Source organism: Lygodium microphyllum, chromosome 6, assembly GCF_053477565.2.
Source record: "Lygodium microphyllum isolate KBCC chromosome 6, Lygodium_microphyllum_v1.1.10, whole genome shotgun sequence".
NCBI lineage: Eukaryota > Viridiplantae > Streptophyta > Polypodiopsida > Schizaeales > Lygodiaceae > Lygodium > Lygodium microphyllum.
Genome location: NC_141140.1, coordinates 73363242 through 73507420, shown reverse-complemented (window position 1 = coordinate 73507420; position 144179 = coordinate 73363242). Strand labels below are relative to the sequence as shown.

The window sequence follows — 144179 nt, the reverse complement described above, 5'->3', positions numbered from 1 at the left end:
AAAGCTGGATCTAATCATGCTACAATTGGAAGAAGAGCGAAGGGCTAGGCAAGCACTACAAGCGCAATTGACAAAATTACAAAGAGCATCCACCGACAAAGAAGAACCTCAAGCTGAAGATTTGATTCGACGTACCATCGACGCCACTCTTGAAGCACAAACCATTCGCAAGGAATCCAAGATAAGTAAACGAAGTTTCAAATTTCGCACTTTCAATGGCATACGAGAAGGAAAGATTGTTTTATCATTCATTAGCCAGTTTGATGACTATTTCCATGAGGAAACTTATCCAGAAAAAGATAAAATCAAGTGTGTTACTAATCATCTGATAGACAGAGCATCACTATGGTGGACTGTAGTCCGCAAGAGCATAGAATGTCCTGCTACTTGGGAAGATTTCAAGAAGAAGTTCATGCAAAATTTCCTTCCACTGCAATTTCATGAGAAGGCTATCAAGCAATGGGATTTACTTCAACAACGGGATCGTGAGCCTATTCCACAGTATACAGAGCGTTTTTGGAATGCACTCCTACAGCTACGCATGCTTGAAGACGTACCAGAGATGACGCATAAGCGGAAGTATATGTCTGGACTTCTTGGACATTACTACGCTGAAGTGAACATGTTCAAGCCTGCTACCCTTGAAGACGCCATCTCCTTAGCTCACGACACTGAAGATAAGTTACGCGGAAGAGATAGACGACCACAGCAATTCCAAGCCAACGGTAATTATGGATCTAAACAATTCAATTCCAATTTTAGAAGGTTTAATCCAGGTCGTTTCTCATCACCATCTTTCCGCAAGAATTGGCCTAAACCACCTGCATTACCATCCAATGTCAATCCAAATCCTAAGCCTATTCCACAACCAAATCCAAATGTACCCAGACTTCCAGCCATTGCAAATAATGTAACCAAAGCCAAACCAATAGTATGCTACAAGTGTCACCAGCCAGGGCATCTCGCAGCAAATTGTCATTCAAAGAAGCCACCCGCACATATCAACTATCTTGGAGCCATGGACGAAGACGAGCATAAGGATATGTCGGACTTTACTGAAGATGAGGATGATCCTACTACTACTTCCGACACTTTACCAGGTATGCCTACTCCACATTCATTGTTGACTATGAAATGTATGGTGCATGGAAAGGAAAGGACTATCTTGCATGATGACGGTAGTACTCATGACTTTATTTCAGCAAAATTGGTAAAGGAATTGAATTTACATACTGTACCTACGCATTATCGCATAAAAGCTGCATTTTTAGGCACTAGGTACAATGGCACACAAGAAGTTCAAGATTTAGAAATTCAAATTGGTGCATACATTGAAAGAAGAAATTTCTTAGTTGTCCCATTACAGTCGAGCGACATTATTTTAGGATTTCCTTGGAGACACCAGCATGATCCAAATATAGATTATTCCACGCATACAATGAATATTAATTTTCAAGGAAAATCTATTACATTATATGGTATGCATGCATCTCATATTTTTCCACTGCTTTCGCATACTCAAGCAAAACGTGCATTACGCAAGAATACTAAATCATATCTCATTTGGGTGAATGAATTGCACGCAAAGGAAAATCATATGCATCCTAGACATAAGGAATTTCTTGCATATTTTAAGGACTGTTTTGCAGAAGACCTACCACCAGGTTTACCACCTTCACGTCCAGAAGACCATAAGATTGATTTAATTACTGGCACACAACCACCTTGCAAAGCACCATATAGGCACAATCAAATAGAGCAAAAAGAAATCCAGAGTCAAGTTGAAGAATTACTAAATAGAGGCTTAATTCGACCTAGCAGTTCTCCATTCGGTGCACCTGTACTCTTAGTCAAGAAAAAGAATAATACTTATCGTATGTGTATTGACTACCGAGCATTAAATAAGATCACTGTAAAGAATAGGTATCCTATACCTAGAGTTGATGACCTTATGGACAAACTGCAAGGATCTTTTATATTTAGTAAAATTGACCTTAAGTCTGGATATCATCAGGTGAGGCTAGATAGAACTGACATATTTAAGACTGCATTCAGGACACAGTTTGGTCATTACGAATTCTTAGTCATGCCATTCGGATTAACTAATGCACCTGCTACTTTCAGTAGAATGATGAACCGTATCTTTCTGAAATATCAGTATTGTGTGATTGTTTTCTTTGATGATATTTTGGTGTTTAGTCAAAGTGAAAAAGAGCATTATGAGCATTTATCATTAGTTTTTCAATTACTGAAAGAAAATCAATTGTTTGCAAATCCTGAAAAGAGTGAATTCTTTAAGACAGAAATAGAATATTTAGGTCATATTGTATCAAAAGACGGAATTAAAGTTGATCCTAAGAAAATTGATGCAATATTGCATTGGCCTGTTCCTAAAAATGTACATGAATTACGCTCATTCCTTGGTCTTGCTAGTTTTTATAGGAAGTTCGTATGTAATTTTTCATTACTTGCTTTACCATTAACCAAACTTCTTAAGAAAGGAATTGTTTATCAATGGACTGAAACTCAGCAGAAATCCTTTGACTTACTGAAACGTGCATTAACTAATGCTCCTGTTCTACAATTGCCTGACTTTAACAGACCATTCTTTCTAGTTGTGACCGATGCTAACGGATCAGGAATAGGAGCCGTACTAATGCAAGACAACCATCCAATAGCATATTCTAGTTCTAAGCTGAAACCCTCTGAGCTCAAATATTCCACTTATGACAAGGAATTATTAGCAGTTGTACAAGCATTAAAACAGTGGAAGCATTATTTAATGGGTTCAGAATTCATGATAAAGACTGACCAGCAAAGCATTAGACATCTACTTAGCCAACCCCAAATTTCTGACCGTCATATCAAATGGGCTTCCTTCATTCAAAGTTTTCATCCTATCATTCAATACCAACCTGAAAAAGAAAATGTAGTTGCTGATGCATTGAGTAGAAGACCTGCAATTCATAATATTTCTATCATATCTTTTGATTCTTTGATTGCTATGAAAGAAACATATCACCAGGATATTACTTTTCATTCTGATTGGCAAAAATTAGTTCAAAATAATTTTATTCCTGTTGATTCATTGTCATATAATGATGGATTTATGTTTTTTGAAAAGAGACTGTGTGTTACTATTCCATTCCGATCTTTTGTTTTGAATGAAATTCATTGTCCCCCATATCAAGGTCATAGAGGTATCATATCTACATTACGCATGTTAACTGAAGATTTTTATTGGCCACATATGGATGCAGATGTATCTAATTTCGTTTCTGAATGTTTGATTTGTCAAAGAATAAAGAGACATCATGGTAAACAGTATGGATTATTAATGCCTTTGTCTATTCCATCTAAACCTTGGGAACATATATCTATGGATTTCATTACTGGTTTACCAAATACTAAATCTAACCATGACATGATTTGGACAATTGTAGATAGATTTAGTAAGCAAGCATATTTCATTGCATATAAGAAAACTTTAACAGCATCACAAGCAGCACAGTTATTTTTGAAAACTGTTTTTACTAACCATGGATTGCCAAAAGTGATTATTTCAGATCGAGATTCTAGATTTTGTAATAATTTTTGGATCACACTGTTTGCAAATTTAGGCACAAAGATTGATTTCTCATCTGCATTTCATCCAGAAACAAATGGACAAACAGAAGCCACAAATAGTACCATTCTAGATCTTTTACGTGCATATACTATCTCTAAACCTCATACATGGGACACTCATTTGCATTTATTACAGTTTGCATACAACAATACACCGCACACATCTACAAAGAAAGCACCTTTTGAAGTCATTTATGGATATAGATTATCTACACTTGTTGCATCTTTGTCTAATAGAATTCAGAGTGCTGATGATATTGCTACTATGCACAACAGTATTTTTTATGAGGTTAAGGATATGATTGCTAAAGCCCAACAATCATATACCAAACAAGCCAACAAGAAACGACAAGCCATGAATTTCAAAGTTGATGATTATGTTTGGCTTAGAATAGAAAAGCGTCGACTGCAAAGTGTAGATAGACATCCAGTTGTCAAATTAGCTCCTAGATTCTATGGACCATTTAGAATTATTCATAAGATTAATGATAATGCATTCAAGTTAGAATTGCCATCTCATTGGAAAATTCATAATACATTTCATATCAGTTTATTGAGACCATTTAGAGGCCAATTACCTATCCACCCTGTTTATGAAAACCCACCTTTATTAGAGGAAGAGACTGAAATACTTGAACCAGAAGCCATCATAGACACTGATTACATGACCACTAGAACTGGCCGAAGGTATTCTAGATATCTAGTAAAATTTAAGAACCATCCTGTAGAGGAAGCACAATGGATGCACGCTAGAGACTTAAATGCTTTCCCCACTCTGTTAACTCCACATTGAGCTAATAGCAATTGAGGTCAATTGCTATCCCACCTCGGGGGTATGATGCCAGGAGGCATATTCCACGGTGGATTCCGTGAGGTTTTACGGTGGATTCCGTAAACTTAGATGACCGGGGCTCATACACAAAGAGGATTCTTTGTGCGAGAAGTTGATGGGGACGCCTGTCCTTTTCGAGCGTTTCATTAATTTAGTGTGTACATGGGTGATTCCATAGCGGGCGATTCCGCAAAATGCATATTAAATTAATAAACGTTTATGAGTTTAGAGTGCGCACTCATAATAAATTAAGGTTAGGATTTATTTCTAACCAGTTGATTTATTTATGTAGCTGAAGACTGCTAGGTATTCACTTTTGTCGGTTTAATTGTATTATTTTACTAGCGATTGTGAATACTTCAGTTGATGTGTAGAGATAGCAGCAGTTGCGGAGGAAAGCATTGGAGTCTAGCGAGTATTCGACCTTTGGACTATATTTTGATAGGCGCCACGCCTATATTTTGTTATGTCTATTGAGACATTGATTATTGATTATTATTTTGTATGCGCCTATGCGCACGAATATGTTATTTCTATTTGGACATTGAGATTGGGCGTGCCAGACTCTATGGGCACCGTCCATTAGCTTTATTTTCCTATTTTTGTAGAAAGCAAACTCAAAAGCTAAAAGCTTGTCATATTTTTGTAAATTGGGCTATTATTGAGCATGAAGATTGAAATATACATAAAATACATGCTTTGTGAAGCGCTCACACAAGGCATGGGGGAGATTGAACCCAATTTGTCTCTTACCTCTTATTGTTCAAGCTTTTACATTGTTTTTTGTGCAAAAAGGTAGAGTTCATTGTTCTTGGGGACCTTCTGGGATTCACTACGTGAGCATTCTGCGACTGATCTGCGCACCATTTTTAAGCACTTCTCGGCATCAAAATTCCGCTCTCATTGGCGACCACGGGATAGGGCGACTCAGCCCGTCGAATCCCACAATAGATCTACACAAAACAACCAAAGGAAGCATCAAGCTGATACAAAATAGATACACACTAAACATAGCACAATGCGCACCCTACCCCCTGACAGAACCAAGGCATGACATCCACAAGGAGTAGGCCTAGCATAGTCTGATAGATGGTCTGAAGCTAGTCACTAACCAACTGCTCCAACACGGCCAAACTAAAAAAAAAACTGTCAAAGAGGTTGCCCTAAGTGGTGGTCTGAAGTACCTACCTAACTAAGGACAACACAACCAGGAGCTCCTACTAGGCGAGGACTCCTATAGCCTGATCAAGAAGTATTTTCTTTCAGCAGATTTCTTCTTTTAGGGTTTTTATTTTCCATACTCGGGCATGTAAAAAGGAGGAAGCTGAGCATAGTGGCCCAAGGAGAACAGGGCATCGGCCTCAGGACCTGTCTCGGTACCCAAGAACCTACCAAGCCCTCGCAAGGCGACACTTAATCCTTTTCTGACGCTCACTTTTATTTTTGCTCCAACCTTCCTCATTTTTTGCTTTTTCAGCAAGATGCCACCCCTAGGAGGACAAGGCATCGACCCCGGGTCTGACTCGTCCCCAGGAACCTACCAGGCCTTCGCAAGGCGATGATCAACTGTGTATAAAATTTTCTTTCTTTTCTTTTCTAATAGGGGTTAGAACCCCTTTTTACACACCTCTGTATATATTGATTGTCTTTAAGATATTCAAGGTCTCTTTTCCTTTATCATCATTATTTTTCCTTCTGGCAGGCTTCTCTAACTGCCTCACAACTAACAAGAACTCCTAGAACGGCTGCCTAGCAGACTAGCAGAACAGGGTCACTAGAACCCCCTTCTAAAATAGGTCTTTCAATGCCTGACAATGTCTTTACAGGAGGCAACAACTACTCAGACCTCCCTCAAACATACTGAACCAAAATCTGGGACTTCATGCCTTAGATGCCGGTCCCCAACAAGAAACGGAAAACCCCCCTTAACAAGTACACAAACACATATAACATAAAAACCACAGTACTCATAAAGGAAAGATATCACCTGGAGAGGGCCACAAGAAGCTTCCACGCAACAAAAGGCTCCTTCCAAGCTCTTCTTCCGAACCTGTCTAGCACAAAACTCAAACAAGAAACCATTAACTGCACCTGCACTAAACAGACAATTGGCCCTCTTGGCCTAATGAAATAAAACACTTAAAACCTCGCAAAACGGGCCCTCTTGGTCTAACGAGATAAAACATAGTAGCACCTACACATCCCTCCCTGGAAGAATCCAGATATACAATAATAAGCTCCTTTCCAAGGAGGAAAAACAGGCTCATAGCCCTAAACTAAATGCATAAGGTTATGACCCATCCCTCCTGCATAAATAGCAAGAGGCATACGTATAACGTTGTCTAATCAACCTATGGGTCCCAGATAATAACGGTAGATTGGTCTCGGCTACTCTTTGCATCACCCATATCAACCATCGTCTGCCATATATTGCATGTTCTGATAACATCCCCCACAAGCAATCGGGTCCTGTTTCATCATTGATAACAATATCCAGACTAGGACCACAATTAAAGAAGAGGTCTTCCTCATAAGCAAGATTTGCTAATGAATCCGCAAACTGATTCCAGTAATGTGGAATCAACTGAAAAGACACTCTCTCAAACTCTTCGAGCAGGGTCATCGCAGTCCAATGATACATACAAAGGATGGGATTTCGCACTGTGTATGTCCCATCTAGCTGATTCAGGATCAACTGGAAATCCCCTTTTACTAATAACCGACGAATACCACCTTGTTTGGCAATATGCAGTCCCATAATCACCCATATTGTTAGTGAATCCTACCCCGAGATAAGCAGCTAACTTCATCGTCACTCTACGTCGGGGATCTCGGATTACTACTCCAACACTCCCTTTTTTATTAGGGCCCCTAGATGCTTCGTCAAAATATAATGTATACATCCACAACGGATTTACACAGCTGGCCATCACAAACTCCTCTATTCATAATTATGGTAATCAAAGTTTAGCATATTGAGAGGATGAACTGACGGCTCCATCCCACCTTCTTCATTGAATTCAACAGGGATACTTGTCAACAGTCGTAAGCAGTGATGGCAGAAGACTTTGATCTCCCACACAAAGGTTCCGTCTTCTTACTCAATCACTTTATATCCTTTGCTCCACCAGATGAGTTTCCCCTGATGGTATCTTTGCTCCAGATATGGGTGCTCCAAATAAGGGATTAACCAACCCATCAACCAACTTTAAGCTCTTCCGCAGGTCTCAAATCATTTATAGGATGGACCTGCAATGCATTTTCTTTGTATTAGCATACTTAGAAGTAATAAGGTTTAATCTTATTAAGATTAACCTTATTCTTAAACTCTACTCCCTGTAGATTAGCTAATAGGGCCGTAGACCTATTTTTCCCTAACCTCACAATCTTGTAGGGCCCATCCCATTTAGGTTCCAATTTCCCTGGGAACAGCTCCCTACGCGCATCATAATATAAAACCAATTGTCCTTTCTTAAAGGTATACTTCTTCGCTTTCAGGTCATGCAACTGTTTCATGCGACGTTTAGCCACCTCTTGGTGTAATAGGCTTTGCAACTTGATTTCATCGAGGTGCGCTAAAGTCGTGAAACGTTCTAATAGGGCATCCTCATTACCCAAAGAATGGTTTATTGCGAATCTTATGGTCGGCAACTCAATTTCTAAGGGTAAAACGCACTCTTCACCATAAACAAGTTTGAACGGCATGTGGCCAGTGGCGTGCTTGAACGTGGTATTATATGCCCATACTGCCACATACAGCTTCTTGTCCCTGTCTCGTTTCTTTTCAGAGACTATCTTGGACAAGATACCCACAAGTTGTTTATTAGTACTTTCAACTTGCCCATTTGCTTGCGGATTATAAGGAGTCGTCTTATTGTGCTTGATTTGCCAAGCCTCAGTCAAGCTTTTGATCACCTTATTCAAGAAATGGGTTCCAAGGTCCGACACTAATTCTTTCAGGGGACCAAAACGGCATATTATCTGCTCTAAAAGGAAACTAGCAGTTTCTTTAGCATCATCTTTCCTTGTTGCACGTGCTTCTGACCACTCTGTGAAGTAGTCAGTTGCTACAATAATATACCTCTTTTGCGCAGTCGACGATGGAGTAATAGGACCCACAAAGTCTATTCCCCACTTCTCAAATGGAAGTATCGCCATAATAGGGGTGAGTGGTCTTTTCCTATTCTCTCGACTATCATGTCGTTGACAAATATCGCATCTCTTAACATACGCAAACGCATCCTGGAAGATGGCAGGCCACCAGTAACCTGCTCTTAAAGCTTTTTATGCTGTAAGCCGTCCAGCAAAATGACCTCCGCAAGCGGAATCATCGCACTCTTCCAAAATGAATGGCACCTCGTCAGGCATCACACATCAGCGATAGATGTCATCAACCCCTTGCCGATATAATGTACCTGCGATCAAGGCAAACTTTAATGCCTGCTGCTTAATTTTCCTTCTCTCAACTTTAGATAGTTTGGATCCAGCCTCTCCTGTCGATAAATAATGCATTATTGTAGCATACCAGGAGGGAATAGACGTTGTATCTATCTTAAATAACGACTCCATGTCACTACCTTCAGCCACAGATTCTTTCGGCTCCCCAAAGTCCACAAGACATTCCACAATACCCTGTAACCTTGGTGGCTTACTCCTGATCTCATAATCAAACTCCTGCAAAGTGATTAACCACTTCGCTAGACGATGAGGCGGCTGTAGCTTATTCATCAATAATCGAAGCCCCTCCGCCTTCGTATAAAGCACAACTTTCTCATAGAGGATATAGTGCCTGAATTTCTTAGTCCCAAAGACCATCGCAAGACACAACTTCTCCATGTAGGTATAATTCATCTCTGCAATGCCCAATTTTTTACTAGCAAAGGCTATCGGATGATACCATTTTTTCTCCCAGATTTGAGCTAAATAGTAGCTGATACTATGCATGGTGGCTGTTGAAAATATATAGAACACCTCACCTCTTTTAGGTGCTTTCAAAACAGGTGCTTTTACTAGCTCCTGCTTCACATCCTCGAAAGCTACCTTACAAGGGTCACCCCATACAAACAAACGGCTAAAGTACAATAGATTTGTAAGCAGCAATGTTCTTTCTGCCAAGGCGTTTATGAATCTACAATAATAACCAACCGAAGACAGAAAGCTATGGACTTCTTTCGGAGTGTGTGGTGGACCCATGGCAACTATGACTTTGACCTTCTCAGGGTCAGTGGCTATCCCTACTGAACTGACCACATGGCCCAGCAAGAGCCCATAAGGTACACCAAAAACACACTTCCATGGGTTTAGAGCGATACAAAATTGTCTGCAGCGCTCAAAGCATTTTCTTAAAATGATCAACTGCCTTTCTCTCACGGTGGCGGCCCCTAAGTCATCAATAAACACCTTCAACTCTTCAGGGGATATGTCACCGAATGTCTTATCTGCTGTTCGTTGCCACGAACCAGGCGCATTGCATAAACCAAAGGCCATCACATGGTACGCAAAAGTACCAAAGACAGTAATAAAAGTTATTTTCAACTTGTCTTCTTCTACAATTGCCATCTGGTTATATCCTGCAAAGCAATCCATAAACGAATATATCTCCCTACCCGCTAATTGATCCAAAATCTGGTCAATGAATAGCAACGGGTAGTAATCCTTAACCGTTTGCTTATTTAGCTCTCTAAAATCTACACATAATCGGATTTGATTATTTTTCTTCTTTCTGATCACAACTGGTGAACACCATTCCGTGTGTTGCACAGGAAAAATCAAACCCGCTTTCCGAAGCTTCTGTAACTCTTCAAACAGCCCGTCCCTCAGTTTGAAAGGCATACGCCTTACTTTCTGTCATACAGGGCGGCTTCCTTCCTTCAATGGAATTGTATGAACGGCGAAACTAGGAGGAATGCCTCTAAGTTCATCATAACTCCAGGCGAAAATATCACGGAACTCTTGGATCAGAGAGACGTACTCCTCGCATTCTTGAACACTGAGCATGGACCCTAATTTGATTGGTCGTAACTCATCAGGCGTACCAAGGTCTAGCTCGATAACATCTGCATCTCTTGTACGATCTTGGGCCTCTATCGGCTCATTCAAAGTGATCTGATAGATGTCTTCCGTGGTGGATCCCTCTTCGGACTCATCACTCGATGATGTCTCACTGGCGGATAAATCCTCTAATGTCTCCAATTCTGTGGAAGATAGAGGAGCTCTCTCACTCTGTGGGGACTCAGGATAGGCATCAATCACCACGCGCTGAGCACCTCTGCCGAATATCAGCCGACCGGCGGGTATATCCACTTGGCAGTCCGCTTGCAAGATCCAAGGTCATCCAAGTAATACTTGGTAACTTGGACGCTCTACAAAATGAATCACCCTAAAGTCCAACAGGCATTCTACATTTGCAACAGTGACATGGACCTTACTAATGCAGCCTTCCGGCTGTCTCAAACTATCATCCGCCATTCTGAGAATTGTGGAGGTATCTTTCTGGATCGCAAGACCCAACCTTTCCATCAGTTCAGAACTCATAATGTTAACAGATGATCCCTGTCGACAATGGCATAATCTACTAATATCCCATCGACATAGGCTGCAACCCTTGGGCAATGTTTCTCAGCATGCTCAAACCAGTCATCACCAACTCGCGCAATACCCAAAGGTTCTACGATATACCCAGTATGCAGGATCTTTCTAAATTCCTTGCGTACTCCTGGGGAAAGCTTAATAAGCTATACGCAAAGAGAGCTCGCCAAATCGAATTCACGATAGTTCGGCAGAGTTCGCTTTTCACGCCAAACCATCTGCTCTTTAGGTCGCTGAACCGGCTTTATTGCCTCTTTTTTTAACTTTCGCCTTCTTCCTCGGTGGTTCCTTATCCTTCTTAGCATCGGCTTTACTCTCCACAAGCTTCAGAGGTCCCCCTTCCATGGCAGGATCCAGAACTTGCGTTCCTTTGTCACCCTGTTTAGGGTTTCCGTCGACAGGCTTATCCTTGTCGGCCTCTCTATCCTTTTGACCTCTTGTAAGGACAGCTCGCAGATTAGAGGTTTCAGCGTCATTAACACGCACAGTCTCAATCAAACTAACCCCACTACCACTAGGCAGCTCCTCCACTATAGTCTTTGGTCGTTGGAGTATTTGTTTAGGTCCGTCTCCTCGCTGGGAATCATTTCCTTGCGCGCGATGATTAATAGGCCCTAGTTTGCCGACTACCTCGCTAGAGGAAACTAATCTTACTCCAGCAAGTGGCTGCTAAATGGCCGAATTTTCCACAAATGTCGCACTTGGCATTTGGGCAATTTTGTGGATAATGTTGCCCACTACACCATTTGCAGCTAAACCTCGAAGGTACACCCTCATCTGGGTATCTACTTCCTATCAAATTTTGTTGTTTTTTAAGAAAGTTGACATCAACAGCTATTTGTCGATACTGCTCCGTAATCATGTCGGTATAATGCTTCATCATGTCCTTAACCTCGCCAAGAATATTGGAAGCGCTCGACTCGTAGCCTTGATCATTACCCTGTCGTTCCATCGGCCTAACAATTCGATTAGGCACTGGTTGTTGAACCACATGCATGGTATTAGGATTAACTGCCTGGCCTCTACCATTTGGAGCCATTTGACTGCCCGTAGGCATCGACATGCTAGGGAGAGCTGGTAATAAAGGCACATTTTGCATCATGTTCCCTCTCCCATTAGGATTAGCCATCGCTATCCCTTGGCTACTACTGCCATTGGCCGTCGCCATATTATTTCCCAATGCTAGACCCATATTCGGATTGCCTCGAGAGGCATAGGATGCTTGTAGTTGGGATTCTACTTCTTGTGCTCGTGTAATGGCAGTATCTATATCCCCCAAAGGGACACTACTCAACTGCAACTGGATATTAAAGTCCAAACCATGCAGAAAATATTGCAATTGGGCAGCTGTGGGGATAGGAATAGAGGTGTCCAACTTACGGAAAACCTCTTTTAGTTTCTCCCTTCGAAAAGCTCCGTAAAATGAATCAATATTCAATATGGTTCCGGCTTCTAAACCATGATACCATATGGTAGCTCTTCCTTTGAGAGTCATGTTGAAGAACATCATTAAATGTCCTTCTTCTTGGATGCGACACTTAAACATCAACTTTTGAAACTCCCTGATGTGGAGTTTCGCATCTTCCTCAACTATCCCATTAAAAATGGGTAGCGGGTAACCTAGAGCCGGCAAATCCGTCGTTCCTGCAGGAATTGCAATGGGCTGTGCCATGCTGGAAATTGGATTTGCACTAGAAATAGGGGACAGTGGGGTTACACCTCCTGCACTTGATGTAGACTGCCTTATGGAAGAAAGGGGAGCACTAGAGCTTCCACCTTCTCCTAACTTACTGCTTGTGGCCCTAGGACCACTAGATCCACTCCCTCGTAAGGGTTTAGCACCACTACACTTAGGGGAATACCTCCTAAGAATTTCAGCACGTCACCTAGCTCTTTCGTCTCTCTCTTGCTTTTGGATTTCGGCTAGACGATGCTTATCGATGAATAACGGGTCAATCTCAGTATCCTTTGGCATAAACTGCTAACTGGTCCCTAGACAACCAGGATTCGAGGACCGCCACTTCTAAGCGGCTCCCGACAGACGCACCACTGATGGGACCTAAAACGGGCCGGCACTGGCTTATGCACTAGTCGGACCTCTATCATGCGCTCAACGACCCCACGGCCTGTCGGCCACAGGAGCGTGGATGACACATACATCATCTTCCTAAACATCTTGCATTTATATCACGTCTTGTAGTCCAACTCTAACCCAATTAACATTCCTCAGAGGGAGTCCCAGCACATTGCTAAGTAGCATGAAGTACAAACATAGGAGGTCCTCCCATGGCTGACTGCAGCTACCTCACTGCGATTCTCCTACACCTTGGGGATTGGCCCCTCGATGCGTCGCTAAACATATATAACACAACATCGCATATAGTTCTCTCAAGGTACCAATTGATCATATCCAGGAATGTACCTTACCTCACTTTCTTTCCCCTTAGACCCAACGCCTAGCCTACAGCTTGGACAACCTCACTCACTCAACGTTGGTCATGATCCTCTAGAAAGCACTTGCCATGCATCCAGAAGATATTGTCTGATACCTTTTATCATTTTATGCTTCATGAAAATTATGAATGTCCATGTGCTCAAGCAATTAAGAAAATCAGCATTGGTGCATATGTGGAAAACATTTCTTTCAATGATTTTGCCTATCGCTCGTATGCGGCGTTGCATGAACCTAGCACCGAGAAACCCTCGTGCTACTAGATCCTTAATTTTTAATTATCGACCAACCTAAATGGTATGCATAAAAACCAGAAAGCTTTTCATTATTTCGATCAGCATTTAAACACCTTTTATACACTCTACCCCCTCACCCGTTTAGGTTGTGCATGGTGCATAGGTTTAGGGTTCATTTTTCACATTTTTATTGTATGAAAAGCAATAAAAACTCACTAAAACATAAAGGTAGGGCTGAACTGAGGCTAAACCTCATACTTCAGACCCCCCCATATATCCACAAACATGAATCTTATTTTTTCTTAATTTTCGGCACTCAAAATCCATTTTTGCCTTATTTTTTACCCATTTTTCCTATTTTTCTTGTATTTTTCGCAATATTAAATGACTAAAAATACAAAATGAGTTGTGGGTTGTGGCCCTTAGGTTCATTTGCAGCAAAAACATAAATTTAGTTGGTGTGTCTTATTATATTTTTCATTTATATCTAAAAAACACCCAATTTTTCCATATTTCACGTGTTTTACACCATTAATTTCAATCACAACACTTATGATTTTCTGATTTTCTGAGCATCAACTGATCAAACTCATAGCAAGCAACGTTATAATGCATAATCATCCCATAGGAATAAATATTCATGAAGCAAATTGTATAAAACATCAATTTCCTTTGTAAAAATGAGATTACCATTCTTTGCGGGTTGCGGGTTTTTATTTGTCATATCTCGGGACTGATTTCCAACCACCATTAATGCTCATGACAGTCCACAATCAGCAATCTTCCTTCCTCTTGAACCACGAAGCAATCCGGTCTTCATTGGACAAGCATCCGCCATCCATTCTTCTTCTTCTTCTTCACCACATGAATCTGCCCTTAGGGGAGAGAGAGGGAGGAGAGAGAAAGACTGAAATCAGAATTCTTCATACAGACCGCCATTGGAGGAGCGAAGACCGGCGATATGATCAGCAGGCAGAGGGGAAGCAAGGGCCAATGTCGATTGGGGGGGTTGTTCACAGGCAGAAAATTGGTCTCCTCCATCCATGGCGCAAATTTCGGCGCCTACAGGCCACGGCTTCTCTCCACGTTTTTCCTCTTCTCCTTCATGTGAAATTTCATGCTACATTAAAAGTTGCATGTCCCCCCCCCAAAGGTCATGCCCACTTGGCCTCCCAAGTGTCCACCTCTTCAAATCTTGCCCATTTCTTGGCTCCTTCCCCGTCCGGACTCCGAATTGAGCTCTGAAAAATCCTGGGCGTTCGGCTTAACACCCCGCATTGGCTGTAACTCTTGTCAACCCGCACGGCAGTCTAAAAAATTATCAAAAATTAACAAGTGTCACTCGGACGCCTTTAAAGCGCATTGCCGCTTAAAATCGTCCTAGATCGATCCACCGCCTTCGACGTTGAATATTTTTTCCTTCATATTCGTAATTTTTAGCTATTTTTAAGCACTTCTCGGCATCAAAATTCCGCTCTTAGCAGATTGGAAAAATTCCTTTGTCTATGCAGGATGGGAAAAAGAAATACCTGTGAGATGTATTTCATGTCCCGAATATCACCAAGAATCTGGTTTCTGTTGGTCAAATGGTTGAGCAGGGCTTGCAGGGCAGATTTAATCCTCATGGATGCTTTGTTGAGAATATGAAAAATAAAGGTCGCTTGATAGCAAAAGGAAAGAAGAAGGGCAGAATGTTTACGTTGGATGCAGACATGTCTGAATTGAGTGCAGCAATGTTTGCACATGGGACCGATGTAGTTGTTGCAGATATTGATATCTGGCATAAACGCATTAGTCATGTTAATGTACAACGACTTAAATTAATGCAGGCCCAAAATATTGTTGCAGGATTGCCTAAATTCAAGGTTGCAGAAATGCATAAGGTATGTGAAGCCTATCAATTTGGAAAACAGGCAAGGAAACCATTTCCTAGACATGTTCAAGAGAGTAATAAGCCATTGGAATTAATCCACTCTGATGTGTGGACTACTAAAGCTGCATCTATTGGAGGCTATCATTATTTTGTCACTTTTATTGATGACTATAGCAGAAAAGTTTGGGTGTATTTTATGAAAAAGAAAAGTGAAGTGTTTGGGCATTTCAAAACTCTTAAAGCTATGGTTGAAAAAGAAACAGGCCTGCAATTAAAATGCCTAAGGTTAGATGGAGGGGGAGAGTACCTCTCAAATGAGTTTGCAAGATTTCTGCAGGAGCATGGCATAAAGCAGCAATATTCATGCAGTCATACCCCACAACAAAATGAAATTGCAGAAAGGAAAAATAGGCATATTGGAGAGGTATCTCGTGCCATGCTCAACGAAAAAGACTTGCCAGATTTTTACTAGGCTGAAGCGGTTGCTACAGCAGTCTACATAATGAACAGGACTCCCACTACAGCAACACATGGGATGACTCCAGAGGAGAGGGATACTGGTAGGAAACCAGATATTTCTCATTTGAAAATTTTGGGTTGCATTGCCTATGTTCATGTGCCAGATGAGTTGAGATCCAAGTTGGATTCAAAAGCTGAGAAGTGCATCTTTATTGGCTACTCTCTGCAGCAGAAAGGGTATAGATGCTATAACCCTTCTACTCGTAAGTTTACAGTGAGCAGAGATGTTTTTTATGAGATGAGTAGCTGGTATAAACCAGTAAATGTGATTGATGATGTAGATCCACAAAATGGTAATGCTGCACAGATTTCACAGCAGCAGTCACAAAATATTAGTGAACCTGGAGCGTCCTCTAGTAATGGTTCACATTCTTCGCCATGGATAAGGAGATTGAGATCAAGAGAATCTCCTCAAAACAATGCAGACAGTGGTATGCAGGTTTCACGAAAAGGAAAAGAGAAGGTAGATCTGCCCATGTTTAATGTGAATGCAGGTCACTCTTATGTGGATGGTGAATCCAGTGGCTCAGAACAGAGCATTGATGATGAGTTGGGTATTCCTTCTATTGTTACACCTGGAGTAAGGAAGACCAGGGATGTTTTGAGAGCACCTGGAAGTGAACCTACTTTGCACAGGTCTACTAGAGCTAGGTATCCTGTGGATAGACTGAAATATGATGGATTTACAGCCATTCACTATGCCTATATAGTCAAAGTGATACAGGAACCAGAACCCACTTCTTTTGAGCAAGCCATGGGAAAAGAAAAATGGGAGAAAGCCATGGATGAAGAAATGGATGCTTTGGAAGCAAATGCTACATGGGAATTGGTACCTTTGCCTAAAGATAAGAATGCAATTGGTTGTAAGTGGGTTTATAAGGTGAAGCACAATGCAGATGGTTCTGTGAACAGATACAAGGCGAGATTAGTAGTCAAGGGGTATGCACAAACATATGGCATTGATTATGAAGAAACATTCAGTCCGGTTGCAAGGATGGCAACCGTAAGAGCAGTCATTGCTATGGCTGCATCAAAGGGATGGTCTTTACATCAGATGGATGTAAAGAATGCCTTCTTGCATGGTGATTTGCAAGAAGAGGTCTATATGGAGCAGCCACCAGGTTATGTGCATGATGTTCATCCTGAGTTTGTTTGCAGGTTGAAGAAAGCCTTGTATGGCTTAAAGCAAGCGCCTAGAGCATGGTCTGACAAGATAGGACAGTATCTTGTCACTATTGGCTTTCAGATTTCCAAGGCAGATTTTTCACTTTATGTGAGAAAAACAAAGAAAGGTATTATGCTGCTTGTCATTTATGTTGATGATTTGATTATCACAGGTGATAGTGATGAAGATATCCTTCATGTGAAAATGCTATTGAAGCAGAAGTTTGAGATGAAGGATTTGGGAGAGCTGCGTTATTTCTTGGGCATTGAGGTGATTAGATCACCAAGTGAGATATGGCTCTTGCAGAGGCAGTATGGATTGGACATGCTGTCTAAATATGGGATGACAGGCTGTAAGCCTATTTCAGTTCCTTTGGAGCAGAATGTGAAGCTGAGCGCAGATGTAGGTGAGCTTCTGGAAGACCCTACTATGTACAGGCGCATAGTAGGAAGTTTGATTTATATGACTATTACCAGGCCAGATTTGAGCTATACTGTTGGATTGGTAAGTTAGTTTATGCAGGCTCCAAGGAAACCGCATTTAGATGCAGCTAGATGCATACTCAGGTATGTGAAGTCCACATTGCAGTATGGACTATTTTATGAGACAGGGGTTCAGATACAGTTGCATGGATACACTGATGCTGATTGGGCTGGTAGTATTTCTAATAGACGATCTACCAGTGGATATGTGTTCTCTTTTGGGAGTGTTGCAGTCACTTGGAGCAGCAAGAGACAACCTACAGTTGCCTTGTCGAGTAAGAGGCTGAGTACAGGGATGCAACAATGGCTGCATGTGAGGTAGCTTGGTTGCATAAGCTACTTTATGATATGCATCAGTCTCTACAGATGGGCCAGTTGTCATTTATTGTGACAACATGAGTATACACTTGGCAAATAACCTAGTCTATCATGCTAGAACAAAGCACATTGAGGTGCATTATCACTATGTGCAAGAGAGAGTTTTACTAGGTCTTATTGATCTAGTTTATGTCGGCACAGAGGATCAGGTAGTTGACATATTTACAAAGGCATTGGGCGCAGAGAAGCTGCGCAAGTTCAGAGACCTGCTTGGTGTGCAGGAATTGGGATTGAGCTCGAGAGGGAGTGTTGAGATATCGAGCTCCACCCAGGATATGCCAGGGTGACCGTTGTGCATTTATGTCACCGACTTGTTAGCTGCAAATGCGGTTGGTACACAGCCCATGAATAATAGCTAGATGACAGCTATCCTTATCTACTCTAGTTCTGGCTCAGTTGGTATGCCACCTTAGTTAGTTGAGTTTGGTTTGAGACCCATATATAGGGTTCTTCTATTTCTATGTACTAGAGTTCTTTTGGCTTACACAACTAAGAAGAGGAAAACTGTTTTCAGCCTCCATCTTTGTGTGTATTCTCCCATTGTGCAAGTGAGAGAGCTACAAGTGAGACTCCTTCCTTCTCTCCCACAATCTTGACACAGGACACTAGACCTTAGAAGCAGAGTGACGAGTGGAGAATCCCGAGCATCGAAGGAAACTGGCAGGAAGAAGCCCTCAGCCAAGGCCTCATTCATTGAGTATGGAGGAGTCTTGATTGCCCTTATCCGAGAGGCGACAAAAGAGGCGTAAGATGGAGAAGAGGGATCATATGAATGCCTGAGAGGTCACCTCCTCATCATAACAAAGACTAATCAAGCGAGAGGACAGTTAGTGAAGAAGAGGGAGAGCAAGAAGCTCAATCCAGCAATAGGAAGGCGAAGATGCATAAAAACAAGACAACAGAGAAAAAGTAGGAGGAAGAGAGGAAGAGAAAGGAGGGAGTAGACCTACTAAAAGCCAAGGCTGCGCCAAAAAGAGCTGAGGAAGAGAGGAGGAGAAAAGCCACTGAATAGGAGGAGGATTTGAGAATAAAAGAAAAGGAGAACCTGGCGTAAGTTGTGCACATGTCCATAGAGCAACAGTGTGGGAAGGAGGAACTAGCAGCAATGAGCCCGCCAAGGCAGGACAGGCCAGGAACTAGCGGCCAAGCCTTAGAAAACTTACCTCTACTCATCCCAAAAGGAAAGGGCAAGGCCGCACTTCACCTGACCCCGCCTATCCTCTTGCCAAATACCCCAACCATCGTAGCAACGCCAAGCACTCCAACCACGATGGACGCCATCAACCTCATGGCATGGGTGCAGTTCTTGGTTGATAAGGCACATACCCCAATTCCCACCTCCAATGCAGGAACCCCAACAACAGGAGTAAAAAGATTGGTAGCTGTGGACGTCGAATCTCAAGAGGGGCCCAAGCGACCAAGAATAGGTACTACTACCACAGAGTCGCAACCTGCTGACCAGGATGAGCATGTCAAGGAGCTTTATGCTCAATTGGAAAGGGCAAGGGAGGAGAAGAGAGCATCAGTGAGAAAGCTAGAAACGGAAAGGGAAATGTCAAATGCCTTCCTGGTAGAAAAGACCCGCCAAGTGGCCTTGCAACAAAAAGATATCCATGCATTGAAAGCAAAGCTAAGGGCCAAGGAAGATGATGAAGAACATGGGTGAAAAAGACTAGAGAAAGAGAACGAGGAGCTGGTCGCAATGCAAAGGAAATACAAACTACTAATTCTACAGCAGGGGGAGCTCGAAGCACAGGTGAGAAAACTCCAAGAGAGCATGGAAGAGCTCACTGCGTTGGAACCAGAGAGCACAAGAGCGTGAAGAATGGAAGAAAGAGAGAGAAGAAGTAGGACGTGGAATGCAAAGACAAAGGGAAGAATGAGCAACACCAGAAAAGGAGATCGAGTGCCTAACAGAAGAAAAAGAGGACCTTGTACAAAAATGGAAAAGGCAGGAGCTGGTGATCATGGCCCTATCACAAAGGCAAAGCAAGGGCTTGGAAGAGATGAAAAAGAAGGCAAGGGAATGGGAAGCCAAGAGTGAGAAGCAAGTGAAGGACCTAGCGAGCCGCTTGGCCCTTGCAAAGGGAAGTTGAATACTAGTAGAAAGCAGGGCAGGCACCGCTCAAGCTAGTCTCAAAGTCCAACAACATGCCTTCCTCAGCACGATCTTAGACATCACACTCTCTGAGGAGGAGGAGGCAGTTGAGGCACTTAAAAGGAAACCAGAAATAGCCTGCAAGGCGATCAAACAAGGGTTGTGCTCCCAGGTCCAAGACGCAAGTCTCAACCCAATCGGTTAAGATCAGTGAGAGAATCGGTTGGGAGCAAGCTTGATGCCAGAGGAGATTGATGCATTAGAACTCCAAGAGGAACAATCTCAAGAGAGGCAAGAGCAAGGTCAAGCCATGAAGAAACGCAACAAGATGAGGAGTGGATTCCACCAACCCCCCTCACCACAACCAGAGCCCCCTCAAGAACAAGATGCCATAGCGGAAAGGAAGGTAGAAGTGAAAAAGAAGAGGGCCATAATGTTGGATCAAGCACGCAAAAGAGCTCAAGCTCAACCACTTGCAATTCCACAGCTGCCCATCCCACTAAAAAGGGACTACTTACCCATGAACTGGAATACAAAGCTATCAATGTGGGAGCAATGGGAAAATTGCCACCAACCCTTTGATTTCACCTTCCGATACCTAGCAGCCTTAAGCAAAGTACTCACTGAAGTGGTAATGGAAGTAATCGCCATGGGAAGAAGGCTTGGTGACCGATGGCTTGTTGAAAGAGAGAAAAATCCACTGGCTTGGGGGGTAGAATCCCTAGATTACTAGGAAAACAAGGTTGAGGAGGTACCCCACATGATGAAAGGCTATGAATCCAAACCTAAGTGGAGGAGAAGAGTCTAGAACGGCAATGTGGATGCGTGGATGTCATTTTGTGGCTCCCTACCCTTCGAATAGAATGACCCAACCTATCTACCATATCCTCGGAGGGTGGGAGTATATTTTGACCTTGACATCCATGGCCGATATGACTTCTCAAAGATCTACAACATCAACGCTACAAAACCAGAGGAAACACTCACCTTCTCAAAACAAGATCTATGGGACTCTATGGCCCATTTCTTGTGGAATTCTCCTCTTGCCCAGAACATCATGTAATTATATTAGATTACTTAGGACTCTCCTCAAGCAACCCCCGCACTAGTAGAGTGCCATCTTTCACTGCTCTTTTTTGACATTAATGTGGGAATAGATGGGTGCGCCATGACTCGGCTAATGCTGCATGCTGCTTTACTCCCATCCTTTTGCATGGCCCTCCTTGAGGACATGAGCGACAGCCAATTCACCAACTGTAGCCATTCTTTTTTTTCCACCACCCCTCTCCATGTTAGAATAGGCCAAAAAGGGTATATGCTAAGTAGGCACTTCCTTAGTAAATCACTAAAGCCCCCAACCTCCCCATCCCACTCTCATGAACCCAAAGAATGAATCCTCTATCTTGTACTACCTCATCGAAGTCAAGAGACTTTTTTTTAAAAAGGGCAAAGAGAAAGAAATGGGAAGAAACACCACCCAAAAATTGCAAGTCTCACATAGATCACAATCACTACACCTAGGGGTTCTCAAGTTAGGTGCATCCGGTGGCCTTGGTTGGTCGGCCCCGTGTCTAACCCCCTAGCCCTTTGGATCCCCCCATGACACATGATTAGGGTGCATCAAGGGCTGGACATACCTAGGAAGGTAATTCTTACCTATGGTTAGACCTATCACCCTAAGCCCCATGCACTGCACCTCCCCTCTACACAAACTGGGTCCTCAAGTGTGGGGCACCATCGAGGGCTTGCCCAAGAATATAGACCCATCTTCCAATTCCACAAGCACAGGCACCACGCACTCCACGATAAGGCACAAACCCCCACATATAGTGCACCTTTCTTTAAACCTTAAAATAGTTATTATGCTCAAATATATGCTTGTTAGAGCAGAAATTTGTTCCTAAGACTATTCTAAGGAAGAAAGAGGGTTAATGATAAAAGAGTGTCATTCCTTGCAAGTGATTTTATATTATATTTATTGATTAAAATTGATAGTTGAGGATGAGTTTCCTAAGAGATCTTGTGGTGATGCCGTTTTAGTTTTGCGAAGCATATGAATGATGCTGTTTTAGTTTTTTGTATTTGTCTTTTTAAGAAGAGACTAATTTTTATGGAATATCCAAAGTTATTTTTGGATTTACATGATGAAAAATGAATGTTTTTTATACTGATAGGCTGATTACCTTCGTTGTATACTTGCGTGGTGGAGGCTAGGACAAGCCCCATGTATGAGAGGTCTCTTTGCACTACAACAAAAAGGCTCCATAGACGCGCTTGTAGACGCAATATTTGAATTGTGTTTAAAAATGTCGGGCGCGTTTATTATCGCGTCTACTAGCGCGTCTACAATTTCGCGTCTACAAGCGCGCTTATAGTGAAAACTATACGCGCATATATACACCCGAAGATAAACGCACTTATAGATGCGCATATACACGCGCACATACATGCGCATATACACACGCATATACATGCTCACATAGATACGATTATAGACGCGGAAAACAGTGTATGAAAAAAAAACCTCAAAGGAGATGTGGTTATTTAATGCGAGTGCGTCTACAGGCGCGTCTACTCTGTGGATCAGACGCACTCTTACACGCGCCAGGTCCACAAAACTCAAAAAAACCTAGGAGGTTTTATGGATCTTCAACACTTGCGTGTCTACAAGAGCGTCTACTCTGTATATCAGACGCGCTTGTAGACGCGAATTAGCAGTGAAGCACAAAATAAAACTAGGAAAAGCAAGCAACAACTAACATACCCAAAGCTAAGAAGGAACCAAAATACAACTCAGAGTAGAGAGAGAGAGAGAGAGAGAGAGAGAGAGAGAGAGAGAGAGAGAGAGAGAGAGAGAGAGAGAGAGAGAGAGAGAGAGAGAGAGAGAGAGAGAGAGAGAGAGAGAAGGACTCACCTTGAATATTTGTTGTGATGGGCAGCGGCACAACTACAAACTCCTTCTTCTCCTCCATCTCCTTGCTCTTTGGCTGTTCTCCTCATCGCAACAAACATACCAAAAGCTAAGAAGGTAGCAAAATACAACTCAAAGCAAAGATAGAGAGAGAAAGAGAGAGAGAGAGGGAGGGAGGGAGGGAGGGAGGGAGGGAGGGAGAGGGAGAGAGAGAGAGTAAGAGTGAGTGAGTGAGAGAGACAAGAAGGACTCACCTTGAATCGGTGTTGTGATGGGCGGTGACAGGGCTACAAACTCCTTCTCCTCCCTCTCCTTTCTCTTTGCCTCTTGCTTCCTTCTCTCTTTACCCTTTCTTCTTTGCCTCTTCCTTTCTCCTCTCTTTGTGTCATGCACCTGTCAAAAAAACCCAAAAGAAACGCCAGACGGGACTACTTTGAAAAGAATGACACACCAGCAATATTTTTTAAATTTTTTTAAAATTTTAGTGCGCGTCTGTGCGCTTGTCTCTAAGCGCGTGTATATAGAGCACGAATTGCTTATAGACGCGCTTATATACGCACAGTTAAACGCACTTATAGATGCGCATATAGATACGCATATACACACGCTTATAGATGCGCATATACATGCGCTTATAGATGCGCATATACATGCGCATTGCGCATATACATGCACACATAGATGCGATTTCACCTGTAAATTAGACGCAAATATAGACGCGCAATTGCGTCTATATTTTTTAAAATTTTTTAAAATTTTAGTGTGCGTCTGTGCGCGTGTCTATAACTGCTGCTTGTTGTAGTGTACGCGTCTGAAAACGCGTCTATATTCGCGTCTATTTGCGCGGAATACGTAAAATTCGCGTCTATTTACATGCTCTTTTATACGCACATACAGATGCGATGATAGACGCGCCCGACTTTGCGCGTCTATACCTTGTTTCTGTTGTAGTGTTGCAGGAAGAACATTATGCTAGGAGACACAAGTATGCTAGGGCTCTCTAGCCATATATCCCTTAGGTTCGGTCTAACCCCTATGAGCCTAGGATGAGCTTATTGTAAGGTCTTATTTACTTTTCTCTCTTTCTCTCCCTCTCTCACCCTCACCCTCTCTTTCTCTCTTTCCCTATTAGGTTTAATGATTTTTCTCTCTTTTTCTCTCTCCTCTCCCTCTCTCATTTCCTTTTCTCTCTTCATTTCCCTCTCTCATTTCCTCTTCCTCCCTCACCCTCACCCTCTCTTTCTCTCTTTCCCTATTATGTTTAACATCTTTTCTCTCTTTTCTCTCTCCTCTCCCTCTCTCATTTCCTTTTGCTCTCTTCCTCCTTCTCTCATTTCTTCTCCCTCCCTCTCCCTCTTTCATTTTCCTATTATGTTTAATGTCTCCCTCTCCCTCTCTCATTTCCTCTCCCTCCCCCTTCCTCTTCCTTTCCCATTTCCTCCCCCTCTCTTTCTCTCTCTCTCCCTCCCTCTCCTATTTCCTCCCTCTCCCTCTCCCTCTCCCTCTCTCTCATTTCCCCTTCTCTTTCTCTCTCCCTCCCTCTTCCTTTCCCATTTCCTCCCCCTCTCCCTCTCCCTCTCTCATTTCATCCCCCTCCCTCTCCCATTTCCTCCCTCTCTCTCTCTCTCTCCCTCTCTTTCTCTCTCTCTCCCTCCCCCTCTCCCATTTCCTCGCTCTCCCTCTCTTTCTCTCTCATTTCCTCTCCCTCTCTCAATATACACAAATTATACAAAAAAAGTAAAAGAGAGAGAGAATGCACTCTCCCTCTCATTTCCTCCCCCTCCCTCTCCCTTTCCCTCTCTTTCTCTTTCTCTCCCTCCCTTTCCCTCTCTCATTTCCTCCCCCTCCCCCTCCCTCTCTTTCTCTCTCATTTCCTCTCCCTCTCTCAATATACACAAATTAAACCCTAAACAAGTAAGAGAGAGAGAGAATGGACTCACCATAAAGATTTGAAGAAGGGTTTGGCGGCTCCTCTTCACCCTCCGTACACCTCCTCCTCTTCTTCGCGAACGACGGCAGCGGCAGCGGTGAGAAGCCTTTTTTCTCTCTTTCTCTCCCTATAAGCAAAACGGTCGCTCTCTCTCTCGCTCTCCCTCTTGAAAACTTTCGTGAATGCGCGAAATGGAACGCGCTCGGATTTCGGCTCGCGTTTTTTTTCTCTGTGGAGCGTCGCTATTTGTGACGCGATGCAAATAACGACGCCGCTATTTATCATCGCTATGGCTTGATATCCTTGCAGTGATATGTCCATGTGAGGAGATATCATTTGACTCATCAATTAAAACACCAAACCATGGACTAGTTGAAACCTTTTCTATTGTACTTTTCATAAGACACGATGCCATGCAAAAAATCATTTTAGTACATGCCTTATCATCATTATAAAGACTAGTAGTGTATGGTGCATGGTAATCTTGCAATAATCTTATCATTTCAATAAACACAAAAAATGGCGAATTTTACTTTGCAATCAAATATGCAATTCTAAATAATAAAAGTAATGCCTCATCTTTTACTTCTCTTATTTTCTAAACACTCTTTTCAATGGAGTATTTTCCTTTAAGCAAAATAGCTTGCATAGCAAACTTATGACGTGATGTGTGAACATGGGATTTTAAGTTGCTAATTTTAAAATTTGTAGACCTCCCTTTTGAATATGCATTATGTGGATGAGGATATTTCAAACAAAATTTGCAATACATTTTTACTTCATCTCTATCATAAACAAGCCATTTAAATTGGTCTAGCCAATCTTTCTGAAAAAGTAAGCGTCCTTATTTTTTCCTTTCAAATTCAACCATTTTTTCAAGTGACATGTTATCAAACGATTCATTTGAAGATAACACATTAATTGAAGTTGAGCCCTCAACATTACCTATATTTTCTTTTACCTTTTTAGAAGGATGCTTGGCTATGTTTTCAATCCCAACCCATGCAAGAAGGTTTCCTTCTCTTTTATCTTTCAATTTAGGTGCCATTTCGATAAAAAGAGTGGTTGCGACCTTGTCAATTTTATAATCATTGAAATTTGCTACCTTTTGTTATGTGTTCATTTCCTTTGAAAATCCAAGCTCCTATAGCAGCCAACCTCCAAACTACAATGTCTCACAAACCTTTGACCTATTAACAACTACATAGCAAAAGAAAATTAGTACTACTATTTTGCCTTTAAGCTTTCATTAACAGTTTTCCATTGAGAGAGAGAGAGAGAGAGAGAGAGAGAGAGAGAGAGAGAGAGGCTCATATATACCTAGGGGATTGATCTTCTTATCCTTATGCTCGAGCCTTGTGTTGTAGCACTGTAGCGGCATAGCCTACAAGTTCTTGGACCTTAGGCTTAAGGTCCCAAGGGTCGACTCCTAGGTAGTATGAGTGATGCAAAATAGACTCTCTCTCTCCCTCTCTCTCTCTCTCTCTCTCTCGCTACACAACTACCCAACTGCAATGCTCAGGGGCCAAGAGAGAAGTCGCCGGCCGCCGCTAGCCACCCAGGCTCCCACAGAATGATGAATCGGCGATCGCAGATTCTAGGTTCCAGAACCTTCTAGGCTTCCAAGAACCCAGGCCCCACTTTGCACGCATCACACTCTTGCAAAATCAGCGATCACAGATTCTGACCTAGCCAAGGTAATAGGAGAATGATGAATTGATATTCCGCCCAGGGGCCAGAAGATTTGGCCCAGGCTAGGTGTGGGTTGTGCAGCATGGAGTCTGGATGGTGACGCTACTTGCGCACAGGAAACTTGAAGTTGCTCAGTTGGCCTTATAAAAGTTTGATTGATGGCAATGCACCGATGAATGGAGTCTGGGCCATTTTGGGCGTAGCAGCTAGCGTTGAGCGACCTTTAGTGAGGAGTTAGGACTTGGAGGGGGGCATAGGATGCAAGATTGAAGAAGGGCATCAGCTAAGCTCCACAGCCCTGCTGCCTTGGCGTAGGTCCTAGAGGCTAGGATGTAGGGAGTGCAGGCTACAGCCTTGGGGCCTGACACGAACCATGAATGATGAATCAAAGGTAGCAAAAACAAGTCTCAACTAGTCTCTCAAATGACAGACAGTAGAGTCTAGACTTGAAAGTTGAGTTGCAAACTTGCATGTGCCATGATGAATCCTAAAACGATAGTTTTTGCCATTTGGCGCGCTCTCTCTCTCTCTCTCTCTCTCTAGTTTGTTGCCAGCAGACTGCAATCCTTGACTCTTGAGTCTAACTTTAATTATTATTAAAGCTAAAACATTTAAAAGGTTAATTTAAAATAAAAAATAAAAAATTAATAAGTATTATTGAAAATCCTTCCATGTATATTTAGAAGGATATTATCCTTCTACTTTAATTATGACATTCTCCTTCTATGCTAAAGGTGAATCGGCCTAAATCTTTTTCACTTGTATTATTCACAAGTAGGCAATTCCTCCTCACATTGAATCAAATGAGTTTTCTCTTAAAATGAACAGTCCTTAGGATGAAACGAACCTACCTTTTCCTCAACACTAGCTAGGCCTTCTACAACAGGGAGAGATTTTAATTAAAAAGGGGAACGGAAAAAAAAAGAGAGATTAGAGATTACACGTGAGAGAGGAGAGGGGATTTTAATTAAAAACAGGGAGGTAAGAGATAATAGTGAGGTATATTTTATGCGGGCCCTGTTCGATGGAGTAATCATCGACAGCGAGAAGGAAGGTGCATGCGAAACATATATATGCTCCTGCGCGATGCACAAGTAAAAGCAACCATCATTCGCTGTGTTCTGCTACCACTGGTGCAAGCCGAACTTGTATTGCGCAGGAGAGGCACATGCATGTATGCAGTAGCATCGGTCCCAATGGCCTTGCCCAGGCCAGCTACAGCAAGTCACTACTTCTGCAAAGATTTCGAGTGGGAGGACCTGCGTGATGAAGTGCTTAAGGAACAGCAACGACAGCAACCACAACAGGTGGCTTTTTAAAAACAGCCTTGACTGAAAATTCTGGTGGAGACTGAAGTTCCTTGACTGTACGCAGACCTTGACTGTCTCAAGCGGGCCTGCTGAAGGCCCTAGCACCATTGAGGCGTGGAAGAGGTTCCATAGCTTACACGAAAAGCAGCCTTTCTTTAAGGTGCATAACTCCATACCCTACGTTATCCTTATATTGCAGTCATTTCTAAGCCTTAAGGTCGGGGGGGGGGGAGGGGGGGGAGAGGGAGGGAAGGAGGGAGAGAGTTGCATTATCAGTTACAAAAGGACAAATCGGTGAACGAGACAAAAATAGATGCATCTGAAATATGAGAGAGAGAGAGAGAGAGAGAGAGAGAGAGAGAGAGAGAGAGAGAGAGAGAGAGAGAGAACGAGCCAATCGATCCATGATAATGTGTTGCCACGGATCAACAAGATAAACAAGAGTGCACAGGTTTACCGAAGCATTGGGTTTTTAAATTGGCTTGTTGTTTTTGGTTAGAAATTACTTTTCTTGAAACACTAACCACACAACTATACACTAGAAATTTTAAGAAAGGGTTATAAACCAAGCATAATTGTGGGATGTTCGCCTGGCATTTGTAAGTATTCCTCTTCTTCTACTCCCTGCCCTCCCCAAAAAAAGCAAACAATGAACAAGACGCGCAATCACTTCTAGTTACATAAATCACAAAGCTTTTTCATCTTAAGAGAATATCTAGAGTCTACCATCATTAACAATATTAATAAACTTAATTATCAAAGTTAAGGATGACAGGTTGTAGAATCCATGATAGGTCAAAGTATGTAAAGCATGTGAATTAGCACAAGAAGCATGCTACCTAGTTTGTATTGTGTGTTTAATACCTGGCATTGTCGGAGTGCAATGTTGTAGAAGTGAATGTATGGATTGATTGTGAGAGCAGAATACAGAGAGGAGAATGTTGAGAAGATGAATGTTGAATAGTGAATATGTCGGCCTTGTGAGAACATGAAGAGATCAAAGCTTAGCTAAGAGTGGAGTAGACAATGTAGAGTGTGAGATCACGATCGGAAGAAAGCTTGCACGATATGAAGCAAGAGACTAATTGGGTACAATTTTTCCCCATGCCTTGTGTGAGCTCTCCACAAAGCATGTATTTTATATATTATTGATCTTCAAGCTAAAAAAATAGCCCAATTTACAATTAGCATGCTTTAGCTTTTGTGTTTGCTTTTGTGCCACTAAAAAATTAAAGCTATTGGACGCCCAAGGAGTCAGACGGTACCCAAATACAATGTCCAATACAAATATTTAAATCGTGCGCCCATGCACATACAAAAGTAATAAATAAATATCAAGTGCTTTAATAAATAAGCGCATCAAAATATTGACGCCATGCCTAAAATGCGCGCCTATAAAAAATTGATAATAATTTGAATACACGCTATCCTCCAATGCTTCCCAATGCCATTACTGCTTGCTCTACACATCAACTGAATAATTTGAAGTGTAAGGTGCAAGTACAAAGTACAACCCTTAAACCTTAGGGTTGTAAGAGGGTGTTCATACATGAAGTGTGTGAAACACGATAAGTGCCCAAAACTGTGTAACATAGACACATAAAATAAAGGAAAAAAATTTGGGGGAAAAAACCTCTCGTACGGAGAGTAAAAATTGACCCAGTGTCCTACTAAAGATCACCGACACTCCTCTGTGAGCGTAGGCGTGAGTCAAACCCAACAAATGTGAGGGATAATAGACCGTTGAACTGCTAATGCAATTAGCAACAAAGCCTGTGCATCCCGTGTATCCCATGCCTTTTGTGCTGTTGATCTCTGGGGAAGTGGTTGAGTTGGAGCAGGTTGAACAGGTTGAGTTGGCCATTGTCCACGTCCTCTAGGAGGAGGAATAGTTGGAGCCACAACTTCGGGCCTAATTTCTTCACCGTTGACATAATCCCAAAGATTCTTCGCAATCAGGACATTCTTCAGAGAAGGGGAAAGGAGTATGTAAAGCCCGCTCTCCTACCCACCTGTCGTGATAACAACCCCTATAGAAGAATCCTCAATACAAATGGCCTGCTCGGTGAAGACAATCTGGGTACCAAGCATAGTAAGGCCATACATTGAGAGGGCCTGTGAAAGGGAGCTTGAAGCGTGGTTGGGAAACAAAGGCAAAGTGCTAACACCACTAATAGGCACCAAAACAATGTCACCAACAATGATAGAACCCTCAAAAGGGTGTAGATTTTGCAACAAATCACCTCGTGGAGTCATATGACTAGAAGCTCCACTAATAATCAGCCAAGGCCTTTCTGAAGATGAGGCAACCATTGAAGAAGGCTTCTCCAACTCAACAAGATGAAGGAACACTGACTCATGGGTAATTGTTGAGTAGATGTAGAAGGCTCGGATATTTTAGCTCCATCCTTTGCTCATGGATGAAGGTGAGGGTACTTCTTCCAACATTTCTCCTCTCGATCCATTTCTTTTCCACAGTATGAGCATTTAGCCTTCTCCAAGTCGGAGTGAGAGCCTGAAGAACTCTCCTGTCATTTAGCCTTTGACTTCCCTTTCTTCTTCTTCAATCCTCTCGAACTTGCAACAAAAGCTTTGGTAGAGGTGGATCCATTGGCAATCTCTTTGGCGCTTGTCATGCTCCGAAACAAGCGGGGCAAGCTCCTTCCACATAAGCTTCTCACGGGTCCTTGATGTAAGAAGGTTAGTGTAGAAGACATCAAATTGGGGAGATGCAACTGAGCAACAAAATCATGGCTATATCCTTTAAAGAGGTCATCTTACCAAGGGATGCAAGCTCATCCGTCATATTCTCTAACTTGTTGATATGATCCTTCATGGAAGGAGAATCATCAACAAGCATTTATAATTTTTGCTCGAGAGTAATCCGACGGGCAAATATCTTTTGATGGTATAAAGAAGCAAGCCTTGTTCACAAATCTGTTGCTTTCCGCAATCTACGCACGTGCACTAGGACAGAATCCAATAGTGGGATCCTCCACTGGTTGGGGAATAGGGTGGTTAAGAAACTCGCGAAGATAAAAGGTATCAAGGATACACTCCATCTTATATGACCAAAGTGAGTAGTTTGAACCATCATGGAGAGAACAGGGAGGAGAGGGTTCCTGAACAAATGGGCTAGGTGATCTCCGTTCTTCATAATTCGCGTGATAATCTTCACGATAACTCAATGTCGTCTAAAGGAGTGTTGAGAAGGTGCCAGATTAGGCTAATGATGACAACAACATTGAAGATAGAGGAAGATGATGGAGTCAGAGTGTGCACCTACCAAGGAAGGAGGAAGATGATTTGCCACCTAAGTGGGGAAGGCTATAAATAGCAAAATAACCCCAAATCTGGCCAACCTGAAACCAGGGGCCAAAATATAGCCGACCAGCATTTAATGCTGGTAAAAATGCCAAAGGGGCTCAGAAAAATCTTGGAAAAGGTGGACAATGTTCGGCAGGTGAGGTAGACTGATGCATGCAGAAACTGCTAGGAAATGCACATAAAATCCCGATAGGAGGAGAAGATGTACTAAAAGGCAATAAAGTGAGTTGTCTAGAATGAGCTATCTCCTCTATCCAAAAAAGTGATAGATAGGTTAGAGCTTCTAAAGTCCTTGTCTGACTCAGATTGAGACTCACAGATAGGAGATGACAAGGCATGACAAACACGATTGCTAACACCTTTTACAATCATGTCGTCTTGATGATGTAGATGAAGATATAAAGTATAAATATACATAATGTCTAAAAAGAAACTATAAACAACATCGTGTTGCTACCAAGAGAAGAAGGCCGCCCCCTCTCAAACTAGAAGGGAAAGGTGGAGGGAATCACCCTCTCCCCGCCAATTTGAAGTAGGAGAGGGTATACCCTGGCTAATCCTAGGTAGAATATACTGCAACATTGGCCGATTAACTGCCTTGGTCAATATGCTTGCAAAATTGTCTGATGAAGGCACAAACTCTAGGCGGATGGTGCTTAGCTCAACTTGTTCTTTGGTGTCGTGGAAGCGGACTCCCACATGCCGTGTCTGTGGTGTAATGATCAGATTACTTGCAAGGGCAATGGCACTCTAGTTGTTTCAATAGACAATGGTAGTAGAGTTGTATGGAAATTGAAGTGCCGCCAATATGTTCCTCAAGTAGATAGCCTTATACTTAACCTTGGCTGTGAAAGCCACCACCGTTTCCTGCTTACGGTAGGCCCAAGAGGTGGGTGCCGTGCCCAAGGTAAAGAGGTAGTCGCCATGGGAATGTTGGGTATTAGGATCTCTTGCCTAGTCAGAGTTAGTGTACCCTTGCAAACATAAATTGAAACCATAAGTCACTCCATAAGAATAGGTACTTGCAAATATCTCAAAATACGAAGACATGCAATCCAATGTGACATCCTAGGTGCAATGAAATATTGATTGAGCAAATGAATTGAGTAAGCTTAATTTGGCCTAGTGTACTCTTGTAAACCTAAATTGGAACCATAAGTCAGTCCATAAGAATAGGTACCTGCAAATATCTCAAAACACAAAGACATGCAATCTAATGTGACATCCTGGGTGCAGTGAAATATTGACTGAGTAAACGAAGTGAATAAGCTAAATTCGGTCTAGTGTGAATCAACCAAAGGAGTTTTCCTACCTCAGATCGATAGTCGTGTGGATAGGGATGACTCCTAAAGACGCTAAAGTGGGAAACTACAGGCCGAGGGCCAAAAATACCTCATACGGAGTCCTCTAAGCAACACCTGTAGTTAAGCACCGGTTGGGGATGTACACCAAAGTGTTAATAGTCTAGACCCAAAGGCACTTCGGGAGTTCTATTGTGAATAGTATAGAGTGTGCCATGTTCATAATGGTCTAGTCCCTATGCTCTACCACTCCATTCTGTGAAGGGGAGTTGATAGAGGTAAGCTAGCGTGAGATGTTATGCTCTTGTCGTAACTCGGAAAATTGATGGGAGGTGAACTCGCCCCTACCGTCACTCCTCATGCATTGTATACGATGATCAATTTGGTTAGGCACATGTATCTAGAATGATCATCCATAATAAAAAAGAAGTACAACACACTGTCCAAGGTGGTGGTGGATGCCAGCCCACAAAGATTAACATGAGTTGATTGAAGAGGCATTTTAGCTCTATGTGTAGATTGCTGAGGGAATGGGATACGGTGTTGCTTTTCGAGTTGACAAGCTCTACTAATATCATGCAATAGCCTCAGGCGTAAAAGGCCATCGACCATCAGCCAATGTGACAATTCATAAAGAGAGTCATATTCAAGATGTCCTAAGGGAAAATGCTAAAGATGCTTAGTGCTTGTAGGCTTTCGTGTAGTGGCTAAATCTTAGAAGTAGTGTATAGTGGCTAAAGCTTAGAAGCAGTGGAACTCAGAGCCCTCGGCTGTTGGCTCAGAAAGAAATAGTGTCATGTGATACAGGGCACTAGGTTGTGCCAACCAACAAAATTGTTGAACGGATAATAAGTTCACTCCAAGTTGGGAGACATGTTATACATCATCTAGTGTAACGTAATTTGGGCCCTGGTTTAGTGGCAAAATTGACGTGAACGTGAGTTTAAATCTTAATCGAGGAGTTGTTTCCAACTTAGTCTCACTTGGTTGTAGGGGCTTGGACATTTGATGAGTAGCTCCATTGTCCAGAATCCAAGGAGTAGTTGAAGTACTCGGTTGTGACGAGTGGGCCTCTATAGTCACCTCGCTATTAGGAGGTAACTTGTAGATATGGACGAGACTCGTATCTTCAAATGTCTTTATGGAGACGATATGGGTCTCTACAAACCAATCAGATAAGCCCTCTGGTGTTGAGGATAATATCGATTGTGATGGTTGATCGATGGCAGCATGGGTTTGGCTTGCCACTACCCCTACTTATTGAGGGTTGCTATCACCCTACCTCCCCTGTTGGGGGTTGCTCGATGGAGGAGCAGGGGTCTAAGTCTTTAGCTTTTGGTGGTGTGCCACTCACCTTTGATTGTGTAATATCCCCACGCGCCCGCATGGGAACCACCCCCTTCCTCCCCCCAAACAAATTAAATTAAATCAAAATTTTTAAATTCTCCCCTCCCCCCCAACTTGTCGTCGCTGACAAAAAGAGGGAGTAGTGTGATGACGTCGACGGAAAGGAAGAGAATGACGACGATTGAGAAAGGAGATGATGCGGTCGATGACGAAGATTGCAATGAAGGAAAGGACGAAGTGGATGATGGTGCCAAAGAAGAGGGAGTTGATGATGATGAGGGTGACGTCGATGAAGAAGATGGAGACGATGATGCCACCCCTCCCTAGGCCCTCGACCAGTCCGCCTGCCACCATGCACACCGCAAGAGGTGGCAATAACCACCACACCACCACTCCAATCCCCCCCCACTATCCCTTCTTTCCCCCTTAACAATAGCCCGCATGGTGACAGTTAATTTGGCCGTCCAGATGAGTTAAGGGCTCCTTAACACGACGTTTTCCCCCCCAATAATACCCACCACTCTCCCTATAAAACCTCCCCATCGTAAGAAAAAAGGGGAACAAAAGGTTTGGATGCTAAGCGGCACGTTGAGAGAGAGAGAGAGAGAGAGAGAGAGAGAGAGAGAGAGAACCTTCCAAGAAGGTTCTTCTCTTCCCCTCCTTAGAGGGTGACCATATGCATTGTTCTTCTCCCCTTTTTCCTAGGAGTTAAACCCCCCATCGCAATAGAGGAGAGTCACCCCGGCACGCCATCTCTCCGAGGAGAGAGAGAGAGAGAGAGAGAGGGAGAAAGGGAGGGAGAGAACCTTCCAAGAAGGTTCTTCTCTTCCCCTCCTTAGAGGGTGACCACATGCATTGTTCTTCTCCCCTTTTTCCTAGGAGTTAAACCCCCCATCGCAATAGAGGAGAGTCACCCCGGCACGCCCTCTCTCCGAGGGGGGAGAGAGAGAGAGAGAGAGAGAGAGAGAGAGAGAGAGAGAGAGAGAGATTTATAAGCTGAAAGTATGGCCCCAAAATGAAGGATGACACGCACCAATGGCAATCTTGTGTCCAACAAAGAAGCCATTGGTCAGGGTGTTATCAATAAGACAAATACAACATTGGGTATGGATAATTCATCTCCGAATACCCAGGTACTAATTGCCATCTCCGCTATTCATTGAGGCATAGGCATGCATATGAATTCATTTTAACAAGTAGCTTGAATTTATTTTCGATAGTTAACGAACTCATAGGGGATCATAGGATAATTCTTTTCGCAACCATACATAACCCTGCATAGATTTATGCATATGGCGCATTGAGGTTCGCACAAATCCTTGTATCCAAATACAATCATTGCATCTCGGTGTTATGCGACAAAATCATATGTAGAATGAGAAGTGTATAAGGTTACCTTGAGGGTTATGCACATAGCCGGTACATGATGAGGAAGAGTATATGAAACATACATCAATGTTACATGAAACGATCTTGCATTAAAAGTATTGCATTTGTCCTATGAAGGTTTCGCATTGAATAATGGTTAAAGAGTTTATCTTGTGTTGCCAAACCATGAGTTGATTACAACTCGCACAATAATTCAGGGATTATTTTACATTGGAAGATAGTCTTGCTCATTACAAATTTGTCTTGTATTCTTTGCCTTAGGGGAAAGGAAGATAAAGTCAAGTTAAAATTCTGCCTAGTATTGCTCTTTGATTCCAAAGGGGGAGAGCAAATATATGATGGAAAGGTTATCGCAACTAATCTTGCAATGTTTGGAAAAGAATACCATTGGTTTTGTTGGTTGATCGAACAACACCTTAAATGCTTTTACATTCAAGTGTTTGTTGGATTGTGGTTTAGATGATTATTCCAAGTGCTTGTGATTGATGGTAAATACATGGCAGGGGTTTGTGATGACAAGTTGCCATGGTGATAAAGGAATGTTTTCTTGGAAGATGATATTAGGCTGATTACCTTGATTGTGCTCGATTCTTAACTGGATTAATTAAGGAAAGGATATTTTGCGCGTGTGGATCATCTCCAAGGTCACACCATGCTTCAACCTGAGAAGGCACTGCTCGATTCACGGACCGAAGGTCAAGTGGTGAAAAGGCCAACCACGGAAATTGTCTCACTCCTAGGCCGCTTGTGGGTCAGGTGGAGCTCTAGACACCCCTTGTCTAGTCCGGAACGGAGTTGAAGACTGCCGTGAGCCCAACGACTGTGGCGTTAGAAGATCCTATTCTAGATAAATGATGGAATTTGTGGTGCCATGTGATTTGGACTAGTTACTTCTACAGGGCAGAAGGAATATATAATTTCTCATGCATGGGCAGGAGATAAATATTAACTTAGATAAGTTAAGAAACTTGTTTGTCAAAAGGACTGCTTGCTCTGTTTTCATGTCGGTTCTATAAGTTACGCAAACGAACCCTATTCCCTAAAAGGCTTAATTAAGGAAGCTGATTTTAAATGTCACACATAAACGTTGATAGGACCTAATTAGATAACTAAAGAACGCTTATTGAGGGAAGCGGGTGGGTGGAACCCCCGACGGGTTTGTCCTATGGCAGGGTGGTCCCAGAGAACTGGGAGGCTTCTCACAAGGTTTTACCGTCGTCGGATCCTTAGAAGTTGTTAGGTTAGAACCTTGATTCATACCTTTTTAGGGGATCGGAATGGAACTATGCCCTACGGGTAGAGAGGTTGAGCTGCGCATCCCTCTTTTTTCCCATTTTCTTTGAACCAAGTGCGGCATGGATCTGCTTGGACTTGGGTATCTCTGCGTAAAGTAGGATGTCCAGGACGCGACGCGAGAATGCTGTCAGGAGACCTTGACCACTAGGGACCCAAGTTTCAAGTCGATCCCAGTGGGTTCGGCCGCGAACGTTCCGTTGCGAGGCGGACTCGAGAAACCCTAGGCGACAAACCTCGTAACATTCCGTGGAAGTGCCGGGTGGCGTCGCTTAGACTCGTCTCTTGATGGACCGCTAAAAACATGCCTGGACAGTTGATAGGCGGGTACGTTACAGATTGACACTTGTTATCAAAGTGGCCAACCTTCTGACAATGTTGATAATATTGATTTTTCTTCGGTACATTTTGCTACCTAGATTTTAGAGATGATTGGGAGTTTCTTTGGGTCTTACTAGTTTGATTTTTATTTTGACTTTGATTTTGTTTACCCTTCCCTTGTTGCTCCTTTTGAGAAGAAGCAACGAGAGCTTCCTGTATAGAGATCACACTATGAAATTGATTGAACAGCCAAGTGTAATGCAATAGCTAACACTCAAATTCATAGAATTGGGTATAGTGGACTGCGAGATCACCTACTACACAAAATGGAAGTATATCATTGGCAAATTGTTTTAAGAAACAATGTGATATGATCGTCCGAGGACTTAGAAGCCCTCATGGTAGAGAACTTGGCAAGAAGGCATCAATATCCAACCAATTTGACTTTCAAGTTATTCTGGCCAATGATTTTAAAGTTTTGGAGCTCATGATTTAAATTGATGCAATTGATCCTATCCTGACAGCCACATAGTGGTTAGTCAAGTGTGCCCAACGCTCGGGATGCTAAGTCAAAATGTTGAAGGCTATGAATGAAATTCAAGTAATAGACCTTGCATTAGCTTGATAATAGTTAAGGCATTCCTGGCCTTCTATGAGCAGACAAACCTTGTATGAAACAAGTGTAGGATTAGGTTGGGGTTACAAGCCCTGCACAAAATTCCATAGATTCTATGAGTCAAGGATGTCTCATTAGGATTGACGAAGTAGTGAAGTTTGACCCGTTAAACCAAGTCTTGTCATTTAAGGCATGTTTGATTAATGAGGATGAAGAACCATGAGGTGTTAGATAAGTGGAATAAGATGGATAAGGAGGTGGTGGAGGGGGATAAGTAGGAGGTAGAGGAGATGGGTAGGTAGAAATAGGCTGAAAATGTCCAATGGGTGCCGATTGATGTGGAGGCACTGGAACATGAATGTTTCCATAAAGTGCTAGTGGAGGTGGAGGTAATGGGACACGTAAGCCCTGTCCAATGATCAGTTGGGACACAAGATAATGACTAGAAGGCCTACTAGGTAATGTCATGGAGGCAAATTGTGGTACCAATTGATTCACACTCGGTGATGGTTGGGTGGCATTTCCAAGCCTTAAGAAACCTGAAAGTGTGTGGATGGGAGGATAAATCTCCATCATGGAGACACCACTTGGTTGAGAAAAAGACCGGGTCTTAAAGTACGTGCCTAAGGGTGAAGGATCCCCTTATGTGATGTGTGAAGACATGAAAGGCACACTTAATGGAGGCTAAAAAGGAAGGTGCAACAGAACTAGTGGGTTGAATGGATGGGAGATTAAATGGATTTGTCATTTGTGTAGTAGTGGGAAATGATTTAGGTTCTTTTTGTCCATTAAATGCAAATGAAGAAAAAGATGATTCACCAAAATCAATTTGACCATGAGATGTAAAAGTTAAAGGAAAAGATGAAAAAGGAGCACTCACCAATGAATCTTGTAACTTTTGCTTACCTTTTCTTGAGTTCAAATGGAAAACTCTATCCTCTTCGGGGCTTATGAAACAATACTTGGTATGAAGAGTTTCTTCATCTTGAGCATCACCAATATCTTGTGAAAAAGAGGAAGTAAATTCAAAAGATTGAGAAGTATCGATATTCGTATACCTGACATAGAAGTGAATGACTATGGAGAACTGTATTGAAAAGATGAAAGAGGTAGAGATGGAGATGATTGTGGTAGAGAGGAAAATGGTTTGTACTCCATCCTAGTTACTATGTCAGGGTGATCAGTCCTTTGTGGAGCTTCTATTCTTCCTACAAAATCATTAGACCGGTGCATTGAATCTAAAGGGAAAAACTCAAATCTACCTTCAATTTGCTATTGAGCTTGATACATAAGGATGAGATTGTATTTGGTCTATGGGCTCCTGGTAGTTCGAAGATGCTTTGGCCAAGTCAGAAAGAGGAGCAAGCTATGAGGTCCACTTTGTCTCATGTCTTGATGTGCTAGGCTTAGGAGGATCATGATGATGTAGTGAAGATGTGTTCGAAGTCATCTTACCCTCTTGTAATTCTTGCTTTTTGTAAAGGGCTTTTAGATAAAAGGCAAAGCTTTCATCAAAGAGAACCTTGCTCTAATACCATGTGAAGAAATACCCTAACGCAGAAACCTTAATGAAAGGGTATGACAAAGCATAAACTTAACAAAACACAGTTAGGGTTAGGGTAACTCAGAGACAGTGAACACAATGAAGATCTGAATGAATGAGTGAATACTGAATATACAATGTTCATGCAGCAAACAAATTGTATAGTGAATGAAAATCGTACCCCAAACTCTCATGCCTCCAGGACTGAGGTAGAGGTAACGAGCGGGAGAGTGTGTTGTACTCTTGATGGATCCTGAAATGTAGTACGGCAGTCTCCAAGATGTTAGACAACAACAAACATAGCAGATGATGTGCTGTGTCAGACATGCATAGGAGAGAGAGAGAAAACAGCAAACATAAATTCAGTTGAAGACGTGGCAGCTTGTATGGCTGCTTGCACAATAAATGCAAATCAAAGTGATGATGTGGCAGCTTGTACGGTAGCTTGCAAGAGCAAACCCAGACTTCTTGCAGACATTTAGGGCAGGATGGCAGCTAGTAGGTACAAACGTAGCAATGGAGTGCATGTGGCAATTGGCAACAGTAGATAGATAGATAGTAGCAATAGTTGGGGCCAGATAGTAGCTGTCGGTGGTATGGACTAGCAATGAAGGCTGGAAATAGGCCCTAGATAGATGTAGACAAGGTCAGGCAGCCTCGGCTAAGATGTCCTCCACGAATAGGGTGTGGGCAGCAAAGCTAGGGGGACCTGAAACCTGCAAAAACGAGATTGAATTGAATGGAGGGTAGCTTGTCTATATATAGAATGTTTTGGGACCTTGTACTGCTTACCATTTTAAACTCTCTTGAATCGTGTACTATTTTAGGGTTTTCATTAATTAAGCATTTTTGGGGCTATTGAAGATACTAATTCAGCATGTAATGCTTATTTTAGCTCAATAGGGGGCAAATCACATGTGTTCTTTTGCAAGTTGCACTCTCGGACATTTGTCTCTGTCTCTAGTGCTGCCATCATCTTCAGCCTGATCTAGTGCCCTCACTGATGCTTTAGGTTGCATGTAAGGATTGATCAGTCCATTACATTCAGCAATCATTTCAGATTTAGCGTAGATTTCTCTTCCCTTCATGTTGTCTTTCTCTTTTCCTTTCTCTCCATGTTCGTGTTTCCCTTCCATTGCGCACTCTCACATAATATCATCACCTAAGTGAAGACAGGTAGGTTTGAGATAGAGAAGAACATCTTGTTGCTGGAAATACAAAATTTCAGCCTTGTGTTTGCTGCAGAAAATGCAGATTTTTTGCATTCTATAGGTGCTTTTGACAAAGGCAGCACATCTACAATTGATCTTTTGCAGGTGTAGCTGATTATTCTCTCTGTTCAGGCTTTTCAACAGCAAAACATAACAGATTTAGTATGTTTATAGGTCTAGAGACATGGAATATCACCCGTTCAATGGTCTTGGTGACTCAAATCGGAGTCTATTCGTACTCTTGATGATGGGCGTTGTGTTCCGAATCTTGTGGTGGGGAGACTTGCTTGAGCTATTGCACCGAACACACACAATACACACAAACACAAGAAGAGAGATGGAGGCTAAAACGTTTTCTTGCTGGTTTCTCTTATTCTTTTCTCACACAATACGATATACACAAAGTATAGATAAGATAGAATATAAAAGAAAGCGACCCACTAAGTTAAACAATGCATAACTAACTATACTAATTGACTGGTCCTATAACTATGCCAATTGTAAGTAGGTGTAACAAACTATATATATTAAGTGATATGTGTGTAGCCATATGAGAATCATAATGACTACCAATGTGCTAAGTGTAGATGTGCAGACCGATCTAACTCGGCAGTCCATCATTAATGTCCGCATGTGTTGAGCTTGTCATCTCAACACTCCCCCTCAAGCTCAACTATATCTATGCAACTTCAAGTAAGCTTCGAAATTTTTGAAGCTTCTCTACACCTAATGCCTTGTGTGAAAATGTCAGCTATCTAATCTTGTGTGTTGACATATATCTCGTCGATCTCTCTTGCTAGCATCTTCTCTCTTACAAAATGGTAATGTATCTCAATGTGTTTTGTTCTAGCATGGAACATTGGGTACCTAGCCAATTGTATACTGCTCATGTTGTCATAGTATATGATAACTAGAGGACTATACCATTGGAAGGAGTCCTGTGGTAGGAAGTGACACCATCCATAATTCACTCACAAGATTGTGGGGCCACCATCGTTGCATTAGTAGCCATCGGAGAAGCATCCTTAATCACCTCCAAATGGAGGAAGGCAGTTTGATGGAGTAGCTACCACTCCTGAGTCCTTTGTAGTCTTCTCCTTCTTGGTGTCCTTCTTGTCCTTGTCGGGGCAATCCTTCTTCCAATGACATGTCTTGCTATAGATGTAGCGAGTAGACTCCTTGGCTTTATCTTGCTTGAATTTCTCGTCTTTTTTCTTGTTGATATTGTTACTCCGTTTTTGTTGGGAAGATTGATCTATTAACGCCGTCGTTGACTTGGCTGCATTTTGACATTTGAGTTGTTCCTCTTGGTCCAAGACCATTGGAAGCAATTCTTCCCACCTAAGAGTATTTGTCCGCCTTGAAGCAATCAAGGCAGAATAGAATGCACTGAATTAGGGTGGTAACTATGAAAGAAGAGTTATTGTCATGTCCTCCAAGGTAATCACTTTCCCCACGTTCTGGACTTGCATTTGCAATTGTCGAAGCTTAGTGACATGCTTCCACATAGAAGAAGACTTGTTGGGACTCAAAGTCCACATTTGAACCTCCAGAGACACCCACTTCATAATGGTCATGTGATTTTACATATGATCCAACTCCAGCCATATCTTGTGAGCCATGGTCAAGTGCTTGATATGAGCAATAACACTTGGAGTGTAAGAGAGAAAGAGGAAAGAGTGGATGCGGGCATTCAATTTATCCCAATGTACATGTGTGTACCTTGAGCAACTTAGCTTTATCATTTGTAGAAAGCCTGGAGGCATCATGGGCTGTAGGATGTTCCATAGCACAAGCTTTGCCAAATCATAGGACTCTAGGATGGCAAGCATCATTATGCACCAAATATGGTAATCCTCCCCATCGAGCTTTTGATGTGAAGGAAGAGCCGGTAACCCGGGGACCTTACGGTCCATAATAGCTTGAAACTTTGCGTCTATGACATTGTCACTTGATTAACCTGCACAAAAACAAGGGTAGTCCCCTTTAATTCTGCACATAGTTCTTGCTAGGGCTGCCTCTGTGAGAGTGCGCAACGGAAGAAGAACACGAACACAGAGGAGAGGAGAGAGAAAGCAGAGAATGAAGGAAGAAAGTCTGCACTGACTGAGATGAATGCTGAATACACTGAAATGGACAGAGCAGTCCCTGCACGCAGCCCGGAGCGTCAGTGAGGGCACCAGAACAGACTGGAAGCAATGGCAGCACCAATGCTGGAGACGGAGATGATGGAGACAGTGCTGAACCTGCAGAGTACAATGCTGGAATGACTGGGGGGGGGCAGCTATATATAGCCCCCAGGCCAGAAAACTGGCCGACCTGCCAAATCTGGCCGACCTGGCCAGATTTGGCCGACCAGCCAGATCTGGCCGACTTTGGCCAGATCTGGCCGACCTGCCCAAAAACTGGGCCGACTGCAGAATAACAGCCCAGTTTGGGCTGTATGACTCCCACAGGCTGCAGACTGACAAGGACAGCCACTAAACGAACTGACAGAGCTCCTCTGTCTCCTGTCAGACTATGACAGGAGCTCACAACCAGGAGATGACAGATTGAGAATGATAAAGAGCAGGCTAACACCCCCTCTCAGATCCTGGGAGAGTCTGAAGACCCAAGAACCGCATGTGATGAAGCAAAGAAGCCTGAGGCAAAGGCTTCGTAAAGAGATCAGCTGCATTGGCCGCCGTAGGACAATAGACCACCACCAGCTCCGAATCCACGATCCGCTCTTGAACATAGTGATACTGAACCTCAATGTGCTTCGTGCGAGCATGAAACACCGGGTTCTTGGCTAGAGCAAGAGCACTCTGGTTATCCACGTGCAGCTCCGTAGGTCCGGTCTGGGAAAAGCCAATCTCCGCCAGTAAGCGACGGAGCCAAACTGCCTCCATAGCGGTCGAACATAGGGCCCGATACTCAGCCTCTGTAGAAGAAAGTGCTACAGGCTGCTTCTTGCTGCTCCAAGAGACAGCACCGGATCCAAGGGTGAAAGCATAACCTGTAGTGGATCGTCTCGAATCCACATCACCTGCCCAATCAGAATCACTCCATCCAGAAAGGGTAATCCCATCTCCATACATGATCCCGAAGGATCGAGTCCCCTGTAAATAGCGAAGAACCCGCAAGGCTGCCTGCCAATGATCCTGGGTAGGAGTCTGCATAAAAGAAGACAATAAAGCCACCACAAAAGAGATATCCGGCGGAGTGTGAAGCAGCCAGATAAGAGAGCCGACAAGGCACCTATAACGGGTGGGATCTGGAAGGGGAACTCCAGCTGTCAAAAGCTTGGACTCGGGGTCCATGGGGCAAGAGATAGGCTGACACTCAACCATATCAAACTCCGAAAGAAGCTCGGAGATGTACCTGTGCTGCGAGATAAAAACGCCCTGTGCCATCTGATAGATCTCCAGGCCTAGAAAGAAGTGAAGGATCCCTAGATCCGTCATGTCAAACTCCTGCTGAAGAATGGACCGTGTATGCTCCACCTGTTGAGTGTCACTCCCTGTAATGATAAGATCATCCACATACAAGATAAGGAACACTGAAAGAGAATCCACAACCCGTAAGTAGAGGTTGGGATCATAAGCGGAGCGCGCAAAGCCACTCTGTAGAAAGAAGCGGTCAATCCGCTGGTACCAAGCACGAGGAGCCTGCTTCAAGCCATAAAGAGCCTTCCGCAGCCTGTAGACATGATCCTCCTTCCCCTGCACCAGAAAACCAGGAGGCTGTGAAACATAAATCTTCTCCTCAAGAACGCCATTCAGAAAAGCAGACTTGACGTCCATCTGATAAACAGGCCAACGGTGGTGAGCAGCAAGAGCCAAAAGAACTCGAATGGTGGACATCCTGGCTGTAGGAGCAAAAGTCTCGAAGTAGTCCAAGCCTGCACGCTGTGCAAAACCCTTGGCAACAAGCCTAGCCTTATGCTTGTCCAAGGAGCCATCTGCAAGATACTTGGTCTTAAAGACCCATTTCACACCTATCACCTTCTGTTTCGCGGGACGCGGAACAAGCTCCCACGTATGGTTTCGCTCGATGGAATCGAGCTCGGCCTGCATAGCCTGTCTCCAAATATCCTGTGCAAGAGCCTCCTCCACAGTGGAAGGCTCGGAATCTTGAAGAATCTGTGACATAAGAGCATAGTTCACACATATGAACTATCCCGCTGGGCCTGTAAACGTGCTGATCGACGTGGACCTGTAGAAGAAGCAGGAAAGTGAGTAACACCTGAATCCTGCATGAGCTGGTGATACCATAAAGGAATCCTGAGAGACTCCTGCTATTGTGAGGGAGACCGGGGGGTCTCCGGAACCTGCAAAGCACCCAAATCGGAGAGGGACTCCCCCTCACCGAGTGAAGGTAGATCCTCCGCATCAGAAGAAGGCTGTGTATCCCGTGAAGATCCCGAAGTGGCGGTGGAAGAGCTCGTAGAAGACGGAGTCACATCCACCAAAGGAGAAAGGGAAGCCGAAGGAGGAGGAATAGGGGGGGGTGCTAAGGGGTATCTTGGAAGGAAGTGAAGGTAGAGAAGGTGGGGGGAGGTCCGTCGATGACGAAGAAACATCTGTAATGGAACCATCAATCGGATCCTCAGAGGCCGAAGCCTCATCAAAGATCACATCCCTGCTCACCTCTACCTTCCGCGTCATCGGGTCATAGAGCCGATATCCCTTCGTGGTCGTGCTATAACCAACGAAGATAAGCTTTCTCGACTTAGAGTCGAACTTCGTCTTCCTCTTCTGCTTGTCCACATGGACAAAAGCGTCGCACCCAAAGATGCGAAAATGGGACACGGAAGGCTTCTTCCCAAAGAAAGCCTCATAGGGAGTCATGTCCTGTAAAGCCGAAGTCGGAGAGCGGTTGCGAATATGCACCGCTGTAGCCACCGCCTCACCCCAAAGGAAATGAGGAAGACTCCTATGCTCCAGCATAGATCGGGCCATCTCCACCATGGTCCGATTCGCACGCTCCATCACACCATTCTCTGATGGTGTGTTCGGATGGGAATACTCCACCCGAATACCATGATCCCTGCAAAACTGAGAGAGAAGGTGAGAAGTGAACTCGCCACCGTGATCAGCTCGAACGCCACGAACCTTGGAAGTTGTTTGTGTCTCCACAAACACCTGCCACTCACAGAAACGGGAGTACGCCTCGCTCTTGTACTCCAAGAAATAAGGCCACACATAACGACTAAAGTCGTCCACAATCAGCATCAAATACCTGGCCTTCCCAAGGGAGGCCGTGCCCATAGGTCCGCAAAGGTCGGTGTGAACCAACTCAAGCGGAGAAGTAGCCCTCTTAGAAGCAACCTGAGGATGAGGTTGCCTGTGCTGCTTGCCCCTCAAGCAGCTAGGGCACAAAGTGTGAAGAGGAGGGAAATCAGGAAGTCCCTCCACCATCTTCCTCCTAGAAGCCCGACGAAGAGAATCGAGGTTCAAATGACCATACCGAGCATGCCAAAGCAGCCCAAGCTCATGGGAAGTCCGCGCAGCCAAGGCTGTGAGCGTATAAAGCCCACCCTCCTGTGTACCTGTCCAAAGAGCATCACCTGTAGAAGCATCCTCCACTGTGACTGCATCCTGTGTAAAAATGACTCGGGTACCTAGCTGAGTAAGGCCATGCACAGATAATAGGTTAAAACCCAAATCAGGGACATAGAGAACTTTGGCGGAGGAAGACCGCCTGTCAGAAAACATAGGTAAGGTCCCCACGCCTCGAACAGGGACTGTAGAATTGTCATCAATGGTGACGGTACCCCCTCTGGAACGAAGATCCTGAAGCCAATCCTGACGGAAGGTCATATGTGAAGATGCTCCACTGTCGACGAGCCAAGGCTTCTCCTGTGTGGTAGAAGCTAGGGCTGTATCCTCCTCAACAAAGACATGCACAAACGCAGATTTTGTTGTGGCTGGGGCCGCCTTCGAGTCCTTCTCCTTAGGCTTCAAATGGGGATACTTCTGCCAATACTTCTCCTCGGGATGAGTGCCCTTCCCACAATGGGGACACTTGGGCTTCTCCTTCGCATCCTTCTTGTCCTCCTCCTTCTTGTCCTTGGCCTTCTCCTTCTTTTGTTTCTTCTTCTTGCCGCCACCTGTGCCGGCCGTAAATGCCTTGGTGGAGCCACTGGCTCCCACCTCTTTGAGTCGCTCGTCATGCTCCAAGACAAGCGGGGAAAGCTCCTCCCATAGGAGTGTCTCACGGGTCCTCGAGGTGATGAGGCTGGTATAGAAGACATCATATCGGGGTGATGGCAGCTGAGTCAATAGAATCATCGCCATATCCTCAGACGATATCAGACGACCAAGAGAGGCTAACTCGCCTCGCATATCCTCCATCTTCGTGATGTGCTCCTTCATGGAAGGAGAATCATCAAGACTGAGCATCCGCAACTTCTTCTCCAAGGAAATCTTGTGGGCAAATGTCTTGTGCTGATACAAAGACGCAAGCTTCTTCCACACTTCCGTCGCGGTCTGTAACCTATGAACATGTACAAGAACGGAATCATGGAGACTCATAAAAAGAAAGGAACGGGCTCGAGAGTTGAGCCTATCCCATAAGGCTGCACGGTCCATAGAGGTGCCATCGGACGAATCCGCGGGGGGACGGTCGATGGGTGAAGAAACAAGCTCCCAAAGGTCAAATATATCGAGGATGCAGGCCACCTTGCATGACCAGAGGGAGTAGTTGGAACCATCCAACTTATCTTCCTTCGGAAAGGAAGGGAGAATCGGCACCTGAATAGAGGGAATCAAGGAAGGCATCCGCACATTTGAAGCAGTCTTCACGGAAGAAACCTTCGCGGTAGATGGAACCCTCTGAGATGCATGGACTGAAGAAGGACGAGTGCGAGGAGGTTCTTCCCGACGTCGAACCTCATGATAATCCCGCCTCCGCTCAGAGGAATGATGAGAAAGAAGTTCATCGTCTGAGTCATCAAAGCCTGAAAACTGGTAAGACATCTTCCAATCTGCAAAATACCAAAGAAAGTTGTGCCGATGTCGAAATATGACCAGCAATGTGGTCACCAACCACCAAGACGCAGGCTGAGAATGCCTATAAACACCTGGATCTGCAAAACGCAAAGATAACTGATGTCGATCACCAGAAAAGAGACCACCAGCACCAGGAAACAGCCCGGAAAGAAGTCGCCAGCAGGAAATGTGCCGCCTGGAGTGAAAGCGACCAGCAGAACAGCAAAACGCAGCCTGTAGAGAGGTCGCCCAGCAGAAGGAGGGACAGCCTGGTGGAAAACGCAGGGTTTCTGCGTCGTTGGATGACGTGGCAGCCTTTGCAGACAGCGTGGACAGAAAAACGCAGGCTGAAAGGCCTCCTGAAGAAGTCGCCTGGCAGTTGTTGATCAGATGGCAGCAGCAGTAAGGTATCTCACTCCTGAGGGTATGTCCTCCGTGCTCTCAATCAGGCGATGATACCATGTGAGAGTGCGCAACGGAAGAAGAACACGAACACAGAGGAGAGGAGAGAGAAAGCAGAGAATGAAGGAAGAAAGTCTGCACTGACTGAGATGAATGCTGAATACACTGAAATGGACAGAGCAGTCCCTGCACGCAGCCCGGAGCGTCAGTGAGGGCACCAGAACAGACTGGAAGCAATGGCAGCACCAATGCCGGAGACGGAGATGACGGAGACAGTGCTGAACCTGCAGAGTACAATGCTGGAATGACTGGGGGGGCAGCTATATATAGCCCCCAGGCCAGAAAACTGGCCGACCTGGCCAGATTTGGCCGACCGGCCAGATCTGGCCGACTTTGGCCAGATCTGGCCGACCTGCCCAAAAACTGGGCCGACTGCAGAATAACAGCCCAGTTTGGGCTGTATGACTCCCACAGGCTGCAGACTGACAAGGACAGCCACTAAACGAATTGACAGAGCTCCTCTGTCTCCTGTCAGACTCTGACAGGAGCTCACAACCAGGAGATGACAGACTGAGAATGATAAAGAGCAGGCTAACAGCCTCTACTCGTCCCAAACGTGTTTCAGTTGCTAGAGGCAATGAAAACTCAAAATCTGCTCCAAAGACTGAAAATGCAGCTTTTTCTCCTTCACGAACAGCAAAAAGGTGCAAAAAATAGCAACTCCAATCCTTTCCTGCGCTTCGCCTGTTTGCCTCAGCCTCTGAAGGCTGAAAACATTAACTTTTGTCACGTTGAAATCTCTCGTTCAGGTTTGCCCATGATCAATCAGCCCTTCAACACTGCTTTGATACCATATCAGAATGCAGCAAATGTGAAAGCATATGGACAAGATTGAAAGACAATGAATAAGAGAGAAGAGGGAGAGAGAAAAGAGACAGTAGAACGCAAAGATCTGCAATGAATGAATGTTGAAATGAAGAAGGCAGATGTTCAAACGGGCTATTGAAGTGTCTTCTCGAGCTGATCTCTGTCACCACTTGAAACAAACAAATGAATGTGGACAAGCTGGGGGTTGGATATAAGTAGTAAAAAAATAGGCCATAAAAATGACCAAGTGACCAGTTGCTGAAAATGGCCAACTGCTCATAAGCAATGAAGAAAATCTATGATCTGCCTTAGAGGTGCCACATGGCACTTCTGCCTGCCCATTGCATGACTGACTTGCCTAGAATAAGGTGACTACCAGAAAATGCCCAAACTGACAAGAATTGACAAGAAAATGCCCAAACTGATAAGAAACATAACTAAATCTCTAATAGATGCATGTATATCTTGAAGCTATGTTGAATATCCATTTGCATTGTAGGATCATGAATTATGATAAATTAAATAATATGACTCATACTCTATACGTATGAAGTCTCATGATAGTTTTCTTCCATCTCGAATGAAACTCATTTCTAATGTGTTAGGAAACTTATATGAAACCTGTTTCATATCTTGCGTTTTGGAAACCCTTGGCAACTATGGATAGGCCATTGGTTTGTAATTGAGGATACAAGAGATCCCTTTGATACCTCTCTCTACTAGCAAGCTATTGGTTGTCTTTTATACGTGTGCAACATGCAGCCATAAATTCAGTTTGGGGTTTCTCAATTGGCACGCTTCACGCACAACCTTGACACTAAGAATTGGTAAGTAGTAAAATGTGTTTTTCAGAGGCACTTCATTGGGCCTCCTCTACCCTTGAGGTAGGTCCCTTTGTTTGTATGTATTTACAGATAATGATTGGGTTGGTTGTTTTTGTTATCCGTCTAGTTAGCTCATGTGTGAATTTGGGCGATGCTTGACATTACATGGTAATTTGGGCATTTTATAGTGGTTATATTAGTGATTATTCAAGCATTTATTACTGCCCGACCAGTTGCCACATTTGGCATATTTTGGGCCTTTTATTCAGTGGCTCCTCCTCCTCTCATTCAGTCATCATCATTCTTCAAGTGGTCTTCTTGTTGGAGAGAGGAGCTAAAGACCGCGCCCACATAGCCAATGACTCACTGTTGTACGTGTCATTCTCATGTTTGGTATATGGATTCCATTTCCCGAGCACATCTATGAGTTCTCTTCTTTTGCAATGTTCTTTTGTTATTGTGTTCTTTTGTTCTTTTGTTTTCTTTCTCTTCTATCTTGTGTTTTCGGCTTGCGCTTGGATTTCAGGTTGCAATCGTCAGTTTACTGCATTCAATGCTCCACCTATCTGTGTTTTTGGTTTCTTCCCCCTAACCGTGGGCGATTGTTTATATAAGCCGTTTTTGCTGTTTTTGGCGGTTTTTGACTACTTTTTTCTCATTTTGCAGTAGTTGGCTTTTGTTTTTGATCTGATTTTTGGTTACATTGCATGTGAATTCTCATTTTGTGAAGTCTTTGCTGTTGGTTTGGCTGTATTTCCTCTCCTATACCCTCTATCCTCTATCTTCTCTTCTTCTCCTCTCTAGATGGCTCCTTTGTGCACTTCTACAAATGATAGGTTACAGGACTTGACTATCTTACATGGAGTGTTGTAATGAAAGCTTGATTTGTACAAAAGCGGATTTGGTATATTGTATGTGGAGCTATTTCTCGGTCTCAGTGTCCCTTTTCTCTTCGTGACGATTTTGATGAGGACAACCATGAGAAAGTTGTGCTTACATGGGATTGGGACAATGCACGTGTGTATTCTGCACTGGTTTAGTGTATTTCTAAAGAAGTTCTACCAGTGGTTACCTTCTATAGGACATCACTAGAAATATGGTCGAAGCTTTAGATGTTGTACTAGGCACCTTTCCTCCTACGTGCTGTGATCCTTTATGGACAGCTTCAACAGATGAAGTTTGAGTCGAAGAACACCATTCAATCATTTTTGCTTTGTGTTACATAGGTACAAGATCAGCTTTGACACATGCAGTTTGAAGTGAGTGATGTGCAGTGGCAATGCAATGTTCGGCGATGAAAAATGTCAGGTAGAGAGCAAAACGTGAGCAAGAGTAGAGAGTGAGAGTCAGAGAGAGAGATGCACGATGTTCTTGGGTACAATTCGTTGTGTGTTTCTCTTTAGGTTTTAGATAGATATATATGAAAGTACAAATGTGCTAAGGGTGTGTTCACACTCGTGCACATATAAAAGGCACGATGGCCCTTTATTTCCAACAACCTCCCACCTAAAGGCAATGTGCTTTAAGAGGAGAGAAGAATCAGCTAAGTCTAGGTATGTACAAAGTTGAAATACATATACCTATCCAACTCCCATCATTTGTCGGCAATGAGCAAACCGCTCTGTTGGAAGACCCTTCGTGAGAAGATTTGCAAGATTATCATCTGTATGCACTTTGACAAGCTCAATGCTCTTGCTGTCAAGTACATCTCTAATGAAGTGATACTTTACCTGTATGTGCTTCGTCTTTGCATAAAAGACCGGATTCTGTGCTAGCATGATAGCACTTTGACTATCACCATGGAGAACAGGTAACTCTGTAATGGCAAGCTTTCCCACCAGACGTGAAAGCCATAAAGTCTCCTTGCATGCCTCAGTGGCAGCCACATACTCTGCCTCTGTAGTAGACAATGCAATACACTTTTGTAGCTTGGAGATCCAAGAGACTGCTCCTCTTGTGAAGGGAAACACATACCCAAAAGTGGACTTTGTGCATTTCGCATCACCAGCATAGTTTGCATTTGTAAAGCCAATGACAGATGCCTTCTGCTTTCCAAAGCAGATGCACAAATCCTTTGTGCCTTTGAGGTATCTCATAATACCTTTCACTACTTCCCAATGCTTTTTACTAGGGTTTGCCATGTATTTGCTAACCACTCCCATTGCAGAGGCAATGTCAGAACGTGTAGCAACCATAGCATACATCAAACTGCCAATAGCTGAAGCATATGGTATCTTGGCCATTTCAGCCTTCTCATCATCAGATGTAGGGCTATCCTCTGCACTAAGTTTCACATATGGAGGCAATGGAACCCCAATCGTTTTCCCCCCCTCCATATTGAAACGCTGCAAAACCTTGGAGATATACTCTTGTTGAGATAGATAGAGTAATCATTTTGACCTATCTCTGAGTATTCGCATGCCAAGAATGTGATTTGCATCACCAAGATCCTTCATGTCAAAGCTGCCATGAAGACTTTGCTTTAGTGAGTCCAAGGCATAAGTATCCCTGCAAGCAATTAGCAAGTCATCAACATATAGAACCAAGATAATCACGCTGCCATTTGTTGCCTTCTTGGTGTACAAGCAGTGATCCGCTTGACTTGTATGAAAACCTTGGAGATTGCATAAATGTATCAAACTTATGATACCATTCTCTTGGTGCTTGTTTCAGCCCATACAAACTCCTTTTGAGTTTACATACCATCTTCTCTTTCCCTTTTGCCACAAACCCTTTAGGCTGCTGCATATATATGTTTTCATGCAGATCACCATGTAAGAATGCAGTCTTTACATCCATTTGTATGAGCTCGATATCTTCAACTGCAACCAAGCCCAAAATGGTTATCAATGTAGTCATCTTGACTACAGGAGAGAAGATCTAATCAAAGTCAACTCCATGTTCTTGCTTGTATCCCTTCGCAACCAATTGTGCTTTCTACTTTGGCGAGGAACCAGAAGTGACCTTCATTTTGTAAACCCATTTGCATGGAAGGGTTTTCTGCCCTTTAGGCAACTGCACCAAGTCCCAAGTGCCATTTTTCTCAAGAGATTCCATCTTTGACAATATGGCTTTATACCACTTCTTGCTGCCTTGTCTGTCCATTGCTTCCTGGAAGCAAGGCGGTTTACCACAGTTTGTCAGCATGACATACTCAACCACATTTTTTGCACCTGGAATGAATCTATCAGGTTGTCTAGTAGCCCTAGATGATCTCCTAACCCAATGATCATTATTTGCTGGCTGTTGAGCCTGCATATTTCCATTTTCAGCTTGCTGTCCTAGCATTTCAGCCTGCAAATCAGCATTAATAGCTTTTTATCTTGGCTGTTCTTGCATATCCAGTGGCTCATCATTATGGGCAATGGTTGGCTGATCATTTCCAACATTATTTTCTGCATTTGCAGGTTCATTTACAGTAGTTATTTGTTGCTGTACAGCGGGCACATTTTGCTGTCCAAAAGGTATTCTTCTTGGAATACAACCCTACGGACCTCCTTAGTCTTTTCGGGCTGTTTATGCATGCAATCTTCCCGGAAGATAACATCATTGCTGCGTACTATTTTCCTTTTCTGGGGATCCCACAATCTATACCCCATTTCACCCTCATCACCATATCCTAGGAAAATGCATTTATAGGACTTTGGCTTAAGTTTGTTGCGTTCTTCTTTACGAATGTGCGCAAAAGCCTTGCAGCCAAACACTTTCAGGTGAGCATATGAAGGTGGCTTGCCCAACCACGCTTCTTGAGGGATTCTCCGCGCCCCCCCCAAAAAGACTTGTTCGGTGACCAATTAATCAAGTGAACAGTTGTCATAACAGCCGCTGCCCAAAAGCCATGGGGTAATGCAGCATGAGACAGCATAGTACAGATTTTATCCTGTATGATTAGATTCATATGCTTTGCAACTCCATTTTGGGGTAAATTATGAGGGGCAGTGAGCTCCCTCTTTATTGTTTTGCTGTCGCAAAATGCCTGAAGACCTTGGAAACATATTCCCCACCATTGTCAGAGCGAAGATACTTAAGTGTCTTATCAGTTTGATTTTTAACCAATGCCAAGAATTTTTGAAACTTGTCAAGCACTTTGTCCTTGCTACGAATAGGGTAAACCCATACCTTCCGTGTAGCATCATCCACAAAGGTGACAAAGTATTTCTTTCCCCCTAAAGATAACCTTGGTATCTGACATATATCGGAATATACTAATTCTAGAGGAAAAGATTTCAACAAAAGAGACTTCTTATGAGACGTCTGTGCATGTTTACCATAAACACAATGATCACAATGCTCAAAATCAACATAACAAAGACAAGGTAAGTAACTCAAACGAGAAAGCACTTTCATTCCAGTTTGACTCATGTATCCCAACCGGCCATGCCACAAAGAAACACTTAGCTGCTCGGTCATGGCTACAACATGGTTAAGCACACTAGATACATGGAGAGGATACAAGGTATCACTTTTACAAACTCTGGCAATCACTTTAGATTCCTTACAGATCTTCCATTTCCCATCACCAAAGGTGGTATGAAATCCATCGTCATCTAGCTACCCTGTGCCAATCAAGCTCTTCTTGAGCTGAGGTACATGTCGTACATGCTGAAGTGTGAAGGCAGAACCATGCTCAACTGCACACTGCGAATACCTACAATGTCACATGCATAGTTATCCCCAAGATGAACAACACCATGTCGACCCCGTGTATGGTCAGAAAACCACTCACGATGAGGGGTGACATGAAAGGAAGCACCTGAATCTAGAATCCAGGTGTGCATGTCATCATCCGTATCTGCAAGTAAAGCATGTGTACTAAAGTGTGAAGAGACAAAGAGTACGTCATTCCCACCGTCTCTATCATGAGTGACTACATTCACCTCTTCAATTTTGACACTGCTCTTCTTAGACTGACTCTCTTTCTTCTCTTCCTTGCTATCATCTATTTTCTTGCCCTTTCCTTTCTCTTTCTTCCATTTGTAACAGTTACGTTTAAAGTGACCCTTCTTGCCACAATGATGTCATTCAACATCCTTACCACGTGATTTGCTGTGTCTCTTGCTATCAGAATTGCCTTTCTGCTGTGATCTGCCCCTAGTATGCAAAGCACTTGAAGACTTACTTTTTTTAAAAAATAGTCAAAAGTGGCTGATTATATTACTCAGAAAAACTGATTACAGTAGAGTGCTCATGCTCAACAGACTAGCTGGAGTTGATGAAAGTCACAAGTATATCATGTATACAAGCTTCTCAAGGCGGTCTTTGGGGGAAGGGGGCAAGAAGCCATGGAGGGGGGGTGTCTCACCATCTGGGGTTGCCTGCGTGCATTACGAAAAACAGGTCGTGGCTGCCCCAAGTGCGCATGAAATGACATCGGAGCTCTTGGCGAGCCCTGGATTCGCCCTGTACCTGATCCCATCGGCCGCGGAGGGAGTGGATGATGGAGGTCCATAGCTCTGGTAAGGTCGCCTGTGCTGAGAGTCTCTCTCTATGAAGGTCTCTTGACACCGTGCCTTCCAGATATGCCAGCCAGAAAGACTCCCTATGATCTCCCATACCTCAGAGTGGTTTGCTGTGGGCTCCAGTACTAGGCGGATGGGTAGAGCCTCCAAACTGACCACTGCGCATGACCTTGCCTCGATAATGAATATCGTGTCCCTCATCCCAGCCTCATGCAGAAGGTGGCGGCCTTGGCTGACCGCCTGCCAATAGAAAGCACCCCATGATACATCCAAGGCTGGGTGCTATATGGCGAAGGATGTGGCATGCACCTCTCCATATGATCTGTGTGGTCTCACATGACCAAAGGCAATGCTTTGGTATTTCTAGAGGCTGCTATGTGCAGCGCATACAACCTCCCTCTTGCATTTGGGCAAGCCAACTTCCCACCGCCAAGCCTCCATGTGCCACCAGCCATAAGAAATATGATACTCTCCTCGACTTCTAGCTATCCCATAGGCGGCGCCAGAAGGTTCGTCGGAAAGGCTTCGTGATGTTGTGCTCTGCCCAATTCGTGCTACGTGACGATGCGCAATCCATATCCTCCTGCACCAGTACGTGTTTGCCAATCTTGACCATGTACTCCAGGAACGTCAGTGGCTTCTTAGCGACTATTGTGGCCGGCCATAGCCACTCTCTCGGGTCCCACTCTAGCTCATCAAGTGGCCTGCCCTTCCAGATCCAGAGGCGCTACTCCTTGAGCTCTTGTGAGAAGACAAAAGGGTCCGGCTGCCATGTCTTCCCCTGTAGAGGCCAATCACCCAGATCCTCCTCCATGAAAGGGCAGCTATCTCCTCATCCTGCTGCCCTCTGTTAAGGGCCAGGCGCCCCCCCCTGTACGGTGAAGAGGGTCCCAGGTGGAGTGCCGCCCACTCTACCTGTCACTTGTAGAGGGATGCCTACTGGTGAAAACCTAGTAGTCCATACCTCCGTGGGCTCTATCGGCTCTCATCTCGGGGGAGCAAGCCACTCTTGAGGTATTGCTGCGCCTATCTCCCTTCTCCTCAGCTCCAGTCCTCTTTGGCAGCCTAATACTCGCTGCAGCACCTCCTTGTCCACCATCCTATACACCTCCCGCCATGTCCTGATGGTACGAGCCGGGCTGGCCTCCCAACCAGCCCACTGGATGTTGGGGCACTTGCCAATCTGTGCCCCTTTCCGATCTCTGACTTGGGGGTTCCAGATCACTGGCTGATGATCTATTTTCTCTTGGTAGACTGGGGGGTTTTGGATTAGGGCCTTGCAGAGACCCTGCCACACGCGGAGCAAGCTGTGTAGGAACGGTGATCTAGGTGGGGTGATCTGGGCTGATGTGAAGATTCATCTCAGGGACAGCCTCCACTCACCGCCAAGCCTTGGTCTACAATCCTGAAGACTCTCCTCCTGCAATAGGACCTTCCATGTCTGCCCTCCTGGTGTGAGGCCGCGGACAACTAGCTTGCCTAAGAGGGCTATACTCTAGTACTCTGGGTCTATGATCCCCTGGCCTCCCTCTAATCGATGCTGTATGATGGTCGCCTACGCCACCTTGGCCGTGGAATCCCTAGAGCCGTTTGACCCAGACCAAAGGAAACACGAGGCGATGTACCAGGCCGTCGCTAGGAGGACTTGGTTAACCAGTAGGGCTCGGTTGGCCAGTGAGAGGCGAGCCGTGCTCCAGTAGGTTAGCTTCCTCTGAATAGAATCGAGGATTGGAAGAAACTGCTGGGCAGGAGTGATAGTGAGTCCCCCATGGAACCCTAGGTACTGGACGGTCACTAGTGTTCTGGACGGTCTTCCCTCTGCTCACCCATCTAAAACCTAGGTGAACGTCCCACTCTGCGCTAGAGTTTGGGTCTATGAGAAAACCAACCGACTTTTGCCAGTTGATTTTCGCTCCCGCTATAGAACAGAACACCTCAAGAGCCACAGCCTCACTCTCTCCAACACCAACTCATCGTCCTCTATGTAGAGTGCTGTATCATTTGCATACTCTTAGTCTAACAACTCAGTCTCCTCTCTCACTGGAAGTTGGAGGCCGCGTAATCCGCTCACCCGTGACCTAAGGAAGTGAGACATCGCCTCTGCAACGAGCAGGAACAGGTATGGGGCCAGGGGGCAGCCCTGCCGGGACCAAGCTCTCCAGCCGAAACTCCTTCCCTTGCGTACGCCCTATGAGAACCCTGCTGGTGGCCAATCTATAGAGTGCGGAGATCCCTCGAATCCAAGCTTGGGGGAAACCCAACCTCATCATGGTGCCCTCTAGGAAATCCCGGTCCACCCTGTCATAAGCTTTCTCAAAGTCCAAGAGATGTACGACCAGTCTTTGCCCATTGTGCTGAGTCAACTCTGTTGCCTCAAAGAAGGTGATACATTGTCTAGGATGCTCCTATCCTGGATAAAGCCTATCTGTGTGTCATGGATGATGTCTAGAAGCACGGGGCACAGTCTCCTACCAATCATCTTTGCTAGTGCCTTATAGGCCACTGACAATAAGGTGATCGGTCTCCACTGGGAAAGCTCCAACCGGTCTCCCCCTTTGGGGAGAAGACTGATAAGGCCTGCCGAAAGACTCCCTGGCATCTGTCCTGAAGTGAAAATCTCCTGGAAGGCCATTAGTAGGGGGTCCTTCACTACTTCCCAGTAGGTAGTGAAGGTCTTAGAGAGGTCATTCTCTCCCGAGCATTTCTGCCCGTCTTGTGTATGGAAAGCCTCCTCTAGTTCCTTCTCTGTGAAGGGGGCTAGGAGAGAGCGTCCCATCTATGTGACGAGGGAGGGGAAGTGATCCCAGACTTGCTGCCTACATCGTTATCCTCTAGCTGAGGCTGTCTCCTGCTGGAAAAGGTATTTGTAGTAGTCGGTGGCAATCTCCATTACCTCGTTTGGGCTAGAACGAGTCCTTCCATACGGGTCTCAAAGGCTGCGTTTGCTCTCTTGAGGTGCGAGGTTGGTGCACTTGAAAAACTCCCTGCACATCGTGTCCCCCTTCCGCGCCCAGAAAGCTGCTGAGGTGTGGAAAGAGAACTCCGAGCGCATGTCCTCTAGGCTAGAATGGCTGCTCATGCACGCACCTCCTGTACGTGGAGAGTGGGATCCCCTGGTGTCTCCTGTAATAATCTCTGTGTGGCCGCAAGGTCCCGTCGGAGTGCTCTCTCTTCCTCCCAGCTCTGCTGTCTGGCTTGTATAGCTGCCTGTAGACAGATGCTGCTCGACTCGGCTAGGACCTTTGCAACCTCCTCTGCGATCTGGTCTCTCCTGCCCCACTCCTTGGTCTAAATCTGTTCTATTTGTCTCGTCACCTCCTCCCTCCTATAGATTGAGTGAGGGATCCGACAGGATTGTGTGTCTAGGGTGGATGCTGGGGGATCAAGTGTTAGGAGAACCGGGAAATGATCGGACAACGTGGTGCTCGCCAACTGCCCAATCTGATCTCCACGAGAGTCTCCCCACTCTCCCACATAAAACCTGTCCAACCGCTCTAGCAGGACTCCACCTAGCCGCTTGTATCCCCAAGGGAAGTCCAGCGACCTCTCCCTCCTGTGGACGGCAGGGTCTCTCCAGGCATCGTGTGCTCCTACTGCTAGTAGAAAGATCTCCCATGCCTCTTGCTCCTCCCTAGCCATGCCCTGGTAGTTTTTTCCTTTGCCCTGTTGGTCCTCCAAAGCCTCGAGGTTGTTCAAATCTCCTTCAACGATCCAGGAGTCCACCTCTAGAAGTCCATTTACGATCTCCACCTAGAACCTGCTGTGTGCCCTAACCTCCGTAGGGACATAGACATTGAGGACTCCAAGGCACGAGTCCCCAATATCCAATCTGATCCATAGAACCCTCCCTACCATTATCGGCCCATGGTCTCGTACACAGGCGGTGAGACTCGGGCCAATAGAGATTCACATGCCTCCATTCCTGCCGTGGGCACCTATGGCGTGCTCCAAATAAGTGTGTGAGCTGCTCGGGAGTACCTTCCCTACCCGCTGGGCTTGGGTGGAGGTGAGCTTGTGCTCCTGTAGAAGTAAGATGTCGATCCGTCTGGCGGCAAGGGCAGGCTGCAGCTCTTGCCGAACAATCAACTTCCTGGAACCACGTGCCCCACTGTAGTGGAGACTATTCACATTCCAAGATGCAAAGTGTAAGTTCATGGGGAAACCTGTGACTGACCGGACATGTATCTGTTCGGTGTGGAGGCTACTGATGAGGAGGAAAAACTTTGGGGCATGTAAGTACACTTTGCCGCAGGTCTGGACGGCGAACTCTAGTTCCCCATGGTGGCCCTCGACCGGTCGGACCATAGGGGTGATAGATACTCTAGGTGGTACTATCAATGCATCTATCAGCCATGCTGAGAGTTGTGATGTTGTACACTGGTAGAAACGAGCCGTCTGTGCCAGGGGCCACTCGATCACATCCCTCGGAGCTCTCCCACTGTGGAGGGGCTCGAAAGATAATGCTCAAGTGTGGGACCTTGGCACCAGTCCACTAGTTAATGTCCATCATGCAACCAGGCCATTGCTGTGCAAACAGTGCTAGTCCTTCTCCCATCCATTGGGAGATGTGGTCCGCCACTTGACTCTTCAACTCCTCCTCTATCTATGTTGTCGTCCAATCCCTTGAGTGATAGGACTGAAAGAAAAAATCATAGTTTGGTCCATCCGGTGGTACTAGTAGATGGACCTTGTCCCTCCTTGACTTACGAACCACGAAGATCCCCACCTCTAGAGGAAGTGGGAACTCTCCGCGCTCCGCAACTCTCAGGTAGGACCATGGGCCACTGCAGAAGAACTCCTGTGGCAACATCTGTGCATGTCCCAGGAAAGTGTGATGGGTGGTAGGGGCAGATGAGCTGGTGACTGTGTGGGAGGGGAAAGACTGCTGGGGCAAGGAGAATGTAGGTGTGTGTGGGTCATCACATCTTGTGGGAGGAGGGAGGGTGGGTTTGGGGGGGATCACTTGAACCGGGTGCGGATCAGGGGGTGCTCGGTAGGGGAGGCGGTGGGGGAGGGAAAGAGGATCGAGGATGGTGGGATGGACAGAGGTACGTGGTGGGTGTGGGGGGGAGATCTGGTGGCCTTGGAACGGGGGGGCTGTGGGCTAGGGTCAGTGGGGGGGGGGGGGGTGGGTGTAGGGGCTATGGAATCTTAGGTGAGGTAGTCTGTGGCGCGGGTGGTGGATGTGGGGAACTGCAGTCCTGCTGAGTGGGGTGGGCAAGGGGGGTTGTGGAGTGCTTTGTTGAGGGGGCGTCGCTCGCCCTCTTGCTCCCTGTTGTTGAGGTTGCGTCTGGGGAGCTGGCTGCGCTTGCCCTACCGTCTCCCTCTTTGTCATCTTTGGACCTGTGTGAAGCCGTCGGCATCCACCTCTGTGGGCCTGTCGGCGAAGCGGCCTTGGCTCCGAAACTCGTGTAAACTGCCGCCTGATGCCCAAAGTCGTGGCAGGACAGGCACTGCCCTGGTTGCCTAGTCACAATGACGTGCTGCCTAAAGGAGTGGCCTCCTGCCTCAATCTCCAGGAACTTTGGTATACTCTTTGTCTTTCAGTGCCACTCGTATCTTTGGGACTTCTACAACTGTTACTGCATCCGTAAAGGAGGCAGGAAGAAACTCTACCGAAGAGCCATTCAAAGTTCTCCACTAATTGGCGGTACTCTACGGCCAGTCCGAGGAAAAGTAAGGTGGCTAGATGTCTGAGAAATCTGTTATGGAGCGCAAATGTCTCCACAATGAAGCCGCTATACTAGGGAACCATGTAAATGACCCCCTTCGTGGAGGCATATGGTGCGCTCTCCACCAGCTCACGAGCTGCATCTACAGAGGTTAGTCGAACCATGAAGATCCCTTGGCCCATGAGGACTGTCTCTGCGATCTACGCTGTGCCAATGCACAACGTGGAGTGGAGCAAATCCCGTAGCTGGGCCATCGATGGGTTTCAGCTCTCCGCTGCAAGACTTACTGGATGCATTGTTTTGCCGATTCATTTCTTCCATGAGTAGAGCACTCACTATATCATCATACAAAAGTACTGCATTAGAATTGCTCATAGCAGTCTTGAATGTATCCCAACTCTCTGGTAGAGTGCAAATCAAGAACGTAGCCTTAAATTCTTCATCAATCATGAACCTCAAGGCAACCAGCTGGCTGAAAATGGAGTTAAACTCACTCAAGTGAGTAGACATTGCTGTACCCTCTTTCATATGCAAATCCATAAGCTTTTTCAGCCAGTTAAACTCACTCAAGTGAGTAGACATTGCTGTACCCTCTTTCATATGCAAATCCATAAGCTTTTTCAGCCAGTAAACTTTGCTTGTGGCACTCTTCTGGTCATATAGTTCTTCTAGTCGAGTCCAAATAGCATAGGCAGAATCCAAACCTTCAATGTTAAAACATCAAGGCATCAGAAATCGATAGCTCGATGGTTGAGCGTGTAAGCTCATTTAACTCATCCCAGTCTTTCTGCTCCATGTCTGCGGGCTTTGCCCCTTTGGTCTTAATCGGATTTGCCTGCTTCTTCTGCAACAAGATATTATAGCACTGTTTTTGCCAGATTGCAAAGTTCTGTGGTCCTTCAAGCTTCTTAATGTGCATGAGATGACTGCTGTCACTGCTGCCAACCATGATTTTCAGCCCAAATGTGACTAACAAATTCAGCAAATGCAGGCCCAAACTATAGCACAAGTGACCAAGGTACAAACAAGTACCAACCAACAATAAATAACCATGTAAAAGTAGAAATTTCAGATCTGCAAATAAATTTTCAGAAGCACTAAACCTTGTGTCACAGCACTCCACAATTGATTACAGCTATTCCAAGGACAAATACATCACATTACATAAGAAGTCCCAAATTTTAGCTGCAATTTCTGTTGTACATGCACCCACGGGCACAAAATTTGACATGCACGGTCAAAAGCCCCAAAATTTTAGTGCTCAAAGCATCAACCATACATTTGCACTGTCTTTGATATGCATAGAATAGGCCAATTTTGCCAAAATAGAGCAATTTCAGCAAAACCCCCAAAATTTTCCAAGTGCTAGGTGTCCAAATTGCATGGAATTAAACCCGCATGTACATAAAATGATCAAATGGCTCACAAATTTCGCCCAAATAGCAGAAGCCCCAAATTGCACGGGGTCCAATGTGCATCAATGTCGAGAAATTGAGTAAATTTCAGCCCAATTCTTGCATGTACATGAAAAACCCTAAATATCGGAGGCAAAATGTCACATATTCCTGCAATTTCTGAGACAAATATCACTTTTTGTCTTGCTCGCATCAAATCTGGACAAATCCCCAAAATTTTGGCACTAATCTGCCCAAAATTCTGAACTGTGCTTACACGCACGAACACCCGTCAGTGAGCAAAGGGCTTGCTTGTAGGGAACCTTTGAAAAATTAAAAAATTTTGCAAAGGAAAAGTGATGAATCTATCCCGTTTATAGCTGCCAGCCCTAACAAATCTGCCCCGTTTACAACCGCCACCTGGTCACTTGCTCGCGTGACATGAAAAAACGATGTTTTGACGTGCGCTTGAAGTGTGTGACCTGCACGTGACTGCGTTTGACCAAGCAATAACGATTTTGACCTGCATGCAACGTGGAACCGTCGCTTGACTGAAAAATGTCGCCTGTTGACCTGTGCTTGATTGCACGAGCTATCCCAATTGTCGCCTGTCTGTCCAGTGAAAGAACAATGACGAGCTGATCTGCACGGACTCCGAGAAGCGCGAATACCTTAGCCGCATCTCTAATACCAGCTTGAAGTGAGCGATGAGTAGTGGCGATGCAATGTCCGACGATGAAAATGTCAGGCAAAGAGCAAAACATGAGCAAGAGTAGAGAGTGAGAGTTAGAGAGAGAGATGCACGATGCTCTTGGGTACAATTTGTTGTGTGTACCTCTTTAGGTTTTAGATAGATATATATGAAAGTACAAATGTGCTAAGGGTGTGTTCACACCCTTGCACATATAAAAGGCACGATGTCCCTTTATTCCCAACACAGTCTATCCCACCAGAGGCACATCTCGTGGGTACGGTACTCTATAAACTCTTTGCGAAGTTTGATGGAGTGATGAATGCTTTGAAGGTGTAGACATCCTCTACACTTGTGAGCATTATACACATGTCCTTGATGTTGCTTGAGCATGAGACATCTTTGCGTTTACAGGGCAAGCTCTCATCTCATTATGGTGGTTCCAATGAGGCCTTTATAGCTTTAGATAGGGGTGATAGGAAGAAGAAGTTGAAGGCCTAGTGTTATCACTACGGTAAGAAGGATCCCTTGTGGAAGGACTTTAAGGAGTTAGCAGCCTCATGGAAGAAGCAATAGCAGCGGGATGCAGACTCCTCTGATGCATTATCCTCTTCCTCAGACTTCGACTTTGATCCTTCGTCAAAGGAGAAGTCCATGGCACAGAAGGGATCCACTTCTTCAGACCATGGGAAGGGCTTGATTGCCCCTTAGTTGCTTTCTAATCCAGGTGATGCAGTCATCCCTCACAACTGTCCGGTGCCAGAGTGGGAGTGTGAGAGGATGGTGAGATGGGGCAGCCTCGCCTCATCTATATAGGTATAGGTGTACAGGTTCTAGAGAGGGATGTTCCTGATGCGTTGACCGAAGTTTGGCAGGTTCAAATCTTGGGGTTGGGATTAACATCCAAGTTCATGATGAGTTGTTCCTTTGATAGTGAGCAGGATTGGCTCTTTGTCTTGAGCTCACATGAGGGGACACTTTGACGGTCTTGGCCAAAGGCAGGGAATCCATTGTCACATATGTTTAGAGGTATTTTTGATAGGATGGTCTCGTATGCTGCTGTGTGACATTGTTGACGGACACAAAGATGTGTTATGACTCTTCTCTATTTTTAGGAGCTGGTACGATTGACATTGACCTCAGGTTCTCTTTGAGGCACCTTGGTGGTGGCTTGATCACCTACTACTTGGGTATCCATGGTTCTGCTATGGTGGTTCTTTGTTGTGTATGATTATCATTGTATCATTGTATTGTATCAAATCATCCATTTTTTTAGAGAGGGTGTTATCAATCTAGTCAGCTCATGTGTGAGTTTGGGCTATGCTTGACATTATAGGGTAATTTAGGCATTTTATAGTGGACATATTAGTGATTATTTAGGCATTTATTATTGGCCGACCAGTTGCCATATTTGGCATATTTTGGGCCTATTTATTCAGTGGCTCCTCCTCCTCTCATTCAGTCATCATCATTCTTAAGGTGGTCTTCCTGTTGGAGAGAGGAGCTAGTGCCGGTGCTGTAGTGTTCTTTTGTTCTTTTGTTTTCTTTCTCCTGTCTTGTGTTCAGCAGTTTATTTCAACACTTGTCTATGCTTCCATTGTTGCACCACTTCTGACAGTTTTGACACGTGAGTGTCCACTAGTGGTAATTGTTTTCATGTTCCGTGATCCATGCATATCTTGGCTGAGCAATAAGCAATCTATAGTGGTCACATGTAGTTGTGAAGTTGCATATCATTATGTCTGAGAGGCTCCATGCAAAGGAGATTTACTTGATTTATGTCCCTACGTAGGGTATTGGCACATGTATTTACTAAGGCTTGTTCGAGGGATATTGGGAATAAAGGGCCATCATGCCTTTTATATGTGCACGGGTGTGAACACACCCTTGTCACATTTGTACTTTCATATACATCTATCTAAAACCTAAAGAGGAACACACAATGAATTGTACCCAAGAACATCGTGCATCTCTCTCTCTTTGACTCTCACTCTCTACTCTTGCTCACGTTTTGCTCTCTACTTGACATTGCATCGCCACTGCATATCACTCACTTCAAACTGGTATCAGAGCATAGGTTGTGCACGCTTTCGAGATCAGGCCAGTTGACAGCAGGCAGAAGATGTGACAGTTGGGTGTCAGTAGGTCAACGGGAACAGGCAACCAGTCAGCAGCTGCTGAGCATGTGGCAGTAGTAGCACGCAACGGGACCAGTCCAGCGGGCACGACAGGGCAGCAGTCATGGCACAGGGCGACAAGGCAGGCGTAGGCGCAGTGTGTCGGGTAGTGTCATGGTTGCTGTGTGGTTACGGGACCAGCGGGGTGCTGATGTGGTGCACAGCTAACGGATGGGGCAGTGGATAGGAGCCAGGCGGCCAGATCAGGCGCCGTCAGACCTGACAGGCCAACGGACCTATCATTCCGTGTTTCCGTTTTTTCCTTTTCTTTGCAAAGACCATTATTTTCTTCAAATTTTGTTTGAAACTCCTCTCTAACCAGAGGTCACACGTTGGAGGCACAAAACTAAGATTTGTGCAACTTTGAGGCGGGAAATTTGGGGCTTTTTCAGATTTGTCCAGATTTGATGTGAGCAACACATCAGTGATATTTGTCTCAGAAATTGCAGGAATTTGTGACATTTTGCCTCCGACATTTGGGGCTTTTCATGTACATGCAAGAATTGGGCTGAAATTTACTCAATTTCTCGACATTGATGCACATTGGACCCTGTGCAATTTGGGGCTTTTGCTGTTTGGGCGAAATTTGTGCGCCATTTGGTCATTTCATGTACGTGCGGGTTTAATTCCATGCAATTTGGACACCTACCACTTGAAAACATTTGGGGGTTTGTTGAAATTGCTCTATTTTGGTAAAATTGGCCTATTCTATGCATGTCGGAGACAATGCAGATGTATGGTTGATGCTTTGAGCGCAAAAATTTTGGGGCTTTTGACCGTGTGTGTTAAATTTTGTGCCCGTGGTTGCATGTACAACAGAAATTGCAGATAAAATTTGGGACTTCTCATGTAATGTGATGTATTTGTCCTTGGAACAGCTGTAATCAGTTGTGGAGTGCTGTAGCACAAGGTTTAGTGCTTCTGAAAATTTATTTGCAGATCTGAAATTTCTGCTTTCTCGTGGTTATTTATTGCTGGTTGGTACTTATGTGTACCTTGGTCACTTGTGTGATAGTTTGGGCCTGCATTTGCTGAATTTTTTGGTCACATTTGGGCTGAAAATCATGGCTGGCAGCAGTGACAGCAGTCATCTCATGCACATTAAGAAGCTTGAAGGACCACATAACTTTGCAATCTGGCAAAAACAGTGCTATAATATTTTGTTGCAGAAGAAGCAGGCAAAGCCGATTAAGACCAAAGGGGCAAAGTCCGCAAATATGGAACAAGAAGATTGGGATGAGTTAGATGAGCTTGCACGCTCAACCATCGAGCTATCGATTTCTGATGCCTTGATGTTTGACATTGAAGGTTTGGATTCTGCCTATGCTATTTGGACTCGATTGGAAGAACTGCATGCCCAGAAGAGTGCCGCAAACAAAGTTTACTGGCTGAAAAAGCTTATGGATTTGCGTATGAAAGAGGGTATAGCAATGTTTACTCACTTGAGTGAGATTAACTCCATTTTCAGCCAGCTGGTTGCCTTGGAGTTCAAGATTGATGAACAATTTAAGGCTACGTTCTTGCTTTGCACTCTGCTAGAGAGTTGGGATACATTCAGGACTACTATGAGCAATTCTAATGCGATACTTTTGTATGATGATGTAGAGAGTGCTCTACTTATGGAAGAAATGAATCGGCAGAACAATGCATCCAGTAAGTCTTCCGACGCTTTGCATACTAGGGGCAGATCACAATAGAAAGGCAAATCTGATAGCAAGGGACGTAGTAAATCACGTGGTAAGGATGTTGAATGCCATCATTGTGGCAAGAAGAGTCACTTTAAACGTGACTACTACAAATGGATGAAAGAGAAAGGAAAGGGCAAGAAGACAGATGATAGCAAGGAAGAGAAGAAAGAGGGTTAGCCTAAGAAGGGCAGTGCCAAAATTGAAGAGGGGAATATAGTCACTCATGATAGAGACAGTGGGAATGACGTACTCTTTGTCTCTTCACACTTTAGTACACATGCTTTACTTGCAGATACGGATGATGGTATGCATACTTGGATTCTAGATTCAAGTGCTTCCTTTCATGTCACCCCTCATCGTGAGTGGTTTTCTAACTATACAGGGGGTCAACATGGTGTTGTCCATCTTGGGGTCAACTATGCATGTGACATTGCAGGTATTGGCAATGTGGAGTTGCAGTTTCAGCATGGTTTTGTTGTCTTCACACTTCAGCATGTACAGCATGTACCTCAGCTCAAGAAGAGCTTGATTAGCACAAGGCAGCTAGATAACGATGGTCTTCATACCACCTTTGGTGATGGGAAATGGAAGATCTCTAAGGGATCTAGGGTTATCGCCAGAGGTTGCAAGAGTGATACTTTGTATCCACTTCATGTATCTAGTGTGCGCGACCAAGTTGTGGCCGTGACCGAGCAGCCATGTGTTTCTTTGTGGTATGGCCGGTTGGGACACATGAGTCAAACTGCTATGAAAGTGCTTTCTCGTTTGGGTGACTTGCCTTGTCTTCGTTATACTGATTTTGAGCATTGTGATCATTGTGTTTATGATAAATATGCACAGACATCTTATAAGAAGTCTCTTTTGCTGAAATCTTCTCCTCTAGAGTTAATACATTTTGATGTATGTCAGATGCTAGGGTTATCTTTAGGGGGAAAGAAATACTTTGTTACCTTTGTTGATGATGCCACACGGAAGGTATGGGTTTACCCTATTCGTAGCAAGGACGAAGCGCTTGACAAGTTTCAAAAATTCTTGGCATTGGTTGAATATTAGATTGATAAGACACTTAAGTGTCTTCGCTCTGACAATGGTGGGGAATATGTGTCCAAGGCCTTTCAGGCATTTTGTGACAGCAAAGGGATAAAGAGGGAGCTCACTGCCTCTCATAATCCACCCCAAAATAGAGTTGCAGAGCTTATGAATCGGGCTGGATAGGTATATGTATTTCAGCTTTGTACATACCTAGACTTAGCTGATTCTTTTCTCCTCTTAAGGCACATTGCCTTTAGATGGGAGGTTGTTGGGAATAAAGGGCCATCGTGCCTTTTATATGTACACGGGTGTGAACACACCCTTAGCACATTTGTACTTTCATATATATCTATCTAAAACCTAAAGACGAACATACAACGAATTGTTGGGAATAAAGGGCCATCGTGCCTTTTATATGTACACGGGTGTGAACACACCCTTAGCACATTTGTACTTTCATATATATCTATCTAAAACCTAAAGACGAACATACAACGAATTGTACCCAAGAACATCATGCATCCTCTCTGACTCTGACTCTGACTCTCTACTCTTGCTCACGTTTTGCTCTCTACCTGATATTTTTCATTGCTGGACATTGCATCGCCACTGCACATCGCTCACTTGAAGAGAAAAGTTTGAAGCCTTTTTCAAGGCTCTAGGCTTACTATCATTTGGGGATTGATTTGCCATTCCCATCATTCACTCTTAGGGGGGCTCACTACTCTTTGTTTGAGTGTGTGTGTGTGTGTGCTGCTGACCAGTGACCCAACAAAATATTATGACAACAAAAGGGACATGGTTGCATCATGTCATTTCTCAAATGTTTTGAAAGTCTCAACAGTCAAGCTGCATTGCCAGATTTATCTGATCAGAGTCTTAACCATATATGAATGGATCTCAAAGAATGACTCTTACATCGGTGCATATGCTAAGAAAATGTTATGAAATCCTCAATGAGAAATGTATCATTGGTCGGAAGAAAATTTCATTCAACCATATTTTGACAAGTGGTTGTGCTTTGCTTGAAAAGGAGTATTTGTTCTGCTTGCTTTCTCATCTGGTCCTTTTTCAATTTCTGGCGTTATCACGTTCAATATTTTAAACAGAAAAAATAGATACAAGGTTGCATCATGTCACTTCCTTATAGTTTCAAAATCAAGCTGCATTGCCAGAGTTATTTTATTGAAGTCATGGTGTTAAGAATTGAGTGGAATGGGCACTGGTCATTAATTTTCTTCTCTGATGTTCCTACAAGCATTAATGTGTATTGAGTTATGATCTTTTGTTTGTACAATTGTTCCTACTCAGTTGTGATTGTGTTTAAGAAATGATTGGGTGCAGGAACGTAGATATTTAGTGAAAGAGTTTCCTGAGCTGCTGGATTCAGATAGAGAACTCAACATACTAGAGGTTGGCTGTGGGACTGGAAGCTCTGTGCTACCTGTTTTGCGGTAGTTTCTCTTCTTTATTTTGCAACAAGTTTTTCTGAATGAAGTTCAGTGATACGTTCCACCAAACATCTTCAATACCTTTGTTTTTCATATATCAATTATATCCTGTAATTTGACTTGTGTTGTCAGTGAAGTTTGTACATTGATTACCTCTTTGCTTTTGTAGTTGCCTGTTAACAGACTGATGAGGTTTTATTTTCCTTAGAGCAAACACCAAAGCGACAATATATGCCTGTGATTGTTCTGAGTCTGCATTGAAGAAGGCACTTGGTTTAGCAAAGAATCTTACTCCTGAACATGAGATATGCCGACTTGTTCCTTTTGTTTGTGATATTAGTATACACAGCCTTCCTGAATGGTTATGTTGCACATCATGCTTTGAATTGAAGGCCAGCCTGAGCTCCAAAGTGCATGGCGAGGCTGAGTCCTCTATGATGAATGCCACAACATGTAGAAAGTCTTTTGCAGAAGATATGCATGCTGCTATGAAGGATGATATAGAAGTTTCAAGAAGCCTGCTTGATGTTCCAGACCTAAAATTCAGGAAGCCATTTTGCTGTGCTGGTGGATTAGACATTGTTATGCTGGTGAGCAATTGATAATTGCATCTTTTAAGGTTATTTTGTGAGATTTTCTACATTGTAGAATTGGAGAAAATTCATCAGCTCGCTTTTGTTATTTAAATGCTAGAATTTTTTTTTGAATGTGCAGTAAATACATTAAAAAAACTATGGTTAGCAAAAGCTTTATTTGATTCTTACACGACTTTATTTGATTTTACACAATTTTAATATTTACATATTCAAGACTTGATATACATCTGAATTTGTTTGCATTTGAAATTGCCGGTCAGGATCCATATACATCCTACCTATGAGCCTAGAAACCATCACTTATTCCTCTCAGGGCTCAGGAAACCATTACATCTGCCTCAGGGTGTGGAAACTATCACATCACACTCTGGATTGTAAAAGCTATCAGATTTCTCTCAGGAATGTGGAAACCACCTCATCCTACTCAGGAATGTGAAAACTCATATCTTATTTAGGATTTTGAAAACCATCACATCCGACTGACAAATGTAGAGACTATTATGTCTATTGGATGATTGTGAAAATCATCACATCCCTCTCAGTCCAGCACAGCCTATCTGATGGGTTATCTTCAAATCGGTCATTATTGTTTATATTGCCAATTCCATTTTCATTAGAAAGACAATAATGGATCAATAATCCTGTGTGTTGTAATGGATGGTGACATTTCACGCCACTTAAGTTGGTATTTTCCTTATTTGCATTTACAATTGAAAAACTTCCTTGCAAGTCTGCAACAATTGAGATAAATATTGGAAAGTTTCTTTCATCCATTTAGCATCAATAGTGGATGGTGCTTGAACTTTATTGAACATCTCTTGATGACTTGCTTTTCATAAGTTCTCTGTCTTCATGATATACAATCTATCTTGTCCACTTTTGGTGAATCCTTCAGAAAGTGGTTGCATGCACGTGCACACTCTCTCTTTTTTTTTTTTTCGTAAAAGTGTGCACACACTCTCTCTCTCTCTCTCTCTCTCTCTCTCTCTCTCTCTCTCATATGACTGTGTCTTCTGTGTCTGTGTGAGCTTTGACTCAACACAACAGTGGTATCGAACGGCCTACCTCGCCATCTCGTCACACTGTCTTCATGTTGTGCAGTGAAGGTCAAGCAATTCACTCATCTTGCAGCATCATGTCAACATTGTATTGCCACCGGCAAGAGAACATGAGAAGAGAAAGGTAGAGGAAAAAGAATTGCATGAGATGAGAGGGAAAGGAGATCTCTGATGTGGCTTACAGCGGCAGCACATAGGTGCTTGCAATCCATGATCATGCATATTGCATGGAGTTCGTTCCCATTATGCATCACATTATGCTGTGCAGCTCAGTCTGCTGTCACTGTCTGCTTTTTTTGATAAGTTCTCAATCTCAAAAAAAAGCCAAATTGACTCCAAATATTCTCTCAGTTTTTTCCTCAGCTTTCTATCAGTTTATGGTCAAATATTCACTGAATTGACTCAAAATTTGGGCAATGACTTCCGAGACACTAGTTCGACATTTGCCCCAAAATTTGCTACTGCTGCCAGCCTCCTGAAAGCTGTATTTTTGGATACCAAGCTATTTTGGCCACTTTGATTGCCATTACACAGTCCGTTCATTGATCCAGTACTTCCTAAGTGAGTATTGTGCTTTTTCAGGTATTTGGACAGCAGCAAAACAACCCCATTTTAGGCACTTTTGTATTAGTTGCACTTGCGTTTGCTCACGCATTGAGCAGTATTGCCATGGCAGGGCATAATAATCTTCTTGGGATGTTGGCATTGATAACAAGCTCGATGGCACTAATTATCCTCTACGGGTGTACATGATGTGCTATGTAGTAGTTGCCAAGCAATATGTCCCATGGATAGATTTCTGGCCTGTAGGCTTTGTTATGCAGCAACAGACATCTTCCAGTGGTGGAGAATCAGTTGCACTAGTTGTCTGTAAAGCTTAGGACTTGCTGCTCTTCTCGCCCCCGAACAGGTGAAGTGGGATGGAAAGGATGCACTGATGTATGAATTGATCACTACAATGGAAGAGGCAGGTCATCTCACATTTTCAATGGCCAAATGGGCTTGGGATGTACTTGCACCGTTGTACTAGGTGTGCAATGAATCATATGTTGCATACTGCACAAGCACTTAGAGACAGAGCACATGATGAAGGGAGATTCTATGAATTTCTGTATCATGCAAACTAAAGTTCTCAAGGAGTGTCTTGCTAACATTGACGAGATTATTGCTGGTGCATTTCGTGTCCAGAGTCTTGGATGGATTGCCAGATTCTTATCAAAACCTTGCTATTCTTTGTGTGGTTGCTAAGGGCAATGCCAATGCATATTGCTTTGATGAGTTGTATCCTTATCAGTACAGGAGCAGTCACGACTTAACTGATTAGTGATGGCTTTAGGGGATCAGGCATTTGAGCCCCCTTTAGAGGCAAGGGAAAGTCATGCTAGTAGTCAGAGCACAACCCTGATGGCAAGGCAGTCCCATCCTCCAACTCTAGTGATGTAAAGGATGAGGGAAAGAAGAAGAAGATGAAGAAAAAGAGATGCAGCTATTGTAGGAACCTGATTGCCTCATTGATGAATGCCACAAACACATTACAAGTGAGAAGAAGAAATAGGTAGACATGTCAGTTACATTGAGCACATTAGGTGCGAAGGATGGGGCACCAAACATAGCTTGGGTGGACATACAAGCAGATTGTGCATTTGTGGTCACATGCTCTTATAATCTTTCATTGCATACACAATGCTTGTCAGTGGCAAAGGCCAAGGATGCATGGTACTTGGACAATGGTTCTCCTAAGCATGTTACCTCTAATAGAGGGTCGTCTTCATGGGGTGCACCCAAGGGGAGATCAGTTGTTTGTGCCAACAATGTATCATATGCTATTAAAGGCATTGGAGAAGCTCCCATGGCTGTAGTTCATGGAGGCATAGTGATGTTGAAATATGTCTTCTATGTGCTAGAGATTAAGAAAAATCTTGTATTGGTCTTAGCAGTTTAATGTGTTGGTTCCTTGGTCCGTTTTCATATCGATAGATGCAGTGTGCTTGATTGCAACAATGGTCATGTAATCATCATTATTGGCGCATTGTACAATGGACTATATAGGCTCAATGCTTCTAATAGGAGTGCATTTGAGAATGCTATGGTAGTTGATGCCTCAATCGTTGATGGCATTGAGTAGTGACATGCTCGATTTGGTCTATGGCAGTTTGCTTCACTTGAAAAGGTATAACATGGTGCTTGATTTGCCCTCACTGAAAGCGCTAGTTAAAACATATATGTGAGGTTTGTGTACTTGGCAAGATGCATTATACTTTGTTTTCCAAGGAGGGATCTATGCAAGCTAGCTCAAACATTGCAGCTACTTTAGAGTGTGTATGCAATCTGATTGGGGAATTCTAGTAGGGTCTAGTGTCCAAGATTTTACCCTCAACTGAATAACACAGAGCCTCCTCCAAAAAGGTTTGGAAGTGCCAAACTCTGCTGTTTTCTGTCCATGCGGCCACATATATAAATATATGGAAGAGAGAGATCCTTGCGTTGAACATGGAACATGGGTTTAGCTTAAGTTGCAAGTTTTGAGAAGAATGGAGAAGAAGCTAGAAAAAGCCCTTCTAGAGGGGTCATTGTTATGATGGGCAGAATCGATCGTGGAACCAGGTTGCATCAAACTCAAGAAGAGACGAATTCCAATAGAGGCACGAGACTCCTTTCTCCTCCCAACCTTGCCTAGATAGTTTCTGGCAACTCTCATCGTGATCCGACTGCCAGCCGTCAACCTTTTGTGAGTTCTACTATTCTTGGACTCTAGTTCATTCTAGGCTCCCCTAAACCCCGTTCGGGTGCCCAAGGCCCCTGGACGATCGTCCCTCGCGCCTGTTTCCCGTAATTTACCTTATTAATGTAACATTTCCTTCCCCTTAAGAATCGGTTTCGTCCTCGAAAACAATACTTGGAAGGTTTAACTGTAAATTGGGAAACCTTTTGCTTAGGGTACTTACTCGCTCCCATGTTGAGCTTTCTTCTGAACAATCTTTTCATTTGACCAAACATTCTTGATAAATAGTATTCCTTGTTCGTCTGTTACGAACATTTAATATTCTTTCTGGTTCATGTGGATTAGATTGGTCGTCTAATAGCTCCTCAATGTTATCATTTAATATTAGATTATCCAAATCACCCAGCTTCTTCCTTAGCTTACTTACATGAAAAACTGGATGTATTTTACTACCAACAGGTAGTTGGAGCTTGTAAGCCTGTTCTCCCACCTTTTTAAGTATTGTGAAAGGACCACAATACCTGGGTGAAAGCTTTGGATATTGTCCCGTTTTCATGGTTTTAGTTTGTTCAGGCACTTTAAGATAGACCAATTCTCCTTCTTCAAAGGAGATGTCTCTTCGGTGAGGATCTGCATAAGCTCTAGCTCGATTTTGAGCTTTCTTAATATTTTCTTGAGCAAATTTTAACACACTATTCATATGCAGTCCCACTGCATGAGGATCTTTGGGCTGAATCCCATACATTAACATAAATGGACTATATCCAGTGGAAGAGTGCTTAGCACTATTATATGCAAACTCTGCTATCGATAGATACTCTCATCAATTAGTTTGCCTTTTACTTACATATGCCCTGAGCATATCTTCAAGGATTTGGTTAACCCTTTCAGTTTGCCCATCTGTTTGCGGGTGGTCCGCCGTACTCATGCTAAGTTTAGTATCCAACTTCCTAAATACCGCATGCCAAAATTGACTATCAAATTTTCTATCCCGTTCAAAAACTATATTTGCCGGAAGGCCATACAATCGGTATATGTTCTCTACGAACAATCTAGCCAATTCTGGTGTTTTAACATCAGTTGAAGTTGAAATAAACCTAGCCATTTTGGTTAACCTATCCACAATCACCCACACAGAGTCGTGCCCCCTCTGTGTTCTGGGTAATGCAACAATAAAATCCATGGAGATACTCTCCCATTTTCTTGAAGGAATCTCTAATGGATGGAGAAGTCCTCCCATTTTCAGTCTTTCAGCTTTATTAACCTGGCATTTATTACATTTGACCACATAGTCAAGGACGTCCTTATTCATTCGAGGCCAATAGAACTGCCTTTTAATAAGACTATAAGTCTTATTAACTCCTGGATGTCCCGTGCTAGGGGTATCATGACACTCAAAGAGTATCTGGCGCCTTATTTCTTTATCTTTCGGGACACATACCTTACCCTTGTAGAGTAAATAACCATTATCAATGGTAAAATTTTTCCACTTGAATCTGGTTTGAGCAACCCCTGATACTCCATTTCCTTGTTGAACATCCTCAGATATTCCTTCCTCAGTGGAGGCCCTTCCATTTGGATCCCCATTTTCTATTGCTTTCCATATATTGGAATATGCCCATTTTCTATTGCTTCTTCCTTAGCTCACTTACATGAAAAACTGGATGTATTTTACTACCAACAAGTAGTTGGAGCTTGTAAGCCTGTTCTCCCACCTTTTTAAGTATTGTGAAAGGATCATAATACGTGGGTGAAAGCTTTGGACATTGTCCCGTTTTCATGGTTTTAGTTTGTTCAGGCACTTTAAGATAGACCAATTCTCCTTCTTCAAAGGAGATGTCTCTTCGGTGAGGATCTGCATAAGCTCTAGCTCGATTTTGAGCTTTCTTAATATTTTCTTGAGCAAATTTTAACACACTATTCATATCCTCCAAAAAATCCTTGGCTGCCTGAACCTTTTCCTTATGCAGTCCCACTGCATGAGGAGCTCTGGGCTGAATCCCATACATTAACATAAATGGACTATATCCAGTGGAAGAGTGCTTAGCACTATTATATGCAAACTCTGCTATCGATAGATACTCTCATCAATTAGTTTGCCTTTTACTTACATATGCCCTGAGCATATCTTCAAGGATTTGGTTAACCCTTTCAGTTTGCCCATCTGTTTGCGGGTGGTCCGCCGTACTCATGCTAAGTTTAGTATCCAACTTCCTAAATACCGCATGCCAAAATTGACTATCAAATTTTCTATCCCGTTCAAAAACTATATTTGCCGGAAGGCCATACAATCGGTATATGTTCTCTACGAACAATCTAGCCAATTCTGGTGTTTTAACATCAGTTGAAGTTGAAATAAACCTAGCCATTTTGGTTAACCTATCCACAATCACCCACACAGAGTCGTGCCCCCTCTGTGTTCTGGGTAATGCAACAATAAAATCCATGGAGATACTCTCCCATTTTCTTGAAGGAATCTCTAATGGATGGAGAAGTCCTCCCATTTTCAGTCTTTCAGCTTTATTAACCTGGCATTTATTACATTTGACCACATAGTCAAGGACGTCCTTATTCATTCGAGGCCAATAGAACTGCCTTTTAATAAGACTATAAGTCTTATTAACTCCTGGATGTCCCGCGCTAGGGGTATCATGACACTCAAAGAGTATCTGGCGCCTTATTTCTTTATCTTTCGGGACACATACCTTACCCTTGTAGAGTAAATAACCATTATCAATGGTAAAATTTTTCCACTTGAATCTGGTTTGAGCAACCCCTGATACTCCATTTCCTTGTTGAACATCCTCAGATATTCCTTCCTCAGTGGAGGCCCTTCCATTTGGATCCCCATTTTCTATTGCTTTCCATATATTGGAATATGCCCATTTTCTATTGCTTCTTCCTTAGCTCACTTACATGAAAAACTGGATGTATTTTACTACCAACAAGTAGTTGGAGCTTGTAAGCCTGTTCTCCCACCTTTTTAAGTATTGTGAAAGGATCATAATACGTGGGTGAAAGCTTTGGACATTGTCCCGTTTTCATGGTTTTAGTTTGTTCAGGCACTTTAAGATAGACCAATTCTCCTTCTTCAAAGGAGATGTCTCTTCGGTGAGGATCTGCATAAGCTCTAGCTCGATTTTGAGCTTTCTTAATATTTTCTTGAGCAAATTTTAACACACTATTCATATCCTCCAAAAAATCCTTGGCTGCCTGAACCTTTTCCTTATGCAGTCCCACTGCATGAGGAGCTCTGGGCTGAATCCCATACATTAACATAAATGGACTATATCCAGTGGAAGAGTGCTTAGCACTATTATATGCAAACTCTGCTATCGATAGATACTCTCATCAATTAGTTTGCCTTTTACTTACATATGCCCTGAGCATATCTTCAAGGATTTGGTTAACCCTTTCAGTTTGCCCATCTGTTTGCGGGTGGTCCGCCGTACTCATGCTAAGTTTAGTATCCAACTTCCTAAATACCGCATGCCAAAATTGACTATTAAATTTTCTATCCCGTTCAAAAACTATATTTGCCGGAAGGCCATACAATCGGTATATGTTCTCTACGAACAATCTAGCCAATTCTGGTGTTTTAACATCAGTTGAAGTTGAAATAAACCTAGCCATTTTGGTTAACCTATCCACAATCACCCACACAGAGTCGTGCCCCCTCTGTGTTCTGGGTAATGCAACAATAAAATCCATGGAGATACTCTCCCATTTTCTTGAAGGAATCTCTAATGGATGGAGAAATCCTCCCATTTTCAGTCTTTCAGCTTTATTAACCTGGCATTTATTACATTTGACCACATAGTCAAGGACGTCCTTATTCATTCGAGGCCAATAGAACTGCCTTTTAATAAGACTATAAGTCTTATTAACTCCTGGATGTCCCGCGCTAGGGGTATCATGACACTCAAAGAGTATCTGGCGCCTTATTTCTTTATCTTTCGGGACACATACCTTACCCTTGTAGAGTAAATAACCATTATCAATGGTAAAATTTTTCCACTTGAATCTGGTTTGAGCAACCCCTGATGCTCCATTTCCTTGTTGAACATCCTCAGATATTCCTTCCTCAGTGGAGGCCCTTCCATTTGGATCCCCATTTTCTATTGCTTTCCATATATTGGAATATGCCGGATCAACCTGGCATTTCCCTTTTAAGGATTCAAGCAAATCGGAAGTGAACTGAGTAAAACTCAATTCATTTATGATGGGCATTCTGCTGAGTGCATCAGCCACTATATTATACTTTCCTTTTCTATACCTTATCTCATAGTCGAACTCTTGGAGGAGTTCGGCCCATCTGGCTTTACACCCTTGTAGATCCGGCTGGTCATTAAGCCACTTAATGCTTTCATGATCCGACAGGATCAAAAGTTTAGCACCGTACAGATAGTGCCTCCATTTTTTCATTGCATGTACTATTGCATACAGCTCCCTCTCATAAACAGAATAATTCTGTTTTGCACGATCTAATTTCTTGCTTTCAAAAGCAACTGGTCGACCTTCTTGTAATAAGACCGCGCCTATCGCCTTATCACTGGCATCAGCCTCAATCACAAATGGTTTATTGGGATCCACAATTAATAATACTGGAGTTGTAGCAATAACTACCTTAAGTTTTTGAAAACTTTCATTTTGGTTTGTTCCCCAATTAAAGCTCTTCCCTTTCCCTTTAAGTTGGTTTGTCATTGGAACAACTATTTTGGCATAATCTCAAATGAACCTACGATAAAATCCAGATAATCCCAAGATCTGCAGCTCTTCCAGGTTCCTTGGAGATGGCCATTCAATAATTGCCCTTACTTTTTCTAGATCCATCTTGATTCCCTCTTTCGAGATAATATGCCCCAAATATTTGACCTCTTGTGCGAAGAATTCACATTTAGTTTTCTTCGCATAAAGGGAATGTGTTTTTAACAGTCGGAATACCAATTGTAAGTGTTTTAAATGTTCTTCTCTTGATTTACTAAAGATCAAGATATCATCCAAGAAGACTACTACAAAATGTCCTAGATAGGGCCGTAACACACTATTCATCAGCTTCATAAAGGTAGCTGGTGCATTAGTGAGGCCAAAAGGCATCACCAAAAAATCATAATGCCCGTATCTAGTACGAAATGCTGTCTTAGGAACATCTTGTGCCTTAATTCTTACTTGGTGATAGCCTGATCTCAAGTCTATCTTTGTGAAGCCCCTTGTAATTGATCAAAAAGATCTTCCATTCTGGGCATAGGAAATTTATTCTTCACCATTATCTTATTAAGTGCTCTATAATCAACACAAAGTCGCATAGAATCATCTTTTTTCTTTACCAATAAAATTGGCGAAGCCCAAGGTGAATTGCTGGGTTGTATAAACCCTTTATCAAGGTAATCCTTAATTTGTCTTTCAACTTCTTGGTGCTGTGTTTCACTTAACTTATAAGATGGTTTAGAAATAGGGCGTGTATCCTTATTTGTGTCAATTGGGTGATTTATATCACCCCTATCTGGTGGAAGGCCACTAGGTAAATCAGAAGGAAACACATATTTAAATTCATCTAACAAACCACTTAATTCATTACTTACATTCAACTCACAAACATAAGAAAATTGTTGCTTTATATTACAGAAAGTAAAAGTGTTTGGTACAGGAAGAGACCATAACATATATACCTCACAAGATTCCTTCTTTATCAGCTTCTGAACTTCAGTGGAACACAACAAAGGATTATCAGATACTTCATGTTCACCTTGAATCACAAAAGTCTTACTATCCCTTTCAAATTCCAGTGTATTATGATGATAACTACGTTTTAAGGATGGTTCCAATCCCCATAGCCACTCCCTCCCTAAAGCAATATCAGCTCTTTCCATATTCATAATTTGGAAATCAAGTTTATCTTTATATCCTTGGAAATCAATATCCAAATTGGATACCATTGTATCCCATATTTTATTATCCTGACCTTGCATCATACAAACAACATATTGATGCCCACTCTTTTGTTGGGGAAGTTTCAATTTTTTGACAAAGTGCATAATTTATAAAATTGTGGGTAGCAGAGTTATCAATCATGACTCTAACCCTCTTTCCAGCTATCAATCCATGCACTCTAACTAAATCATGTGGCCCAAAAGTAGGCTGCCACATAGAAGTTGACATACAACACCTATGTTGTATATCCTTGTGCAAAACCTCTAAAGATTTATACTTTTCATGCCCCTTTAATTCTAGGGTCTGCACTACATGGATTTGTTTTTCTTTTCCCTTGCCCTTGTCCTTATCCTTTCCTTTATCTTCCCCCTTTTTCCTTTGAGGGCAATTCCAGGCAGCATGGTTAGGGGATAGGCAATTGAAACACAACTTTTCTTTTTTGGCCTTATCAAAGTCATCTGGACTTAACTTTGGCCTTACATATTGTTTCTTTTCAAAAGGTTGTTTCTTGCCCTTAAGAAATGACATTTTCCTTTTAAATTTGCCTACAAATTTTGAGGTTTCCAATTCTTTAGTCTTGGGCTCCGTATCAGTGAGACTAGTGAGTGTACCCGGACGCGTACTATCTTCATTGATTAATGCAAATTTAATTGCCTCTTCAAGCGTCTTAGGTGAACTCCTTTTCACTTCCTTTTTATAGGCCTTATCTAGTCCCCTAATGAATCCTCTTGTCTTTTGAAATTCATCTATTCCTTCCAATTTGAGGATTATCTCACGATATTCCTCCAAATATGTCAGCAGGGGTCTTCCCTTTTGTCTGACATAATCCCAATCTTCCCAATTTCTTTCCATTTCATTTTCAGGAAGGAATTCTTTCAAAAAGACCGATTCAAATTGAGCCCAAGTTTCAGGTATTTTATTTGCCTCCTTTAAAGTTCGCCACCATTTATACGCCTTTGGCCCCAAAGTTAAACTGGCCTCCAGTGCTTGGAGATGTGGTGGAGTATTTTTAAGTTTGTGCAAATCCTCCCATTTTTGGAGAAAATTAAAGATAGTGTCTTTATTTCTATCTTTTTCCTCCCCGTGAAACTGAGGGGGTTTCATATCTTTTAAAACTGGATTATCCCTCAACTTGTGGTGGGGTTCCTTAGGATCTCGCATAGTCACATCCAAATCTTTTGATGAAGATGGGATATCCGAGGTTTCTATCTTATTTTTATCCCTTTCTAGTAATAAAGTTAATTGAGATTTTATTTCGGTGAGTGTTTGAGTTAAAAATTCCATTTGAACCCCTTGTGCCTGCACACGAGCAGTTAGATCATCAAATTGTTCTCGTGTGGCAAAAAATTCTTCCCATTGTTCTTCTTGTATCTCTGTTTCATGGGGATCTACCATAGGGTGGTCCACAGAACTAGAACCCTCAATTACTCCCTCTCTCCCTTTCCCTTCCATTAATACACTGGAATTGGAAAGCAAATATAAGAAATTTGCGTACAGAGTGAAGTACTTCCCTGGTTATAGTGATAGGGCAACTGTTGCTGACTTTTAATAATAATCCCGAAGAGTGAGGAATAATTTGTCTTTCCCAAACTGAGCCGGTCACGCTGGAAATGAAGCTTATTGGCAGAAACACCTAGTAAGGAGGGGACTAAATACACCCCTTCCTAATGGTCACGTGAACCATCTGTACGCCTTCTACATGTGAAACTGGTTCGACTGGCTTCGTCTGGCTGGTGACGCCTTCCCTGAATTCGTACCCTGCCAATCTGTACTTGTCACACGGCTAATTTGCAGTCGTCAGACGGTAGCGTGCAGCCGGAGCTGGTCACAGAAGCGCCAGAGGATATAGTGCCATTTTTTTATTATTGCTCACGAAGTCAATCGTGTCCAGGACACAGGCCATTGTGACGTAAAGCGTGTGGGCCCCGTCTTCTGCCTGATCCGTGTAACACGTGACGTGTGGGCGCCGGAACAAAAAACTTCACGCGAAAAACGAAAACGGGACCCGGCAGCTCTGGAGGACCCGACGGCTCTCCAGCAACTGAAGCAGGACCCGACGGCGGCTCTGATACCAGTGTTGTGATGGGCAGAATCGATCGTGGAACCAGGTTGCATCAAACTCAAGAAGAGACGAATTCCAATAGAGGCACGAGACTCATTTCTCCTCCCAACCTTGCCTAGATAGTTGCTGGCAACTCTCATTGTGATCCGACTGCCAGCCGTCAACCTTTTGTGAGTCAAACTATTCTTGGACTCTAGTTCATTCTAGGCTCCCCTAAACCCCGTTCAGGTGCCCAAGGCCCCCGGACGGTTGTCCCTCGCGCCTGTTTCCCGTAATTTACCTTATTAATGTAACAGTCATGATGGCCAGAAACGATGGGGGAGAAATATGGAGGTGTACTTGATAGAAGGTGATGGTGATAACGATGCCTGAACTGACGGATGGCTTGATGCTTCATCTCATGTTCTCTTGATCTCTTGCTCTCTTGCTCATGCTCTTTCACAAAGGTCCACCCATCACAAGCAAGCAGGTGGTTGCCCCATAGATTGAGAAGGGATACAGAAAAAAGAAGAAAAGGAAGAGATCCATGATGTCACAAGGTGGAGATATACATCCATAACCTCTGCATAATTCTCACACACCATTGACCAAAACGGTGAGATTGTGAACCCAAAGAGTCTACAGTAACACTTGACTAGTCACAACCACTTTTGCAGGGGGAAACAATGCAAGAAGAAAAGGGAGTAGTTTTGTTGTAACTACACCCTTCTTTGAATGTGCTCGAAAGTGGGCATATCTCTTCCTATTAAGCAAGGGGAGTGGCAGAATCAGCCTAACAAAGCACTTTCAAAGGCCTCTAAAGTTCATACTTGATTAGCAGGTAAAGGCCCTTCAACTTTTGAACAGACTGTTTATCAAACCCTTCAATTCTTGTAGTGCTTAATTACCTTCAAGCACCCATCCAAACTTCCAAACCTTCAGTTTTCTCTTTTTGATTTTTTGTTTCACATTATTCTGTTTTTCATTGAAACAGATTTTTACACTGTCATCTATTCCACCCCAAAGAATGCAACATGTGATTCAAGAATGTTACAGAGTTCTAGCACCAGGAGGACTTTTACTCTTTCGAGATTATGGTAAGCTGATTGGACAAATACCTCTTAGTTTTGTTACAATAAAGACAAAAACTTGATGAAAAGACTGACCAAAATGGATGTTGTTTGAGGCTTGTATGACATGACCATGCGGAGGTTCTCACATTCTCAAAGAATTGGAGACCAGCTCTACCAAAGGGGTGATGGCACATTGTCATATTATTTTACTCCAGAGATACTGCGTGGTCTTGTTACAAAGGTGGGATTTTTAGAGGTAAATGACTATCTCTAGCAAAATGATTTCTCTTTTTGGGCCTCACATGTTTTACAGCACCTTTTCTTATGTGTGTTGTAACATACAATGTATGCCTCTCCATGGGTTATTCCATTAAGTTTTGAACCTTTTCCATGTTTCATTAGCAAGAGTTTTGTGGGATTTCAAATAACCTATGTCCCTATATGTTAGAACATATCCTACTTTAACTGCATTGATAAATTTTCTTATTCTTATATTGTTTGGAAGTGGTCATTGGTCTTTTGTTCTTTTTCCTTGATAAAGTGTTGTGGTGGGTCTGTAACATGCAGGAAGAGATTTCTTTTTGCTGTGTAGAAGTGAAAAATCATAAAAGACAGCTACCGATGAAGCGTGTTTGGATTCATGCAAAGTTTTTGAAGCCAAAGATGGTTTGAATCAGGGAGTGTGAGCACGTCTTAATGTGTGAAAGGACACTCTGCCGGGTGTCAAGGAGCTGCTGAGGATGGACATTTTATTGGTGAAATTTGGTTGCAAGTTAGAAACTTATCTGCTTGAGGAGCCACATCATATGAAAATGTAAATCTTGAACATGTTTTCTGGGTTGTCTTGAGATTTGACTACATGCTTAGATGGTGCTGTAAAAAGAAAAGAAAAAAACACTTACCGATTTGTTTATCTATTAGTAAATCATACTCCAGAGAATTAATTCACTAACATCTTTCTACCTTTGAAGAAATGTTTACATCCAAGGCTCATAACTGTCAACATAATCGTACCCAAAAGCCAAATGAAAGATTCTTCTCAAAGAGCACACATTATGGATGTTCCTATGGGCAGCTAACCTAAAGGACAAGTTGGGGGTTGGGAAGGAAGAGCACACTTGCGATTTAAATCCCGATGAAGTTCTCATCTCAAGTCAATGCAAATCATAGGGGCTGTCAGTGCCCCCAATGCTAGCTCATGCCTGAATTGTTGGGTTGCTGTAGGGACATGAATGGCAAAATGAGCACACAAGAACTCAACCAAGATGGAGAGGCCATTTAGCAACACAAACATTTTTACCCCCTAGTAAATATCCTATCCCTAATACTAGAAAGAAATATGAGGTTTGTTATCTCATACACGTTTCCAATGAAAAACATTTTTGGTAGTGGATACAAGGCTCTTCAACTCAAAATTTTGGATGGATATTTGTATCAAATTACACACACTTGCTATTGGTATAATTAAAGTTTTTGTGAAGTTCAAAGCTTCAGACCATCTTTTTTAAACTTTGAAGTCATTTTGAAATTTTTGCAATTCATTTTAAATGAAACATCAAAATTTTCCAAACGTTGTTGTCACTTTCTTTTTCAAGAGGTATTGATGGGTCTATCTAATAATTTCTAGAGTTTGGACACAAGTTTGTGTGCGGGTGTGTGCATCAAAATTATGTTTTTGAAATGTTAGACCTTTTTAAAAAATTATTGGAGAGTGTTTTCATGTGATTATTGCTATATATAGTTTGATAGTTGTACATAGTGTGATAGTTGTGGGAAGAGGGAAATTATGACTCATGAGTGGAAGGGAAACACTCATGTAATGTTTCCTAAGGTAGAAAGTTGGAAATTTGGGGATCGCACAAAGTAGATGAAAAAATGTTGCATGTTGTTCAAACCCATCCATTCCATTGCTTTCTTGTCTTGTTTAGTACACTTTCGAACTCAAATGTAATATGTTCAAAAGACATGGTTATTTGTGAATTGTGTAGCTTTGTCAATCAAGTAGAGAAGGGGCGATTAGTAATGTGTTTACGTGCAACTAATTTTGGAATAAGCCATGCATGGATCTTTGTTTCTTTTTCAAAGAAAGGAACAACTTTGTTAACCAACCCCCCTTCCTCTAGAGTACATTTTGCATGTGACTTTGAGTGCTCTTCTAAAAGTCTCTTCTTTATTTAAAACCTCATCCAGCAGAAGTCACAGCCATATTGATTAATTGCATTGTCTTGAAATAGCTTGCTTACCAATCATATGAAATTCTCCCTAAAAATATGGACAATGAATTAGCCTCCTCAATGCCAAGTTGAAAGTGCTCTCCAATTTACCAACCTTCTAGAAGCATTGGCCCTTTCTATATTAGACTTCAAAGAAAAAAGGAATGAGGAAAGTCTATATTGGATGTCAAAGAAAACAGGAACAAAAGGTGAGGCTATTATAAGGCTTGAATGAGTAATAATGGCAGCCACTATAATGGACTTCAAAGGAAAAATGAACAAAAGGAGAGTCTATTACAAGGCTTAAATGAATAACCAATCAAGAGGTCTCTCATGCTTGATTATAGTATGGTTGAAAATTAAAGAAAGTGCCAAGATATTAGGTCATGAGAAATGAATCTCCCATCTTTTGCAATTTGTAAGAGTCACCTTGTACTACCTCCTACCCCCCTCTCAATGAACATGTCTAGTAAGTATAACATGACTACATTTGGGGGCCAAATGAATTAAGCAATGATGTTAGCTATTAGCTTCTAGTTGTGATAGTGCCCCTTGCTGTACTCTGATTGCAAAAAGTCTAGCATCATAATTCTTCTCAAGAGTTAACTAGAGGTGGTATAGTCTCCAAGTATCATTTTACAGTTAGATAATTGGTTTTTTCCTTGATAACTTATTAACTATCAAATGTATAAGAAAAAATGATGTTTTGTTCATTAGGATGAGTTGAGACATACCCACTTATGAAATCACAAGTATCTATATTAATGTCAAAAGTAGGGGAATCTAAAAATAGGTACACTTATTAAGGCTTTTTAAAAGCTTCATAAGCTTATTGCTTTTTCTCGCTCCAATAGAGCAACCAATAATAGGTCTATGATTCGATGTCTCTAAACTCACGAAATAAATAGGTGGTAAGCTTATAATTGAGCAATCTTACTCTCATTTTTAAATCCGTTTCTCTTAGAATATTGTGTCCTATAATTATTTTGTGCAATGGTAGAGTGTTTAGTGGCATGCTTGCCATCAAAATCAACCTTGACTTGGCTATATCCATAGAGAGAGCTTGGGAAGCTTGTTCACTTCTTCCTTTCGTACTTGCTCCAAAACAATTTTCGTAGTGGCAAGGGACAAGGGCCCTTGAAATGAAAATTTTGTGCTAATCAATTAATCAATCTTCTCTTACAAGGGATTGTAGACTTCTTTCCTTGTTACTTACTCCAATACAATTTTCATAGTGGCAAAGGGTAGCTACCTCTATAGTTGTTGCATTGGTCATTCCCTATATCTTATTAACCTTTTTTGAGCATAGCCACAATTGATGATACTAATTTTATGAACTGTATTTCATATATGAATCTCATTTCTAAAAAAATTATTGAATTGATTTTCAATTTTTCTTTAAGCTTGGGATGCACACCTATCAAAGATCCCTTTTATGTCTTTGAATGGTGCATAAACATATATTTATAACACGTAATCAGTTATGCTATCTAGTGTTTGGTTCATCCTTTCGTAGTTTTGCTATATCATGCTAGCAAGTGCGTCTTTTCAAGGGTCAATATTATTCTTCATATTTGGTTATGTTTTGTTAATACAACATAATAATAATTTAAGTTGTTCTTCTTGAGGTGTAGGGTAGTCCTTGCTTTGGAAGCTTGGGCTAACCTTTCTAAGTTGGGTTGGTTCGACTCTTTTTGTTTGTCTTTCAATGGTTTGACTGCTAGGTTTCGTAGGTAAGGGAGCATTTGTTAAGATGTTAATCATTCTCTTTTATAACTCGTGCTTAAATGATAATAACCTCTAAATTGCTACTTACTCCCTTAGTTAGCTACTAGAGTTAAATGAGCTTAATATGTGACCAAGCCAACTTTGATGTTTCTACTTGCTTGGCCTTGTAATATTTCTTATCCTTATGTTTCTTGGTTTTTGATTAGGAATTAGAATATCTAATTCATCATCTGAATCATTGTTTGATGTAGGGTTGCATGAGAGACACTCCTAGGTTCAGCGTACCATGAGTTTTCTTTGACTAATTATAATATTGCATGATTGACTAAGATATATAACGTTTGTTATTTTATGGAAAACCAATATGGTCATTATTTGGTTCGATCTATTTGTACACTTGTCTCTAAATACATGAAAATCTATATGGCAAGGGGTTGCATGCATTGATTTTAGAACATACCCATACATGTTTGAACATAACCAATTATGCACATTTAAGGCACATGTGTGAATATGGTCCAAGGTCAAATTTATTGTGGACTTAGATCTTTAACATATGTGATAGGGGCTTATGATAAGTAAGTAGATAAGTTGGTTGGTTCTTAAATAGTCATCTAATATGATTGTACAGGATTGGGATGTGAATCAAGTCAACTCGATTCACATTTCTCCTTTCTGACTATCACCTAACCATTCTACATGGAACTTTCCTAAAAAAGAAAACAATTTCATAAGGGAAAGAAACTAGTCCATGTGCTGCAAACTTTAGCTATCTTAGCACATGGAAAATACACACCTTTGGAGATTCTTCATTTAGATAGCACACATTAGTATTGTAGTCAACAATCACTAATTAGTAGTCTACTTTTGGGCCACATGAGTTACTTTTTGCATTTGTTGTAAAACAATGGTTAAATCATGATAGATAGCTCAACCATCCATAATTATGTGAATTAAGCTTTTTTTGGCATAAAGCTCGCATTCTTGAAAATCCATCAAAATTCAATGAGTCAACTTAAAGATTAAAAGAGAGGACATGAGGATATGTTATTTTATTGTATTTGATTCAAAATTGAGAATCAAGGTAAGTGTAATTTTTGAACCATTGATATGGGTAGAGATGATGTAGCATTGATTCTAGAGTTTAGGGCCATCATTACCAATGATTTTTACCATTACAACTCACGAAATGTGAAAATGTAGATTTACTATTGTAATTAAAGCAAACATTGTAATTAAAAATGTAGATTTACTATTGTAATTAAAGCAAACATTGTGTGTCTAAATTTTCCTTTGATTTATTTACTTGAATTGCAATAGCTTGTGAACATATGAGCATGTGAGTTTGTATGGTTTGATGTTTGCATGATGCATGAAATTAAATAAGGTCTTTTTACAATAAAAAGTGCATTGATTTAATTGTTAAATGAATTAATTGATCATATTGGGTAGAAGGTTGAAAATGCACTACAAGGATACCAGGCCATAGCGATGTCGATTAGCGAGACGATAAATAGCGACGCCCCACAGAGAAAAAAAACGCGGGTCGAAACCCGAGCGCATTTCATTTCGTGCATTCGTGAAAGTTTTCGAGAGGAAGAGTGAGAGAGAGAGCGACCATTTTGCATAGAGGGAGAGAAAGAGAGGAAAAAGACTTCTCACCGCCGCCGCCGCCGCCGTTGTTCACGAAGAAGAGGAGGAGCTACCATCGCGAAGAGGAGCCGCCAAACCCTCCTTCGAATCTTTACGGTGAGTCCATTCTCTCTCTCTTTTACTTGTTTAGGGTTTAATTTGTGTATATTGAGAGAGGGAGAGGAAATGAGAGAGAAAGAGAGGGAGAGGGAGAGGGAGGGGGAGGAAATGAGAGAAGGAGAGGGAGGGAGAGAAAGAGAAAGAGAGGGAGAGGGAGGGGGATGAAATGGAAGAGGGAGAGGGAGGAAATGAGAGAGGGAGAGGGAGGGAGAATGCATTCTCTCTCTCTTTTACTTTTTTTTGTATAATTTGTGTATATTGAGAAAGGGAGAGGAAATGAGAGAGAAAGAGAGGGAGAGGAAGATGGAGGAAATGGGAGAGGGAGGGGGAGGAAATGGGAGAGGGAGAGGGAGGGAGGGAGAGAGAGAAAGAGAGGGAGAGGGAGGGGGATGAAATGAGAGTACGAGAGGGAGGGAGAGTGCATTCTCTCTCTCTTTTACTTTTTTTGTATAATTTGTGTATATTGAGAGAGGGAGGGGAAATGAGAGAGAAAGAGAGAGAGAGGGAGAGGGAGGAAATGGGAGAGGGAGGGGGAGGAAATGAGAGAGGGAGAGGGAGGGAGAGAGAGAAAGAGAGGGAGAGGGGGAGGGGGAGGAAATGGGAAAGGAAGAGGGAGGGAGAGAGAGAGAGAGAGGAGAGGGAGAGGGAGGGAGAGGGAGGGAGAGAGAGAAAGAGAGGGAGAGGGGGAGGGGGAGGAAATGGGAAAGGAAGAGGGAGGGAGAGAGAGAGAGAGAGGAGAGGGAGAGGGAGACATTAAACATAATAGGAAAATGAGAGAGAGGGAGAGGGAGAGGGAGGGAGAGAGAGAGAAAGAGAGGGAGAGGGAGAGGGGGAGGAAATGGGAAAGGAAGAGGGAGTGAGAGGGAGAGGGAGGGAGAGAGAAAGAGAGGGGGAGGGAGAGGAAATGAGAGAGGGAGAGGGAGACATTAAACATAATAGGGAAATGAGATAGGGAGAGGGAAAGAGAGAGGGAGGGAGACATTAAACATAATAGGGAGACATTAAACATAATAAGAAAATGAGAGAGGGAGAGGGAGAGGGGAGAGGGAGAGGGAGGGAGACAATAAAACATAATAGGGAAATGAGAGAGGGAGAGGGAGGGAGAAGAAATGAGAGAAGGAGAGGAAGAGAGCAAAAGGAAATGAGAGAGGGAGAGGAGAGAAAAAAAATGAGAGAATGAGAGGAGATAGAAAAAGAGAGAAAAGTTATTAAACATAATAGGAAAAGAGAGAAAGAGAGGGTGTGGGTGAGGGTGAGGGTGAGGGAGGAAGAGGAAATGAGAGAGGGAGAGAAAGAGAGAAAATGAAATGAGAGAGGGAGAGGAGAGAGAAAAATATCATTAAACTTAATAGAGAAAGAGAGAAAAAGAGAAAAAAATCATTAAACCTAATAGAGAAAGAGAGAAAGAGAGGGTGAGGGTGAGGGAGGGAGAGGAAATGTGAGAGGGAGAGAAAGAGAGAAAAGTAAATAGAACCTTACAATAAGCTCATCTAGGCTCATAGGGGTTAGGTCGATCCTCAACAAACCTAAGGGATATATGGCTAGAGAGCCCTAGCATACTTGTGCCTCCTAGCATAATGTTCTTCATGCAAAGAGATCTCTCATACATGGGGCTTGTCCTAGTCTCCACCACGCAAGTATACAACAAAGGCAATCAGCCTATCAGTATGAAAAACATTCATTTGTCATAACCTAAATCCAAAAATAACTTTGGATATTCCATAAAAATCAATCTCTTCTTAAAAAGACAAATACAAAAAACTAAAACAGCATCATTCATATGCTTCGCAAAACTAAAACAACATCACCACAAGATTCCTTAGGAAACTCATCTTCAACTATCAATTTTAATTAATAAATACAATATAAAATCACTTGCAAGGAAGGACACTCTTTTATCATTAACCCTCTTTCTTCCTTAGAATAGTCTTAGGAACAAATTTATGCTCTAACAAGCATATATTTGAGCATAATAACTATTTTAAGGTTTATTTCACGAGTAGTAGTAGTATATATGCAACCATCAAGCTAAAGATCATGCTTTGGTATCTGTGGAGATCCCAATCTCATGCCCTCATAGAGATTGTAGTATGCAATAGTGTGGAGAGAAGGTGGGTGAGTTGATGATGGAGAGAAGATGAGGTGAATCGCCAATCCTATTCTTAGTGAGTGCAACCTACCCATAGTATGGCATCCATGACCAATTGAAATCAATAAGACTTTGAAATCCTACCTCGAGTATTATAACTATTATTTTGTGGTGGATTTTCTTGCCATAATTCAATGTCAATTTGTTCTTGTGTTTTCCATGGTGTGTTGACTACCGGTGTCAAATGCTCTAGTCGGATATCTCTCTCTTTCTCCTCTCTCTTCTCTCAACTCTTGTCTCTCTCTTCATCTCTATATAAGTAGTTGTGGTCGTGGTCGTGGTCATGGTCGTAGTCGTGGTCGTGGTCGTGGTCGTCGTAGTCATAGTCGTAGTCGTAGTCGTAGTCGTGGTCGTGGTCGTAGTCATAGTCGTATTCATGGTCGTAATTGTGGTCGTGGTGGTCGTGGTCGTGGTCGTGGTCGTGGTCATGGTCGTAGTCGTGGTCATGGTCGTAGTCGTGGTCATGGTCGTCGTAGTCGTGGTCATGGTCGTGGGTCGTGGTCGTGGTCCTCGTAGTCGTAGTCGTGGTCGTGGTCGTGGTCGTAGTCATCGTAGTTGTGGTCATGGTCATGGTCGTAGTCGTGGTGGTCGTGGTTGTGGTCGCAGTCGTGGTGGTCGTGGTCGTGGTCGTGGTCGTGGTCGTGGTCGTAGTTGTAGTCGTGGTCGTGGTCGTAGTCGTAACATAGAAAAAGAGAGAGAGATGGAAGGAGAGGATAACAATTTAAGAAAGAAAAAAAAAGAGAGAGATGGAAGGAGAGGATAACAATTTAAGAAAGAAAAAAAGAATGATAACAAAAACAAATTGTTTGTCGTAACATAGACAAAATGGAAACGATGAAGGTCCTGTTGTTCAAGATCGCGAGGCGTATCTTAATCAGTGTGTCCCATGTCCTTGCTCTCAATGCAAGCTGGCAATTAGATGAAAACGTCGATTGTCTATAGAACACGTATGACGATTTGGCGAGTTTTAATCTGAGATCATTGATCAGGCGATTGTGGATTTTCAGCAAACGGTAAGAAAAGTTAATATCAATCATGCATTGTACTCACAAGCTAATTGAATACCATATATAATAAGATTGAGTCTGGCTGGCAAATTTTCTATCTAGGGAGGTGATGTCTCGTCCCAAGGAAGAGTGCACCCTTTGCGACCAATTAGAAGAGTTCGTGGGCATGCGATGGATGGAGTGCATGAGCCAATCCACCACTTGCAAGGCCAATCTATACCGTCAATGCTAGAGGAGACAAGTAGCCTTCTAGACCTACCTACAATCTTGGAGCTTGAGATGGAGACAATGATCGATGCATTGATTCCCATGGATGTCGAGACTTCTGTTCCACTTAGAGAGGAAGCATCCATACCATTATATGATGGGTGCCGAGTATCTCGCCTGAAGACACTGCTTGTACTCTTAAGTGTGCAAGCAAAATACGGGTGGAGCGATGCGAGTGTGACCGAGTTATTCAAGTACCTTGTACATATGCTATTTTTTTCGGCACTATTATTAAAAAATTTGTTCTTTTTTAAGGTGTTTTATGATTTTTTAAAGGTTATTGAAATATCATATATTACCACCTGTAAATACCATGCCTGAGTCTCGTGATGATGCACGACATGTTTTACGAAAGCTTGGCATGGACTACAACAAGATCCATGCATGTATCAACGATTGCATACTGTTTCGAGGAGAATACGAGACGAGACTATGGAGACATGTCCAAAGTGTGATGCTCACAGGTATCGATAGGACTTGCAAGGGCAAACCATCCCTCAAAAAGTTCTCAGACACTTTTCGCTTATCCCCCGCATAAACCACATGTTTTGTATGTTCAGCATGGTGAGCTTGACAACGTGGCATCCGTAGAATAGGTCCACGGATGGAGTTCAACGAATATCAGCGGATTCGCGCGCATGGAGCCACATTGACTCTACCTTCCTAGGCTTTGCTCGAGAGCCAAGGAATCTTCAGCTCGGTCTTGAAATGGATGGCATGAACCCATTCAGTCTGTGCTCAACTTCTTATAGTGTGTGGCCTATAGTGCTTGTCAACTACAATATCCCTCCATGGCTTTCTACGAAGAAAGGACATCTCATCCTTAGCTTACTTGTCCTCGGCCACTACAAAGTAAAAAATATGGACATGTATCTTCGTCCATTAGTCGATGAGCTTAAGATTTTGTGGGAGGAGGGGGTCACCATGCAAGATATAAGCAAGCGCGATGGTCGACGGTCTGCCAATATTCGAGCCATTCTCATGTGAACGATACATGACTTTCCGGGATTCGGAGAGTGCTTAGGTAAATAGGCTTCCGTTCTCATTGGTAATATCTATATTTTATCTCGTTCAAGCTTGTATTCACTGGGTCGTGGTGTTGGAATAGGTTTGGTTACCTCAGGTTATCATGCATGTCCATTGTGCGGGCCACAGTTAGACTCCCGAAGGTCACGAACCATGAAGAAGATGGTATATCAAGGATACGCCGCTTTCTTGCCAGAGCATCATGAACTCAGGGAAGGTTTTCTTGGACGACCTCCAACAGTATGAACACTGCAAGCTAGTATGAGCTGAAAATGGTCCACGCGGAGTCACATCCAAATGGAATGTGACGGTTCTCAGTTTTCTACGAGTTGCCATATTGGACGCACTTATAGGTCAACCACTTGTTAGATCCCATGCATATTTTCAAGAATGTGGGCAGCTTGCTATGGGACCACATCACAGGAAAGAAAGACACTATAGGGGCACGAATGGATTTGAAGGAGGTAGGTAGGATGGAGGCGCTTTGGCTGCAGTCGAGTGCTGATGGTCGCGTGCAGCTACCTCGCGCTCCTTGGGTTTTGTCCACTAAAGAAGAGCGCATTGTGAAGCAAGTAGTCAAGTCTATCTGGACTTTGATGGGTACGATGCGTTCTCTCAGGTCTGCATTTTCTAAAGATGACTAATTATCATGGCTAAAATCCCATGACTAGTATAAGATATGTCAGGTTTGTACTACAAATGGATTGTAATTGGTGTGCGTATTTTGCTATTTGGAGTGTAGCCATTATTCGTAATGCTTTCTCATTTGTGGTAGTTTGTACTACAGATCGCGATCGCAGGATGTCTTACTCCAAAAATACGCGGGGCCATTTACAGATTGTCGACTTTGGTGCAATGGATCTCATAGAAGGAGATTAAGACGTCCTCTATTGAATCCACGAGGCAGGAGCAGTGGAGACGGTCTGTCTCTTTGAGAAATACCTACCCACGAGCATGCTCACGATACAAATCCACCTTCTTGTGCATCTTGTAGATGAAGCGGAGATTGTTGGACCTGTCCATACGCGATGGATGTTCTTCTTGGAGCGCTTCATGAAAACCCTGAAAGGCTTTGTGTGACAACGAGCACGGCCAGAAGGTAGCATGGCTAAAGGTTGGTTGGTGTCTGAGGCGCTAGTGCATATTTCACAATGGCTACCAATGGTGGATCCAGACAACAAAATGCTATGGTCAGTGAAGGACGATGATAGACTGACTGGAGATGTGGTAGTTGGAAATGGGGTAGAAAAAAGAATGGATGCTATAATGGAGGAGAAGGTGAATCGCTTTGTATGTTGTACCGTGCCTCTATGGAGACGTGGCTTGCCAAGTACCAGATCACTAGGCAAGATCGAGAGGAAACGCGATCTGATTTCCGATGTAGTACACATCATTAACCGATTCGATATCTCAAGGGCATGGAGGAGATGCCGCGGTTCATGTCAACGTGATGGTTGCATGGAGCTTTGACCGCCGTGTCTCGCGAAGGGGTAGAGGTCTCAATGGAGGAGTGGGAATTCTCGAGGGGATGTAGTCCAAAGGTGATGAGGTGTTTAGGATTTGTCGTATCTATATTTTATATGCGACATCTAATTTGAGTGTTTCAATATACATTACAAAATATATAGTGCAGCGTGGTCGCGCGGACAGCATTTTCGCATGGAGTATATTGACAAAATGCGCTCCATTGACTGTGGTATCACGGCAAGGTTCGAGCAAGAGAGCCGACGACGAGCAACGGATCCAAACACGGTTATAGATGAGATGGAGTATTTTGGGAACTTGCAAAGTATTGTTACAGTGGATTACCGTAGCTTCTCCATGATACTATTCGATGTGCAGTGGTTCAAAGTGGTACTTGAAGGAGCTGGAGTAACAGTTCGACGAGGTCCATCTGGATTTCTCAAAATAGATTTTGAAAAAAAATGGACTGATTTACGCGACATCTTTGTGTTCTCGCCCATTGTGAACAGGTGCATGGACTCATTTGTTTGTTAATTGTATTACGACATGGTACATGTCACAATAGTTTAATCTCTCTTGTACGTGTTTGTGAACAGGTAATCTTCTATCCAAACCCCGGACAACCTCGATAGTGGTATGTTATACCTTCAGCTCCCCGAAGTGCGAGAGTATATGATCAAAGCGATGTTCCGAGTATAGATGAAGACAATATGCAAATAGAGGGATCGATATTGCAAGGGGTGGAGAACACCGAAAGCTTGGAGCCACCATCAGCTAACAATGATGGAAATACAGGAGTCCAAGAATTCTTTGAGAACAAGGTGGACTCATCCTTTTGTGGTGACATGTCTATTGACCTTTCAGTGTATGCGGAGTTGTGTCAGGAGATTGACATGGGACCATAGGATACTTCATACTTGGAGCATCCACTTACTCAATTCATTGACCAATTGCTTATAAGGGTACATAAGATATGCATTTTAAGCGAGATATTTTTTAAAGGATTTATATTACTGTGCTTTGTATGATTTAAATTGATTATTCTAACATCATTTTTTGTCTGTGCAGGTGACATTTTCAGGATGAGTCGAGGGATGAGCGATGAGGAGTTGCAAGATATCTTCACGCGCATGTCTCTAGATTAGATCGCGAGATTGAGAGACATGGCAGACCAAGAGCTGTCTCAGACATCGTCACGCCGCTTTGCTAGATCTACTTCAGTGCTATCGGATGCTTCAGCTTCGAGCAGACGAGGTCGACGCTCCAGAATTGGGCCAGAGGGAGAGAGTGCTTCAGGGTCAGGGGGATGCTGCAGAGATACGGAGGCAGTGAGCCCGCGGCCGGCACAGGATACATGTGCGACTCCTCGCTCTCGTGGCGGTTCCAGGGAGCATGGCTCAGGCTCAGGTGAATGCTGTGGAGGCACTAACACGGTGTCTCTGTCTCGTCATTCAGCTAGAGTTGTGTCACCTCTAGTATTTGTCACACCTATGGGGAAGTCTACTCCAATTACTCCGGCTTTTGCTCAGCCATCTGCAGCAGGTGGTACCCCTATGGGTGCCACTCCAACAGATATTACCCTGATCGGTACACCAGATGCACAGGGTCTCCTAGATATGCCCAGGAGCGTGGATGCAGATGGGAGAGGACCCATCTTAGGCATACCCCAGGGGAATATGCATATCTAGTCGATGATAGGTTAGGAGCCATCATCATGAATGATGAGGAGAGGAGGGTGATGGCTCGCATGAGAGAGTTGTGCCAACAAGTTTTTTGGCATAGGAATGCCTCGAGTAGACGGAAGTGTTATGAATAGAAGAGTATTCCCTAAAGTGGGGCTGAGCGATGCAAAAATATACACATTGACTGCATATTCTTGAAATTGTGGTAAGCTTTGTGGAAGTGGCCTACGCCCTCATGCAGTGCGTGGGATACATCCCCCCTCCCAGTGCGCCTGCTACCTCCACTGTCTGTTGTAAGGGCTCCATCTCTAGCATTAAGGTCTACTCCATCACCTGCTACTACTCTTCTCCAATCATACCCCATCCTCTCCAATGCCTCATCGGCTAGGGAGGTTGGAACTACTTCAGCTACCTCAAGGCACTCAAGCTTTTATTGCACTCGACTCGAGAATAATCAAAGAGAAAGAAAGGATAGTCGATAAGTTGCATGCATCCACCATCATCAAAGAAAGGATAGTCAATACGTTGCATGCATTCACCATCATCCTGCTAACTTAGTTGATAAGTTGCATGCATTCACCATCATCCTGCCAACTCAAAGGATAGTTGATATTAGTCACTCTTTCGATTCTCATTGGCTTTGTGTCACGCTTTTGCCCACCTCCTCTTATACCACCACCTTCTTCAGGTTTCTGCTCTGCCTCCATCACCACATCCCTCCCTCATCCTTCTTTTCTTTGCGTACTATCTGCTTTTTGTTTCATGCTTTTATATTCCCACTGTTATAGTAGATTGTAATCTTTCTTACCTGCATGCCTTGCCATGTGCCCAGCTGTGATTGTCACTACTTGCTATCATCGTGGACACGATGCCTAGTTCCTTGAGTGTACATATGGGGTGTAGTCCAACTATGTTATGTGGTGTCCGGACGAGTCCCATCTATTTATCAAAATTTGGGTGTTTTGGATCTCATCCCAAATGTGGAAACAACCAAATAGCAACTTTAGGTCCTAAATTGTAAGAGGTGTAAAGAGATTGGCCTCCATCAAAGTTGAACATCCTCATCTCAACGCTCGACATGAGTTTAAACATGGAATTAATGTGCATTCAAATTGAGATTTATCTCAAGCAGCCACCCAATAGCATTGAATGAGGCTCAATCTAAAAAGTGAGCCTCTTTACTTGACATGAGTTACAATCTATATGGATGAGATTCTATCCCAAGTTTGATCCTCATGATCACTTCATATGAATCTCAATCTCAATGGACATGATACTCAATTTTAACATCAGGCCTCATACAAAACTATTGACCACTTGACATGAGTTTAATTCTAAATGCACATGTGACTCAATTTGAGCCCAATTTTAAAATTTACCCTTTTGTAACATTATCAACTAGTTAATAATCCAAATGGACATGAAGCTCAATTTTTACATCAAGCTTAAACACTATTAGCACTATTGTTATATTTGCAAGGGTTAGCACAAGGTTGAAAGAGTAAAGTTTCCTTCGTTTTTGATCCATACGCTCAAGCCAAAATTTGAAGGAATTAGGCTCTCTATAAGGCAGTCATGATGATTCAATTTCTTAAGGTAGATTCACAATACTAAAGTGATACACATAGTTTATCCAAGAAAATTGTAAGTTATTGGGTAGGTGACATTATGCATTGAGACAAGGCTCTTTGGTATCAGAAGAGTATAGCTTAAAAGGACATGGAATACAACCAACAATAACATCTAATCAAACTCAAGACAATCTGACACATATAGGTCTAATACAATGTATAGAATTTTCCAATGTAATAATAAACTGAGCAATGATATATATGTGGATATTAACATAGATGGTCATATAATTATGCAATATGGCTATAATTTCTAAGTTTGTTTAAGAAGTGACACTTGAATACATGCCAATTTATTTCCTAAATGTTTCTTATGACAAATCTCACAATCCTAGGAACCCTCCCTCAGAAGCACAAAGGGCCAAGAAATCCATAGCCACATCACTGATATGGTATGACTTTGAAAGGGACAGGGGATATGAGGGAACCATTAGAGGAGATGGTGGGTGTTGGGATTTGTGTGCACAATGTGCAAGACTTAGACCCTTATTATTTAAAGAGCCTCAACCACATAAGTTGGCTATCTTAGAAAGTGACAAATACAAAGAATGATATATATGGATTGAGGGTATGAGGGAATCACTATTTAAGGAGATGATGGGTGTTGGATTCATGTGCACAACATGTGGGACTTAGGACATACTCTTATTATTTTTAGAGCCTTCCATATAGGTTGGCTACCTCTCACGTCACCATTCTTAGGCTCCACTAAAACTAATCATACACTCATCCTTCCCATCCTAGAAAAGTGCTAAATGCTAAACTAATATTGACATGTATTGAGTATGCAACTTATATCCTTCATTGTAGTCTAAACTCTAAGGCTCGTTGAAGCTCCACGATCAATGCAATGCTAATAAGAGAAGATGATAGAGAAGAAGGGGAGAAGAAAAGCAAGATAGAACTTCACATCTCGTCCCTTACCCTCTGTTGACTCATCAAACTAGGGGAGAAGAAAAGCAAGAGAGAACTTCACAACACATCCTTCATCCTCTCTCAACTCAACTTGTTGTTGATTGATTAGTCATATGACTTGGATTGTGTGGTCAAGCTCCAAGATGACTAACTATGACAGTACCTCTCACTAAGTTATAAGGAGTATACCTGAATTTGATTAGTTTTATCACCTATGGTATATATGGTTATGATAAGTATGAGCAGTAAATTTTTTCTTAAAGCATCTATGTGTAATACTATTGCCATAATGGATGGCTTGACACACACAAAATGAAGGTGATCTAGGACCTTATGTGTATGAAAACTTGAGCCTCCTTGCTTCTTTCTTTCTCTTTATTTCTTGTGGAGATTGAAGAAGAGGGAGAGAATGAGAGGTTGAGTGAGAGCCATCACTGTCACTTCATTCTTTATTCTTCCAGTGACATTTGAATAAAGGGAAGGCCGGTCACACATTGTGACTGTTGGAGTTCCCACATTTGGAGTCTCTCTCTTTCTTGCTTTTGCTCCATCTGCCATAGCTCTCACCTCTGTGCTCTCTTGTTCGATCCTTCTCACCTTTCAATTTGTATCAGAGCTTGGCTCTTCAAGGTCTTGAACGTAGTCGGGCACTCCTTCAACATTCATTCAAATATCTACACTCTTGTCTTCATTCTTGGTATCCATAGCCACACCTTTCGAGCTTCCTGTCGGTCTCATTCTTCTCGAGCAAGCATTGGGCCTTCTTGGGCAACCTCGAGGCATTGATCTATAGGCATTGGAGCTCTCATTCCACTCTTTATTTCAGTCCACAGGGTTTGAAGAACAAGGCCCATGAAGGTTTGGAACTGAGCTCTCTCTCTTCTATACCTATTGAGGCCTCTTGGGAAGCTTCTTTGGGCGGCATAGAAGCTCCCTAACCATCAACGTAGTGCCCAGCTTCCCCAACAACATAAATAATGTGATTTTATTAGGTTGCACCATTTTCTCAGCCTGTCAAAAAAGTGACCTTCATCTCCAGCACCTCTTCAGGCCATTGGCACTACACAAAGGTCTCATTTGAGGCATAAGACCATGCTTCAACCATGGCATTGAAGGCTTAAGCTTGGCATTGACATTTGGGTCTGATATACTTCAGTCCAGGACTGTCATAATAGTCCATAGCCAGCCCCACATAGTGCTACATTGGCATTTGATGTGATGCCATTTGGTACCTGAATCATGCTCGAATGTTATGGGAAGTTATGCATTTGATATGCCATTGATTTGGTTATTGCTGTAGTAGAGTAGGCATGAAGCTATTTAACTCAGGTTATGTTATGCCTATTGGTCTCGGGTGCTTCAAGATGCTTGTTATGACTATTTGGATGCAAATGGAGGTTGGGAAATGTCTTGATGGTTCTAGAATGTATTTTGAGCTTTGTTTGAGCTCTGTATTAGTTGACACTTACTTGACATTGGACTATACTGGCAGGTTTTGTGACAGAGGTTATACCTATGGCCTATGCATGACCCATTGGTACATGCTTTGAAGCGCATGTCAGTGATGCATGCTACCTACATAGTTTGAGCTTCTTTGCCACTTGGAGCTTCATTTGGGCTTGTACTTGGATACTTTGGAACTTCTTTTGGATGTTTCTTTGCTTGTCAGAGATTGACATGGGGTTGATACATGATGTACTTGGATGCTATCAGATGCTTGACCGCTTTCATGCTCTTGGTACTCTCATGATGTACGATATTGGCTCTGAGATGTCTTATGCATTGGTCATTTGCCATCAACTTTTGTGCCAGTCGGAGCTTTATGCTTACAGTCTTGGATTTACCCAGAGCTTGTCGGTTATGCATTTGAGCTATTACTTGAGATTTGAGACTGGGATCTCTTACACATCCTTGATTATGATATTTGCTTGGTAGATGCTTCCATGTCTGCTCTTGGATGCTTTTGAACTGATTTGATCCGTCTTCATTGAGCATACATCGACCTTTGTCAGGTCTTGCCAGTGGTGTGTACATCTTGCTTATTACTCAGGGGATGTATCGATTGTATTGACGAACTCTCTTGTCACATTTCGGTGCTTGGCTCATGTTCATTGGCTATCATGGTGTCTCTGTTATGCCCGCTTGATGCAAGATTGGATTTGGTAGTCACTGTTGTCATTGGATCTCTATTAGCTCACTATTTTCTCTCATTTACTCACTGCTGTCATTTATTACAACAAGTTGTTTTATGCCGACTATGATGTATTTACTGAGCTTAATCATGTCCTTTTGATGTACTTTTGGTACTATTTGGTGGATAACTATTCCTTTTAGCAATTTCTCTTATTTTCAACTTGTTTTGGTAGTGGTTTTGGCCTCTTTGTTGCTAATTATAGTAGGCTCTTTTTTGTATAGTCCGCCTCTATTTGACTCATTATGGCTGGTCATCTCAAAGATACCACTTTGTTTAACATTGCCAAGCTCGATGGCACCAACTATGGCTATTGGAAATCTCAAATATGGCAGGTTTTGGTACAAAAATTGCAGATTAAGCCACTAAGAAACAAATGTATTAAACTCGAGAATATGGATGATGATGACTGGGCTAATTTAGATGCACTATGCAAGTCCACTATCATTTTATCACTCTTTGAAGAGGTCCATAATAATGTTGTTGAAGATGAAGAACAGAGTGCATGGAATCTATGGGAAAAGATTTAGGAACTTTATGCAAAGCAGAGCCCTGCTTCACAGATGTATCCATGTTAGAATATCAAGCTCTTTCATATGTGTTTGACCGAGCTGGACACAGCTAGTCTAGCTATATTAGTCAGGTATATTAAATAAGTCGGTACTCTAGTCTTTATGGTTGGTGTGAATGGTCCTTCTGGACTTGTAAATACTTGACCTATGTCTTTTCAGTAAATGAGTTGAATGAGAGAGGAAGCATGTTGCTTCACTCAGTGTGTTGCTCTCTATCTGCATCCATGAAAACTAACATGGTATCAGAGCCATGGAATTGTGAATCCCTGGAGTGTGAGAGCCTGCAATGAAGTTGCGGGAGAAGCTGGAGCTCGAAGATTGAAGTAAGCCTGCAGTGTTGGCAGCCATAACTCTCATCTAGAAGGTATGTATCTTGGCTGAAGTCTCCGCAAACTGACAGAGCTTTTGGAAGGTGGTTCAAAGGGTTAATGGCATGTAATGGAGCCTATCATTGAGCCTCCTAATGTTTAGCATCAGCAAATTTGAAAAAACGTGAGCTGTCAACAAAAAAACGTGGACCTGCTGGTTGCGCCTGTTACTCCAGGGTGGACTGTCAATGAATAGTAATGCCGAATGGAATGCCAAGACCATGTGAAGCATGCATAAGGGATTGATGGTAGGTGTGAGAGATTATTGATAAGCTCATTGCTGATCAAAACAATAGCAGATCTGAAAAAAAAAAACGTGGCCTGGATGAAAAAAACGTGACCTGCTAAAATGCGCCTGGTTTATGGAGGCTTGAGCACCAAGTATGGCTGAATGCAATCATGGATGTGATACTTGATGGGATGCTTGAAGCATTGGGGAATATTATCAAGCATTAGAGCTTGCATTAGCAAGCACTCATGTTCATCATAAGCAACAGATATAAAAACGTGATCTGTCAGTTTGCGCTTGCTTTCTTGAAGCACAGAAGCTAGCAGATCTACCCATGATTAATCACTCATTTACTTGAGCAATAGCTACAAGATAAAGCACTTGGACATGAGCATTTGAGCCTCCATCTAGATCAGTATATTCAGCAGTGATTTGACATGTCTGTGGAAGGAGAAATGTGCCTGGTATCTGCACTCTTAGATCAGTTTACTACAACAGGAATGCTTCATGAATGTCACACTTGATCTTCAGGGATGCTTGGTATTTAACATAGTGGAAGTGAGATACATCTGAAGAAGAAAATGGTCAGAGTAGGGGCTGAACAACAAGGCTGGAAACTGTCATTTGTGCTCATTGACTATGGGCTGGTTACAAACAGTTGATGCAACTCCTGACTTGCCTCTTCCAGGACGGGTTTGACTCCTTGAAGACGGGTTGTCTTTGGTTACCCGAATGCTCATGTATTGAGTTTGTCATCAAGCAGTGAATGGATGGAATGTATTTGCAGTTCTTGGACTGAAATACACTATGATTGAATGCCTTTGGCTGATTGAAATCTGTAGCCAGATTACTATTTTTTTCGTACTTGCAGTACATGTATAAAGTGTCAGATTGACTTGTTTGGAACCTCGTATGCAGAGGTCAACATCTGGACTGCTGTAGGTGTATTTTTGGATCATATACACTCAGTTTTGGACTGCAAAGAAGTTACTGGTCACTCAAGTTTTATGCCTACAGACTGCATGTCTGATCATGAACAGTTTGCTTGAATACATGTGCATTGATTGCAGTCCATACACACAGGTTGAAATACCTTAGTGATTGCCAAGTGTCAGGGGGAGTATGTACCAGTGTTTTTCAGACTGAAATACTGCATATTTGAGCAGAGAATAACTAGAAAACTGTCATAAATAGCCAAGGGCTGAAGTCGGTCAAGTTGACTTATTGGCTTGCAAGTAGTCCGGCAGTGTTTACAAAATGGCAAATGCAGATAGAAGTGACAACATAACCCAAATTGTGGGGGAGAAGCTTGATAGCAATAATTATGCCATCTGGAAGTTTCGCATGGAGAACTTCTTAATTGGGAAAGGATACTGGGACTTAGTGATAGGTGTTGAGGCTGAATCTGAAGTTCCAAAAATGAATCCTACAACTGATCAAAGACGAGCGCATCGAGCTTGGACGGAAAGAGCTCGCAGAGTTTTACATTGGCTGTCATTATGTATCTCGGATGCTATGGTGATGCATATCATGAACTGTAAGTCTCCAGCAGATACATGGAACATATTGGTCAAATACTATGGCATAACCACAAGTGCCAGGAAGATACAGTTGAAGCAAAAATTCAACAACATGGAGAGAAAGAGCAGATCCATACAGGATTATGTCATGGAGGTTAAGACCATAGCAGATTAGCTGGCATCTGTTGGTTCACAGGTTGAAGATGAAGATATGGTTGCAGTGACTCTGAATGGATTGGGTCTTGAGTAAAAGTCTTTTGACACTTCAGTGTCTGTGCGGGCTGAAATGCCTGACTTTAATGAGCTGGTTGCGTTATTGATTCATGAAGAGGTGAAGCTTGGCTTAGCTACAAATATCTGCATCCATGAAAACTAACACTCCGCATGAAGAAGGGAACCCCATTATCTGCTCACTTTAGCTAGTTTCATTCTATCATGAAGAATTTGCTTCAACATGGTATTGAGTTTTAGGATAACTTGCATAAATTTTTTCAACTTGGCACTTTACCTGAGTCTTGGAATGTATTTCACAGTGCGATCTGTAGCAACAAACTTGATGGGCTAAAATTGCAAGATGTAGAGAGTGCTCTTTTGACTGAAGAAATTAACAAGAAAAACAATGATGCTTTTCACAGTTCACATGATTTATCCATTAGAGGTGGTAGAATTGGCAAGAAAGATAATGATCGTGATGGGAAGGACTCTCAGAAGTCCCGGTTTAAGTCACATGGACGCAGCAAGTCCCGTAAGTTTGATCTTACATGCCATTATTGTGAGAAAGTAGGACACATACGGCCGCAATGCCATAAGATGTGTGGTGACAAGTGCAAAGAAAAGGGGGAAGAAAAAGTGCAAGATAAATTCAATGTTTTCAGTATTATACCTGCAAAGTCTAGTGTAAAGATTGAGGAGATAAATGTCATGCAGTTTGAGGAGTCTGATGGTGACTACATCTTAGTAGCCTCTTTATGTGATGCCTCTCAAATTGACTACGGCTCAGTCTATTCATGCACAGTGCCGGCTCTTGGATTCGGGTGCGTCTTTTCATGTGACCCCCTATCATGAGTGGTTTCATACCTATCGCAGCGTATTTGGTATTGTGCACTTAGGTGATGATCGGTCTCTTGCTATTGTTGGCATTGGTGATGTCACTCTACAGTTTCCCTCTGGTAACACTTTTATTCTACATAATGTACATCATGTATGTGCACTGACTAAAAGCCTTATGTCTACTAGGTAGCTTGATGATGCAGATTACCATATATACTTTAGTGATTCTGTATGGAAGATAGCTCATGGTAGGCTTGTTCTTGCAAGAGGTTCTAAGTCTAGCAACCTCTACCCCTTGGTTGTATCTGGTTCTAGCCTTGATCATGTTTTGGCAGTGGGTTCTATCCCACATGTATCTCTTTGGCATGCTCATTTGGGGTATATGTCTCTTAAAGGAATGAAATGCTTCATGCTTTGCAGTATATCCTACCTTTTGACTCTTCTGACTTTACATCATGTGATCATTGTTTATATGGCAAACAGACTAGGAACTTGCATAATAAGTCTGGTATGTCACACATAGGTGAGCCATTGGCTTGTGCATTCTGATGTTTGTGGACCCATGCCCTATTAGTCTCACTAGAGGGTGCGAAGTACTTCATTACATTTATTGATGACTTTTCACGTAAGGTTTGGGCTTATCCCGTAAAGTAGAAGTCTGATGTCTTGGCAATTATTCAACATTGGCTTACTTTAGTCGAGAACTAGTCTGGGCATAGGTTGAAATACGTAAGGAAAGATAACGGGGGTGAGTACATCTCACGTGCCTTTGAGAAATTTTGTGATGCGCGGGGTATTAAGCGTCAAGTGACCACCCCTTACACCCCTCCCCATAATGGTATGGCGGAGCATATGAATAGGACTATCCATAGGACATTACACAGGATATTGGACCGGTAGCACAGCAAGCATTGAGGTATTCTACTAGAGATAGATGACCTCCTAACCGCTATGAGCCCTCCATAAATTATGTCTTGGTTATAGATGCTAAAGAGCCTCTCACCTATGATGAGGCTATGTGCAAGGGTGATAGTCACTCCTGGGAGAGGGCTATGCAGTTTGAGATTGACTCGTTGCATAAGAACCGTACATGGGATTTGGTTTCCTTGTCCAATGGCAAGAGGGCTTTGCCTTGTAAGTGGGTGTACAAGTTGAAAAGTACCCTTGGATATCCCATGTCGGCATACAAGGCCGGATTGGTAGCAAAGGGTTTTAAGCAGGAGCATGGTGTTGACTTTGATGAGGTCCTCTCTCTTGTGGTTAAGATGAACACCCTACGCTTAGTCTTGGCTTTGGCTATACAGCTTGACTTAGACTTGTATCAGTTGGATGTCAAGACAACTTTCTTACATGGGGACTTGCATGATAAGATTTACATGGAGTAGTCTAAGGGCTTTGCAGAGCTTGGAAGGGAACCCCTAGTGTGCATATTGAGTAAAAGTATTTATGACTTGAAGCAAGCACCTAGGGAATGGTATTGTAAGTTCGATGCATTTATGCAGTTATAGGGCTACAGCCCTAGTGCTATGGATTTGTGCTTGTACATGAAGAAATCTCATGATGGATCTTTATTGATTTTGGTACTCTATATGGATGACTTGCTTTTGGCAGGGAAAGCTCATGATGAGGTAGATTCTCTTATGTCTCAGCTCAAGAAGAGATTTGAGATGAAAGATCTGAGACATGCCTCTCATATTCTTGGTATGTGTATTACGTGTGGTGATAGACATCAAGGACTACTCTATCTATCATAGAGAGAGTACATTCATAAAGTCCCTGAGCGCTTTTGTATACAGGATATAAAGCCTATTGGGTGTCCATTGCCTTCTCATGTGAAGGTGTATCACATGCCGATTATCCATAGACAGATGAGCAGAGGGCCGAGATGGCCAAGATTCCCTATGCATCTGCAGTGGCAATCTTATGTATGCCATGATAGACACCCATCCAGATATTGCTTTTGCAATTCGTGTTGTGGCACGTTATATGGCTACACCTAGCAAGAGGCATTGGGATGCCGTGAAGGGTATCATGAGGTACCTGAAGGTGATATGTGTATATGTTATGGTAGCCAAGATACACGAGTCGTGGGATACACTGACTCCTGACTATGTAGGACATGTAGATAGTAGGAAGTCCACCTTTGGATATGTGTTCAATTTTGTTGGAGGTGCTGTTTCATGGATGTCCAGGGTGCAAAAATGCAAGGCTCTTTCTATTACAGAGGCTAAGTATGTTGCAGCCATTGAGGCTTGCAAGGAGGCCATTTGGTTGGGTCGTTTGTTGACCTTGGTATTGCAGATGCTATCCCTACATTGCATTTGGATTCTATGAGTGCTATCCAGTTAGCCAAGAATCCGATCTTCTCAGATGTGAAGACAAAACACATTGAGGTGAGGTATCACTTCATTCATGGGGTCATTAAGGACAAGTTTGTTGACCTTGTCAAGATCTCAACAATTGACCAGGATCCTACAGACTTGCTTACGAAAAGCCTCTCTCGCTATTCGTGAATATCCTTGTAGTGCAACTCCTCGCAAACTGGACTTTACAAACTCTAAAATCATTTAATAGAGAAGATCTCGAGCAAAAAGACCCAAGGATCATAACCCAACATTTTCTGGATTGACAAGGATTGTAGCAATCCATCACGGAAGTTACCACGTGAATAAGTTATGGGCTATATTAGTCATTCGTATGAATGTGTATAATATGGATGGTCCAAAAATATTAGATTTTTGGACAAGACTAGCATATTTTAGACATTATTTATTGTAAATATCCTAAAAAGATATGAAAATTTCTAGAACAAGATATAATGTGAAAAAAAAGCAAGTGGTTTTTTTTTTCGGCTAGTCTTGGAGATTTAATGCAAAAAAAGGATTGGCAAAATCACGCGCATTGTGATCACAATTTACAAGCAGCAAACAATACTTCAAACAAGGAGAAGAAGGAGTGATCTAGAAGATTTCTAACTAAGTGTCTGGGAGTTTCACCCCCTTTGGAAGCGAAGGAAACCATCAAATTTGTGATCTGAGCATCAGATTGTTGATTTTGCCAAGATCCCCTCCATAAAGAACTCTTCTTCCTAACCACAACCCTTCCTCTTTAATTTAACTATAAATAAGAGGCATGGGGAGCCATTGAGAGTAATCCAAGCAAGAGGGGAGAGGCCCTTATCAGGAGTATAAAACAAGAGAGAGTGAGGCAAGAGAAGTCCGAGCATGGGAATTTCTCGTGAAGAAGACAATGAAAATACTTTGCGAGCTCTCAAATTGAATTTCTCCATCCCTTCTATCCTATTTCTTCCTATGGAATCAAGACTCTTCTCGATTTCTCAAAATCTTTGGTGATTGCTTTCCTCCCCTCCCATCAATCAAAATTCTGTCAATCTAATTATCCCCAAGCTCCTTCACCAAATTCCCTTTTTTTGCGGTCTCACAATAAAGACTAAAGCTACAAAGGTTGTGGAGGCAGGAGCTGCCAATAACGCTGCGAGCACAATTACTACAAATGGAATGGTAAGTACGGGGATTACAAACAAAGCTGTGAATACCATCAACCAAGCACCCGTCACCACAGATCTTCAAGTACTAATTTTCTTAAATAAAATCAGCTAGCAGGCCTTTATCCCATGATTAAGCAATAGAAGCTGCATGCGAAAAATAAGATTTTATTCAATTCATACATATAATTTATTTGAGGAATTATTAACCGTGAATTCCAAGGGTTAACTTGGGTATGTACAAGATGAATCTATGTGAGTACACGGAATGTACTGTGTCTCTTTCTAAAAGATTTAATATTTTTGATTTTAAAATTGATTAAATGAAATATCCGAATCACAAATGCTAATCCTCGGTATATAAGAGACCTTGAGATGCAATTGCCAAATGATATTGTTTGTAATTAAACTAATCAAGATTTTCTTTTACTATGGACAAAGACCCACGAAACTCCAAGGGAGTTATCCTTAAGTATGAAATTGTTGCTTAATAAAATCAATCCAAAGTAATCCCCAAGGAAGAGGGAATTCAAAAAGACTATTGGAAGGTATTGCCACTTATACTGATTTGTCTTGAAGTTATTTTGCCACTTAGACCGATTTGTCTTGAAGTTATTTTGTCACTTATAGTTATCTTGCCACTTATACTAAATTTTCTCAATGTTATTAATTTTGAAAAGAAAAGATTTGTCTTGGAAATAAACTTGTTAAGAGTTTATGTGTAATGCATTCGAAATAAGATGTTTGTGATTGTAAGCTTGGTACCGATCTTTCCTAAAATCATCAAGCTAAAAGATGGACGATTGAGTACAGATCATCGACTGAGGCAGTATTCTGGTGAACACAGAATGCTGACTGAGGCAGTGTTCTTGATGGCGCTAGACCTCCCCAAGGCCAACGTGAATAAAGCCTACTCCAAGGGGTTTTTCTTTTTTTGTTTCACGTTAGTGAGTTTAGACCAATCATGACACGAAAGGTCTTGTCGTAGGGAACTCTAGTCGCGGCAGGAGGAGGTGAGGATACCAAGGGGGCTTTGGTCACAAATTCCTTAGGCTCTTATGAACTACCAACTACCCTTTGATTTCTAGACTGTGTTCTGGAAGTTCCAATACTAGTTGGCGAATGGAACTTGGAGAGAATAATACTTCGAATAGAAAACATTGTAAAAGTCATTTTTTAAAAAGGAACTATTAAGAAAGAATTGCTTTACTCTGTTTTTATATCGTAAATTAAAGGCATGTAGCAAATTTGTATCAGGAGATAATTCAAGGAAGCTGATTTTATATGTTGAATCTAAAGTGGTATAGGTAATTAAATAACTAAAACTACTTTCTCGAGGGAAGTTATATGACCTATGGCTGGGTGGTCTCGGTAAGCTGAGAGCTTTCCTAAGAAGGAATAAAAATCGCACTTGATGGACCATTAGAAATCATAAAGACTAACTCACATAACTTTAGAATCCGCTAATATTGATTAGCCGCTAGTAATAGATTAAATCAGAAAAAGTCAGGTTGATCCTCGTGGGAGTGGCCATAACATCCACTGTGGGGTAGACTCAAGTGAGCCTAGTTAGTAATCTCCGAGGGTTTCATCAAAATCCTGGACGACGCTTCCTAGGACATCTCTTAATGGGCTACTAAGAACATACTGCTTGCCAAGGAATAGCTCGGGTGACATGTTACAGAGTTGGTATCAGAGCATATGTTGATGTAGGACACAATGCAAGTAAATAAAACTAGTTATATTTATTAAAAAAATATTTTCCTAAGTAGTGAAATATTCTCTTGTTGATATATGTTCTTGATTTCTGGTAGAAAGATGAACCTTGGGAACGATTCTTGATTTTCCAAGTTAATGTTTATGTCAGCAATGCACTCCTCTAGCTTTAGCTAGAGAAACAAGATGACACAGATATTATGAAAGGTGATGGATGTTAAGTGGAGGGTATTGTTACATTGACACAAACCGTCTTGCTTACCTCCATAATAATTTAAAGAGATTAAGATGGATGGAAGCCCTTAAGGTTGCCAAGATTTATCTCTTCTATGAGGCCAGAATAAACTCAAACATGTTCACTAGAGGGCGACAGGTCAAACTAAACCGGTACATCTATGAGGAGGTTATAAGGGTTATACTGGCTGCTCGAGTCATGGTTGTAGGACACTCTAGTTGTCGCAACTACAAGAAAGATGGATTGCTTGATCTTCCTCTGAAATATATATTTCTGGATATCTATTCTCAGAATCCTAATTACTATGCGATGGATGTATCGCAATGCCATGCTTAGATTGTGGTAGAAAAATCTTTTCCAAGAATAATATGAGCTCCCGAACTACTCAAATAATGTATTTCCTTTCTATTGACGTAAAGAATTATTTTTATCTATCCGTTTGTCTCCTTGATAAATAAAAAATAGTAGATAAGCTTTTTTTAAAAACTCTCTTTTGAAGTATAGACCCTGATCATTTTTCAGAAGGACAATTAGTACATAATTTTCTCCTAAATTAATGAGGTAGAGTAAACAAGTGAACATATTTTTGTTTTGAATATGATTGGAAAGAAAATTAATCATAAAATTGCATAAACTTTAGAACGTCACCCCAAATCTCAATACTATGAAAGCCCAAGAGAAAAAATTTCTTCTCAAGCAGTACAAGCCACTGGAGTTTGATGGTAAAGGAAGGGACATTCCAATTGAAGCAGAAACATGGATAGAATCTATGGAAGACTATTTTACTGGTGCAAGGATTGCACCATCAAATCAAGCCATGATCGCCAAACTAAAACTCACAGGAGATGCCCGTCTTTGGTGGAAACAATGGTGCAAGGACCAAAGAACGCCGGAAGGTGTTATCACTTGGGACAAAATTAAGGATGCAGTACGTGAGAGATATCACCCACATATCAAGCCCAAAAGATGAATGAGTTCTTCAATCTAAAATAGCTAAGTCTAAGCCTAGAAGCCTACTACTCCAAATTCGTAACACTACTAAAATATGCATCGATAATGGATGTTCACAACAAGTATCCAAATTTTGCAATGGTCTAAACCCACCCTTGAATACGCATCTTGAATCAATGAGACCATCAGATTTACAAGATGCATTGATTCAAGAAGCTCCAATAGTTCAAGAGATTGAACAAAGGTGAAGAAATGCAAAAATTTGGAATAGAAACAGTCAGAATATGGGCAACTTCCAAGGTTATGCAAAAAGAACCCAAGGATAGTACAAACTAAACAAGACGAAGAAGGCCAAATCAAATGCAGTGGGAAGCTTTATACCCACAGGAAGGAGCAATGAGACTCCAAGGTGTTCCTATTGCAACAAACCAGGACATTTCAAAAGATAATGCCCGAAGCTTGGCCAAGTTCAATTTTGCAGGCAAAGCCAAGATGCCAAGGGAAAGGTTGCTGGAATAAACCTAAAGGAGGAGAGTAATGATAAAGATTCCACAATGGAGTCTGATATGGAAAGAGCCAGAGTACATGCTACTCTCAATAAGAAGGGTCCAAATCGCCAATTCTCAACAATTGAAACACCAGCAGATTATCAAGGTAAACCCTTTCGAATTTTAATTGCTTATGGAAGTACCCACTCTTTCGTCTCACCAAAATGTGCAAAAAGGCTAGGCATAAGCACTATTCTTGTACCTAGAATGCTTGTGGAATTAGCAAATGGTAAAGAAGTTCTATCAACACAATAAACTTGCAACGTAGAATTTAGGTTGGATGGCAATTCTTCCAAAATGAACTTTCGAATTATGAACCTCGGGGCTTATGAGTGTTTGCTAGGGATAGATTGGTTAATTCCAAATAATGCCTATATCCATTGCGGAAAGACCCAAATTACATTCGAGAACTCAAAGGGAGAACAAGTAAACACTAAGGGAGAAGCAAAAAACCCTAAGGTTCAGTTGGCTAAAGCCTCCCGAAAAGTAAAGGGATTGAAGAAAGGATTACCCGTCTATCTAATTAAACTCAACAAGGCTGAGCAAGCCAAGGATCAACCATCTTGGCTAAAAGAATACGTGGATGTTTTTCCAGAAGACATGATAGAGCTCCCACCCACAAGGGAAGTAAATCATGAAATGCAACTCATTCCAAGCACTGCCCCCATCGCCAAACAACCCTACCGAATGTCAATTCTTGAGGCCATTGAGCTAAAAGAACAGCTCAAGTAGCTATTAGACTAGGGATACATTCAACCAAGTAGCTCAAGTAGCTATTAGACTAGGGATACATTCAACCATGGGGAGCCACGATTTTATTTCAGAAAAAGAAAGACGGAACATTGCACCTTTGTATGGATTACAATGGATTAAACCAGGTGATAGTGAAAAACAAATATCCGATTCCCAAGATAGATGAGTTGCTTGATCGACTCTAGGGAGAAAAGGTATTTTCAAAGATCAATCTCAGATCATGATATTATCAAATAAGAGTTAGGAAGGAAGATATCCCTAAAACTGCTTTTAGCACAAGGTATAGTCATTATGAGTTTATTGTGATATCATTTGGGTCAACAAATGTTCATGCCACCTTTAACATGTTGATGCAATACATTTTTCAGCCCTACCTTGATGACTTTGTTCTTGTCTTCTTTGATGATATCTTAACATATTCCAAGAATGAAGAAGACCATGAACCACAACTACGCATAGTTCTTGAAATAATGAGAGCCCACAAACTATATGCTAAAAAGAAGAAATGTGCTTTCTTCAAGAAGTAGATTGAATGTCTAGGATTCATAGTATCGACAGATGGCATTTCAGTGGATCCTGCCAAGGTCCAAGATGTATAAGACTGGCCACCCCCAATAATGGTCAAGGAAGTGTGAAGCTTTCTAGGCCTAATGGGTTGGTATAGAGTCTTCATTAAAGGCTATGCCTCAATCGCCGCATCTCTCACTGACCCTCTCAAAAAGTAGGTCTCCATTACATGGACGTCCATTGAACAATCTAGCTTTGAGAAGCTTAAGTAGAGTTTAGTAGCTTCCCCTATCCTAAGGCTACTTGACCTCAACAAAGAATTTGAAGTTATAATTGATGCAAGCTCTCTTACTTTGGGCTGTGTGCTTATGCAAGAAGGACATCTAGTAGCCTACGCTTCAAGAAAATTAAAGATCCATGAAAGAAACTATGCCACACATGATATAGAATTACTTGTTGTAATTCATGCCTTTAAACTATAGAGACATTACCTACTTAGTAATAGGTTTTCTCTAGTCACCGATCATAAGAGCCTAAAGTTGATTTTTACTTAGCCAGATCTCAATATGAGACAACGCCGATGGATTGAGATCTTGCAAGAATTTGACTTTAAAATCAAGTATAGACCAGGCAAGGAGAATGTGATTGCAGATGCCCTAAGTTGTAAATCATTCCTTAATGCTCTAATCCTAGAAGAACCTTCTAGAGCTGAAACTCTTGCCACAATGATTTCAATGCCCAGTAATCCTCTCCTAGAAATGGCTAAAGAAGAGGTGACGAAGGATCCAAGCTTTCAGGACATATTAAGAGAAATTTTCATCAAGGATTCAAATCCAAAACTCAAGATTAAGTATCAAGTTTTTTCCATAAACGAGGAGCTTGCCTATTACAAGACAAGACTATGTATTCCTGCAAATCAGGAACTCAAAAGAAAAATACTCTAGGAAGCTCATGATTCCCCATTTTCAGGTCATCCTGGTTATGCTAAGACTCTTAATATAGTTAGAAAAAGCTTCTACTGGGAAAGATTCAGGGGTGTTGTACTCAAGTATGTCACCGAATTTCTGAATTGCCAACGAATTAAGGCCAAGCGTGTCAAGATGCCAGGAAAGCTCCAGCCACTTGACATCCCTCAAATGAAATGGGAGTATATCAGCATGGATATAGTTGGATTACCCCCAATACAAGGAGGATATAGCTCCATAATGGTAGTCATTGATATGCTGACAAAATTTGCACACCTCATTCCTATAAAAACCAATTACAAGGCTTTTGATATCACCAGGCTTTTCATTAAGTAAAATTTTAGGTTACATGGATTACCCCAAAGAATCATCAGCGATCGCGATTCTCTCTTCACCTCAAGCTTTTGGAAGAGTTTTTTTGAAGCTCTAGAAACCAAGCTCTACTTCAGTACTGCTTACCATCCCCAAACCAATGGTCAAACAAAGCGGGTCAACCAAGTTATTGAGGACATACTGAGGGCTTATTGTAATAGGGAACCCAAATGGCGGATCCAATACCTATCCTTAGTTGAACTTGCCTACAATGCATCATACCATCAAAGTATTCAAATAACTTATTTTCAAGCACTATATGGGCACGATTGTCTTACCCCATTAAATTTTTCAGATCCTACCCTATGAGTAGAAGCATATAGGCAAATGCTAGAAGAAATGGACGGACAAGTGAATGCTATAAGGCAAGATATTCAAGCTGCCAAGGATCGATAGAAGGCATATGCTGATCAACGAAGGCAAGAACGCATCTTCAAAGAAGGTGATATAGTTTTCCTATGAGTTCACCCAAAGAAAAGTTCCTTATCTTTGGGGGAATTCAAGAAGCTAAGTCCCAGGTATTGTGGGCCATATAAGGTGCTAAAGTGTATAGGACCAAATGCCTACAAGCTGCAACTCCCTAACAACTTGAAAGTACATAATTTGTTTCATGTCAGTCTATTGAAAGCATATGTGCCTAATCCAGACCATGTACTTAATGACCAACAAATTGTAATGCCAAGTCAGGGAGTCCTCGAACTTCAACCAGAAAAGATACTTGATATGCAAGAGAAGATTATAAGAAGCAAAACTCTTAGAGAATATCTCATCTAGTGGTGGAAAGACTACCTTGAAGAGGATGCTACTTGGATTGATCATGAATCGCTATGTAATCAATATCCCCAGTTTCATTCAAGATGAGGACATCTCGATTCCTCTAAGGGGGAGAGGATGTGATATCTTGACTTTACTTTAAATTTTTTCCAACTTCTCACAAAATGGACGTTAAGAACTCTAACATCATTAAATAGAGAAGATCTCGAGCAAAAAGACCCAAGGATCATAACCCGACGGACTAACAAGCACTGTAGCCGTAGTATATGTTAATCCAACTATAAGCAAGCTGTCAAGATTGTGGGAGAGAAGGAAGGAGTCTCACTTGTAGCTTTCTTGCTTGCACAATGGGGGAATACACACAAGGGTGGAGGCTGAAAACAGTTTTCCTCTTCTTAGTTGTGTAAGCCAAAAGAACTCAAGTACATAGAAATAGAAGACCGCTATATGTGGGTCTCAAACCATACTTAGCTAACTACGGTGGTATACTAACTGAGCCACGAACTAGAGTAGATAAGGATAGCTATCATCTAACTATTATTCATGGGCGGTGTACCAACCGCATCTGCAACTGACAAGTCAGTGACATAAATGCACAACGGTCACCCTGGCATATCACGAGTGGAGCTCGATATCTCAACACTCCCCCTCGAGCTCAATCCCAATTCCTGCACACCAAGCAGGTTTCTGAACTTGCGCAGCTTCTCTGCACCCAATGCCTTTGTGAATATGTCAGCTACCTGATCCTCTGTGTTGACATAAACTAGATCAATAAGACCTAGTAAAACCCTCTCCCGCACATAGTGATAATGCACCTCAATGTGCTTTGTTCTAGCATGATAGACTGCGTTATTTGCCAAGTGTATACTACTCATGTTGTCACAATAAATGACAACTGGCCCGTCTGTAGGCTGATGCATATCATAAAGTAGCTTATGCAACCAAGCTATCTCACATGTAGCCATTGCTGCACCCCTGTACTCAGCCTCTGTGCTCGAAAGGCAACTGTAGGCTATTTCTTGCTGCTCCAAGTGACTGCAGCACTCCCAAAAGAGAACACATATCCACTGGTAGATCGTCTATCAGAAATACTACCAGCCCAATCAGCATCAGTGTATCCATGCAACTGTATCTGAACCCCAGTCTCATAAAGTAGTCCATACTGCAATGTGGACTTCACATATCTGAGTATGCGTCTAGCGGCATCCAAATGTGGTTTCCTTGGAGCCTGCATAAACTGACTTACAACATAGCTTAAATCTGGCCTGGTAATAGTCATATAAATCAAACTTCCTACTATGCGTCTGTACATAGTAGGGTCTTCCAGAAGCTCCCTGCATCTGCGCTCAGCTTCACATTCTGCTCCAAAGAAACTGAAATAGGCTTACAGCCTGTCATCCCATATTTGGACAGCATGTCTAATCCACACTGCCTCTGCAAGAGCCGTATCCCACTTGGTGATCTAATCACCTCAATGCCCAAGAAATAACGCAGCTCTCCCAAATCCTTCATCTCAAACTTCTGCTTCAATAGCATTTTCACATGAAGGATATCTTCATCACTGTCACCTGTCATAATCAAATCATCAACATAAATAACAAGTAGCATAATACCTTTCTCTGTTTTTCTCACATAAAGTGAGAAATCTGCCTTGGAAATCTGAAAGCCAATAGTGAAAAGATACTGTCCTATCTTGTCAGACCATGCTCTAGGTGCTTGCTTCAAGCCATATAAGGCTTTCTTCAACCTGCAAACAAACTTAGGATGAACAGCATGCACATAACCTGGTGGCTGCTCCATATATACCTCTTCTTGCAAATCACCATGCAAGAAGGCATTCTTTACATCCATCTGATGTAAAGACCATTCCTTTGATGCAGCCATAGCAATGACTGCTCTTACGGTTGCCATCCTTGCAACCGGACTGAATGTTTCTTCATAATCAATGCCATATGTTTGTGCATATCCCTTGACTACTAATCTTGCCTTGTATCTATTCACAGAACCATCTGCATTGTGTTTCACCTTATAAACCCACTTACAACCAATTGCATTCTTATCTTTAGGCAAAGGTACTAATTCCCATGTAGCATTTGCTTCCAAGGCATCCATTTCTTCATCCATGGCTTTCTCCCATTTTTCTTTTCCCATGGCTTGCTCAAAAGAAGTGGGTTCTGGTTCCTGTATCACTTTGACCATATATGCATAGTGAATGGCTGTAAATCCATCATATTTCAGCCTATCCACATGATACCTAGCTCTGGTAGACTTTCGCAAAGTAGATTCGCTCCCAGGTGCTCTCAAAACATCCCTGGTCTTCCTTACTCCAGGTGTAACAATAGAAGGAATACCCAACTCATCATCAATGCTCTGTTCTGAGCCACTGGATTCACCATCCACATAAGAGTGACCTGCATTCACATTAAACATGGGTTGATCTACCTTCTCTTTTCCTTTTTGTGATACCTGCATACTATTATCTGCATTGCTTTGAGAAGATTCTCCTGATCTCAATCTGCCTGTCCATGGCGAAGAATGTGAACCATTGCTAGAGGATGCTCCAGGTCCACTAATATCTTGTGATGACTACTGCTGTGAATTCTGTGCAGCATTACCATTTTGTGCATCTACATTATCAATCACATTTACTGGATTTTACCAGCTACTCATCTCATCAAAAACAATATCTCTGCTCACTGTAAACTTATGAGTAGAAGGGTTATAGCATCTATACCCTTTTTGCTGCAAAGAGTAACCAATAAAGATGCACTTCTCAGCTTTTGGATCCAACTTGGATCTCAACTCATCTGGCACATGAACATAGGCAATGCAACCTAAAATTTTCAAATGAGAAATATCTGGTTTCCTACCAGTATACCTCTCCTCTGGAGTCATGCCATGTATTGTTGCAGTGGGAGTCCTGTTCATTATGTAGACTGCTGTAGCAACTACCTCAGCCCAATAAAAATCTGGCAGGTCTTTTTCATTGAGCATGGCACGAGATACCTCTCCAATATGCCAATTTTTACTTTCTGCAATGTTCTGGGGTATGACTGCATGAATATTGCTGCTTTATGCCATGCTCCTGCAGGAACCTTGAAAACTCATTTGAGAGATACTCTCCCCCTCCATCTGACCTTAGGGATTTTATTTACAGGCCTGTTTCTTTTTTAACCATAGCTTTAAGAGTTTTGAAATGCCCAAAAACTTCACTTTTCTTTTTCATAAAATATACCCAAACTTTTCTGCTATAGTCATCAATAAAAGTGACAAAATAATGACAGCCTCCAAGAGATGCAACTTTAGTAGTCTACACATCAGAGTGGATTAATTCCAATGGCTTCTTACTCTCTTGAACATGTCTAGGAAATGGTTTCCTTGCCTGTTTTCCAAATTGACAGGCTTCACATACCTTATGCATTTCTACAACCTTGAATTTAGGCAATCCTGCAACAATATTTTCGGCTTGCATTGATTTAGGTCGCTGTACATTAACATGACCAATGCGTTTATGCCAGATATCAATATCTGCAACTACACCGGTCCCATGTGCAAACATTGCTGCACTCAATTCAAGCATGTCTGCATTCAACGTAAACATTGTGCCCTTCTTCTTTCCTTTTGCTATCAAGCGACCTTTATTTTTTATATCCTCAACAAAGCATCCATGAGAATTAAATCAGACCTGTAAGCCCTGCTCAACCATTTGACCAACAGAAACCAGGTTCTTGGTGATATTTGGGACATGAAATACATCCGACAGGTATTTCTTTTTCCCATCTTGCATAGACAAAGGAAATTTTCCAATCTACACAATAGGATGTGCAGTATCATCACCAGTCTCCACAAATCCTGGTTTTTCCATTTTCCTTGCATCCTCCATCCATTCTGCATGACCTGTCATGTGGTTTGATGCACCTGAGTCAACATACCACACATCGTTGCTTTCTTCTGCACTTGTCACAGAATTGGTCATGTGCTGCACCATAAACAAATGCTCATTTCTGTCATCATCCTGTCTACTAGAAGATGCATAATTTCCTTATTGCAATTTTCCATTCATGATGTCATTCTGCTTTTTATAGCAGTCTTTAGCCATATGACCCATTTTACCACAGTAGTAGCATTCAGCATTGCTGTTTGCATTTTGGCCTCTTTGCCATCCACCACTACCTCTTTGGCTCCCCCTGCCTCTAGAGTTACCACGTCCTCCTCCATAGGACTGCTTTTCTTGAGTTTGCTGCATATTCTGATTTCTACCAGGGCCTCTAGATCGGCCTCCTCTATCTCTGCCTCTACCTCTTCCAGATCGGCCTCCTCTATTCTCTGCCTCTACCTCTTCCTGCAACAAATTCCCAATATCCTTTTCCCATAAGGAAATTTGTTATTCTAAACTTCCATGCTTGGAAGTTGTTTTTGTCAAGCTTTTCAGTTACAATCTGTGAAAGAGAATCAGACGCCATTACAGAACACTGCAAAAAATTCTGTCACTGCAAAAAACACAGCTTCACCTCACAAGGGCAAATCTGTAAAACTCGGAAAGTTGTATTTGACCAGACAGTCACTTCCTAGTGACAATTTTGCATAAACAGGAACTAAGGATGATTCTGTAACTCCCAATGTCTCTGCACACAAGCATACGATGCAATTTCTATGGTAACTTTTCACCGACCTGTAGAATAGTGGTCGCACAGCATAAAACAGGGCCTTTTCCTAAGTGCGTGCAGAAAACTTCCGCCTCCAAAACAGGCCCCGAAATGGCCTGAAATAAAAAAAACAGAGCAACCAAGGGCTAAAGCCCTTACCCGCAGCATATACTGCCCTCTTGCTACACCACGAAGGGCGTCTCAATCTGGGACAATGCACTCTTGCACTTTCTGGCTGTGCTACCTGCAGAGACTTGCTCCCAAAAATAGAAAAATGAAAGCAACACTGGTCCTCTTACCAGAACACCGCGAACTTGGTTTGCTTTCTTGAGCTCCTTACCACGAACAAGGCTCTGATACTATGTCAAGATTGTGGGAGAGAAGGAAGGAGTCTCACTTGTAGCTTTCTTGCTTGCACAATGGGGGAATACACACAAGGGTGGAGGCTGAAAACAGTTTACCTCTTCTTAGTTGTGTAAGCCAAAAGAACTCAAGTACATAGAAATAGAAGAACCCTATATGTGGGTCTCAAACCATACTCAGCTAACTATGGTGGCATACTAACTGAGCCACGAACTAGAGTAGATAAGGATAGCTGTCATCTAGCTATTATTCATGGGCGGTGTACCAACCGCATCTGCAACTGACAAGTCAGTGACATAAATGCACAACGGTCACCCTGGCATATCACGAGTGGAGCTCGATATCTCAACACAAGCTCCCATTAGTAGGCATATTTGAGGAACAATTGAGATATAAAAAAATGCAACTAGCAGTCACTAAGTATAAACCATTGGTACCAAAGATTGTCACAAAATCAAATTGTCAATAATCCATACATCCCATAAGCATATATATCATTGACAAATTGTTGACAAAGATAAGTGCTAGTGTCCAAAGCATATAGAATCAAATTAGCCCACAAGAGGCGATAACTACATCCAATAGCATACAATAGAACATATATATATATATCTGCATTCCTTGTTCTTGCTTATGACACTTCTTGAGTCATGGGAGACTTTTCATACTGCCATGTATGCTTATATGTAAGGATGGTTTGAAACTCTAGGATTTTGAGGGGTACCTTAGTCAGAGAGGAGATAAATAGAAAGAACGTGGATGTGACCCGTACTTCTAATGTGTTGACTTAGGGGCAGACATGATGGTAAGAGCAGTAATAATGACCACCATGGTAGAGACTCATAGAGGTCATAGTCTCGTGGGCACTCTTGCAATAAGTCCTATGGCCGTAAGACCTCTCTTACATGTCATTATTGTGGGAAGCAAGGTCATATTTGACCATACTGCCATAATATGGATGATGATAAGCCCAAAGAGAAATGCAAGGGCAAAGTGCATGAAAATTTTGATGATCCATAACATAGTTCCTAGTAAGTCCAGTATGAAAATTGAGGAGATACATGGCTTGGAGCCTGAGTTTGATGATAATTACATCCTGGTAGCTTTTCCTCTTGATGTTAGTCAGTTAGACTGATGTCTCGCCCCATTTTTCTTAGTGTTGGCTACTTGATTTGACGGTTTTTTTCATATCGTCCCACATAGGGACTAGTTTTATTTCTATGGCAGTGTGATAGATTTGTGAGACTAAAAAATGACTTAGCATTGGATATTATTAGCATTGGTGATATTAGGCTACAACTTGCTTTAGGTAGCACTATTTTGTATGATGTACCCCATGTTTTGGTTTTGACTAAAAGCTTACTCTTTGTTGGATAGCTAGATGATGCAATATGTCGTGTATCTTTGGTAATTCTATGTGGAAGATTACCTATGGGGATTTTGAATTTTCTCAAGGTGCCAAGGTGCTGGCAACCTCTATCTCTTGTTTATATTTGGGTCTATTGATCATGTTTTGGTACCACATGCATCTTCATGGTATTGTTACCTTGGGCACATGTCCTTAAAAGAAATGAAAGTTCTTTCTTGTTTTTGCAGTATCTTTGTTCCTTGACTTACAAATGTTTTGATTCATGTGATCATTGTCTTTATGGCAAGTAGACACATAGTTCTCATAAGAAGTCTAACATTACATGCATGGGTGAGCCTTTGGCACTTGTTCATTATCATGTATGTGGTCCCATACCTTGTTAGTCACTTGGTGGCATGAAGTATTTTGTGACTTTCATTGATGATTATTCACATGTATTTAGCACTTTTCATTCTCATGTATGTGGTTCCATGTCTTGTTAGTCACTTGGTGGCGTGAAGTATTTTGTGACTTTCACTGATGATTATTTGCATGCCTTTAGCACTTATTCATTCTCATGTATGTGGTTCCATGCCCTGGCATGAAGTATTTTATGACTTTCACTAATGAGTATTTGCATAATGTCTAGGCATATTTCATGAAGTAAAAATTAGATGTATTTGCTATCTTTCGATGTTGACTTACTCTTGTTGAGAAGAACCTTAATCCATTTGATTGAGAGATTAAAGAATTGAATAATATCCATCAAATTTTAGTCAACCTTTGCTTGAATCAATCCATTCATGAATGTAATGCTTGCTTTATGCATCCTAGTTCCAAAGATTCCTGACGGATCCACCGTCCTATGGATGGGTGGTCTCGGTAAGCTGGGAGCTTCTCTCAAGAGATTGAACGAAATGTTAATTAGGAAAAATTAGGTAGAGTCGAGTGTTGACTTACATAGGGTCAGCTCTTAAAACCTTGATTAGTAATTATCTTAGGGAAAAGGTACGGCGGTTGTGCCAGAACTCCGTTAAGGTTCCCTTAGTTGCTGGAAAAAAGCATTGCACTCCATGAACCAAGGGTAACTACGATCACTCTAGTCGGACAAGAATCCCTTGTGGGACACCTCTGATGGAGGTAGCAGATGCATCAAGACTTCAGTTGTCAAATTAGGACCCCGACCTTGTAGGTTGATCCTCGTGGGGACTGTCGGTACTTTCTGTTACGAGGTGGACTCTGGGAAACCTAGACGATAGACCCTATGCATTCTCGCGAGTGCCGGGTGAAGCTATCTAGGATAGTTCCCCGATGGACTACTAAAACGTGCTGCCAAGGAATTGTTAGGTAGGCACGTGACATGTGGTATTAGAGCATAATTGAAATTAAGAATATCTATGGTTTTTAGGACTAACTGTTGTATGTAATAATTAGTCTGTTGATTGTTAAGGGATAAACTTTGCCAGAATAACGAAGTCTGGAACCAGTTCCTTGTTTTTTGAGCAATGTGTACATTTGCACTGAACTCCACAGATGATGCGTGGAGAAGAGAAATGATGAGGATACTCGATCGCCTATATGATCCATCCCCTGTGAATCGCGAAAGAAGATGGTTCTAGAATGAGCATTATTGTTACATTGAGGCCAATCGATTCTTCAACATGCAGTCTAATCTAAAACGCCTTGAATGGATGGAAAATTTAAAAGTAGTTGAGGCCTTTATCTTTTGTCCGTCTAGAAGGAATCCACTTATGATTACCAATGGTCGGCAGATATGTGTAGACCGTTTGTTGAGATATCGAGCTCCACTCGTGATATGCCAGGGTGACCGTTGTGCATTTATGTCACCAACTTGTCAGTTGCAGATGCGGTTGGTACACCGCCCATGAATAATAGCTAGATGACAGCTATCCTTATCTACTCTAGTTCGTGGCTCAGTTAGTATGCCACCTTAGTTAGTTGAGTTTGGTTTGAGACCCATATATAGGGTTCTTCTATTTCTTTGTATGAGAGTTCTTTTGGCTTACACAACTAAGAAGAGAAAAACTGTTTTCAGCCTCCACCCATGTGTGTATTCCCCCATTGTGCAAGCAAGAAAGCTACAAGTGAGACTCCTTCCTTCTCTCCCACAATCTTGACATGGTATCAGAGCCTTGTTCGTGGTAAGGAGCTCAAGAAAGCAAGCCAAGCTCGCGGCGTTCTGGTAAGAGGAGCAGTGTTGCTTTCATTTTCTGTTTTGGGAGCAGATCTCTGCAGGTAGCACAGCCGGAAATTGCAAGAGTGCATTGTCTCAGGTTGAGACGCCCTTCACGGCGACCCTGTTTTTTTGATTTGAGGCCATTTCGGGGCTTGTTTTGGAGGTGGAATTTTTCTGCACGCACTCAGGAAAAGGCCCAGTTTTATGCTGTGCAGCCACTGTTCTACAGCTCGGTGAAAAGTTACTGTAGAAATTGCATCGTATGCCTGTGCACAGAGACATTGGGAGTTACAGAATCATCCTTGTTGCCTGTTGATGCAAAATCGTCACTAGGAAGTGACTGTGTGGTCAAATACCACTTTCGTCAGTTTTGCAGATTTGCCCTTGTGAGGCTGAAGCTGTGTTCTTTGCAGTGACAGAATTTTTTGCAGTGTTCTGTAATGGCGCCTGATTCTCTTTCACAGATTGTCACTGAAAAGCTTGACAAGAACAACTTCCAAGCATGGAAGTTTAGAATGATGAATTTCCTTATGGGAAAAGGATATTGGGAATTTGTTGCAAGAAATGAAGAAGAACCAGTTCTTCCTGATGTTCCCAATCAACAGCAAATGCAGGCATTCAAAGCATGGCATGAGAGAGCCAGGAAAGTTATGTACTGGCTATCTATCAGTATTTCAGACTCTATGATTGTGCATATTCAGGATGCAAGTACGCCAAAGGAGGCATGGGATACTTTGTCAAAAATGTATAGCACAAATACGCAAGCCAGGAAAATGCAGCTCAAGCAAGAGTTGCATAATGTGCAAAGAGAAAGTATGAGCATCAATGACTACCACATGAAGGTGAAGAAGATTGCAGATGCACTTGCTTCCATTGGGTCGCCAGTGGAAGATGATGATTTAGTTTCTGTGACCTTGAATGGTCTAGGAAAGGATTATGCACAGTTTCGGATATCCATTTCAGTTCGTGTCTGACAAGATAGGACAGTATCTTGTCACTATTGGCTTTCAGATTTCCAAGGGAGATTTCTCACTTTATGTGAGAAAAACAGAGAAAGGTATTATGCTACTTGTCATTTATGTTGATGATTTGATTATGACAGGTGACAGTGATGAAGATATCCTTCATGTGAAAATGCTATTGAAGTAGAAGTTTGAGATGAAGGATTTGGGAGAGCTGCGTTATTTCTTGGGCATTGAGGTGATTAGATCACCAAGTGGGATACAGCTCTTGCAGAGGCAGTATGGATTGGACATGCTGTCCAAATATGGGATGACAGGCTGTAAGCCTATTTCAGTTCCTTTGGAGCAGAATGTGAAGCTGAGCGCAGATGCAGGTGAGCTTCTGGAAGACCCTACTATGTATAGACGCATAGTAGGAAGCTTGATTTATATGACTATTACCAGGCCAGATTTGAGCTATGCTGTTGGATTGGTAAGTCAGTTTATGCAGGCTCCAAGGAAACCGCATTTGGATGCGGCTAGACGTATACTCAGGTATGTGAAGTCCACATTGCAGTATGGACTATTTTATGAGACTGGGGTTCAGATACAGTTGCATGGATACACTGATGCTGATTGGGCTGGTAGTATTTCTGATAGACAATCTACCAGTGGATATGTGTTCTCTTTTGGGAGTGCTGCAGTCACTTGGAGCAGCAAGAAACAGCCTACAGTTGCCTTGTCGAGCACAGAGGCTGAGTATAGGGGTGCATCAATGGCTGCATGTGAGGTAGCTTGGTTACATAAGCTACTTTATGATATGCATCAGTCTACAGATGGGCCAGTTGTCATTTATTGTGACAACATGAGTAGTATACACTTGGCAAATAACCCAGTCTATCATGCTAGAACAAAGCACATTGAGGTGCATTATCACTATGTGCGGGAGAGGGTTTTACTAGGTCTTATTGATCTAGTTTATGTCAGCACAGAGGATCAGGTAGCTGACATATTTACGAAGGCATTGGGTGCAGAGAAGCTGGGCAAGTTCAGAGACCTGCTTGGTGTGCAGGAATTGGGATTGAGCTCGAGGGGGAGTGTTGAGATATCGAGCTCCACTCGTGATATGCCAGGGTGACCGTTGTGCATTTATGTCACCGACTTGTCAGTTGCAGATGCGGTTGGTACACCGCCCATGAATAATAGCTAGATGACAGCTATCCTTATCTACTCTAGTTCGTGGCTCAGTTAGTATGCCACCTTAGTTAGTTGAGTTTGGTTTGAGACCCATATATAGGGTTCTTCTATTTCTTTGTATGAGAGTTCGTTTGGCTTACACAACTAAGAAGAGGAAAACTGTTTTCAGCCTCCACCCTTGTGTGTATCCCCCCATTGTGCAAGCAAGAAAGCTACAAGTGAGACTCCTTCCTTCTCTCCCACAATCTTGACACCGTTATGTCTATGACAAGGCACTGAAGGTAATCCCAGCCGACATGATTATAATCCAAGGATGTTGCAAGTATTGAGATTACCATATCCATGGTTTTCCAAATCTACCATTTCCACAGTATATGTTTCTGGACATAGATAGCAATTGGCCTACTTTCTTCTACATGAATGTAACTGATATCCATCCCTGAAAAAGAAAGATATAATGATATCCTGTTCTAAAAATTGTACATAATATCTAGCCTATCCTATCAATGCTGATGTATCTCTACTTGTAAACATCTACCATTTGTAAATATCCCTTACTTGTAAAAATCATAGCATATGGCTACTAATAATAAAAGATAACAACGATTATATTTTGTAAAAATATTGTGCTCTTTAGCCCATCATTGTTTTATAAAACTAGTAAGATATGTTAATGTGGAAACGAAGCTAAAAAGTTTAAAGCACTAAACTAATTCGTGAAACTTATGATAACCCAGGGTAATACAGCTATCGCCAGTGCGATTGAAATTCAGGAGAAGTATCTCCTTAAGCAGGTTAAGCCACTAGAATTTGATGGCAAGGGCAAAGACGTTGAAGCTGAGGCAGAGATTTGGATTGAGACCATGGAGGACTACTTTACTGCCGCGGGAACTAACCCTACTAATCAGGCTATGATTGCCAATTTGAAATTGACCGGTGAGGCATGTCTATGGTGGAAACAATGGTGTAAAGATCGGGGACTTGCTAAGACAACCATTACTTGGAAAAAGCTGAAAGAAGCTGTGCATGGTCAATATTTGCCACCAGTCTATCGCACACTAAAAATGAATGAGTTCTTTAACTTAAGACAACTGGAGGCATATTACTCAAAGTTTATCTCATTGCTTAAATATGCACCTTCCATGACTATTGCTCAACAGGTGTCTAAGTTGGATTGAATGCTACCCTGAACACACACCTTGAATCTATGTGCCCAACTAATCTGCAAGATGCTTTGATTCGCACATCACCTCTTGTTTAGGAGATTCAGTCAAAGCCAAGGAATAATAGGCTTTGGAATCAAAACAAAGGGACATCACAGGGCTATGTTAAGCGAGCCCAAGGTCAGCGTCCACTTGATCAAGGAAAGAGGGCCAAAACAAATGCAGTTGGTCAGGAACTTCATACCTATAGGTTGTAATTTAGGAGTACCTAGGTGTTTCCACTGTAATGAGCTAGGCCACTTTAAAAGACAGTGCCCAAAGCTTGTCCAAATTCCTCGCCAATGATAGTACAGAGGTCAGAACCAAGCTTCAATTGCAAAAGGAAAAGCATCTGTTGTAATTCTTAAAGATCTTGAAGAAGAGGGAAACTGAACTATGGAAGCCGATATGGAGAGGGTATCAGTTCACGCCACCCTCCATAAGAAATGCCCAAATCACCAATTTTTGGTGATTCAAACACCAACAAAATATGAGGGTAAGTTCTTTAAAATTTTGATTGGTTGTGGAAGCACACACTCTTTCATGTCACCAAAGTGTGCCAAGAAATTAGGTATAGACACAATGCCTACATCTAGGTTACTTGTGGAACTTGCTAATGGAAAATAAATCCTATCTACTCAGCAAACTTGCAAAGTGACATTTAGCCTCTGGGAAGCAATCTCTCTGAAATGGGATTTAGGATCATGAATTTAGGGGCCTACGAATGTCTACTGGGTATGGACTAGTTAATCCCCAATGATGCACATATTCAATGTAAAAAAGGCCAGGTGACTTTTCAAAACCTAAAGGGGGAAACAGTGATGACCCAAAGTGAGGCAGGAAAACCTAAGGTTCAACTAGCCAAATCATCTCGCATAATAAAAGGGTTAAGAACATGATTACCCGTGTGTCTCATAAAATTGAATAAGGTTGAGCAGAGTAAACAAGACGAGGGAGAGCCATATTGACTGAAGGAATATGATGACATCTTCCTAGAAGAGTTGACTGAATTACCACCTCGAAGAGAAGTCGATCACTCCAATCGCTAAGAGTCCATATAAAATATCTACCCCTGAAGCAATTGAGCTAACAGAGCAACTCAAGCAGTTATCGGTGTCGTGCCGCTACACGCACACCGTGTTAAAAAAATATAGAGCATGGCTTCCTTTTAGATTTAGAGAGCCAAACTCATTTTAGACATTAGTGTTAATGTCTATGGTTCAAAAATATTAGATTTTAGTCAATTTTTAATATTCTAGATATTATCTCTTGTAAAAAAATCTACAAAACTATAGACAACTTCTAGATTAGGATGACATGTAAAAGAAAGCATGTAGCTTTCAACTAATTTGAGAGAATTTTATGTAAAAAGAGAGAATTTCAACTAATTTGAGAGAATTCTTCTACCTTCACCCTATTGTCACTTATCTTCAAAAACTTGGCTTGAAACCTTCAACCCTTCTCTTATCTCTACCATCTCTGGAGTCTAAGCTCTTGAACCCCCATATATTCTTAACTTGCCAAACCCCTATGGTGACCTTCAACCCTACGCACTGCGACATTGGTGAACCCGACGTGAAGGTTGGTGCAAGAGAACTCCAAGATGGGGGATTCTTCAGGAGATACTCTACAACAATTGGTGCGCATACTGCAGCAGACTCAACAACAACAAGTCCAAATGTTACAACAACAACAACAAAGGCAAGAAGAAGAGAAGATTGATTCCACATCTATCAAGGCCCTTGAAGAAGTTGGGCGTGAACTAAAACAATTTAATGGTCAAAATGTCTCTGTTTTCATTCGCTTGTATGTTGAGAAAATGCTCTTCTTTGGTGTACTGCAACATGCATGGAGCCGTTATTTTGCCAGACTAGCCAAGCATGGTCTTCAAGAAAGAATCCATGGTCTTTTCCAGGATTGGGCTGCATTCAAAAAATCCCTACGTGAAGAATTTTTCTTAGAAGACTTTGGCCTTATGACGAAGAAAAGTTTCACTGAATGGGTTGAAAAACCCAACAAAGGTTTAGCTGCAATAGCTCTCTACCATGAATTTGAAAGTAAATTTGGACAACTTGATGCTGAAGACCAATAAAGTATGGAACAAAATCCCCTATTCCTTTGACTAATCAACCAACTCTTTCTTCTTCTGTTCCTTCTAAAAATGATATCATGGATAAACTTATTAAAAGCATGCGTGACCTTCATTTGAATCTTACAGAAATTAATTCCAAAGTAGAGAAGCTGGATGTCAAAGTTGAAGAACAAGGACGATCATCAACTCAAAGACCCATGAGAGAAGACTTTAAGAGGCTCTGTATTTGGTGCGACAGCCAACAACATGACAAGAGGGAGTGTTCTGCCTTCCGTGAGGCTAAAACACAGACGCTCATCTTTTGGAAAGACAAAAAAATCCATGCAGCTGAAACTGGTCTTCCACTGGAGCCAAATTTTGGCAATGGTGGAATGAAGAAAAGATTAGAAGATTTAGATATAAAGAATGCCTATGCAGCAATTGATGCAGCTACCTATGGATTGCAAATTGAGCCAACTAAATCAAGTTTGAAAGCATGTAAAGCTAATGTGCAATCTAAAGTATGGATGCAGGCACTAGATCAAATGGAACATGGTAAAGTCGCCAAACAAGATTTGGCTAATGCCAGTCAGTGCATTCGAGGAATAACTGGTTGGAAAGAACCAGTAGATTCTTTTTCCCCCTTCGCACATTTGATTGATGTCAATCATAAAGAAGTCTTGATTGAAGAAAAGAGAAGAAGAGAAGATGAACTAGGGCCTTCCTCTTTTGGCCCTCCAAAATGGGTAACTAGAAGAACACTTGAACAACCAAATCTTACTGAAAATATAACCCCAGATCAAGAGATGGAAGATGCGCCACAAACAAAGAAGACCGAAGGACAGAAAAAATGCAAGCAGCCAAGCTACAAATTGAAATCTGACATAGAATCTGCAACCGATCTCAAACAAGTCCTAGAAGAACAAATTCTAGGAAGCAAAATTGAATTCACCTTAGGTGAAAATCTTGAAATTGCTAAACTTGAATTCCATGATGTAATAATTAATGTAATCAAAAGGAAAAGATAATATGTTGGTGATGAAGCTGAAGAAACAGTGCATGCTTTTTTGCAAGTTCTTCAAGTTTTTGTGCAGGATGAAGAGAAGTTGACTTCACAAGGAATTCATCTTGAAGCAGTTAAAGAATTAATTGCAACAATTGAAGCTAAAGATAAAGAAAATATGAATGCAAAAATTAAAGAAGTGAAAGCTGAAAATGTAATGGTCGATAGGTCCAAACCAGCTGGGCAGCCCACCTCTCAAAAAGAAGGCTGTCTACAGCACATTCATGAGGAGGAATAGGCTCGATTCATTCCAAGCAGTCACTACTCCCGTACGCATTGGGAAAGAGCAACAACAGAGACAGTCGTCAAAATTGGAGAAAAAGAAACACCATGTATTGCAGTCTTAGACACTCTTAGACCATGGCTCGAAGATAAACGCCTTGGCAAGGAGTCTCTATGAAAGTGGCGAATGGCCCATAGATTTTGATCCAGGATGGCAAATGAGAGCTGCAAATAACTCTTCTGGAGAATTATATGATGCATGTCCTAATGTGCAGGTAACTATTATCAATATTGTGGAAGAGAATGAATGAGTCTCACTTGTAGCTTTCTCACTTGCACAATGGGGGAATACACACAAAGGTGGAGGCTGAAAACAGTTTTTCCCTTCTTAGTTGTGTAAGCTAAAAGAACTCTAGTACATAGAAATAGAAGAACCCTATATATGGGTCTCAAACCAAACTCAAATAACTAACGTGGCATACTAACTGAGCCACGAACTAGAGTAGATAAGGATAGCTGTCATCTAGCTATTATTCATGGGCGGTGTACCAACCGCATCTGCAGCTAACAAGTCGGTGACATAAATGCACAACGGCCACCCTGGCATATCACGAGTGGAGCTCGATATCTCAACACTCCCCCTCAAGCTCAATCCCAATTCCTGCACACCAAGCAGGTCTCTGAACTTGCGCAGCTTCTCTGCGCCCAATGCTTTCGTAAATATGTCAGCTACCTGATCCTCTGTGCTGACATAAACTAGATCAATAAGACCTAGTAAAACCCTCTCCCGCACATAGTGATAATGCACCTCAATGTGCTTTGTTCTAGCATGATAGACTGGGTTATTTGCCAAGTGTATACTGCTCATGTTGTCACAATAAATGACAACTGGCCCATCTGTAGGCTGATGCATATCATAAAGTAGCTTATGCAACCAAGCTACCTCACATGCAGCCATTGCTACACCCCTGTACTCAGCCTCTGTGCTCGACAAGGCAACTGTAGGCTGTTTCTTGCTGCTCCAAGTGACTGCAGCACTCCCAAAAGAGAAAACATATCCACTGGCAGATCGTCTATCAGAAATACTACCAGCCCAATCAGCATCAGTGTATCCATGCAACTGTATCTGAACCCAAGTCTCATAAAATAGTCCATACTGCAATGTGGACTTCACATACCTGAGTATGCGTCTAGCCGCATCCAAATGTGGTTTCCTTGGAGCTGCATAAATTGACTTACCAATCCAACATCATAGCTCAAATCTGGCCTAGTAATAGTCATATAAATCAAACTTCCTACTATGCGTCTGTACATAGTAGGGTCTTCGAGAAGCTCACCTGCATCTGCGCTCAACTACACATTCTGCTCCAAAGGAACTGAAATAGGCTTACAGCCTGTCATCCCATATTTGACAGCATATCCAATCCATACTGCCTCTGCAAGAGCCATATCCCACTTGGTGATCTAATCAGCTCAATGCCCAAGAAATAACGCAGCTCTCCCAAATCCTTCATCTCAAACTTCTGCTTCAATAGCATTTTCACATGAAGGATATCTTCATCACTATCACCTGTGATAATCAAATCATCAACATAAATGACAAGCAACATAATATCTTTCTCTGTTTTTCTCACATAAAGTGAGAAATTTGCCTTGGAAATCTGAAAGCCAATAGTGACAAGATACTGTCCTATCTTGTCAGACCATGCTCTAGGTGCTTGCTTCAAGCCATACAAGGCTTTCTTCAACCTGCAAACAAACTTAGGATGAACAACATGCACATAACCTGGTGGCTGCTCCATATAGACCTCTTCTTGCAAATCACCATGCAAGAAGGCATTCTTTACATCCATCTGATGTAAAGACCATCCCTTTGATGCAGCCATAGCAATGACTGCTCTTACGGTTGCCATCCTTGCAACCGGACTGAATGTTTCTTCATAATCAATGCCATATGTTTTTCCATACCCCTTGACTACTAATATTGCCTTGTATCTGTTCACAGAGCCATCTGCATTGTGCTTCACCTTATAAACCCACTTACAACCAATTGCATTCTTATCTTTAGGCAAAGGTACCGATTCCCATGTAGCATTTGATTTCAAGGCATCCATTTCTTCATCCATGGCTTTCTCCCATTTTTTTTTTCCCATGGCTTGCTCAAAAGAAGTGGGTTCTGGTTCCTGTATCGCTTTGACCATATAGGCATAGTGAATGGCTGTAAATCCATCATATTTCAGCCTATCCACAGGATACCTAGCTCTGGTAGACCTACGCAAAGTAGGTTCACTCCCAGGTGCTCTCAAAACATCCCTGGTCTTCCTTACTCCAGGTGTAACAATAGAAGGAATACCCAACTCATCATCAATGCTCTGTTCTGAGCCACTGGATTCACCATCCACATAAGAGTGACCTGCATTCACATCAAACATGGGATGATCTACTTCTCTTTTCTTTTTCGTGATACCTACATTCCACTATCTGCATTGCTTTGAGAAGATTCTCCTGATCTCAATCTGCATGTCCATGGCGAAGAATGTGAACCACTACTAGAGGACACTCCAGGTCCACTAATATTTTGTGACTGCTACAGTGAATTCTGTGCAGCATTACCATTTTGTGCATCTACATCATCAATCACATTTACTGGTTTATACCAGCTACTCATCTCATCAAAAACAACATCTCTGCTCACTGTAAACTTACGAGTAGAAGGGTTATAGCACCTATACCCTTTCTGTCTGCAGAGAGTAACCAATAAAGATGCACTTCTCAGCTTTTGGATCCAACTTGGATCTCAACTCATCTGGCACATGAACATAGGCAATGCAACCTAAAATTTTCAAATGAGAAATATCTGGTTTCCTACCAGTATACCTCTCCTCTGGAGTCATGCCATGTATTGCTGCAGTGGGAGTCCTGTTCATTATGTAGACTGCTGTAGCAACTGCTTCAGCCCAGTAAAAATCTGGCAAGTCTTTTTCGTTGAGCATGGCACGAGATACCTCTCCAATATGCCTATTTTTTCTTTCTGCAACTCCATTTTATTGTGGGGTATGACTGCATGAATATTGATGCTTTATGCCATGCTCCTGCAGGAACTTTGCAAACTCATTTGAGAGGTACTCTCCCCCTCCATCTGACCTTAGGCATTTTATTTGCAGGTCTGTTTCTTTTTCAACCATAGCTTTAAGAGTTTTGAAATGCCCAAAAACTTCACTTTTCTTTTTCATAAAATACACCCAAAATTTTTTGCTATAGTCATCAATAAAAGTGACAAAATAATGACAGCCTCCAAGAGATGCAGCTTTAGTAGTCCACACATCAGAGTGGATTAATTCCAATGGCTTCTTACTCTCTTGAACATGTCTAGGAAATGGTTTCCTTGCCTGTTTTCCAAATTGACAGGCTTCACATACCTTATGCATTTCTACAACCTTGAATTTAGGCAATCCTGCAACAATATTTTCGGCTTGCATTGATTTAGGTCGCTGTACATTAACATGACCAATGCGTTTATGCCAGATATCAATATCTGCAACTACACCGGTCCCATGTGCAAACATTGCTGCACTCAATTCAAGCATGTCTGCATTCAACGTAAACATTGTGCCCTTCTTCTTTCCTTTTGCTATCAAGCGACCTTTATTTTTTATATCCTCAACAAAGCATCCATGAGAATTAAATCAGACCTGTAAGCCCTGCTCAACCATTTGACCAACAGAAACCAGGTTCTTGGTGATATTTGGGACATGAAATACATCCGACAGGTATTTCTTTTTCCCATCTTGCATAGACAAAGGAAATTTTCCAATCTACACAATAGGATGTGCAGTATCATCACCAGTCTCCACAAATCCTAGTTTTTCCATTTTCCTTGCATCCTCCATCCATTCTGCATGACCTGTCATGTGGTTTGATGCACCTGAGTCAACATACCACACATCGTTGCTTTCTTCTGCACTTGTCACAGAATTGGTCATGTGCTGCACCATAAACAAATGCTCATTTCTGTCATCATCCTGTCTACTAGAAGATGCATAATTTCCTTATTGCAATTTTCCATTCATGATGTCATTCTGCTTTTTATAGCAGTCTTTAGCCATATGACCCATTTTACCACAGTAGTAGCATTCAGCATTGCTGTTTGCATTTTGGCCTCTTTGCCATCCACCACTACCTCTTTGGCTCCCCCTGCCTCTAGAGTTACCACGTCCTCCTCCATAGGACTGCTTTTCTTGAGTTTGCTGCATATTCTGATTTCTACCACGGCCTCCAGATCGGCCTCCTCTACCTCTGTCTCTATCTCTTCCAGCATTTGAGTAGAAGACAGCTTCTTTTGAAGTTCCTCCTGAAGAAGATGCACCACCATTTCTCTGCTCCTCAAAAATTAGAAGAGCAATAAACTCCTCAAAATCGGAAAATCTTTTACGGACGGAAATGGATATTCGGAACTGTGCATAATCCTTTCCTAGACCATTCAAGGTCACAGAAACTAAATCATCATCTTCCACTGGCGACCCAATGGAAGCAAGTGCATCTGCAATCTTCTTCACCTTCATGTGGTAGTCATTGATGCTCATACTTTCTCTTTGCACATTGTGCAACTCTTGCTTGAGCTGTATTTTCCTGGCTTGCATATTTGTGCTATACATTTTTGACAAAGTATCCCATGCCTCCTTTGGCGTACTTGCATCTTGAATATGCACAATCATAGAGTCTGAAATGCTAATAGACAGCCAGTACATAACTTTCCTGGCTCTCTCATGCCATGCTTTAAATGCCTGCATTTGCTGTTGATTGGGCACATTAGGAAGAACTGGTTCTTCTTCATTTCCTGCAACAAATTCCCAATATCCTTTTTCCATAAGGAAATTCGTCATTCTGAACTTCCATGCTTGGAAGTTGTTCTTGTCAAGCTTTTCAGTGACAATCTGTGAAAGAGAATCAGACGCCATTACAAAACACTGCAAAAAATTCTGTCACCGCAAAGAACACAGCTTCAGTCTCACAAGGGCAAATCTGCAAAACTGACGAAAGTGGTATTTGACCACAGAGTCACTTCCTAGTGACAATTTTGCATCAACAAGCAACAAGGATGATTCTGTAACTCCCAATGTCTTTGTGCATAGGCATACGATGCAATTTCTACAGTAACTTTTCACCAACCTGTAGAACAGTGGTCGCACAGTATAAAACAGGGCCTTTTTCTGAGTGCGTGCAGAAAACTTCCGCCTCCAAAACAGGCCTCGAAATGGCCTCAAATAAAAAAAACAGAGAAACCAAGGGCTAAAGTCCTATCCCGCAGCATATACTGCCCTCTTGCTACACTGCGAAGGGCGTCTCAATCTGAGACAATGCACTCTTGCACTTTTCGGCTGTGCTACTTGCAGAGACTTGCTCCCAATACAGAAAAATGAAAGCAATACTGGTCCTCTTACTAGAACACCGCGAACTTGGTTTGCTTTCTTGAGCTCCTTACCACGAACAAGGCTCTGATACCATGTCAAGATTGTGGGAGAGAAGGAAGGAGTCTCACTTGTAGGTTTCTTGCTTGCACAATGGGGGAATACACACAAAAGTGGAGGCTGAAAACAGTTTTTCTCCTCTTAGTTGTGTAAGCCAAAAGAACTCTAGTACATAGAAATAGAAGAACCCTATATATGGGTCTCAAACCAAACTCAACTAACTAAGGTGGCATACTAACTGAGCCACGAACTAGAGTAGATAAGGATAGCTGTCATCTAGCTATTATTCATGGGCGGTGTATCAACCGCATTTGCAGCTAACAAGTCGGTGACATAAATGCGCAACGGTCACCCTGGCGTATCACGAGTGGAGCTCGATATCTCAACAACTATTGGAGACATAAAAGACAATTTTCACTTTTTTGTTCAAGACTCTTGTAGTTACCCTATCGTTCTTGGGCAACCTTACATTTTTTAAGACTGCTTGGAAACAAAAGCTCTTGATGATGGTTCTTCCTATGCTCGAATCCGAAGCAAGGATAATGAACGAGCTGTCCAATTTCTTACTGTGTGTGTTAACCATCATCGAAACAGAGATAGACTGTATGATTATCATGTGCCTCCTAATGCCCGAGAACTCAAGGGTTTTCGGGCTACACTACTATAAAAGGAGGCTATGGTAGTGCGTCATGTAAAAAGATTGAACCTCCTTATGCTACAGAAACTGTGTCTCTAGCAAATTTGCATCTATATATAGCCAATAGTATGGGCTGTTATAAGTCTCTTCCGGCCATGACTAAGGTTGAAAGAAAATATTTATGTCATGTAAAAAGGAAGGTGAAAACTTATGACATGATGGCTGAAAATGAAGATATTTCGGGCTTTTTTTTTGGACTGATTACTATTGAAACATTGGCTGAAATATATGCAGCTGCTCATGCAAAAAATCAGGCAAAAAATCAGTCCATAAAAGTATGTACATTGGATTTTTATCAAACAATTCAAGAATTTGTTGAATGGGAAGACATTGGTTTACTCAACAAGGTTGAAGTGGAAGTGGAGACAAAATACAAGATGGTGGATAAGAAAGTCAAACCTGTGGTAGTCCCACTGCCTCCTGAAAGTGAAGGGCTAGCTAATAGGGTAGCAAATCAGTCAAGTCTTTGTGATCCTTCCAACAAGTTTACATCTAAAAGTATATAAGAGCTCAAAATAGGTGAAAATTCTTTCATTTTGTTGACTGAAAAACACTCTTTTATGCAAATGCTAATAAAACATGGAAAAGCTTTTGCATTTTAACCAAGTGAAATAGACTGTGTGGATCCAAATATTGTGGCTCCTATGGTCATTTTTACGGTCCCACATATGCCTTGGAACCTCAAGCCTATTCCTGTTCCAATAGCACATTTGCCCAAATTACTGGAACTTTTAAATGAAAAGATTAGAATGAAGATTTTAGAACCTTCTTCAGCGCCCTACTCAAACCAATGGTTTACCATGCCCAAGAAAAATAGATCTTTACGATTCATTCAAAATCTACAGCCTGTTAATTGTGTCGCAATCTGAAATGTTGGTTCGGGTCCAATTGTTGATGAGTTTGCTGAAGCTTTTGCAAGTAGAGCAATTTATTCTATGGGTGACCTATATTCAGGATATGACCAATTTCAGCTTTCATTAGAAAGCCAAGACATTACCACAATGAAGACACCTCTTGGATTGGTCCACATATGCACTCTACCATAAGGTGCAACAAACTTCGTAGCCCATATGATGAATGCCATGCACAATGTCTTAAGGGACTTTATTCCACAACTTACTCTTCCATTTCTTGATGATGTACCTATCAAGGGATGTGAAGTCAATGAAAAGAATGAGAAGCTAAATGAAGATGGCTATAGGACATTTGTAGTTAACCATATTCATGATTGTGATAGGATTTTGACAAGGCTAGAAGAGGTACATCTTACCCTTTCAGGAGCTAAGTCGTTTTTTGGAGTAGAAGAAGTCCTAGTGGTTGGTCATCTATGTGGCCCCTATGGACGCAAACCTTCTCCAATCAAGATAGATGCCATCATCAGAATGCAAGAAAAATGCACAAATGTTTCAGAGGTGAGAAGATTTCTTGGTGCATGTGTATTCTATCTCATATGGATACCACATTTTACTCATGTAGCCGAAAATCTTTATCAATTATTAAGAAAAGGCCAAAGATTCTCTTGGGTTAATGAGCATACTCTCACTATGCGTAAATTAAAGAAGCTGTTAATTTCAGCCCCCACTCTCAAAAGGACTGATTATTCAAATGGTCAATCCATCATCCTTACTGTGGATATAAGTCCCATTGGGATAGGATGGGCTGTTGGCCAAGAGGAGCTTGAAGGTAACAAGTATGCAATTCGTTTTGGAGAAAAAGTTCTCAATGAACGTCAAAGAAGGTATGCACAAGTAAAAAGGGAATTATGGGGAATTGTAACAACATTAAAGTGTGATCGTGAATACTTTATAGGTGCTTTCGTAGTGGTAGAAACTGATTTTCTTCCACTCTTAAGCATGATTGCCAACTGCTCTACACCCGACATTGCTATGCTAAGATGGATAGCATATATTAAATCTCTCAACCCTGAATTAAAGCATATTGTAGGAAAGGCGAATCCAATTTTTGACATGCTATCACATGCAAGATATGACAATGAAGAAGAGCTGATGGAAGAAGATGAAGCTGAAGAATATATACTTGCTGAATTTCATTCCATGGCTGCTGAAAATACATTTTTAGTTACTGCATATACTGGTCCAAAGCTGAAAACAACAGGATGGTCAACTAGAAGCCAGCATGCTCATTGCATTGCTCAAGTTCTAGTTCATTTTCTCGAAGAACATTATGAAGAAGATTGACTGAAGATCAGCCAATATTTGAGCACAATGAAGAAGAAGGAGACTTGGACTGATGAGGAGTTCAAGCATATCAATAGGAAAGCTTATGGCTTTTTTCTTAAAGAATGACATATATGGAAGCACGCAAAGAAGAAGAAAGGAGCGCCTGTCCCAGTTTTAGGTAACAAAAGATTGCATCGACAGGTAATGAAGGAATTTCATGAAAGCCTATGGGCTGGCCATAGAGGCATATGGGGAACCTTTAGTAAAGTCAAAGAAAAATATTGGTGGCAAAACATGTATCAGGACATAGCACATTTTGTTGAAACTTGTTATGTGTGTCAAATGTATTCTATGGTTAAGCATCGAGATGGGTTACAACCGACTTATCCCTTGTCTATACATTATAGATGGGTTATTGATCTTGTAACCATGCCTACCGGAATATGGAATATGCAGTATTTAGTGCTTGGGAGAGAGGATCTAGCCAATCAAGTTGAAGAAAAAGCCTTAACAACCAAATCCACTCAAGCTGTTTGTCATTTTTTGCTTGAAGAAGTGTTTTGTAGATATGGTTGTGTGGGTAAAGTAACTGTAGATAGAGGAGAGTTGGATGCTGATGAGGCATGCAACTTCTTTGCTCAATTGGGTATTAAGTTGGCTTTAACATCACAGCCTACAACCCTAAAGGCAATGGAAAGAGTGAAAGAGGTCATCAACCTATTCTCAAAGCTCTAGCAAAGTGTTGTAGAGGAAAGATAAAATAATGACCTAAAATGCTACCTTTTGCATTATGGGCTGACTCGACTACTCAGAGTTCAATGTGACTGGCTATATGCCAGCTGAACTTATGCATGGACAACAACCAATTATTCCAATTGAAAAATCTATTCTCACATGGAGTCTTCTACCTTGGGAGGAAGGCATCAGTAGAGAAAAGTTGCTGACTTTGCGCATGTGGCAGCTAGAAAGAAGGCTTGAAGATATTCAAGCAGCTATTGAGAAGCTAAAGATAGCAAGACTAAAGGACAAAAGAAGATTTGATAAGCGACATCGATTTCGGCCAAGAGCAATTCAAGAAAATGATTAGGTGCTTGTCTATGACACCAGCTTAGACAATCAATACAGTGCTTCTAGGAAGAGGGTGAAGCGTTGGTTTGGCCCATATGTGGTAAAGGTCATTCATGACAATGCCACATATTCATTGGCTGAATTGGATGGAACAAGCATGAAGATACCTATAGCTGGAAAAAGAATCAAGCTCTTCAAACGAAGAGAAAGTTCAACATATGAGCTAGAAAACTTGAATATAATTCAAGAGCATGAAGACATAGAGGAAGAAGAAGAGGCAGAAGATGAAAACATTGACATGGTAGAAGATACTTCTTCTGACACTACAAATCCGTAAGACTTTGGCATATGCTAGAGGATGTGCAGGTTAGGAGGGGGTAGATGTCGTGCCGCTACGCACACACCGTGTAAAAAAAAATCTAGAATGTGGCTTCCTTGTAGATTTAGAGAGCCAAACTCATTTTAGACATTAGTGTTAGTGTCCATGGTTCAAAAATATTAGATTTTAGTCAATTTTTAATATTCTAGATATTATCTCTTGTAAAAAAATCTACAAAACTATAGATAACTTCTAGATTAGGATGACATGTAAAAGAAAGCATGTAGCTTTCAGCTAATTTGAGAGGATTTTATGTAAAAAGAGAGATTAGCAGAATCACGCGACGCGTGATCGCTATTTTCAGGTAGTGAACATCACTCCAAAAGTGGGAGATGAAGAAGGAGTGTTCTGGCAGGATTTTGGCCAGGTGTCCTAGTATTTAACCCCCCTTTCGGAGCCATTGGAAGGATCAGATTGGCGATCTGAGCAGCATAGAGGAAGGTATTATTTTGTATACGTTTTTGTCTATTATAGTTATATTTTCTCATAATGCTGAAAGAAACTAACAGGCTTTATCTCTGTTAGTATTCTTCTATATTTTTTAATTATTTTTTAAATTATTCTTCTACATCTTCAATCTCTTCAAACCCCTTCTCTTTCGTCTACTCCTCTTCTTGAATCTACCTTCACCCTGCTGTCACTTATCTTCAAGAACTTGGCTTGAAATCTTTAACCCTTCTCTTATCTCTACCATCTCTGGAGTCTAAGCTCTTGAACCCCCATACATTCTTCTCTTGCCAAACCCCTGTGGTGACCTTCAACCCTACGCGTTGCGACACAGGATCAAGGATACATCGGACCCAGTAATTCACCATGGGGAACCCTAGTACTATTTCAAAAGAAAAAGAATGGAACTCTCCGCCTTTGCATTGACTACTGAGGTCTAAACTAGGTAACAATCAAGAATAAATATTCGATCCCAAGAATAGACGAGCTACTTGATAGGCTGCAAGGGGCGAGAATCTTTTCCAAGATTGATTTCCAATATGGTTATTACCAAATAAGGATCAAGGAAGAAGATATCCCCAAAACTACCTTCAATATTAGATATGGTCATTTTGAATTTCTTGTAATGTCTTTTGGTCTAACTAATGCCCCTGCTATATTTAATAGATTAATGTAGGACATTTTTCAACCTTATCTTGATGAGTTTGTCCTAGTCTTCTTTGATGACATCCTAACATACTCCAAGAGAGATGAAGATCATGAGCTGCAATTGCACATTGTGCTAGACAAATGAGGACACACAAGCTCTATGAGAAGAAAAATAAGTGTGCCTTTTTCAAAAGACAGATGGAATATCTCAGATTCATAGTATATGTTGAAGGAATCTCTATAGATCCCGCCAAAGTTAGAGATGTTGAAGAGTGGAAACCTCCAACGACAGTTAAGGAGGTGAGAAGTTTCTTAGGATTGACTAGATGGTATAGAATTTTCATAAAAAATTACACCCTAATAGCTGCACCTCTCACTGATTTGCTAAAAAAGAAAACTGTTATTGTGTGGACGCCCATTGAGAAAACTAGTTTTGAGCAACTCAAGAAAAGTTTGGTAACAACACCCATTTTAAAGCTACCTGACCTAAGTCAAGAGTTTAAAGTCATAACAGACGCAAGTTCTCTTGCACTAGGTTGTGTGCTTATGCAACAAGGTCATCCAATAGCCTATTCCTCAAGGAAACTAAAAATTCATGAGAGGAATTACGCCACCCATGATCTTGAGCTGTTAGATGTGATCCATGCTCTCAAATTGTGGCGACACTATCTGCTTGGAAGCAAGTTTACTTTGGTCACTGACCACAAAAGTCTCAAATGGATCTTTACTCAACTAGACCTCAACATGAGGCAACGTCGGTGGATTGAAGTCTTGCAAGAATTTGATTTTGAAATCAAGTTCAGACCTGGGAAAGAGAATGTGATTATTGATGCATTAAGTCATAAAGCTTTTTTGAATGCACTTATCATGGAAGAGCCATCTAAAAGAGAGACTTTAGCTACCATGATATCGATGCCTAGCAGCCCAGTCCTTGAGCTAGCCAAAGAAGAGGCAGATAAGGATCCTAAGTATTAGCTAATGCTTAGAGAAATCCTAGTTAAGGACACTGATCCTAAGCTCAGAGTCAAATACCAAAATTTCACTATGGATGATGGACTTGTCTATTTCAGGACAAGGCTCCCTCAGTCAAATGCTAAAAAATAAGATATTATGGGAAGCCCATGACTCCCCGTTCTCAAGACACCCTGGTTATGCAAAAACTCTCAATGCAATTAGGAAAAGTTACTACTGGGAAAGATTGAAGCATGATGTACTCAGATATATTACTGAATGCCTAAGTTGCGAGGGGGTGAAAGCTGAGCATGTCAAAATGCTAAGAAAGCTCCAGCCACTTCATTCCACAAATGAAATGGGAGTTCATCAGTATGGATTTCGTAGTTGGCTTACCTTGTGTTCAAGGAGGGTATAATTCAATCATGGTGATTGTGGATATGCTGATAAAGGTCACTCATCTTATCCTAGTCAAGACCCTACAAAGCTTCAGATATTACACGATTGTTTGTGAAAGAAATCTTTAGGCTTCATGGAATGCCTAAACGGATCGTTAGCGACCGCGACTCTCTGTTTACGTCACATTTCTGGAAAAGCCTATTTGAAGCAATTGGTACGCAGCTTTGCTTTAGCACAGCTTACCATCCCCAAATTGATGGTCAAACAGAGTAGGTTAACCAGGTCATTGAAGATATATTGAGAACTTATTGTTCCAGAGAACCGACAAGGTGCATACAGTATTTTCCCTTAGTAGAATTTTCCTACAATGCATCATATCACCAGAGTATTCAAATGACTCCATTTCAAGCATTATATGGGCAAGATTGTTTGACACCACTGAATTTCTCTTATCCAACCCTAAAGGTCGAGGCTTCTAAGAAAATGCTAGAAGACATGGATGATCAATTCAAAACTATCAGATAAGACATCCAAGCTACCAAAGATTGCCAGAAAGCTTATGCTGATCTAGGATAGCAAGAGAGTATCTTCCAAGAGGGAGACATGGTTTTCATACGTGTACGTCCAAAGAAGAGTTCTTTGTCATTGGAAAAGTTCAAAAAGTTGAGAGTCCAAGGTATTGTGGACCATACAAGGTTCTCAAATGCCTAGGAGCTAATGCCTACAAATTGCAACTTCTTGATCATGTGAAAGTCCACAATGTATTTCATGTGAGTCTTTTGAAAGCTTATGTAGCAAATCAAGATCATATTCTTGATGACCAGCAAATCGTAATGCCTAGTCAAGGAGCCCTTGATTTCTAGCCTAATAAGATCCTAGATGTAAAAGAGAAATCTCTAAGAAACAGAACCATTAGAGAGTATCTTATCCAGACTATTCGGAGGAGGATGCCACTTGGATAGAAGAGTCAACTCTAAAAAAAATGTTTTCCCAGTTCTTTTTGAGATGAGGACATCTTGATTCCTCTAAGGAGGAGAGGATGTAATATTCCTGCCATAACACTTCATATCAAGAAACAAATTCGGACTTGAAATGCTTTAAAAATTACTCGTTGAGTTATCATATAAGTGTCCACACGTAATATCGAGTCTTGCATCAAATCAATTTTGCAATGCGACATGAGAAGACGCCTCAATGTTCCCAGCCAACAAGAAGCAATGACAACTCGTAAATAATATTACGACGGCTTGATCATAATATTTTCCACATTATATTTGATTTAGTATTCCCGATTCCATTTAATGCATCAAGGATCGCATTGATTTTGTGATGGCAAGACAAATTGCAAAAGACTTAATCGGTAGACAAAGAACGCGTAAGAATAAGCATGATATTGAGTAAGTTAAGTATCAAAGAGTATGACATGACTTTATAAACTAGATAAGTCATGAGGTAACTAGTCCAAAAACCACCAGATGAAGTCATTTTGAAGAAAAAAATACGTTTTTAAAAAAATAGGTAAAAAATTATGACTTTTTTACGCATGGAGGGAGAGAAAGCATTTAAAAATCATCCCCATGCCATCATCTAATAGGTAGGCAATCAAAAAGCATTTTTTATAAAGCTTACTTAGCTCTTGACAAGTAGCCAAAAGAATGAGTCGACTGCATGCTCCCCCTCCTGGCTATAAATACACCCCCTCTCCTTCACAAAGAAAGCAAGAAGGAAGACCTTTTGATGATGGAAAATTTTAGCTTGAGCCTTGAAGGAGGAAAATACCCCTCTTCTACCTCACTTCCATTTTCTCTACCCCCTGTTACGCCTTCCTTCCATATAGCCATATTGCTAAGCAAAATGCTGGCAAAATTTTTTTGGACAACCACCAACTCTCTCTGAACTACCATGTTGATTTCGCCTGACATCCATGGCTTCATGAGGTCGCAAAAATTCAAGAAGCCCATTTGAAGCAAGAGAAGCAAGAAACACGGCCGATGGAGAAAATGACGCGGTAGGAATTGGCGAAACCCCCGTTACTACAAACGTGATAAAGGTAACATCTCGTCGGTTTGGAAAAAATTAATGTTTTATAAGCTTATCGCTATATTTGGC

The 144179-nt window shown here is 42.1% G+C and overlaps 1 protein-coding gene across 1 annotated transcript; it reads left to right on the top strand.

Annotated features, from left to right (window-relative positions):
- Positions 1-27783: 27783 nt before the first annotated feature.
- LOC148034678 (Methyltransferase family protein) lies at positions 27784-83445 on the top strand. Its single transcript, XM_087679643.1, has 7 exons — positions 27784-28090; positions 28158-28253; positions 68966-69075; positions 69281-69662; positions 82415-82517; positions 82607-82749; positions 83061-83445. The coding sequence occupies exons 1-7, from the start codon at positions 27842-27844 to the stop codon at positions 83163-83165; spliced, it is 1188 nt and encodes a 395-aa protein (XP_087535769.1). The 5' UTR covers positions 27784-27841; the 3' UTR covers positions 83166-83445.
- The last annotated feature ends 60734 nt before the right edge of the window (positions 83446-144179 follow it).

Excerpts from the sequence above, each read along its gene's own strand:
- LOC148034678 (XM_087679643.1), top strand. The coding sequence starts at position 27,842 with ATGCGAAACATATATATGCTCCTGCGCGATGCACAAGTAAAAGCAACC. Across the intron at positions 69,663-82,414 it reads GATTAGACATTGTTATGCTG|ATTTTTACACTGTCATCTAT; the intron begins GTGAGCAATTGA and ends TCATTGAAACAG. Across the intron at positions 82,750-83,060 it reads CAAAGGTGGGATTTTTAGAG|GAAGAGATTTCTTTTTGCTG; the intron begins GTAAATGACTAT and ends TGTAACATGCAG.